This window comes from Colletes latitarsis, chromosome 10 (genome assembly GCF_051014445.1).
Source record: "Colletes latitarsis isolate SP2378_abdomen chromosome 10, iyColLati1, whole genome shotgun sequence".
NCBI lineage: Eukaryota > Metazoa > Arthropoda > Insecta > Hymenoptera > Colletidae > Colletes > Colletes latitarsis.
This window is the reverse complement of record NC_135143.1, coordinates 26111213-26255391: the sequence shown is the minus strand read 5'-3', so window position 1 is coordinate 26255391 and position 144179 is coordinate 26111213. Positions and strand designations below refer to the sequence as shown.

The window sequence follows — 144179 nt, the reverse complement described above, 5'->3', positions numbered from 1 at the left end:
TACTCGTTAGAAGTAGAAAGTTATTTTTCTTTATACAAACACTGCATACCTGTCAGGCAACCCTCTATATTTATGACTCTCATGAATCATTGCCATATAGTGTATTATTGCACACGCGATACACAAAATATCAGTGAACTTCGTTTCTCGTACTCGTTTCTCTTTTATCATTATCGTCTCGTTATTTTGTGAATTATTCCACCGTTACAAGGATTATCACTTTTAAAGTTATTCCGTGCAACGAGATAAAGCAATTTGTGCTTGAGAAATTAAATAACCGTGAAATAAGTTGTCTCGTGTTATCTGGAACAGTATTTCAAGTAATGTTCTTTTTTTAATCAATTTTTGCAGTCCCAAAGCGAAAGGATTATTTATTTTCGGTATAGCGTCGCGAGATCGACGCATTTGTTTCGCCCAAAGAGGTTCGAAAAGTCGTATAATTGGCACGATTAAATTCCACGGATATAAAAACTGGCGAACTCTGTTTCTTGCAACGAGATTTTATAAGATAAACGAAAATGATGGATTAAACGTCGTAGCAAACAAGATGGGCTCGTTTTATAACGTGGAATGCCTTACAATACTGTTACTTGTTATTTCTATTCATTATTCATTCCTCTTCTGTGTATGTGGCGGTTTCCTGCAATCTGTTCCACTTTTTTTTTTTTCATCGAATTATACATATTATAAAACAAGAGTTACATGTTTCCTTTTCATGAAACTCGTTCACAATCTTTCTCTGGGTTTCCGTACATTTTTAGAACACTGTTGAACCATGAGTAATCGTTAAGATAGTAATGTTTCCAGATATCTAGGATTTCAGTATCCATAAATGCGCTAGTTTAGGTCGTAGACAAGTCTGAGGTTCCTCGTAATTTTATTCTGTCGGTTCCATTCCTCGTGTTAGGTATTTTTGCCTCAATTAGTGTGTTCTTGCAGTTCGAAGGAGAAAGTAATAACGAGTTTTACGGAGCACGATTTATAGATCATGAATTATATAATGCATTTTAATGGATACACTTAAATCTTGCAGAAGAGATAAATTAGAAAAAAGAATTGGAAAAATACAATGTTGAAACCGTATTACGAGCGACATCGACCCAAAAGAGAGTCTCTTTGGCCTTCACACTCCGTTTGTTTTTTAAAATAATTGCAAAACTCTGGTTTATAACATCACGTTAGATAGAAATTCGCAAGGATCGTAAATTTTATTTTATTAAGACGATTTTACGGTAGAAAAGGGTGTAAGTATCGCTCACTTTCGATCTTTCGTCAGACTATCGGGTCTGAAAAATGGCGACAGATCGGTGGCCATATTTTGTCGATTAGTCAACAGGGTTGCTCGAGTCAAATAAACACAGTGACATCGACCCAAAAGAGAGTCTCTTTGGCCTCACACTCCGTTCGTTTTTTAAATTGCAAAACTCTGGTTTATAACATCGCGTTAGATAGAAATTCGCAAGGATCGTAAATTTCATTTTATTAAGACGATTTTGCGATAGAAAAGGGTGCAAGTATCGCTCACTTTCGATCTTTCGTCAGACCATGGGGTCTGAAAAATGGCGACAGATCGGTGGCCATATTTGTCGATTAGTCAATAGGGTTGCTCGAGTCGAATTAATACAGTGACATTGACCCAAAAGAGAGTCTCCTTGGCCTCACACTCCGTTCGTTTTTTAAATTGCAAAACTCTGGTTTATAACATCGCGATAGATAGAAATTCGCAAGGATCGTAAATTTTATTTTATTAAGACGATTTTACGATAGAAAAGGGTGCAAGTATCGCTCACTTTCGATCTTTCGTCAGACTATGGGGTCTGAAAAATGGCGACAGATCGGTGGCCATATTTTGTCGATTAGTCAACAGGGTTCCTCGAGTCGAATAAACACAGCGACATCGACCCAAAAGAGAGTCTCTTTGGCCTTCACACTCCGTTCGTTTTTCAAAATAATTGCAAAACTCTGGTTTATAACATCGCGTTAGATAGAAATTCGCAAGGATCGTAAATTTCATTTTATTAAGACGATTTTGCGATAGAAAAGGGTGCAAGTATCGCTCACTTTCGATCTTTCGTCAGACCATGGGGTCTGAAAAATGGCGACAGATCGGTGGCCATATTTGTCGATTAGTCAATAGGGTTGCTCGAGTCGAATTAATACAGTGACATTGACCCAAAAGAGAGTCTCTTTGGCCTCACACTCCGTTCGTTTTTTAAATTGCAAATCTCTGGTTTATAACATCGCGATAGGTAGAAATTCGCAAGGATCGTAAATTTTATTTTATTAAAACGATTTTGCGATAGAAAAGGGTGCAAGTATCGCTCAATTTCGATCTTTCGTCAGACTATGGGGTCTGAAAAATGGCGACAGATCGGTGGCCATATTTTGTCGATTAGTCAACAGGGTTGCTCGAAACGAATTAATACAGTGACATTGACCCAAAAGAGAGTCTCTTTGGCCTCACACTCCGTTCGTTTTTTAAATTGTAAAACTCTGGTTTATAACATCGCGATAGATAGAAATTCGCAAGGATCGTAAATTTTATTTTATTAAGACGATTTTGCGATAGAAAAGGGTGCAAGTATCGCTCACTTTCGATCTTTCGTCAGACTATGAGGTCTGAAAAATGGCGACAGATCGGTGGCCATATTTGTCGATTAGTCAACAGGGTTGCTCGAGTCGAATAAACACAGCGACATCTACCCAAAAGAGAGTCTCTTTGGCCTTCACACTCCGTTCGTTTTTCAAAATAATTGCAAAACTCTGGTTTATAACATCGCGTTAGATAGAAATTCGCAATATTTGTAAATTTTATTTCACCAAGACGATTTTACGATAGAAAAGGGTGCAAGTATCGCTCACTTTCGATCTTTCGTCAGACTATGGGGTCTGAAAAATGGCGACAGATCGGTGGCCATATTTTGTCGATTAGTCAACAGGGTTGCTCGAGTCGAATAAACACAGTGACATTGACCCAAAAGAGAGTCTCTTTGGCCTCACACTCCGTTCGTTTTTTAAATTGCAATACTCTGGTTTATAACATCGCGATAGATAGAAATTCGCAAGGATCGTAAATTTTATTTTATTAAGACGATTTTACGATAGAAAAGGGTGCAAGTATCGCTCACTTTCGATCTTTCGTCAGACTATTAGATTTGAAAAATGGCGACAGATCGGTGGCCATATTTTGTCGATTAGTTACAGGGTTACTCGAGATGTGTAAATACAGACTTGCAAAGCTTGTCGTTCGAAAGGTGAAATTACCAGGCGCATCGGCTCGATAACATCCTATGCAACGCGAGCCAGCCTAGACGGTAACCTAACCGATGATTTCGCGTCGGGGAAAAAGTCGACGGCGAACATAGTCGGCAATTACATCAGAATTTCCAGGTGTCCAGGGAGTCGTCCGTTTCCCTTCAGCCGCGGAACGTCGCGAAGGAGATTTACTTGGTCGTTAATCTGTCGGGAAGAGGAGCGAGACGATCAGCTGGCAATAGGTGGATTTTTCCGGACGCGACCGTTCCAGGGACGTTCACCTGCCCCTTCGGGAACTTTACATTTATTTCCTAATCAGTCGAAAGTTCGCACCTGCTTTCCATGGACACTTTCAATCCCTCTCGTTCCCTCTCCCCGGGCGCTCGTCACTCTCTCTTTCTGCGCCCGTGCCCCTCGATTAAACCGGTAAAATCGTTAAACCTCAATTAACGAGTTCGAACAGAAAAACGGTCCCGGGGCCCCTTTCACGATTAATCGATTTATCGAGCTCGCGTGATCTGCCGCGATGATACATAAAATCGATCGTGCCACGGACTTAACCGCGATCACGATGATGGCCCGGGTTTATTTATATGATAATCGGGCGGAATTTTACTCAGCCTCGACCACGAATTAAGCGTGCGTAGTGTTCGATTGACTCGTGATCGCCGGTCAGTGGGACACCTCGGGGATCGTAAACCAGAACTCGATGCGATCCTGTCAAGATTAACGGGGCGTTTAAAATTAACGAAATTGAAAACTGATCGAATTCAGTTGTCCGTAGGGACGCCAGACCGTTGCTGGGCAGAAGTTGCGTACTCGAAGATCGAAGCGGCGCGACGCGACGTAGAGCCTCGCATTAACCCGTACCTGTTACTTGGCTCCACCGTCGGTAATTAGTTCAGCTGCAGCGAGTGGAGACGCGTGCCCAGCCGCGGTGCTGCTGCTGCTGCTGCTGTTGCAGCTGCACCTGTCGCTTCCCGGCGATGCACGCCTTCATAAATACGATCCACCACGTAGCCGAGCAACGCGACCGTACCGACGACAAAGAGGCACGATAAAAGACCGCTATTAAGCTCGATTCCAAACGTCCAGACCGCTAGTAAGTATACACGACGTTGCACTTTAAATTTGATTTAGGGGACCCCATCCTCTCTACAGTCCCTCGTGCTCGGAATAGGGATCCTCGAGTCCTCGAAAGTTCGTGAAATTCAAGCTCTTTTGGAGCCATTCGCTGTTTACATTAGGAATAATAGTGAAATATAGAAAGAGATCGTTAGTACTTCTTGCGCTCGCCAGCAGAGGGCTACGTTCTCTCACAAGTGACATTGTCACTTCTCGACCGACCATTGTCTCATTTCAGAACATATTCGTGTTACTACAATACCATATATAAAGAAGGAGAATATTTTGATGCTTGAAGTGTCATGAATTTTGGAAATTTTAAATTTTCGGTTGCATGAAACTTAATTTTGTTAGAAGAAATTGTGGCAACCCTTCTCTTTTTCATTTATCCTCCGATAACACTCGCGAAAATGATCGAGGAGCGTATATGTAGGAATAGAGAGAGGTTGATCGAGCGCTTGCGAGAGAGCGGTCCCCCTGGCGGCGAGTACACTCCCTAAAATTAAAAGTTCTCCAAACATGGTCGTGTTTGGACTCGTTTTCCTCGAAAGAACCTCCCCTATCCATCGATAACACTCGCGAAGCGATCTCGAAAGGGAGATGTTATAAATGGCTTTGTAGTCGAACGAGCGGATCTCGAATAAATTCAGCAATGGAATAAAGTATATAGGAGCGATTAAGAAGGTTGGCCGATTGGTCTGAAATTAATTCGCCAGTCCGATCCGCAGGTGTTTCGCTGCTGGCGAAACGTAGTCGGTCTTCGTCTCGCCTGGCATCGCCAGGACTATTACGACGGCGCATAGTCGGTGCATAGTCGGTGCAACGCGATAAATCTCGGCCACGATAGCTATCTCAGCGACGACTATGCAAGCGAGGCAGACGGTTTCCTTGTTGGACGAGCGTCGTGCGACGCAGCCACGACCGCGCCGCGCCGAGCGTCGAAGCGCAATCGCGGATTCGAGATTCTCCAGAGCGAGGGAGCCCCTGGAATTTCGATAGCTCCAGACTTCCGCGTGCCATCGCTTCCTCCGTGGAATTTATCGAGCTCCCCTGGAGATTCGAAGATGGCGCTCCCTTCGCCAATTGTCTCTCGCCAGTCGGTAAAACGAGCAACCCCGGATTTCGTGTTTCCGTTCTTTTTCGATTCGCGAACGTCAGCATCGGGGCTGGCCTCGCGCGAAATTTATGCTGGCTATGTTTGGATTAGACCTGTTGAGTTAGAGATGGGAATCGAGTATACTGCAAGCATACCCTTTATAAATGTAGAGGTTTCCCAAGCCGCCATATTTGTTTGACGCTACCTTGAAGATCGTCGTATTCGCTTTGCAGCGACAAAAATACGTAATTTCAATTAATAAACAGTATATCGAGATGTCATGTACACTGAATTACTATTTATAAACAGGGAAATTTAAAATTTTAATCCCCTTTTCGCCCTGAGCGGGCGGAGTTTACGTGCATCTTTCGTCCAATGGCTTCATGGTTGGAAATTGTCGGAAATTCGTTTCAGTGGTCACGAAATGGCCTGGGCAACGCGATCGAAAATTAAGGCCCGGGTAAGAACGTGCCCGGCACGCGACAACAGCCGAACTGCAGGCGCGAGTGCAAGCTGCAGCCTCTCGAATGCAATCGTATGAATCACGTGGAACGCGACCAAGCTATCATTACCGAGACGGTAATCACGGTCATTTGTCCGAACTGTTCTAATTGAGAGTCGATAGCGGTCGACGGAGTTGTACTACAAAACACACCGTGCACCTTTGCTCGCCCTGCATCGGAATCTCGTTGATTAAAAATTATCAAACGTATCGCGGGCGCGATTACGTGTTTTAATCGTTTCGCGAAGTCGGGGAGACTCGCGTTTAGGGGCAACGTCGCGCGACACGAATGTCCGGCGCGGGACGATCTCGAGCGTCGACAACTTATAAATATTATTTTTAATTTAAACGCGATCGTTACCGAGCGACGTTTTAAAGTTTTCAAAGTGTTGGGAGGCACACGACGCGCTGTAATAATTTCGTCCTTGTCACGAGCGAGGATCGCGGGATACGGTCGAGCTAGAAATTTTTCGTAGGAGGAAGGTTAAAGAAGAAATATGCCAACGTAACGCGAGCGAACCGGGGTTAACGATTATTGCGCAGTAAATAACCCCGGATCCACCTGCGCTGCGCTCAGCGCTTGTAAACCCGACAGAACGTTCCATTGTTTTACATGGATGATCGTAAAGCATAACGTGGCTGCGGATCTCCTTGCCCCCTTCGAATTTCACTGCACCGTGGCTGTGCCAGGCTTTCCTGGGCGCTTCGAACGACAATAATAAGGACGATCGTGCGTCGTTCTGGGGGGAAAGGCTTCACTTTGGAATTAAGTGGACGTCAAAAGTCTCGGTTGAACCTCAACTATTTTAATAGACTGCGGATGTTTATGCACTTATGGGAAATTTTAATTCTCAAGAAGCTACTGTATGCACTTTATATGCAAGAATATAGGAAAGTCTTAAAGACAGATACGAATTATTATATTTAGAGGTTGAGACAAACCTCTATCAAGCTCTCATTTCATTAACTCTATTAATAAAAGTATGAATTTGCATAAAGATCCCCAGTCTAAATATTAATCGCCAGTTAATCAATTTACTTATGGCTACTAGACAGATTGTAAAGTTTTATGGGGTTATTAGAAACGGATTTCTGTGTGTTATTTATGCTTTGTCGAAGATGTTTATTTCCTTCGGGTACTTAAAGGTGATTTCTATTTCTTCTCGATCCGTTAGAGCTGTATCAGGTTTTATGTCGTATTTATTTCTTATTCGTTCAGTTTCACTGCACTCATATGGTAGATGAGTGTTAGGAGCTAGATACTGCATAGTTGCAATAGAATTGTTCAACTTTTTGGATTGGGTGTTCGTGTGTGACTTTGGCCCAGTCCTTAGTCTGTCCTTTAGTTCTTTTGGTTGAGTTTTATACCTTGTTCCATTGTCCTTTTACAATTTTTCCTATGTGGTTTATGAAGTCCTTCAGAGGGATTAAAATCGAAGGATTAGCGTTAGCATCAGCCCATTCATATTCTGTTATGCCTTGGTGTGAGGGGGTCCAGATGATGATCACGTCCTAGTCTTTTTGCCATGATTCAGTGTATATCTCCATTATGTTAGACATCGTGATTGTTCACGTTGTTGTTAGGGCCTTTATCAGGTTCATAGAGTCTGTGTACATAATGAACTGTTTGTATTTTTCGGTATTTGTACATTTTAGAACACCAAGTATTATGTATACAATAAATATTGGAACTAGTTTGGGGAGATTGGATGTCAACTATCATTCTCGTAATTTTCGAATGAAAATTAGGGAGGATTTTGTAAAGATTTGGGGCACTCTACTTGCGGTTGAGGTTCCTGATATTGAATGTAGCATTATCGGTAGACTGCAGATTTTTATTAATAGAATTAATGAAATGGGAGCTTCGTAGGGGGTTGTCTCAACCCCTAAGTATAATAATTCGTATCTTACTTTATTTCTTATACATATATTTGCATATTAAGTGCATTCTTTAGTTTTTTGAGAATTAAAATTTCCCATAAGTGCATAAACATCCGTAGTCTAATCATGACAGTCGAAGAATCTTAAAAAAGTGTGTTACAATGCAATCGATAATCAATTTTATCGATGAAAGTAAATATTAGTGTTCATTCAGTGTTTCAAAGAAAAGTTTTAGGTTGATCATGACTAGACTGCGGATCTTTATGCAAACTCATATTTTTATTAATAGAATTAACGAAATGGGAACTTCGTAGGGGGTTGTCTCAACCCCTAAGTATAATAATTCCTTACTTTAAGTACTTCTTATACATATATTTGCATAATAAGTGCATTCTGTAGTTTTTTGAGAATTAAAATTTCCCGTAAGTGCATAAACATCCGCAGTCTAATAATGACAGTCGAAGAATCTTAAAAAAGTGTGTTACAATGCAATCGATAATCAATTTTAACGATGAAAGTAAATATTGGTGTTCATTCAGTGTTTCAAAGAAAAGTTTTAGGTTGATCGTGACTAGCCTGCGGATATTTATGCAAACTCATATTTTTATTAATAGAATTAACGAAATGGGAACTTCGTAGAGGGTTGTCTCAACCCCTAAGTATAATAATTCCTTACTTTAAGTATTTCTTATACATATATTTGCATAATAAGTGCATTCTGTAGTTTTTTGAGAATTAAAATTTCCCATACATGCATAAACATCCGCAGTCTAATCATGACAGTCGAAGAATCTTAAAAAAGTGTGTTACAATGCAATCGATAATCAATTTTATCGATGAAAGTAAATATTGGTGTTCATTCAGTGTTTCAAAGAAAAGTTTTAGGTTGATCATGAGAGCTTCCCAGGGGGTTGTCTCAACCCCCAAGTATAATAATTCCTTACTTTAGTTTTTTAAGAATTAAAATTTCCCATAAATGTATAAAAATCAAGTCTAATTATCAACGTAACGTCGAAAGTATTTCATGGACTCGCAATGGTTTCTGACGTCACGTGAATAGTGAAGACGTTCTGAAAAATGATTCTGTTGGAGGCAAGTGGGTCCAGCGGGTTTCTCGTAGCGATGGCAGCCGCGGAGAAAGAGCTCAGAGCAATATTATTTAACCGTTAAAGTCAGTCCTCGTTAGGCTACGGCCGATAGAGGCGTGGGTCGTGTCGTCGTATATTAGTTCGGAAACGCCTCCCGCGGGATCGAGGGGGTGATGGCACACGAGATTAATAGCCGACGGGTCAAGTACGCTGGTATATAGACGCGAATTACCTTGGAAAGTTACGGGCAGCTTGGTCAGCCTGTCTGGAACCAATCGAAAATGCGAACTCGCGAACCTACCGTGGCGAGATTGGATCGATCGATCCCTGGACTGCTCGGCCAGAAGAGTTTCCAATTAATTTCCACGCGGTAAGTAAACGATTCCGAGAGCGGAGCGTAGTTTCAGGGGCTCGATTCCGTCCCTGCTAGAAAACCATCAACGAGAAATTTTTTAGAATCGAAGTTTCAAGACGTTCGTTTCGATATGTTTTTCCACGATGACGTATTTTAGAACGTGTTTTTGTTGCTAAGCCACCCACGAATCGATGTCGTCGTCGCTTAATCCCCTTTCTTTACAATATCGAGACTTGTGATCTGGATAACGGGCCGATAAACAAGATAACGAAATGAATTGTTCGGTGGTCGAATTATTATCGCTATTTAATGATAAAAATCCAATTTGGAAGCAAAACCATATACCCGATACGTTAATTGATTAACTCCATGGTTAGGTACGTCCAACGAAAGAAATTGGGGCAATATAAATTCGTAATAACGCGATTGTCCTTAAATATATGAAAATTATATAAAATGGGTCACCGTGCACGGTTGAACAATAAACAACCGCGTCGTTTGCACGTTCGTTTATGTAACTCGCGGAGCGAACAATAAGGCACGATTAAGATCGACACGTAAGGAAAGATCACTTCTGAATCATATTATCCAGCGGCGTTAACGGAACTTTTAACTCATCACGAATCATAATTAAACGCCGATCGAGATCCACGCGACGCACCGTTTTCGAATTAAGGGGGTTTATCTAGTGTGAAGCGCGTTATTTTAGGCTTTATTGAGGAATTTTTTGCGAATAAACTGTAATACTTTTTGCAGTCAAATTTGTAAGGTTTATCTATACATATTTCAGTGATATTTTAAAATTTTTTGATCAAACAAAAGTTAAAATTGGTGGCACACATAGTCGCTTTTAGAAAAGGTTGTCTCACGGTGTCTGTGATTCCAGCCACTCCATTTGTTTGAAATGAAAAGTCTGGAATATTCTGAATTAGTATAAGTTTTGCTATACAGGGTGTTCAGCCACCCCTGGGAAAATTTTTTAGAGGCCAAAATAAGACGAAAATCAAGAATACCAATTTGTTGATGAAGGCTTCGTTAAAAAGTTATTAACGTTTAATGTTCCGCCCGTACTGAATTTTTTTCTCGAAAATGCGCAGGATTTCGGGGGTATGTCTATTCACCAAAAATGATTGTAATTGACCCCCGCAACCGAAAATAATTTTTCCAAAACGATTTGGAATTCTTTTTTTCCGGCGAAAAATTTCACATATTCTCGAATTTTTTTCTAGAAAGTGGGTAGGATTTCGGGGGTATGTCTATTCACCAAAAATAATTGTAATTGACCCCCGCAACTGAAAATAATTTTTTTAGAATTAATTAAAAATTTTTTTTTTGTCGAAAAATTTAGGCACCGTTTTTTTTAGTCATTTTGTTTGACGCCCTACAGAAAAGTTGTCTAATATATTTTTGTAGGTACCCATGAGCTCTACTTCAGAAAAAAGTTTCATTGAAATATATTCACAATTGTAGGAGTTATGGCTGTTTGAAAAGTGGACCATTTTTATGGGGTTTTTCTCATTTTGCGGGGTCAAGGACCAACTTTTCGAATATTTTTGGAATTTCTACATATTCTCTAGCAAAATACGCGTAGTTTGCTTTTTTAAACATTAAAATCCGTCAATCCGTTCAAAAGTTATGGCATTTTAAAGATTTGCATGAAATTTCGGGCAAACATTTCTAGCCAGAAATTAGATTTTCGGTAAGGAATTTTTTTCTCGAAACTGAGTAGGATTTCGGGGGTATGTCTGTTGACCAAAAATGCTTGCAATTGACCCCTGCAACTAAAAATAATTTTTTTAGAACGATTTGAAATTTTTCATTTTTGCCCAAAAATTTAGGCACCTACTCCAATTTTTTTCTCGAAAGTGGATAGAATTTCGGAGGTATGTGTATTCACCAAAAATGATTGTAATTGACCCCCGCAACCGATAATAATTTTTCCAGAACGATTTGAAATTTTTTAGTTTAATTGTTAATAACTATTTAACGAAGCCTTCATCAAGAAATTGGTATTCTTAATTTTCGTCTTATTTTGGCCTCCAGAATCCCCCATTAAAATTTTTCCCAGGGGTGGCCGAACACCCTGTATAGTAGCAAAATAAAAGAAAAAAGTCGACAATTACAAAAATGGCGTATTATGAGAAGACCCCCTTAAATCTTTCGAAAATCATATTTAACGTGGATTTATCGATGGTGTCCTCCGTGCCCGGGATCGTGACATTTATTTTCCCGTCGACACGCATGATCGACCGTCACCCTTGCGATGACTTCACGCGGGCGGAAAACGACAGTCCGGAGGACGAGGGAAGACGCTCGGACGGGGCCAGCGTTGGCAGATCACCGGTACTATAATAGAAAATTATTCACGCGTTACTCAACGTCGTTCGATTAACTCCGCGCTAAGGAGATAACGCCGAGCGATTGTCTTGTAACGTCCGAGCGACGCCGCGGCGTTTTCCACCGGGCGTAAAATTTACGAGCGTCGTCGATGTACGCCTCGTTCCGCGGAAACGTAAACGCCTGGTGGAAGCTACCAAGGAAGAAGCGTCGTGGAAAAGTAACCACTCGAACGGTATCCGCGATTTACGATCGCCAGATCCACCTGGCAGAGATTGATGTCGCGTTTCGTAATTACATAATCGCGGTTGTAATTGCTGGAACAGGCCGGTCGAGTCTCTGAGTACGATGTTACTGTAGAATTATTGCCCGCGCTCGGCTTTTCCACGATCAATTAGCGGGGTACGCGTAAACGTTCCGGCGTCAGAGGATCTATGGATCCCGTTGATACGATATTCCAGTCTCCCGAAGCTAATCTCTCCCTAAGTGAGACTGTGCCTCGCTTCTTGCATCGATTCGCGTTAGGGATACTTGCGAAAATATCGCCTCTTCGACGTTTACCACTTTTCGGGCTATAGTAGGCTGTTACCTTTAAAAAATACCTTAGGAGTTCTTGATGTCAAGCTTCACGATTATGAGGCTACTCGTATTTTAACATTCACGAACGATTTTCTTCAGAAAATGAGGGCAGAGCGTGCCACAATTCGATACATCCACGGGGTTCAATGAATTGCAACTCCACATTTAAAAAACCTGCATCCCCCCTACTAGTAACTATCGAAATGGTGGATTTCAAAATAAAGTCAAGTTTAATCAAGCCCTGTCATCATGTCATATATTAAAATTAACACACTTGTACATTCACGAGATGTTCGTAAAACAAATCTATTCCTTTCATTCAAAAACAAAATTAAATAGTACACGTTCGAGAAATTATTTGAAATGAAATCGTGCATCAAGGGGTTAAATTGATACTTTGTCCACGGTAGTAATTATGGCCGTGGTTCGAAAAATTTCATTAAAGTGCATCGTGAGTGTTCGGTAGGGTAGCAGAGTGGCTGGAATCGTACGACGATTTTCTCGTTACCGTGTAATCCCACCGGAGGACACGCCAGCGAGAAGAACACAGAGGAAACAACGGAACAGACGCGGCGGACGATTAGGAAAAGATGTACGGCCGGGCAGAAAATCCTAACACGATTCCGGAGACGTATAGGGCACGTTGCAGGAGCGTCGAGCACTAAATTCTCGAGCACCGCCCCCATCCCCTGCTGGTAGTCCAGTTCCTGGACGCGTCGTCCTGGACAAATGCCCGGATACCAACGGTGGACGTAATGCGTCTTAGCGCCGCTACTCTGCGAGGCGTTACGACCATACCATGGACTTCCTGCAGACCATTTAATGCCCCTTGCACGAAGACTAAATGCAGGACCAGCTTTTGACCCCTTCCACGGAAGCTTTCTATCGCATTGGGGGCGACTTCCACCCTATCGATTCCCTTTTTTTTCTACCACCATTTTTTACCAAATTCTAAGATATTTTCCACCCCGTTCCTATATACGACGTATTAATATAAATTTAAGTCGATGTAGATGGTCTATGGGAGACGTACAGAGCTTTTGGCCACCTGATGCCTCGAGTATTTTATTTTTTATTTTATTTAGTCGATAAACGGAAAGCTCCATTTGTGTGTATTGGGAACTACAAGGTTTTGGGAGAATAATTCAACTTCACTAATTTATATTGTCTTTTATTATATGAGGAGGGTATTAGGTCGATAAAATCTTCCGTAACTTTGTCATTTTTGCGAATTTTACTTTAATATTTTGTGGGGTCATTATTAAAACCCCCTGCATTGAAAAAAGATAAAAATTTCGAGTTATAATGGTTTCCCTTCTTAATCAAATTATATAAAAATTGTAAAGAAAATTTAATGCCTCCGATGTATCGAGGGTCGATCATCTTCGAAAATCGGGGCACACGAGCGTTCAAAAAAGTGGCCCGAGTGACACGTTCGTAACGAAATAATCGAACATCTCCAAATATAGACGCGTTGCGATATCGCTTGGGGGCACGGCAGTTCGGGGGGTTTATCGTGTAACGACACAGGTGAAAACGTAATTAAGAATGTTGCTTATTAAAGCGCGTTGCGCGCCGCGGGGCGGTGGAGTAAAAGGCAAAATAACCGAGTGGGCTCCATGTGTGGCACGGTTAGCAGCCCATCCATTTTTCTGGCTGCTTGTTGTTTCGCGCCAGGGGTCCGAGAGCTCCTTCGATCCCGAACCCCGTACGCTCTCGCGTCCCGAAATCCACCGAGACTAATCCAGCCCCGAGAAATCCGGGCCATAATCTAATCGTAATCGATGATCCCTTATCGATCCTCCATCGGACTATCCTTCGTCCAGCCTTCGATAAGCTCGATCAGTCGATGGTCCAGGACATTTCGTTACGAAACACGGGGAACGGAAGCCATACAAGGGGTGGGTCTAATATATTTTCTACATTAAAATAAATTGCAACTCAACACTTAAAAAATCTGCATCCCCCCTACTAGTAACTATCGAAATGTTGGGTGGATTTCAAAATAAAGTCGTCGAACTTCAACAAGTTCTTGATGTCAAGTTTAATCAAGTCATCATGCCTTATATATTAAAATTAACACACTTGTACATTCACGAGATGTTCGTAAAACAAATCTATTATTTTTCGTGGCCATTGAAACAAAATTAAATAGTACACGTTCGAAAAGTTATAAATTATTAATTTTTCATTGAATCGATGACGAATGCCTCGAGTGCCCCATAATTTGTCGATCGCCTCTGAGACGTTAAAAAATTGATGCTTCATGGGGAGGGGGAGTATGCAGGATTCCGGAGGGCAAATAATTGTCGAAAAACGAAAGATCCGGCTGGACTATCCTTCGTTCAGCTCTCGATGAGCCTAATCTGTCGATGGTCCAGGATATTTCGTTACGAAACACGGGGAACGGAAGCCACAAAAGGGGTGGGTCGTCAAATATATTTTCTATATTAAAATAAACTTCATTAAATCGATGACGAATGCCTGGAGTGCCCCATAATTTGTCGATCGCCTCTGAGACGTTAAAAAATTGATGCTTCATGGGGAGGAGGAGTATGCAGGATTCCGGGGGACAAATAATTGTGGAAAAACGAAAGATCCGGCTGGACTATCCTTCGTTCAGCTCTCGATGAGCCTAATCTGTCGATGGTCCAGGATATTTCGTTACGAAACACGGGGAACGGAAGCCACAAAAGGGGTGGGTCGTCAAATATATTTTCTATATTAAAATAAACTTCATTAAATCGATGACGAATGCCTGGAGTGCCCCATAATTTGTCGATCGCCTCTGAGATGTTAAAAAATTGATGCTTCATGGGGAGGGGGAGTATACAGGATTCCGGAGGGCAAATAATTAAGGAAAAACGAAAGATCCGGCTGGACTATCCTTCGTTCAGCTCTCGATGAGCCTAATCTGTCGATGGTCCAGGATATTTCGTTACGAAACACGGGGAACGGAAGCCATACAAGGGGTGGGTCGTCAAATATATTTTCTATATTAAAATAAACTTTATTGAATCGATGACGAATGCCTCGAGTGCCCCATAATTTGTCGATCGCCTCCGAGATGTTAAAAAATTGATGCTTCATGGGGAGGGGGAGTATGCAGGATTCCGGAGGGCAAATAATTAAGGAAAAACGAAAGATCCGGCTAAAAAACACGTCGTGGTCGAGCTCGACGGAGACCTCGCCGGGCACAATGAAAATTCCAAGCGTAAAATGTCGATGTTCCGGATGTCAGGAGCTGCCGTCTGTATAACCCCTGGTGTCACGGGGCCCCGTGACACCGGGGATACCAGCTCCGGAGGAGTCCGTGGCTCACGGACGGTGTTCCCCGTTCGCTTCCACTCCGCTGGTCCCGAGCATTCGATACCGACGAGAGTCCACCGCGTGATTCCTCAGCCGTCTAAGCGCCAGTCATGCCGCTCTCATCAATCTTGTTCGATTATTCCGTGATGGGCGAGAAAGAGAGCCAGCGCAGCGGAGAGCGAGACGGAGACAGACGAAACAAAAGGAAGCGCTTGAGGCGGGTCGTTATAAATGGTGAGGCGATTTGATTTCTATTAGGCGTCGTATTGTTCGCTCCTCGCGGGGGACGACGATCCCACGAGCCATTAATGAATTCGTGCTCGCGGATCTGTCCTGGAAAAGCTGCCTCCATCTTCTTATCGTGCAATGTAGAAAGTTTTCGAGAAATTACAAGGTACGTTTCGTAAAATTATATTTGTCGAACGCAACGTGTTTGAGCAATCCTTTGGGGGTAAGTTATAGAGCAGTGTGTTCTACAAGCAAAAATAAGACTAAAGTGTTATATAACAAAAAATTCATAAATGCTTTGTTAAGAAGTTATGACGAAAATATGAAATATGGTGTGGTTTTATTTACTAAACAAATAAATTGATTAAAAGTTTGGTCGAGGCACGAAACAATATTTTTAACGTAGAATTATGTGGATAACTTAAACATTTCTTTATCAGAGTTTAGTTCATGTATGAATTTGTATACTTCCAATGATATTTCCTCGTAGAAACATGAAAAATGGTCCCATGTTCGAAGCACCTCCTAGTTGGATTCGGATGGATAGCTTTACTAATTAGTTTAAACATTTTGTAGAATACGTTAGGCCTTCCAAAAATGATACAGTTCTACTAAGTTCGATATATGATGCTATTCCATATTACGAGCACTATAAGCCTAATATGGAAAATGGGGACCTCAGTAAAAAAAGCAAACATTTCCTACACCGTTATTATATTTTAAATTTAACTTATACAAACTTAAATATTATGAATTTATAGGAAATTTTATCAAAGTTCTACAAGCAAGTGAAACATGCGTATAAAGAAAAAGATATTCCATATTAGTCCAACTGACTAGAAAGCTTCTTGGGATAAAGTTGTGCTATTTGTAGTCGATTTTCGTTTCTCGTCTCTGCGGGATCAAAGTTCCCCGATAAAGCAAATATTGTTTCGCCTTTACCTCGACGGAGGAACAAGACACGCACAACAGGCTCGTTTACTTCCTGCAGTAAACGGCACACCAAAGGAGGCACCGAGCCTTCTCTTCTTTCTTGCTTCCTCCGGGCTCGTCTTCCTTTTCTCACCTTCGCGCGAGGGCGTTGACGGGAGGTGGACCATCGCAAACACTCCCCTGAAGTGTCAGTCTCGCGGATAATTTACGTCGTGGCTTTATGGGAGTCTAACTAGCGGGTAGAGCGGCGGTCGGTGCCAGCGTTGATATCCCTCCGCGACGCCCACGTCCTCCTTTGAAGGATTCCTCGGTGAAGTCTTCATAAACTGTGCCCGAAGACTCGCAGAACACTTTGTTTCCCTCCTTTCCAGGGGGTTCTAATTTTTACCAATAATTTGAACCGATTGTACGACCATTTATCGATAACGATAACAAATTTGTGCGGCCAGCAGGCTCGATGCAATGGTTGTTGGAGGAAATCAGGGTCGCAGCGACCTATTCCTCCGGTGCAATTCTCTCTGGAGGAGAATCGATCGGGGAGGGGGTAACAATAGGCAGATTAGAGGCTCGAACGGACTCCTGGTAGTCTGGCATTCACGTAACAGGATGAAATCGGGGCAAACGAGCCAGGACGCGGGAGGTGAAAGCAAGAAGGACGGCCGGGAGAAGGCGAAATTATAGGTGGCGGTGATCCGAAGTGTAAACAGGAGAGGTCGGCCCTCCTGTACCGAGGCAATTCATGCAGGAAATCGGTTTGCCAGTGTCCGACCCTCTCCAGGCTCTTTCTACTTTGCTTCTTTTTCTCCTGTCGCCAGGACCGTTTTCACGGTCGCCATTGTCAATTTCCCCGACGACTGACCCGTAATAGTCCCGCGATCGGCAAATGGGATCGTGGGACACTCGGAATCTCGTTTGCAAATAAGATTTCACGGTCTCGTCCCATTCGATGATGCCCTCTGAGCTTGAACGATCGACGACCCAAAATCTTCTATTATATTCTACGTGTAAGTTCAATTTTATCATTAGGTCTCTCTAGTTTCAATTTTTATAGTAATCTATTACTTCCACTCCTCGAAGCAAGGATCACTATGCATAACAAATTAATTCAAGATGACCTTGACAGGCTTCAGAATTAATGCTCGTTGATTAGTGTCGTATTTTTAGATTTAAATGGTATTTTACTAACTACACTTGATCATGTTAGAGACCTCGGTATTACTTTCTCTTTTAATTTATCTTTCAAAGTAGTCTCAGGGACTTGCTCATAGAGTTTCCAGACTCGAAATTCTCTATTGTGCTTTGACAAGACCTATTCTAATACATGGCAGTAAAATTTGATCCCTATACTACAAAACATATTTACATATTGCATCTTTCGTACTAAAGGGGTTGTCTTCCCGGTAATAAATGAATAATAATAATTATAATAACTTACAACCGCGCGTATGCAAACGTCCATTATTCTCCAGACTCTTGCTTTTCTAAATCGCCGATTGCTCATCATCTACCTTTTACCAGCAAACGCTATGATGTCACCGCGCGACACCCACGCGTATTTTCCTCGTTACCATTACTCTCTCCTCTCTCTCGCTCCAACGAACGCCAGTTTGTCGACACACGCGTCCCTTCGGTCTCTCCCGATGACCTTCTTTTGTTCTCGCATAATCGCCGGACGTTCCTTAAAGCGAGTCAAGTCGGTCCATGCATCGCGACCAAGGCGGTTATCACATTAAGCTACGTAATGTGACATTTATTGCTATTGCGAGACAAATGTTTCGATCGACTCGCCAGGCTGGTATCGCGCGGTCGCCACGTCGATAATTAACCTCCTGAATCGCGATCCTAACCCCGTCCACAGTCGATTCTGCGAATACGTTTAAATCTATTATCTAATCATGGTTCACGATCGAACCTTTTCTATTAACGGTGCAATGTCCTTGAATTCGGGAGACAGACTAAATGTAAGTCTTAATGTTATTAATAACAACTCGTTTAAATCGAGTTTAAATCAACAAAAAGTCTGCGTATCTCTAACTATCCACGTTTAGAACCGCACGAACTTTTTGGCCAAATTACCTTTTCTCTCTAAATCTCTACGTTGATTAATTCTAAAACTACAAAGTTGAGATTACAAGCTGTAGAACGCGTCGCTGTTCATAGCGACCAACTCTTATTTCAATCTCTAATAAACGCTTGGTTAAGAACCTACGGCTATGCATACGGGAAGTGAGACTTTATACTTTGATAATTGATTTTCGTATCGAGCTTACTTCATATGAAATCCATCATTCAATTCAGAATCGTGAGGTGTCCCAGGTGCACCCGGGGCTCCGTCTGGGTTCTCTGGTCCGGGCCCAAGAGAATCGGGCGCACGAGCCAAAGCCGATGAACGACTCCGCAGCCAGGGCAGTCCGCGAATAATAAATCGCACAAATCACGGTCCGCTAGTTAAGAAAGCCTCGATCCGGGGCGCATAGGCAGAGCCTTTAATAACGGCAATTATCGGCGCCCTCCCGTTACCGAATCGTTCGATCCTGGCAGCTCGTATTCGGCGGTTCGAATAAGGTAGGCGCGTGTTAATCATCGCTGGTACAAGCGGAGAAGTGAGAGAACGAAATCGAGGGGTCCGCGGGCCAGGGGGAGGGCCAGGGAAGCGCTGGTATCCCCGAATGCCCGTGGATGACCAGTCATTGTTGCCTCATAAAGCCAGTGAATGCCCTCCCCGTGATTCCGCCTCGATGGGGCAGCCAAAAAACGATCGGGCTAATCGTTCGACGATTGTAATAGGTTTTCTTCACGGTCATTGTCCCGCCTTGGGACCTTTCGTACACACGCCGTGGACCCCGGCCAACGCGCGCGCGCTCTACGAGGGCCACTCTTCAGCATCCACTATCCTTTAAAAATTTGCTATGGGATCGGTTTCTTTTTTTGCGCGCGTGTTTACAGCCCCATCAATGGCCGCGGTTAATCTTTGTTTAGGCTTAAAATGGTAAAACGAAAAGTGATATTTGACGATCTTTTTACAGTCTGGGCGTTTGATGAAACTTTTCGCCACTTTTCATGTATATTCTTTCAAGATACAGTAACATTTCAAAATACAAATATCTTCCCCTTTAAGTCGTCCAATACACTCTACAGGCAAGTATCGAGGCACTTTTGCTTTGAAACTAATAGTTTCATTTAATAGTTCGAGAGTTACATAACAGTTTGCAGTGAAATAATTTAATAAACTTTAAAGTGGTGTAATTCTGAAACTATTAAGCGTAGGGCACGAGTGTCTTCATATTCTTTTGCAGAGGTTAGAAAGCTGGACCGGATAGCGTACTCAAAATCATAAAATTTCATTTTCTTGAAAAGTGCAATTGCATTTTTAGTTTGACCTTGATTCAATTGCTTCGTGGAATACGATGGTTCCCTACAGATAGAATGAGCTGGCCTCTGATGACCAGTGCTGACAAAAGTACAGAACTCTCGACAACTTTTGACACCATACAGCGACTGTTACTGACTGCTCCTGATTACTGCTTGCCTCTGCTGGACTCTGCTGACCATCGCATATATTTCTGACAACCTACAACGATTACTACTGACTTCTGCTAACCTCTGTTGGTCTTTGCTGATCTCTGTCAGCGTGTGCTTGTCTCTGCTGAACTTTCCTGGCCTCTGCCGAACGCTGCTGACCACTGCAGGTATTTCTGATAATGTATAACGATTAATACTTACTACTGCATGCCCCTACAAGTCTCTGCTTGCCTTTGCAGGTTTCTGCTTGCCTGTGCATGCCTTTGCTGGCCTCTGCTGAACACTGCTGACCACCCCCGATGCTTCTGACATCGTATAACAATTACTACATGCTACTGTTCGCCCCTGCTGATCTCTGCTTGCCACTGCATGCCTCTGCTCGTCTCTGCTGACCGCTGCTGACCACCTCTGATGCTTCTGACAACATATAACGCTTACTACTTGCTACTATTCGCCCCTGGTGATCTCTGCTGGCTTCTGCTGACCACCGCTTATATTTCTGGCAACCTACAACGATTACTACGACTCCTGCCTTCCTCTGTTAACCTCTGCCAGCGTCCCCCGACCTAAGCTGACCGCTGCTGACCACTGCTGACCACCGTTTATATTTCTGGCAACGTACAACGATTACTACTGGCTACTGCCACCCTCTGCTGACCTCTGCCAACATCTCCCGACGTCAGCTGACCATCGCTGACCATCGCTGACCATCGCTGACCACTGCTGACCATTGCTGACAAATTGTGACACGATGTAATATAATATAATATGTTTATATGTATTAAAGTGTTGTATAATGTAAATCTATGGCAATAAATGATATAATTTCAAAGAATTCTATGTGTTCTCATCATTTTTACCCTTCTTTTCCTATCGAAAGCATTCCCTTAGTTATAAGACACTCCGAATCTTTTAAAATTTTCTAAGTTCCCCGGAGAGATTTCAAATTTCCCGCCGCCAGGAATTTTTGCGAATTCCTGGAAATGACGTCATTACGTAATATTACGTAATATTACGTAACATTACGTAATTTTTGCCGAAAAATTCCGGCCGCGAGAAATTTTCAAGAGCTATTACGTAATGTTACGTAATATTACATAATGTTACGTAATATTACGTAATTTTTGCCGAAAAATTCCGGCCGCGAGAAATTTTCAAAAGCTATTACGTAATGTTACGTAATATTACATAATGTTACGTAACATTACGTTATTTTTGCCGAAAAATTCTGGCTGCGAGAAATTTTGAAGAGCTATTACGTAATGTTACGTAATATTACGTAATTTTTGCCGAAAAATTCCGGCCGCGAGAAATTTTGAAGAGCTATTACGTAATGTTACGTAATATTACATAATGTTACGTAATATTACGTAATTTTTGTCGAAAAATTCCGGCTGCGAGAAATTTTGAAGAGCTATTACGTAATGTTACGTAATATTACGTAATATTACGTAACGGCTTTTTAAAATTTTTGCCGAAAAATTCAGGCCGGAATTTTAGCCGCTGCCTGAAACTTCTTGGAAATTTCAGGGATTCAGAAAAGTTTCAGGGACGCCGGTAAGTTTCAGGGATCCGAGAATTTTCAGGAATTCTTAGAAATGACGTCATTTCAATTTGGAGAGGGAAAGAGGGGTAAAAACTGATAAGAATACATAGAATTCTTTGCAATTATATCATTTATTGCCATAGATTTACATTATACAAAACTTTAATACATATAAACATATTATATTATATTACATCATGTTACAAGTTGTCAGAAACGGTCAGCAGTGGTCAGCGATGGTCAGCTGACGTCGGGAGATGTTGGCAGAGGCCAGCTTAGGTCGGGAGATGCTGGTAGAGGTCAGCAGAGGCTGCCAGTAGCCAGTAGTAATCGTTGTACGTTGCCAGAAATATAAGCGGTGGTCAGTAGTGGTCAGCAGCGGTCAGCAGAGGCCAACGGAGGCCAGCAGAGGCATGCAGAGGCAAGTAGAGTCCAGCAGGGGCAAGCAGTAACAAGTAGTAATCGTTATACGTTGTCGGAAGCATCAGGGGTGGTCAGCTGTGGTCAGCAGAGGCTAGCAGAGGCTAGCAGTGGCAAGCAGAGTCCAACAGGGACAGGCAGTAGCAAGTTGTAATCGTTATACGTTGTCAGAAGTATCAGGAGTGGTCAGTAGCGGTCAGCAGAGTCCAGCGGAGGCAGGCAGAAGTCAGTAGTAATCGTTACACGTTGTCAGAAATATAAGCGGTGGTCAGCAGAGGCCAGCAGAGGCCAGCAGAGGCTGGGAGAGGCTAACAGTAGCCAGTCGTAATCGTTATACGTTGTCAGAAGTAACAGGTGTGGTCAGCAGCGGTCAGCAGAAGCCAGCAGAGGCTGGCAAATACGTTGTCAGAAATTCCAGGAGTGGTCAGCAGAGGCTGGGAGAGACTAACAGTAGCCAGTCGTAATCGTTATACGTTGTCAGAAATTCCAGGAGTGGTCAGAAGTGGTCAGCAGAGGCCAGTGGAGACCTGTTGAACGGGAGGTCGGATATTAGTTCAAGAGCGAGCCTTTCTCTCTCGACTCTCACGAGGCGGTCCGAAATTACTTTTTGGCAACTTAGGATAATCGAGAAAGAGGGCATGCGTCATTTTGCCTTTGTCGGGTTTCCGAAACTCCACGAGCTCACGTACGCGTGATCTGACATGGTGTGAGAGAGCACCTTCGGTGCCTTTCTGGCATCTCTGGCGCATTTTCCCGATGCTTGTTTCTATTCACGTTCCCCGGGGAACGATCGCCGCGGCGCCGCGCGATCGGCAGAGTTGACAGGTCGATCCTCACGTCGCCTGTACGTGGCGTCTTTTTCCAACGAGCCTCGCACTTCAAAGCGCGGCGCTGACGAAGAATGGCGCGTTCCGCGATCTCGTCCCACGAATTAACATTTTAACACCTTCGGGCCGAGCCCCCCTGCGGCGGATTTCCATTTCATCTCGACGGTGATCTCGTTCCGAAGGTTCAAAGTTCGGCCAACGATTCCACCCTCGAACCTACTATCCCTCTGGTCCTCTTTATCATAATATGATAAATACAACACACGTTCGCAAGTTAAAAAAATTGTAATAGAAAACACACACGCCGTCTCGATAAAAAAAAAAATAATCATTTCACAGTCTTCCTCTCGTCTCCTTCTTAGCGATCGATTCGAGGGTTCCTTCGACCTGTCATTCGGCTCCGAAATTTTCTTATCGACCGGTTTCTTCGCTCCCCTGTTCGATCTTATCGTACGAGGAATTGGATTAACAGGATCAGTCGTTGATGCGATTAATCCGTCGGGCGCGTATCGTTGCCGATCGAGCACCGCGCGCTTGCCCCTCGATCGCAAATAAAAAAACGGGACCCGTGCAGGGGAGACGGGTGGGGAACCTGGGGGATTCCTGAGAGCCGCGAGAGATTGAAAAAAAGTAAAAGGAGCATAGTGGCGGGAAAAGGATTCGTCTTGCGCCGTGGATGGAGGAGGTGCCAGGATGAGAGGAACCGATCGAGAGCCGCGATCTCTCGAAAATCGAGCACGAGGGCCGCTCAGCGAGGCGTCGATGCCTTTCGTTTCGCGGCGCCGTGCCTCGCGATTAACCTGCAATTAAATCGAACTGAATTTCGACGGTGCAAGCGGCCGTTTGCACGATAATTTTCGTCCCGGCGAACGTTCGCAGATAATTGAACGATAAAGTCCCCCAACTCGGTCCCGATCCGCCAAATCCTGGCGACGCCGTGTCTTTCGTTACGCAATCGTTAACATTAACGGCGATTTCGATGGCCCGAGTCGTCGCGAGATTATGGAATTTGAGTTCGCGTTCCTCGAGTGTCCCGATTGGAGACTAGACGAGGAGGAAGAGGGATGGAAGGCAGAGGAGGTGGATCAGCATCGTTATTAATGGGCACGATTACTTGGCGAAACTCGCGCCTTTGTGCGCCAGCCTCCTCCCCAACCCTTGCCCCCATCTCCTCCACCTCCGCAGGACCCATAATACCCACACGAGCATTCTTCGTTTACACCTGTACAAGCCCTTCTAAGTTATGCATGGGATCCTCCCACAGAAACAATGCACCCGCTCTTCCTTTTTCACCATCGCGTTTTGGTCTCGTTTCGTTCGATAGTTCCATCCGCCTCTTCCTCCTCTTCTTCTTCTTCTGCTAATTGAAGTCGCGAAAGCTTTACAGCGATCCATGCACTGTGGGCCAATTTACTTCGAAGATCTCGAATCAGTTGACACTGTCGAGCGTTCTTCTTATTTTATTTATTCAATAAAAGGGAAGCTAAGTTAGTATACGAAGCAGTAGAAACATTACAATTCACCAATCCGTTCAGGAGTTATGATTTTTTAAACATACGGATGAAATTTCTGGTCAGACATTATATTTTCGGTAAAGAATTTTTTTCTCGAAAGTGCGTACGATTTCAGGGGTATGTCTATTCATCAAAAATGATTGTAATTGACCCCTGCAACCGAAAATAATTTTTTCAGAATGATTTGAAATTTTTTAATTTCGTCGAAAAATTTATCCACCTACTCGAATTTTTTTCTCGAAAACGCGTAGGAATTCGGGGGTATGTCTATTCACCAAAAATGGTTGCAATTGACCTCTGCAACCAAAAATAATTTTTTCAGAATGATGTGAAATTTTTTAATTTCGTCGAAAAATTTGTCCACCTACTCGAATTTTTTTCTCGAAAACGCGTAGGAATTCGGGGGTATGTCTATTCACCAAAAATGGTTGTAATTGACCCCTGCAACCGAAAATAATTTTTTCAGAATGATGTGAAATTTTTTAATTTCGTCGAAAAATTTGTCCACCTACTCGAATTTTTTTCTCGAAAACGCGTAGGAATTCGGGGGTATGTCTATTCACCAAAAATGGTTGTAATTGACCCCTGCAACCGAAAATAATTTTTTCAGAATGATTTGAAATTTTTTAATTTCGTCGAAAAATTTGTCCACCTACTCGAATTTTTTTCTCGAAAACGCGTAGGAATTCGGGGGTATGTCTATTCACCAAAAATGGTTGCAATTGACCTCTGCAACCAAAAATAATTTTTTCAGAATGATGTGAAATTTTTTAATTTCGTCGAAAAATTTGTCCACCTACTCGAATTTTTTTCTCGAAAACGCGTAGGAATTCGGGGGTATGTCTATTCACCAAAAATGGTTGTAATTGACCCCTGCAACCAAAAATAATTTTTTTAGAATGATCTGAAATTTTTTAATTTCGTCGAAAAATTTGTCCACCTACTCGAATTTTTTTCTTGAAAACGCGTAGGATTTCGGGGGTATGTCTGTTCACCAAAAATGGTTGCAATTGACCCCTGCAACCAAAAATAATTTTTTCAGAATGATCTGAAATTTTTTAATTTCGTCGAAAAATTTGTCCACCTACTCGAATTTTTTTCTCGAAAGTGCGTAGGATTTCGAGGGTATGTCTATTCATCAAAAATGATTGTAATTAACCCCTGCAATCGAAAATAATTTTTCCAAAACGATTTGAAATTTTTTTGTCCATCGAAAAATTTCATACCTTCTCGAATTTTTTTCTAGAAACTGAATAGGATTTCGGGGGTATGTCTATTCACCAAAAATGGTTGTAATTGACCCCTGCAACCAAAAATAATTTTTTCAGAATGATTTGAAATTTTTTAATTTCGTCGAGAAATGTCTGTACCATTTTTCGAGAAGTTATGAGTTTATAACTTCTCGAGTTAAGTTTAAAATAATAATTTTTTAATATATATCAATGTAATTTGAAAGTTTATGTAATCTTCCATTAGTTCATTGTTTAAATGTTTAAAAGGAAAGTTGAAATTGAGAGCCCATTTAGGGGTTCAATTTGTTCATACAAAGAATGGTCACAAAAAAGAATAGATTTGTTTCACGAATACCTTGTGAAGTGTGTTAATTTTAATATATAATACTTGATGAAAGGGCTTGATTAAACTTAACATCAAGAACTTGTAACAAGTCAGAGTCGTTATTGTATGATAAGGGGTTAAACAGCATGCAATTACACATTAAAGTTCGATGATTTTATTATAAAGTCCTCCAACATAGTTACTAGTGGATGCAGGTTTTATAAACGTTGAGTTACAATTCATTGAACCCCCTAGATGTATCGAATTGTGTTATTACTATCGTTCGTTGCACGTTCTTCCCTCATTTTCTAAAGAAAATCGTTCGATTGTTTGGTCTCCGGATATTTCTGTTTGTTCGTCAGAATAGTCTTCGTCGAGAAACATAAACCGGTCTCGGTTTATTGTCCGAGGCATGCATTAATTCGTGGTCAGAATTTCGTTTAGGACGAGGGGAGAAGGGACGTCGGAGCAAATCAAGAGGTTCGTGGAAACGTCGAGTGGAAATCTGGCCGAGTTAACTTGTTTCCCCGCGCAGATAACGCATCGGTCTTGTCTTGGAAGTGCGTGACACATTAAATAACGTTGCGTGCGAGTGACGATAATCGAGACACCGATACGCGAGCTGCTCGGTAACGAAGGGAAGCATGTTTCACCCGACTGGAAGTATAAATCATGAACAACAACCTGTGCCCTTCGTTGCCCGTTAATTAGGATATATGAATCCTCGGGGAGTATTTGAAACGATGATAACCGAACCAGACGAAAGGATATTCAACTCTTCGTTGAACGTTAAAGTTGAGAATATAAAAATATTATAGAAACTATGAAAGGATTAAAGACAAATGGGGGGTAGGGAGTCAATGGCGGCGAAAATAACCCATTCGGCGTTTGCATTATTCGAAACGATGATAACCGAATCAGAAGAAAGGATATTCAACGCTTCGTTGAACGTTAAAGTTGAGAATATAAAAATATAGTAGAAGCTATCGAAGGGTTGAAGACGGACGGGGAGTAAATGGTGGCGAAAATGACGACGCATTTGGCGTTTGGATTATTCAAAACGACGATAACCGAACCAGAAGAAAGGATATTCAATGCTTTGTTGAACGTTAAGATTGAGAATATAAAAATATTACAGAAACTATGAAAGGGTTAAAGACAAATAGGGGGTAGGGAAGCAATGGCGGCGAAAATGACGCATTCGGTGTTTAGATTATTCGAAACGACGTTAACCGAATCAGAAGAAAGGATATCAATGCTTTGTTGAACGTTAAGATTGAGAATATAAAAATATAATAGAAGCTATCGAAGGGTTGAAGACAAACGGGGGGTAAATGGCGGCGAAAATGACGACGCATTTGGCGTTTGGATTATTCAAAACGACGATAACCGAACCAGAAGAAAGGCTACCAACGCTTCGTTGAACGTTAAGATTGAGAATATAAAAATATTACAGAAACTATGAAAGGGTTGAAGACAAAGGGGGGGGGGGGGTAAATAGCGGCGAAAATGACGACGCATTCGGCGTTTGGATTATTCAAAACGACGATAACCGAACCAGAAGAAAGGATATTCAACGCTTCGTTGAACGTTAAAGTTGAGAATATAAAAATATAGTAGAAGCTATCGAAGGGTTGAAGACGAACGGGGGGTAAATGGCGGCGAAAATGACGACGCATTTGGCGTTTGGATTATTCGAGTCGACGATAACCGAACCAGAAGAAAGGATATTCAACGCTTAGTTGAACGTTAAGATTGAGAATATAAAAATATAGTAGAAGCTATCGAAGGGTTGAAGACGGACGGGGAGTAAATGGCGGCGAAAATGACGACGCATTCGGCGACCTAAGCTGTCACGCGGATTCGTCTTTCGATACGTCAACGAAGGAACTAGTCGACCTCGTGGCAGTCGGCTGGCAAATCCTCCCGATTGATTTCTCGTTTCTCATTTGTCCGGGACAGCCTCGGAATCCCTCAGTTTCACACTCGACGTGAGACTGACCCCTCGTGCTTGACCCACGCGACGGGATACACAACAGGGATTATTGGTCGTCCGTCGAACTGGCTGTTCCGTCGCTTTTTCAAGCCTCGATTCGAACGATTTTCCTGCGTTTCGAGGATGACTTACCCAGGGATCGTAAAACGAGCCACGTGGAAACACACTGCCGGCCATTTAGTTACGCTCAAATCGTATTTTCATTTCTGGTCTCTGCGTTATTGGCTTGCAAAAATGTCTAAATTATATTCTTGTAGAATTTGTACACAGTGGTAGCAGTCTCCTCAATATCTGTCGGAGTATATAACAAGAGATGGCGTCCTAAAATTATATAAATGTAATTGGAACTTAGATCTTGTCTTCTATCATGGTTAAATAGAATTGTGCATTAATAAGATTCTTTAAAATACCTAAATTATATTCTTGTAGAATTTGTACACAGTGGTAGCAGTCTCCTCAATATCTGTCGGAGTATATAACAAGAGATGGTGTCTTAAAATTGCATAAATGTAATTGGAACTTAGGTCTTGTCATCTATCATGGTTAAATAGATTTGTGCATTAATAAGATTCTTTAAAATATCTAAATTATATTTTGGTAGAATTTGTACACAGTGCTAGTAGTCTTCTCAGTATTTATCGAAGTATATAACAAGAGATGGGTCCTAAAATTGCATAAACTAAATTGCAACTACTTCTACTAAAAATTTCGTACAAAAATATGAATTATTATAGCCATGATAGGAACCAGCGTGTGAGGCCTTCGAAAATTTCATTTTTGAAAATAATTATTTATTATAAAATGGTGGAGCTTTGAAGAAAAATCTCGAATGTGACAAAATCAATTCAAATGAATGTCTCGAAATAAAGAGCAGTTCTGCATCCACTAAATTTTCTGTAACTTTGTCATTTTTGCGAATTTCACTTTGATATTTTAGGGAGTCATTCTTAAACCCTCGAGCATTGAAAAGAGATAAAAAGTGACAGTCACAGTGGTGTCCCCCCTCAAGGATCGTCAGTTCGAGAACGATAAATTCTAATGTTAGTTCGCAAAATATTACAAAGACGCCATATTAGGATCAAGGTTTACGTTTTGCCCTCGAATTCTACCGGATTCGTTGACGTCGTCAGGTGGTCGTTTCATCCGCTTTTTCAAGAGCCCGACGGAATTAATCCTCCTCTCTGTCGGAGGGCTCGCAAGGTCCTAAGCAGCTGCGGCGAACCGCAGAAAGGTGAAATCGAAAAGCTTGTTGACTCCGAGCGACGCGGAGAGGGGCCCTGTCCCGGGATTACGCGAAATCCCGGGTCACTTTTATTAGAAACATACATCTTCCCCACGGGACACGATTATCCGCGAGGCTCTTCCTTTCGATTGCTCTGTCCTGTGCACCCTACTCGAGCCTCGCGAGGTCAAGTCCCCGATTCCCGAGGAGCCATTTCCTAGCCAGCTGCCGCGACTTAAAGTTTAACCTCGCCTCTTCTGCTCTCGAAACCTATCCGAATCTAATTCGCCGTGAAACGAGCCCCATTGCCCGACTCCCTTGCCAAATAAGACAGTTTTCCAGCATGCTTCCAGCGAAAATCCCGCGACCAAGGCTTAATAACGTTCTTATATTGTTAATAAATCTTTGGTTTTATTTGGGACGATAACCCCTTTGAGTATATTTAAAAAATACGATTTAACGAGTTGTTCGGCGGACCAAATCAGTGAAATTGTCCACGAAAGCGGTACTTTGTTCTTAGACAATTGTAAACTACCAAAAATTTGGCATTGAATTTGTTTTTACAGCCTCAAGAGTCCTCGGATTTATTCTTTTTAACATCGAATTTTGAGAATTAATAATGTATGGATGGTAGTGTGTTATTAATGCAAAATTGACTCGTTTCAAAATGGCAGTATATGGCGAAAATAAACCAAAAATGATTGCAATTGACCCTCACTACCGAAAATAATTTTTCCAAAGAGATTTGAAATTCTTTTTTTTTGTCGAAAAAATTTAGGCACCTAATTAGATTTTCGGTAAGGAATTTTTTTTCTTGAAAGTGCGTAGGATTTCGGGGTTATGTGTAATGACCAAAAATTATTGTAATCGACTCCTGCAACCGAAAATAATTTTTTTAGAACGATTTGAAAAATTTTTTTTTCGCCGAAAAATTTCAGCACCTAACCGATTTTTTTTCTCGAAAGTGGATAGGATTTCGGGGGTATGTCTATCGACCAAAAATGCTTGCAATTGACCCCTGCAACTAAAAATAATTTTTCCAAGACGATTCGAAAGTCTTTTTTTTCACCCAAAACTTTCAGCACTCACTAGAATTTTTTTCTCGAAAGAGGGTAGGATTTCGGGGGTATGTCTATTGACCAAAAATGCTTGTAATTGACCCCCGCAACCGAAAATAATTTTTCCAGAACGATTTGAAATTTTTGAATTTAATTGTTAATAACTTTTTAACGAAGTCTCCATCAACAAATTGGTATTCTTGATTTTCGACTTATTTTGGCCTCTAGAATCCCCCATTAAAATTTTTCCCAATGGTGTTGCCGAACACCCTGTATAAATGACAATCAATGTGTTGCAGATGGATCAATGCAAAATTGAGTCGTTTCAAAATGGCAGTGCATGGCGAAAATAAACCCAATTATTCGCTCTTGAGAATTATCTAAAAACACAAAGAATAATATTATTTTACTACGCGTTTTTGACAACGATACAAATTATTGATTTGTAAGAAAAAGGTTAAATTGTCAATTACTTTAGAAGTTATTGCAAATCTGTTTGAAAGAAAATTAGTAACTGAACGTTCCAAACCTGTTCGAATCTGGCAACAGTTTATTAGTATCGGGCGTACAACAGATGATAGTAATAAAAATTTCGAAAACAGTTAGTTTTCATAGCGAAATCAAGGTCACTCTTCCTCAATATCTTCGTTTATTATATCTTTCAGAAATTTTTCTATACACTGTACAATAAATAATAGTTGCATCTTTTCATTAAATAATAATGTTTTCAACAATTCGGTTTAATTTGCGTACGCGGAGGGCTGTCGGTGCCACCAACTTCCGCGATTGATCCAGTCCTCAGGCTCATCCACCTGTAACTGAAAAAAATTATTAAATTGTCTTTACCGTATAATAAATTACGAACAATATAGATCCCGATGTAGATTAATTTTATACTTAAAATCTAATTTTACTGTTCATAAACATACGTTAAGGTTACCGTAAGGAGGCCGAAAATTAGTTCGTTGACAAGGGTTTAAAGGGTTCGTCTAGCGTGAAGCGCGTTTTTCTAGGCTTCTTTTACAGTCAAATTTGCAAGGTTAATTTATACATATTTCAGTGATATTTTAAAATTTTTTCGACGAAAAGAAGTTACAATTAATCGCTTTTAAAAATGGTCGTCTCACGGTGTCCATAATTCAACGAAAAAACGGGAAAGATTCTTAATTAGTATGAGTTTTGCTATATCCGGTAGCAAAATAGAAGAGAAAAGTCGATAATATCAAGTTAGATTAACGATTTTTTAATGATTCTTTTTAACTTCTAAAAACTAAATATAAGAAATAAAAATCTTGAGTTGATTTTGGTAGGAACTATAGCCCGTAATTATTAGCATTCATGTGCAATGACACATCCATTATTTGGTAAAAGTAATGCTGTCATTTCCACTGAATTAGGAGCCAATTTAAAAAATTTTAAGCCAATTGGTCAAGTGGATTTTGCTGCATCATGGACACCGTTTCGGAAAGCATAGTTCCAAGAAAAACGCTTTCAAAGGAGCTCCACTAAAACAGCTGTATCATCGACAATTTTTAAAATATTCTCACCAAAAAATTAGCGTGTACTCCTTAAATATAAATAAAAACTATGCCACGAATTCCAGTACAACAATGTCTTACGATTCTTTAAAAAAAAAATCCCAAATGGCCTCCAGGACTAGAACGCCTCCTTAAATCAAAAAGGCGCGAAACAATTGGGCGAAATTGCTTTGGGACGCGTTTCGAAACACGCGAACACCGACGCGGTAAATTTAACGCGCCAGCAACGAAAGGGTTAACCGGTCCTAGGCAGACCTAACTCGTATCTATCGTCGAGCCTAGCCTCTGGTTACCGTCACGACTTCCCTCGTTCTCATCGTTCTACAGCCCTCGGGCCTGTTTGCACGGCGATTCCGCGTTCGGAAGCTCCTTATTTCCCGCCGTCTCCTCCGGATATCGATAGCTATCTGCCGCCGCGACGGAATTTATTTGCTTTCGCGTACGCCGCCGCGTTATCTCCCGCGTCGGCCTTTGATTTACATGTAAACACCTCGTGCCGGACGATAAGGCTTAATTAAGTCGCGCCTGTTAATTAATAAGAGACCGCGGGCTCGACGGCCGCCATCCCGATCGTCGATCATCCGATTGAAAGTTATTCTTAATTGCACCGGGCAGCCGACGAAAAAAATGGCGAGCCCCGCGATAAGAATCCACGAATTCCACTCGCTGGTCGAAAAGCTTCGCGATCCTCCCGTAATAATCGACGACCCTCGACAACGACGCGAGTATTTCTAGTTCAGAAACGAATCTAGGAGAATGCAGCAAGGCCCTTAGTATGCGTGAATTATCATTTAATTTATTTTAAGTTAAAACCTTTTTTACAATGATATCTTACAATGTCGCTTTTTACATTCGAAATAATATCGCCCACGACGTTCGATCCCTCGATATTTCGATCTCTTTCGCATCCCGGCCGCCGCCATGCCTCTTTTCCGCCCTTAAAAATCATTATACGTATGCGTCTCCGTGTAAATGTGTGTGAGTGTCCGCGTTGTGTTCGCACGCGAATGTGTTTCTCGTGTTTTTATACAGTCTACACGCTACTCCCTAGTAATACTATTATTAGAATAACCTCCCCCCCCCCCCTCAAGGTCTCTCATACGTTTCCTCTCATCGTCCCAACATTTTCCGATCGCGAAAAAGGGGGGTGGTGCATCGAGGATTTCACTCGCGGTCCGTCGTTCCCGTTCCCATTTTGCTTTTCAGTCTTTGTTTTATACGAAAATCACGATGTCACTGACCCCCTCTCATCACCCCTATCGCAGGAAACTCGCTATTGGCTAGACGATCGATCGAGGGACAATCCCCGTCCATCTTCTCCATCGAATATCTTTTTCTTCCGGTAACAGCAAGAGAAATATATTTTTGAGCTTGAAAGATTTTCAATTTTCTGTCAAATTGGTCATACATTTTTTTGCTTCCACGAACGGACATTGAACTTATACTGCATTGAAAATTGTAATTCTCGAGCACTCGACTTTGCATCTCTGTTCACTGAAATTTTCCACCCCGAGACGCCATTTTGTCGCGACGGTTCCCGAAGCAGAAGATCGAGAGAAGAATCGCGGGGGGTTGCGTCTCCCGATCGCATCGATTCGCGAGCACGGTTCTTTCGTTCGAATTCGCGCCAAAGCACGCGACGCACGCGGTTCCTTAAAACGTTCTAACGATCGACAAAAAGAAAGGATCACAATGTGGTCTCGACTCGTGGTCAACGATCGCGGCCGAGTCCTCCGCGATTAATTAATTAATTAGAACGATTAATGAATGGAAATCGGCGATCGGCCGATCGGCGACGACGATAATAGTGTGTAATAAGAATAATAACGATAATCGTCATTTACGGCTATTAACCTTTTCGCTCGCGATAAATCGTTTTAATTACCATCGCTTGACTATCTAGATGCAAATCTTACGATGCGCAATTAACCGCTAATTTATGCACAATCACTTTTTCACTCCTCTCTCTCCTAACGCCTTTGCCAGCCGCGCGTTCACGGCGTTATCATTATATTTATAATATTTATAATATTTATATATATATATATATATTTATATTCATTTGTATATATATATATATTTCGATTTGTTTATTTATATATTTATATACTATCATTACAATAACGGTACACAATCTCGAAGATACAAAATTTACAACGTGTTCTTCACTTTTTTTTATTTTCTGTTTATGGTTATTTTTTTTTTTTTTGTCACATTTCTGGCTTGTTCCTTCTCGTCATGTCCGTCCCTGTCATTTTCTTCGTTCCGCGGTGAATATAGTTTTTTTTTTTTTTGGTTTATACTCTCTATTTCGTTTTACCATCTTCGTCTTTATCCAATGATATTCCCTTTTTCTTTTTTATTCCTCGACAGGACGATCGACTCTCGATCTGGATCACCGGAAATTCCATATAATTTACAGATTTACTCTACGTGGTTTTACGATTACTTTGCAGTTACTTTTATTTTTTTTTCTTGCTTGCTTGCATTGCTATCGCTAACCGGTACGACACACGATCCCGATGGACGATTGGACGTCGACGTTCTCCCTCGATTTCGATGTTTACCATCGCGACGAGAACCTTGGCGCAAGATTCCTTCCGGTATAAAATTTAAACGCTATCGTCGTTTCGTTCGACGCGGCGCGAAACTGAAAAAAGGAAACCGATCGGCGTCCAATCGACCGCGGGCGGAATTATAAATTCTCGTTAATAAAAAGATTTTTTTAAAATTGCACGATGTCTCTCGATTCTCGTCAAATACACACTTAAACGCTACGACGTTCGCTGGCCTCCGAAGATCGATTCCGAATGGCGAGGGTTTCATACCCTTTCGTGTTCCAAGGTTCAACTTCGATTTTAAAAATCATATACAATTTACAAACCTTCCAGACTCTCGATTCCCTAGCTCGGTAAACGATCGTTTCCGAGTTCCTCCCCCCCACCCGCGCCCCCTAACCACGGAGGGCACCGTTTCCGGGTTGGTCGATTCGAAATTTCGCGAGTGTCGCCCTAAAAGAATCGTCTTCGAAGCCTCCCCCTCGATTTTGAGGGGGGAAAAAAACGAAACGAGGGTATTTCGCGACGAAAATCGGGGGTCGAGGGACGGACGCCACTCGCGCGCCCCCTCCCTCGCGTCTCGACCACGCATCCACGCACGTGGCATATAAATTCTTGCATTTTACCATTATAGTGTTTTTATGTACAGCGCGTATAATAAGACTCGATACAAGTTAGCTGACTTCGTTTGTACTTGGGGCCTGGGCTCGATGGCCCTACGATAAAACTTTACATATTTACAGCGACGCGAGACCGCAATAACCAGGAGATGAGAAGGGGGAAGAAAGTAGGTGGAGAATTAAAGACAGAACGGAGAATCGTAATTTGCTTTTTTCTTTTTTCTTTTCTTTTCTTTTTTTTTTTTTTTGTTCGACTTCCTGCCCTCGAACGTCTCTCGTTTCGCGCGGGGAGAGAAAGGGAGGAGCTTGACTTCATTACGTTAGAACGAGAGTGGTGGGCTGCGTCCTGAGCTGCTGATCACTCGCGATTCATGTGTACTCCGATCGCCAACCGGTCTGAAACCAGACAAAGAACATCCATTTGTTTTTCTCGCCGTTCGAACCTCGATACATGTTCGGGTGGTTCTTGCGAGGAAATGTTCGCGGGACACTTTCCTTCGTTCGATGGATTAAGGTTGGGGGACAATCTCGGGTCTACCGAACAGTCTCGGCGTGTCTCTGGTCTTCTTGGAACAGGAGTCTGCTCGCGGATGGATTGAACATTTCCTCGCCGGTCGATCGATTACTACGCTACTACTATACAACTGACGAAAGAATGCCAAAGATTGTGTCGATCCCTTCGTCATCCGAAATCCAACTCCGATCAGTGGCCGAAGAATCGTATTCGGAATTCACCGGATCTCCGAATCGAAACTGCTCTGATCACGACCTCGTCAAGGTCGTTCGCGGTTAGGGCGCGATTCAGCGCGTTCGTGTGAGTGTGCTTGGAATTCGCGGTGTACCGTGCACGGCTGGAAAGACGGCGAGTGGGTGGAGCGATAATCAGCCACGCCTCGATGGTCGTTTGCTATTGGACGAGACGCCAGAGGGCGCCACCAATGGGTACCGCCTCGTTGCCGCCCCCTAGTCGTTTTTCCAGCCGTGCACAGTACTCGACGGTGAAAATAACAAACTCGAGCGGGAATAAGAAGCGAAAGAACGTCGTACGACGCGATCGCCATTATTCGCAGATCCGTTGCCACGGTCGTCCGTAGTTTCGCGTCGAGCCAAACGACGGCTTATCGGTTAAAGGGGAAAGCAGGATGGAAAGCGACGTGTACTCACCATTGCATTCGTCGTGGCGGCCAGTTGGAGACCCTGAAGACTCGTCATGTGATGGGAATGGGAATGCGAATGCGAGTGCGGGTGGATGGGGGGAGGCGCCGGTGGTGCAAATCCTTGATGAAGACCTCCGGCCACGCCGACGCCCGTGTGATACATGTAATGCTGCATCGCCGGATGCATCGTGTGATGATGCTGCGACGTACCTGGAACCAACAATCACCCCTTGCCTTTAATTTCCTACGTTGGGAACAATATTACTTGATTAATTTAATTCTGGCGGGTTGGTCTGATTAAAAACTAACTGGGTTGTAAGTGTTCCCATTTCCTGAGAGAACTCTCGAGGGATTCTAACTTGGTAGAGTTATGATTAGGGGGCTAGCGACTGATTGGAAAAATTTTGCGATAAAGATGGACGACAAGGGTAAAAAGATAATAACGTAGGAGGGATATTACGCTTACCCATTGGTGATCCGAATCCAGAATGGAAGGGCTTGTTATCGAGATCGAGATGACCACTGGCCTTGATCATATCGCCCATAACACCGCCGAGGCCTAAGCAGCCTCCGGCCTTCTTCTTCTTGCTCTTCGACGAGAGCTTCCTGTTCCTCGTCTGAATGCCCTCCTTCTTCATGGTCAGCGGCCGGTTCACCTGCAAGAGTCGTAGCCAACAATTCGTTGAGTTGAACAGTACATCTAACGCGAGGCATAACGGAATGAACAACTATAGGGAAAACATGGGGCACGGAAGAACGCTTCGGTAACTTTGTTAACAAAATGCAGCGAGTAGGTCAACAAAGACGAAGGGCGATAAATCATATTTAAATAGGTTAAGATCCCATCTAATAAAGAGAGCATCCAAAGTAACAAACCGGCCGATTCTCATCGCGCGTCTAGCGTCGGTTAATTGCCACTTGAGGTGTAATTACTAGGTTTACACCACGCACCAGTTGCCAATTTGTATGTAAATGCATCTTACAGGCAAAGAACGCAGACCCCTGGTGGAATCCGAGACTTTTCCAGACGGCGAGTTTTTCTCCCACGGCCGACAAATACACGGTAACTTTCGTCTGGCTTCCAGACGGAGCGCAATTAACGAATCCCTCAGATTCCTGGTAGTCTCCGAGAGTCCGGCACAATTAACGAATCGACAATTTTCGAGCCACTGCGTCACCGTCGCAATTCCCCCCGGCCAGCAACGCTCGTTCGTTCTCGCTAAATATAAGACGAATTTATTCCAAGCATAGAACAGGAATATTTATAACAAAAATATTTTCAACGCGTCGAGTGCAAGGTCTCCGCACAATTACTCGTGATGTAAGTATAAAATAAGCTAGCTTTTATTCAAAACAATCAATGCAAACTGCTCTGTACAAAACCTAGTTTGGGGATGGATCTAGCTCAAATCTAATTCGAATCTAGCTCCATTCTATTTCGTTGTCCAAATTAACCTAGTGTTTATTCAAACACAACCCAACACGAATCAAACTAGAGCAATCAAGTTGAGGATGGATACAGTTCGAATCGAATTGTGACCTAGCTCAATTTTACATGTTTGTACAAACCTAGTTGTTATTCAAACACAACCTAACGCAAATCAAACTAAGGACCTGTGTAGTTGGAATCTAATTTAGACCCAGGTCAAGTTCAGATCTTCGAATGAAACCTAGGTTAGTTTGGACAAACAGAACCCAACATGATACAAACTGGTGCAAACTGGGGACGAATCTAGCTGAAATCTAACTCGAACCTAGCTCCATTCTATTTCGTTGTCCAAATTAACCTAGTGTTTATTCAAACACAACCCAACACGAATCAAACTAGAGCAATCAAATTGAGGATGGATTCGAATCCAATTGTGACCTAGCTCAATTTTACATCTTTGTACGAACCTAGTTGTTATTCAAACACAACCTAACGCAAATCAAACTAAGGACGTGTGTAGTTGGAATCTAATTTAGACCCAGGTCAAGTTCAGATCTTCGAATGAAACCTAGGTTAGTTTGGACAAACAGAACCCAACATGATACAAACTGGTGCAAACTGGGGACGAATCTAGCTGAAATCTAACTCGAACCTAGCTCCATTCTATTTCGTTGTCCAAATTAACCTAGTGTTTATTCAAACATAACCCAACGCGAATCAAACTAGAGCAATCAAATTGAGGATGGATTCGAATCCAATTGTGACCTAGCTCAATTTTACATCTTTGTACAAACCTAGTTGTTATTCAAACACAACCAAACGCAAATCAAACTAAGGACGTGTGTAGTTGGAATCTAATTTAGACCCAGGTCAAGTTTAGATCTTCAAATGAAACCTAGGTTAGTTTGGACAAACAGAACCCAACATGATAAAAACAAGTGCAAACTGGGTACGAATCTAGCTGAAATCTAACTCGAACCTAGGTCAATTCTATTTCGTTGTCAAAATTAACCTAGTTGTTATTCAAACACAACCCAACACGAATCGAACTAGAGCAATCAAATTGAGGATGGATTCGAATCCAATTGTGACCTAGCTCAATTTTACATCTTTGTACAAACCTAGTTGTTATTCAAACACAACCAAACACAAATCAAACTAAGGACGTGTGTAGTTGGAATCTAATTTAGACCCAGGTCAAGTTTAGATCTTCGAATGAAACCTAGGTTAGTTTGGACAAACAGAACCCAACATGATACAAACTGGTGCAAACTGGGGACGAATCTAGCTGAAATCTAACTCGAACCTAGCTCCATTCTATTTCGTTGTCCAAATTAACCTAGTGTTTATTCAAACACAACCCAACACGAATCAAACTAGAGCAATCAAATTGAGGATGGATTCGAATCCAATTGTGACCTAGCTCAATTTTACATCTTTGTACAAACCTAGTTGTTATTCAAACACAACCTAACGCAAATCAAACTAAGGACGTGTGTAGTTGAAATCTAATTTAGACCCAGGTCAAGTTTAGATCTTCGAATGAAACCTAGGTTAGTTTGGACAAACAGAACCCAACATGATAAAAACTAGTGTAAACTGGGGACGAATCTAGCTGAAATCTAACTCGAACCTAGGTCAATTTTGCATCTTGGTCGGATGGAAGGTCGACACGGGAGCAACGTAAATTCTTTTAGTCGTTGCTGGTGAAGAGTCGGAACGTAGTTTGGGGGGTCGAGTGATTCGGCAAACTCGGCCAATTGCGTAATTCCGAAAAGTGTCGTTGACCGTCTGGACGTTGGCTTTGGTGGCAGCGGGCAGAGGAAGAGGACGAGAAAGAAAGGAACAGCGCCTGGGGGGCTGGGGAGGAGGACGAGGGAGGATGATGCCTCCGCCGCCACCTCCAGCGGCTCGTTCGCGTATCCCGCAATACCAGGAACCTTTTCCTTAAGTTGGCAGTTGCGTCACGTCGCGGCAACTACAAAGCGCGCCTCCACCTCCTCCCACCTCCTTCTCGTCGCATTTCCCTTCCAACCCCCCCCCGTCCCCTCCCCCACGTTGCAGCACACCACACTTGCATACCTAGTTATTTCGTACTTAAGTATTGCACGCGGCGAACGCGCATCCGTGCACACGTATACATCAGCCGCATAATTGGTCCTGGACATCAGAGCTGGCTGAAAAAGTCTCGCTTCGCGAACGGAACCTTAAGGTTACGTTTTAAAAAGGAAAGGGAGCCCAAACCTGTTCAACTAATGGCCTGAAACCTACGCGTTCGATAGTCCCTCCAATATCCCTGCTATCCGAAACCCCATCTATCCTAAACCACCGGAGAGATTAGACCCCCACGTTACACTTCGTCGCTGTTGTTTATAGGTCGATAGTCCGTATGAATATGTAGCAGGTAGATTAGACCTGGCGTTACGTTTCGTTAAGTTTGACGATCTTAGGGCGTCAATAGCTTACGTGCATATGTAACCCGTAGGATACACCTAACGACGCCCTTTCTTATTCCTCGATGATTAGGTATCGGTGCTTTTGCCCGCAGGTTGGAGTACGGTTAATATCCTACACATGTAACGGAGATTAAATCTATCCGGCGAAGAGGCGTCGGGCTTAACGTTACAATTAGTCAACGACGTCTTCGGGAATACCTCTAACCGGGTCATCGCTGTACCAACGCGCGGTTGCAACCCAATACATCGGCCGACCGGGGTTTGAAGCATGATTTAACATTCAGGTTGGATCGCGGAGATGCAACGTGAATCACGGACAGCGCGGCGGCCCATGAATAAACAAAGGATTATTAAACGCGCGTCAACTGCGTACACGCCCGGCAGAACTTCCTCCTGCTTTCCTTTCTGCATCGACGCGGGAACGTTTGCGTCGTGGGGTCGAAGGTCGTCGAGACGGAACGCGACGCGGAGACAACGGGGTCGTCACGCGAAAACGCAGTATTTCAACGAATCGACGGATGGACCTTAATGAGTGGAGCGCATTCGCAAGAGGCACGCAACAGGCAAGAAGCGAGAAGGCCAGATACCGAAAGCTCGGAACCGATTTGAATACAATACGAACGGCTTTAATAGGAACCGAGTAGCCGGTTAAGTCCGCGCTGGTGTCCGAAACTGCGCGAGGTGCAAACAAAAGGGAGAGGATCTGGCGGAAAGGCAACGAACCAGAAGGAGAGACAGTGTCCTGGAGAGGAACAGTGGAACGAGAACCTGGCGAAACGGGGAGGAGGAGACGCAGGGGAGGGGCTGTTCGAGAGATTCGAATGCAGATTGATGTGGTCACACACGATGCAACCGCACACCGATCGCATACGAAATCGGCCCGGATCGCGGCGCGAACCCGCCTGGTGGGGTCAATGAATGAAAGATTGGAGACGAATCGCGTATCGTTCGAAATTTCCCGCCGATCCTTGAATCGCAATCGGTTTCGAGGAATCCTCGGACAACCGAAAGCGTCGATGCAAACTACGGTCTTCCAGTTGACCGTTAGAGCTACCGGTTAGGCGCTAGCCGAGACTTTGCATCGGCTTTCGGATACATTTAGATTAGGTTCGAACCAAAGATACGTACGGAGACGTTAGGTTCAACGCCATAGTTCGTTAAGTCGGTCTATCGTTAGCCTACATAGGTATGCGACGGGGAACGTCTAACATTATATTTCATCGAGTTTTGTTTCGATGTGTGTTTAATAGCTGACGTACGTGTGGTCGAAAGGTTGATTCTTTGATCCTTGAATCTCCAATCGATTCGGGGAATTCTTGCAAATGCATTTGTACTTTGGTTAAGGTTGGGTGGTTATCGTTTGCGAGTACTGTAGCTGGGCTCGTCCTTGGATAGAATCGTTGGATCGAATCTGTATTTGCCTTGGACTAGATTTAAGTTACAGTAAGGACCATAGTTGAAACAGTAATCGAAAGTTTTGTATAGCTGACAATATAGGAGGATATTAAAAAACAAACATTATAGTTATCTTTGTCACAGTTAGAGGTAACATGAGAAACTTTATCAGTAATTAATGTCTTAAGAATAAATTAACTCGGTTTTGTACCAGTTCGTAAAAACAATGTTTACATAGAATATTTTGGTAATATGTTTACATCTAGCAGTTTAAAATGATTACAATATGCTATTCTACATCTTAGCACTCAATTGCTCACAATCAGTCGAAAAATCAGTCTAAAAAAATTTCTTATGTTACTTCTAACTGTGACAAAAATAACTATAACGTTTATTTTTTAATATTTTCTTATATTCTTAGCAATAAATAATGATTTGTACAAAACTTGTGGTTATTGGTTCAGTTATGCTCCTTACTGTACGTTCGAACCAAAGGTACATAACATAAATACCTGACAGAGTAGAAGATTTAATGCCAAGTTGAGGTTAATTAAGTTAGTCTAATTATGTTTCTGCATAAAATACAATAATAACAAATTGGAAGCTGAAGCTAGTTCTCCAAACAGAAATACTGAACACATATTCCAAACAAAAGGCAGAATATTCGAGCGCGAACTCGCTATGCAAAATTGGTGCACCAAACGCTCCCAAGCCCCGCATACTAATCAATTCCAATTATCTCGAAAACAAAGCTTCGTACGAAAAAATGTTGCAGAGTGTTTTCGACTCATTTTTAGAGGAGGAATCGACATGAATCGATGAATTCATTTTAGTCACGAATCTAACTAGGTTGTAGGTCTAGGTTACGTTCGAAAAGAGATTCGAGATAGGTTGCACCGATGTTTAAGGTTGTTGCTTGCTGGGAGGTATCGTTGCCAAAATGTTCGTAGTTCTGGGAATCAGGAGATTCTAATTCAGACGATCGAGGGCCTACGGGAACCGAGACGCGGGGCTCGTTGCATCGTGGCAGCGGAATGTCTCGTACGGCGGTTCATCAGGGGCATATCAATTGGCGCGAGCGGGCCTTTACGTTTCTTCTTCGTAACGCGATTTTACAACTTCCTCGCAAGACACCCGGTGCCGCCTTCTTCGACGAACAAACGAACGAGACTCTCGCGATCCGTGACGCATCGCGAGATCGATCCGTGATTTATCTGCGAGTCTAACTGTACGGGCGTGATCCGCCTGCCGATCGAAAAGGAAATGTGAGAACCTTCGAGGTTTATTCAAATTTCATCGATCCTCCGGCTTTATTTATCCGCTAAATCCGTTGTTTACCATCCTAAAAATGTAATTGCAGCGAGCAAATCGGGGGAAAATACATCGACGTTGCTCTCTTCTACCACCTCTTGCTATCAGACTTTCTTATAAACTTTCAGAAATAAATAATTGTGCTTTTCTATTATCGTTCTAAAAAAAAGAAATTAAACGTTAACCGTAACTTCATTTATCGATTAAATTCGTTGTTTACCATCCTAAAAATGTAATTGCAGCAAGCAAATCGGGGGAAAATACATCGACGTTGCTCTCTTCTACCACCTCTTGCTATCAGACTTTCTTATAAACTTTCAGAAATAAATAATTGTGCTTTTCTATTATCGTTGTAAAAAAAAGAAATTAAACGTTAACCGTGACTTTATTTATCTATTAAATTCGTTGTTTACCATCCTAAAAATGTAATTGCAGCGATGAAATCGGAGGAAAATACATCGACGTTGCTCTCTTCTACCACCTCTTGCTATCAGACTTTCTTATAAACTTTCAGAAATAAATAATTGTACTTTTCTTTGATCGTTGTAAAAAAAAGAAATTAAACGTTAACCGTGACTTTATTTATCTATTAAATTCGTTGTTTACCATCCTAAAACTGTAATTGCAGCGAGCAAATCGGGGGAAAATACATCGACGTTGCTCTCTTCTACCACCTCTTGCTATCAGACTTTCTTATAAACTTTCAGAAATAAATAATTGTGCTTTTCTTTAATCGTTTTAAAAAAAAGAAATTAAACGTTAACCGTGACTTTATTTATCTATTAAATTCGTTGTTTACCATCCTAAAAATGTAATTGCAGCGAGCAAATCGGGGGAAAATACTTCGATGTTGCTCTCTTCTACCACCTCTTGCTATCAGACTTTCTTATAAACTTTCAGAAATAAATAATTGTGCTTTTCTTTAATCGTTGTAAAAAAAAGAAATTAAACGTTAACCGTGACTTTATTTACCTATTAAATTCGTTGTTTACCATCCTAAAAATGTAATTGCAGCGAGCAAATCGGGGGAAAATACATCGATGTTGCTCTCTTCTACCACCTCTTGCTATCAGACTTTCTTATAAACTTTCAGAAATAAATAATTGTGCTTTTCTTTAATCGTTGTAAAATAAAGAAATTAAACATTAACTGCGTTGTTTACCATCATAAAAATATAATTGCAGCGAGCAAATCGGGGGAAAATACATCGATGTTGCTCTCTTCTACCACCTCTTGCTATCAGACTTTCTTATAAACTTTCAGAAATAAATAATTGTGCTTTTCTATTATCGTTGTAAAAAAAAGAAATTAAACGTTAACTGCGTTGTTTACCACCATAAAAATGTAATTGCGAGCGAATTGGGGAGAAAAATATCTATTGCTCTTTTCTATCACCCCTGCTCGCTATCCAAATTTCAGAAATAAATAGTTACGCTTCTGTTTGACTATCGAAAAGCATTAAACGTTAACGCCCTCGTTTGGGAAGCGTAGGTTTCCGCAACGTTGAGCGTCTAAACTTGAACGCGACGACTATAAGTATCCTGTTGTTCTTGGTTTCGGGCGAGCTGACGGATCGAAGATACCAGGTCCTAAAATTATTCCGCTTATCGGTCAATCGCTGTGTCAAGCGCACGCACGCGTTTCCGAGCGCCGTGTGTAAATGCGGGCCCGCGTTGATCCATCGGGCGGGTCAGGATCGAGATCCGTATCGGAGGAGACAGGGTGCCTCTGTTTCTGGTTAGAAATTCCCCGAGTTTGTCCGCCTTCGTCCTCCTCTGCCGTTACGTTTTCATTTTAAATTTAAATCGTACCCGGGATTTTGACGAAACCCTCGCCGAATTTGGTTCTTTAACCCTTCACTACGGTCGTGCAAGTTTTTCTGCTCGAACGGGGGTCTTTAAACCGACGAAGTTTCGAAACGTTTCAAATATTTCTACGTTCACTGCCTTGAAATATGTATGATTTATATTGAGAGATTTCTTCAACATATTATACAGGGTGTTGGGCCACCCCTGGGAAAAATTTTAATGAGAGATTCTAGAGGCCAAAATAAGATGAAAATCAAGAATATTAAAGACTTCAAAATAACAAAATTATTAATAAAATTTCTCCAGCTACACGAATTTTTTTCTCGAAAATGCGTAGGAATCCGGGGGTATGTCTATTCACCAAAAATGATCATAATGGACCCCCGTAATAGAAAATAATTTTTTTAAAACAATTTGAAATTTTTTATTTTCGCCGAATAATTTAGCCACCTCTTGAATTTTTTTCTCGAAAACGCGTAGGAATTCGGGGGTATGTCTATTCACCAAAAATGATCATAATGGACCCCCGTAATAGAAAATAATTTTTTTAAAACAATTTGAAATTTTTTATTTTCGCCGAATAATTTAGCCACCCCCTGAATTTTTTTCTCGAAAATGCGTAGGAATTCGGGGGTATGTCTATTCACAAAAAATGATCATAATGGACCCCCGTAATAGAAAATAATTTTTTTAAAACAATTTGAAATTTTTTATTTTCGCCGAATAATTTAGCCACCCCCTGAATTTTTTTCTCGAAAATGCGTAGGAATTCGGGGGTATGTCTATTCACCAAAAATGATCATAATGGACCCCCGTAATAGAAAATAATTTTTTTAAAACAATTTGAAATTTTTTATTTTCGCCGAATAATTTAGCCACCCCCTGAATTTTTTTCTCGAAAACGCGTAGGAATTCGGGGGTATGTCTATTCACAAAAAATGATCATAATGGACCCCCGTAATAGAAAATAATTTTTTTAAAACAATTTGAAATTTTTTATTTTCGCCGAATAATTTAGCCACCCCCTGAATTTTTTTCTCGAAAACGCGTAGGAATTCGGGGGTATGTCTATTCACCAAAAATGATCATAATGGACCCCCGTAATAGAAAATAATTTTTTTAAAACAATTTGAAATTTTTTATTTTCGCCGAATAATTTAGCCACCCCCTGAATTTTTTTCTCGAAAACGCGTAGGAATTCGGGGGTATGTCTATTCACAAAAAATGATCATAATGGACCCCCGTAATAGAAAATAATTTTTTTAAAACAATTTGAAATTTTTTATTTTCGCCGAATAATTTAGCCACCCCCTGAATTTTTTTCTCGAAAACGCGTAGGAATTCGGGGGTATGTCTATTCACAAAAAATGATCATAATGGACCCCCGTAATAGAAAATAATTTTTTTAAAACAATTTGAAATTTTTTATTTTCGCCGAATAATTTAGCCACCCCCTGAATTTTTTTCTCGAAAATGCGTAGGAATTCGGGGGTATGTCTGTTCATAAAAAATAATTGTAATTGACCCCCGCAACTGACAATATTTTTTCCAGAATGATTTGAAATTTTTTGTTTTCGTCGATTTTTCCGGTCAATATGGAACTTTGAACAGTAATAACTTTTTAACGAAGCCTCCAGATTATGAAATAAATATTTTTCTGACCAGTATGATCGGTTCGAGAATGCTTCGATAGACAAGGGGTGAAACAGTTGACGCTGAGAGAGATCGAGTATTCCCGATTTCCCAAGGCTCGGGTCTCGAACGGTTCGTTTTTTTCATTTCAAGGGACACTCGATACACGTCACGAGACCGATTTCGTATCGAGCACCGAACAAAGTAGCAATATCCGGCCGAACAACGTATCCCCGAGGACGCCGACGGAACGTTTGCTCGTCCTTTTGTCCGGCTCTTACACCGGCTCCATTATAAAAGAGGCGACCACGAGCCGAAACGTCGACATGATCATCGTTCGGCCGACTCGAGGAGCCGTGTAATGCTAGAAGGTCGACATTTCAGGTGCCTCCAGCTGGAATCTAAGAATGTACCAAGATACACGCGAAGGGTGGAACAGAGAAGAAGAAAGTTCTTCCCCGAATCGTTCGCACGAGCAGCGTCTCCGATTACGGCTGACTTTGTCGTCGAAGACGTTCTCGCGTCTGCTTCGAGATCCTTTCATCGCGGCGATGCTGAGGACGTGTTTTGCTCCTTCGGGGCCACAGTCAACTTCCCTGTCGGAATTTAACCCGTTGCTCTTTCGATCAAGCTGCTCCAACAAACACTAGTTGCCAGAAACGACTCTGAAACTCGATAGAGAACATCCTTAACACGTTCGTTGCCATTTCAGACTAAAATCTCTTTGGTATTCATTTTTTTAACGTTGCTGAAGTCCACAAATCCTATCCAAAATTTATTTCCCTCGACGTTAGAAACATTTCTTCCTGATTCGTTCCTTGCACCAATACGTTTGGTCACCAGAAACATCAGTTACTACAATTTAAGTCACGTACTCGCCAGCAGAGGGCTACGTTCTCTCACAAGCACTCGATCGATCGAACGTTTCTTAATTTTGTCTTTAGTCTGTAAACATCCACCTTTCTTGCATTCTCTACTCTTTCACCTATCCAATCACTTTTAAAAACTTTCAAGGATCTTGAAGGACACCCTTTCGTCAACCATGCAGTGCACAACTCTCACCACCGCTATTCGTTTTCGTCACATTTTAGTTTCTCTTTCAAACTTCTGTGTTTTGAAGTAAATAAAACGAGTCTTGATGTCAAGTTTCACGATCATGAGGCTTCTCACTCGTCAAGTTTTGCATATTAAAATTAACACATTTTTACATTCACGTTTACAAAATATCCAAACGGTCGTAGCTCGCGGTACTTTCGAGCGCCGAAGGACGCCTCTTCCTCGAAGGAATTCGATCGACCCGGTCGACCCCGAGGTGCCGCAGGATTTCGGGGCGACGATTACCATATTTCGAGCACCCGGTAGCCTCGAACGTTGTGCACGAGTAATCCGTGTATTTTCGACTAGCCGGTCCCGCTCGCGAGTCGAACCACGGAACGCTATCGGTCTGCTCTATCTTAACGACGCCGGATCTGTCGTTCTGCGTCCCCCCCCGTTCCCGCCTCCGCCCCTCCTTTCTCTTTCCTCGTCCAGCATCTATCTCGAATCTCGAGACAAGCACGAAGGAGAGGTGTACCCGACGTGGTGGCAGGTACAAGAGAAACTGCCGGGTATTCTGCCCTCGAAATGATTGATCTCTGCCCCGGTCCTCGTTACATACTTGGTAGCGATCGACTTCTTTCTCCCTTCTTGCTCCTTTTACCCTCCCGGCGCGTCCAAGTCTTTTTCCTCGCCACCGACGCGGCCATCCGGGATCTTTAATTTGCCTCGTGGCGGGTCGCCGTGTTGCTCAATTACCGCGGCGCTATCGTTCGAACCTCCAAAGCGCGCGGTGTTCGACGTTCAAACACCTCTACCATGTTTCATTTTAATACTCGGTCAAAGTACGTCACCTGTATACGGGTGGCATGACTAGAAAAATTCAGTCTCAAGTCGAGACGTTGTCATTGATTAAATCTACTCCATTTTCGTACGATTTAATTTCAAATAATTTTTCAAACGTGTTTAATTTTGTTTAAGTTCGTTCGTGCAAGGAATGGCCACGAAAAAGAATATTATACACGGCTCGATGAGGAGTATTCTCACAATTGTGAAACTTGGTATCAAGTAAAAGATTTTGTTTCGTTGTTGATAAGTCTGGTCGACTCGAACCGGGACCAAAAGGGTTGCAAGTGTCGCGCGACGGGAAGCGGATAGTCCCAGCGATTCCGTGGTTCGCGGGGAACCTTGAAGAGTCCACGAACCCGAGGTTCTCGTCGACTAATCCGTAAGCGAGTCCGTATCGTCCGATTGTTCGGGCATCGACTATTCCAAGCGTCCTTTAGTGGAACCGAAGAAAAGATATTCGGACGGACACGGTACCCGAGACTGTAACGTGTCGGCTTAACGTCACCGAAGACAGTCGCCTATTCCGCAACGGCGGGCCCCACTTACCCACACGTTTCAACGTTCGTCCCTCTCGCGTCCAATGATCGTGTGAAAGTCGATTTGCTCGGGACCAGCCACCTCGAAATCAGCCAACTTCGCAATTCGGGTAAAAACACCGAATCTAGACGAAGCATGCAAAACTGTAGTTCCAAACCTCCATTTTTAGTTTTTAGTGAAATCGCCCGCGCCCCGCGACTGTTGAAAACCGATGTTCTGGAAAACGAGACACCGTAGGAGAGGATTCTATTCCGACGTTTCGATTCACTTTTACAGGAAGAATCATCCCCCGTTTGTACGATGAAACTGGTCGAGAGTTGGGGAACAAATCGTTAAATCTGTGACTTCTATTAGTCGAGGCTGACCGTGGTCGGTCGTGCGATCGGTTTTAAAAAGAGATTGTTTCCCCCGAGACGGAGGCAGAGGGAAAGAGGTGGAAGTACCGTCCCTTCTGTTCTAAAGAGAGAAAAAGTCCATCGGCGACAGTACCCGAATTTATTCCCCCTCGAGCGTGCACGGGCGTCCCGTGTCGCTAGGCATTCAACGGCGGAAGGGAGCCCTACGCTTAATTAATGATTACCAGGAAACGTGTCTGGGTCTGGCCTTTATGCCCAGCATTAACCACCATGGTGTTCTGCGAGGATCTTGCACGGTGTTCCTGGCCGCGCGCCATCCCCACAACCTCCCCCTTGGCTCCTGCCTACCTTCTGCTACAGATCGAGCCAGATAAACGTCACCCGGCGCACGAGAAAACGCGAATTAAGCCCGGCAACTTGTCGCTCGTTTAACAGATCGCGCGCACTACGGAACCTCGATAATCGTAGGAAAACGCGTGGAAACGGTGGAAATTTTCCTATCGAGAAAGGGCACAGAGTAGACCACCTAGGTTCCATTTTAAACAGAAACTAACAAATGGCTGTGTCGAGACATTTTCTGGGAATATTTTATCAGTCGCCATTTTGGAGTAATGTGAATCCTATAATGAGACCACACAGGTCCTATTTTAAGAAGAAATTGTGAAGTGCCTATGTTGTGACCTTTTCTGCGAACAATACGTGACCATCCGCTATTTTGGAATAATGTAAATACTATAATAAGGCCACCTAGGTCCCATTTTAAAAAGAAATTTAAGAAATGTCTATGTTGAGCACTTTCCAGTCTATAATATTTTACCAACCACCATTTTGGAATCATATAGATCCTATAATAAGGCCCACATAGGTCCCATTTTAAAGAGAAATTAAGAACCGACTATGTTGAGCCCTTTTCTGTGACCAATATTTTATCAGTCGCCATTTTGGAATAATATAGATCCTATAATAAGGCCCACATAGGTCCCATTTTAAAGAGAAATTAAGAACCGACTATGTTGAGCTCTTTTCTATGACCAATATTTTACCAACCACCATTTTGGAATCATATAGATCCTATAATAAGGCTACTAGGATCCATTTTAAAAAGAAATTAGGAAACATCTACGCTGAGCCCTTTCCTGTGAATAATATTTTACTAGCCACCATTTTGGAATAATGTAAATACTATAATAAGGCCACCTAGGTCCCATTTTAAAAAGAAATTTAAGAAATGTCTATGTTGAGCACTTTCCAGTCTATAATATTTTACCATCTTCCATTTTGGAATAATATAGATCCTATAATAAGGCCCACAGAGGTCCCATTTTAAAAAGAAATTAGGAAACACCTACGCTGAGCCCTTTCCTGTGAATAATATTTTACTAGCCACCATTTTGGAATAATGTAAATACTATAATAAGGCCACCTAGGTCCCATTTTAAAAAGAAATTTAAGAAATGTCTATGTTGAGCACTTTCCAGTCTATAATATTTTACCATCTTCCATTTTGGAATAATATAGATCCTATAATAAGGCCCACAGAGGTCCCATTTTAAAAAGAAATTAGGAAATACCTACGCTGAGCCCTTTCCTGTGAATAATATTTTACTAGCCACCATTTTGGAATAATGTAAATACTATAATAAGGCCACCTAGGTCCCATTTTAAAAAGAAATTTAAGAAATGTCTAGGTTGAGTCCTTTTCTGTCTATAATATTTTACCATCTTCCATTTTGGAATAATATAGATCCTATAATAAGGCTCACATAGGTCCCATTTTAAAGAGAAATTAAGAACCGACTATGTTGAGCTCTTTTCTATGACCAATATTTTACCAACCACCATTTTGGAATCATATAGATCCTATAATAAGGCTACTAGGACCCATTTTAAAAAGAAATTAAAAACTGCCTATGTTGAGCTATTTTCCGCGAACGATATTTTATCAACCGCCACTTTGGAATAATATAAATATGCTGGTGCATCTGTCGCTGGGGCAAAGATCGTGAAACCGCGAACGAAACGTATCAGTCTGCGGACAGCACGCATCGCGTTTAGATAAAGCGACCGATAAGCGCCGAGTAGGGGGGAAAAAAGCGCGTAAATTCAGACGGACGATTTGCTCGTCGGGATCGAGACTCATCGAGGGACGCGTGCATCCTGCGAGATGGTGGACCCTGACGGGGGAGGGTGGACGGTGGACAGTGGGCCTCGTTGTCCCCGCGTGACAACGAGAAAGAGGAACAGAAAGACTCCTCTGACGGGAGCGAGCGTAACGAGTGTTCAACGGAGAAATCGCGAGCCAATTAGCGCGAGCCGCAAATGAATCGTCCGCCTCTTCCCGTCCCCCCTTCCCTTTTCACTCTCCTTATCGAGATCATAAGAGAGATCACGCGCTCGAAATCAAGATAACGCAAGCCAGACGTGTACGCCACTCTGGGGAGAAAAAAAAAACAACTAGCACGCTTCGAGAAATACGAGATTTCCAAGGAGAGTCTATTCGTTCTTTGGAAAATTATTTTTAGTCACGTTCGCCGCGGGCAACTTTTTGGTCGTCGAGGGAAATTCTGCCCACGCACAGAGACGGGCAAGATTTTTATTTAACACATCCACTGCTAAATTAAAACCGTATGATACTCTGCAAGGCTAATATTTTGATTTTAGATCATTGCAAAGTGCTTAACTTGAAATTTGTTTCAATAATTATCTTCGTAGACTTGCTAAAATTTACAAATCCTATCCAAATTTATTTCCCTCGACGTCTCAATTAATTTTTCTAGTTCCATAGTGGAAAATTCTATCACCTATATAAAATTTTGATTTTAGTCCATTGTAAAGTGCTTAATTTAAAATTTGTTTCAATAATTATCTTCGTAGACTTGTTAAAATTCACAAATCCTATCCAAATTTATTTCCCTCAACGTCTCAATTAATTTTTCTAGTTCCATAGTCGAAAATTCTATCACCTATATAAAATTTTGATTTTAGTCCATTGTAAAGTGCTTAATTTAAAATTTGTTTCAATAATTATCTTCGTAGACTTGTTAAAATTTACAAATCCTATCCAAATTTATTTCCCTCAACGTCTCAATTAATTTTTCTAGTTCCATAGTGGAAAATTCTATCACCTATATAAAATTTTGATTTTAGACCATTGTAAAGTGCTTAACTTAAAATTTGTTTCAATAATTATCTTCGTAGATTTGTTAAAATTCGCAAATCCTATCCAAATTTATTTCCCTCAACGTCTCAATTAATTTTTCTAGTTCCATAGTGGAAAATTCTATCACCTATATAAAATTTTGATTTTAGACCATTGTAAAGTGCTTAACTTAAAATTTGTTTCAATAATTATCTTCGTAGACTTGCTAAAATTCGCAAATCCTATCCAAATTTATTTCCCTCAACGTCTCAATTAATTTTTCTAGTTCCATAGTGGTAAATGGCAAAGTGTTAAATACAAATTAAAGGCAAACAACCCCATTTTCAACTTTGTTATGAATATCGGCAAGCCCTGTGTACTCTATAAATCAATTAGAACCAAAGTTTGCTGTTATACGGGTACACGAGCAACAAGCGGATCCGTGTATTTAACGTGTACGCAAAGTTCTAAGAGCGCATTAATTTACGAGCTTTTAATTTATCAGTACACGTGTCTTTGTCACTACTATCGTTTTTATCCGTTTAATAAACGTTCGGTACAGGCGAGATTAAATTTACGAGTACTCTCAACTAATGCATTATGGCGCTGTAACATTACAATTCAAGTGAATTATTAATGCAGGCCCAACACGAAGTAAATACACCCAAGTATTCTGTATACGGACTTTCACGGTTAGCCTTCTGCAACTGATCACGAACAATCGTTGTTCTATGTGCGAACGTTCTATTAAAAAGATAACGCCAAAAGACCTCTATATTTCTGTTAACTTATGCCTAAGTACAAGCGTGTATCAGAAATTCAATAAAGAAAGATCGTTCTCGGGTTAAAGAGGACGCGGTACAATCGATAAGTAGAATGAGGACGTCTGACCCAATACGCTACCCAAAGATTCAATTTCAAATAAATTGCTATACTATTTGCTATGCTGGGAAAAATTTTAATGGGGGATTCTAGAGGCCAAAATAAGACGAAAATCAAGAATATCAATTTGTTGATGGAGGCTTCGTTAAAAAGTTATTAATAATTCAATTCAAAAATTGCAAATCGTTCTGGAAAAATTATTTTCAGTTGCGGGGGACAATTACAATCATTTTTGGTCAACAGACATACCCCCGAAATCCTACCCACTTTCGAGAAAAAAATTCGAGTAAGTGCTGAAAGTTTTGGGTGAAAAAAAAGACTTTCGAATCGTCTTGGAAAAATTATTTTTAGTTGCAGGGGTCAATTGCAAGCATTTTTGGTCATCAGACATACCCCCGAAATCCTACTCAGTTTCGAGAAAAAAATTCGAGAAGGTGTGAAATTTTTCGACGGGAAAAAAAATTTCAAATCGTTTTGGAAAAATTATTTTCGGTTGCAGGGGTCAATTGCAAGCATTTTTGGTCAACAGACATACCTCTGAAATCCTACTCAGTTTCGAGAAAAAAATTCGAGAAGGTGTGAAATTTTTCGACGGGAAAAAAAATTTCAAATCGTTTTGGAAAAATTATTTTCGGTTGCAGGGGTCAATTGCAAGCATTTTTGGTCAACAGACATACCCCCGAAATCCTACTCAGTTTCGAGAAAAAAATTCAGTACGGTCGGAACTTTAAACGTTAATAACTGTTTAACGAAGCCTTCATCAACAAATTGATATTCTTGATTTTCGTCTTATTTTGGCCTCTAGAATCTCCCATTAAAATTTTTCCCAGGGGTAGCCGAATATCCTGTATATTCGAGGATACGGAATTTAATTTTAGACAGATCAACGCTAGAACTACCGACAATTATAACGCACTAAAAAAATGAAAACGATAGATATTTGAAGAAATATATAATGCAATGGAAATTCAATAAAATAGAAATAAATTTGCAAAAATCCAGCGCAGTGACTTTTTTACAATGTTTGTTAAACATTACGAATGGATAATTTTGATTATTTCGACAGTCCTAGCGTTAAATTTTCTTTGTCATCAATTTCGATGAAAATCCAAAGAAATTAAGATTTGAAGAAATGTATAATGCAATGGAAATGAATCTGCAAAAATCCAGACGAGTAATTTGTTTACAATGTTTATTAGAAATTACGAACGAGTAATTTCGATTATTTCGACAGTCCTAGCGTTAGATTCTCTTCGTCATTTTCGATGAAAATCTTAGGCTTGATTCCGCGATAAAAACAAATCCGAAAATCCGGTTGAGCCGCGTCCCACGTTCGACGGCGGTGAAACTAATCACAGAACAAGCTATTCTAGCAAGAGTCTGAACTTTGCGGGTCAGAAGCAGACGCAACGCATTTCTCGCCTATTAAGGCCGCCACCCACGCGCAGTCCAGCCAAGATTTCCGCCTCGCGGAAATCCACGTCGCGATTCTCGGCTGGAGGCCGCGCCCCGCCGGTCGTTCCTAGGTGAAATAGTGTTCCTGAGAAAAACTCGACGACCCCGGGGTATTTCCTTCTTTACCCCTCCGCCCTGCGCTCTCCCCCTTGTCCCCTTTGTCTTTCACGTCGCTACTCTTCTGCAGTGCTTGCTTCCGCCGCTTCCTGTGTCACACGCCGTTGAGCACGCTCCACCCCCTCGTCACAGAGGGGAAGGGGGGACAGCCGGCGTCACTCTTCGCACGTCCGGCAAGATAGAAAGTGGCCTAATTGTTGATACAACAGAGGGTGGCGAGTCGGAGGGTTGCTTCGAGTGGCCACCCAACCGTTTTGCGAAACCAATGCGGTTTAGAATCGCTGGCACGATTTTCCATAACACTGAACCTACCACGACCGATCGAACGATCGTTTTTTAAATTTCGTTTAGAATAACATACAATGTTATTTTAGCGCCGTTTGAGGCACGTGAATCGTGACCAAGTGACCTAGTTTCTGCGTAGTATTTCCAAGAATTTACTACGCACTGTTTACTATTGATGCGAGCGCGAGGTCATTGATCTCGATGAACGTAAACAAACACTTTGGACCCTTATATCTTCGGAACTAATAAAGCTATCGACTTGTACCAACGCTCGTTTTAAAGGGCTTTTCATCCTTTATCCTATGAATGTAACAACTACTATAATTTATGATATCATTTATGTTTATTTTGATTATTTACTTTGATGCTCGATTTGAAATAAAAATTGTCATATCTCTGGAACTAATTGAGCTACTGACTTGTACGAACGCTCATTTTAAAGGGAATTTTATTCTCTATCCAATGACTATGTCAACTATTATTATGTATGCTGTCTTCTATGTTTATTTTTAAATTTACTTTGACACTGTACACCCGAAGAAGTTTCAGCAAAACCTCGCGAACTTTCTACCTAAACTGATATTCATCTTTTAAATCCCATCTAGGACGTTTTAAAGTGTGGATATCTGGCTAATACGCGAACGTTTACTTCGTGAAATCGCTCAGCAACCACGCGACAAATTCTCGAAAGGCGGAACAGTTTCGGGTCGCAGGAAACGTAGTTCCTGTATCGAAGAAGAAAGAACGCGACAGAGGAAGATGGTGGAATTAGGTTCCACGGTGGACGTCCGACAATGGATTTCGAGAGGCTGGTACAACGACAATGGCAATCCGATATTACGTTACCGACCCCGGTTTACATTCTCTCCACCCTGCGAAGCGACGATCGGTGGCTTCGACGGTGGCCAAAGAACGACCTTTTGCCTCCGGTATTTATCGGAGAGAAAGCTTTTATTATGTGGATCTCGTATCCGCCGTTTAATACCGAGCTCCCTTTGTCGGTGTCTCCCTTTTCAAAAACATTGTATCGAGTGGCACCGATCGCGGAAAAAAAAGGATCCCTCGATATACGTGTCTCTTGCATCCCTGCTTCCTCGTCCTCTCCAAATTTCACTTATTATACAGGGTGTTCGGCCACCCCTGGGAAAAATTTTAATGAGAAATTCTAGAGACCAAACTTAGACGAAAATCAAGAATACCAATTTATTGATGGAGACTTCGTTAAAGTTATTAACAATTAAATTCAAAAATTTCAAATCGTTCTGGAAAAATTATTTTTAGTCTTAGAGATCAATTACAATCATTTTTGGTCGATAGATATACACTTGAAATCCTAACCATTTTCGAGAAAAAAATTCAGGAAGGGGGACAAATTTCTCGACAAAATTAAAAAATTTCAAATTGTTCTGGAAAAATTATTTTCGGTTGCGGGGGTCAATTATAATCATTTTTGGTCGATAGACATATATTTGAAATCCTAACCATTTTCGAGAAAAAAATTCAGGAAGGTGGACAAACTTTCGGTGAAATTGAAAAATTTCAAATCGTTTTGGAAAAATTATTTTCAGTCTTAGAGGTCAATTACAATCATTTTTGGTCGATAGATATACACTTGAAATCCTAACCATTTTCGAGAAAAAAATTCAGGAAGATGGACAAATTTTTCGACAAAATTAAAAAATTTCAAATTGTTCTGGAAAAATTATTTTCGGTTGCGGGGGTCAATTATAATCATTTTTGGTCGATAGGCATATATTTGAAATCCTAACCATTTTCGAGAAAAAAATTCAGGAAGGTGGACAAACTTTCGGTGAAATTGAAAAATTTCAAATCGTTTTGGAAAAATTATTTTCAGTCTTAGAGGTAAATTACAATCATTTTCGGTCGATAGACATACACTTGAAATCCTAACCATTTTCGAGAAAAAAATTCAGGAAGGTGGACAAATTTTTCAACAAAATTAAAAAATTTCAAATCGTTCTGGAAAAATTATTTTCGGCTGCAGGGGTCAATTATAATCATTTTTGGTCGATAGACATATATTTGAAATCCTAACCATTTTCGAGAAAAAAATTCAGGAAGGTGGACAAACTTTCGGTGAAATTGAAAAATTTCAAATCGTTTTGGAAAAATTATTTTCAGTCATAGAGGTCAATTACAATCATTTTTGGTCGATAGACATACCCCCGAATTCCTAACCATTTTCGAGAAAAAAATTTCTTACCGAAAATATAATTTCTGGCCAGAAATGTCTTCCTCAAAATTTCATGCGAATCTTTAAAACGTCATAACTTCTGAACGGATTGGACGATTTTAATGTTTAAAAAAGCAAACTACGCGTATTTTAATGAAGAATGTGTAGAAATTGTAACAATATTGAAAAAGTTGTTCCTTGACTCCGAAAAGTGAGAAAAACCCCATAAAAATGGTCCAATTTTCAAACAGTCATAACTCCTACAATTGTGAATATATTTCAATGGAACTTTTTCTGCAATAGAGCTCATGGATACCTACAAAAAAGTATTAGACAACTTTTCTATACGGCGACAAACAAAATTACTGCAAACGAAAAATGAATTTTTAACAAAAATCGACAGGGGGTAGGTGCCTAAATTTTTCGACGAACAAAAAAATTTCAAATCGTCCTGAAAAAATTATATTCGATTGCCAGGGGTCATTACAATTATTTTTGGTGAATAGACACACGCCCGAAATCCTACGCACTTTCGAGAAAAAAATTCCCGATTTGACGTACTACGGGCGGAACTTTAAACATTAATAACTTTTTAACGAAACGTCAATCAAGAAATTGGTATTCCTGATTTTCGTCTTATTTTGGCCTCTAGAACCTCTCAAATTTTTCTCAAGGGTGGTCGAACACCCTGTATACGGGGAAAAGCTCTTACACTACAAACTTTAAAATAAACTCTTTAAACGCCCAAAAGTTTCGCTGCAACCACTATATAGATATTGTTAAATAAACCGAAATAATGAAGGGACTTTAAAAAAGGATTTACAGCTGAAGTTGACAGCGTTGTGGCGCTAATAAGGGAGCAACGAAAGTAACCGAAGCGTTCTGAAGATTGTTCCAACCGGATCGCTCGTTCGAACCCATTCGAACTCGGAGGAATCGATCGCGCGAACGAAATATGAATGCTGGGGCGAGTTTATGATCGATTACTTACATTGTGGAGCTTGTAGTAGAGGCCGCACGCGTTGCAGACTGGCTCCCCGGCCTGATTCCGCCGCCATAGCGTGGTGGTCGCGGTCTTGCAGTTGGCACAGCTGGTGCCCGCCCGCCTCGCCGCACTCTGCAGCGACAGTTTTGGAAAAGAAAACACACAGATATCACACCTGTAACGGCAACATCCACTCTACTGAATCGCGTCCCTCGATATTATATGAGAAACGGATACAGTAGATGTCTCCGTTGCTCGCATTAACGGGGATTCCTCGAACAGTACGAATTTGAAAAATTAGAACAAAAAATTAGACAAAGGTTTGAACGAAGAACGGAAAAGTTGAAACCAGAGTTTAATAAGGGAAAAGTAATTCTTAGAGATTTTGTCCTTCGACAGCGTTAGAAGGATCGAAGACAATCTTGCTGCAACTATGTTACAGCTTCTCGGGGAGTCCTCTTTTAGGATTTATTTTTTCCCCTCGTCGCGTCAGTGGATTTCAAGGTCGAGTAATCGATCGAGGAATTCCATTCTTACGGTCGAGCAGCTTCCAGAATCGAGAAGCCACAAACTGAGACGGGATCGCGTGAAATCGGCTGCCCTAATCCCCCTCCCGTTCCTCGGCGGCTGAATTCGGGTGGAAACGTGAGCCCGTGTTCTTACCTGTACGCACAGAACATCCCCCCACCTCTCTTCTCACCCCTCACGAATCGAAAACGGTCGCAGGTACACCTGTTTGCCGCGTTTTCGGTTAGCAAACACTTAACGAAGAAAAGGAGTCCGTCGTGCACCCCGTCGGGTCACCTCCGGCTTACTTCTCATCCCCCCCTTTTGCTTTTCAGGTCGCCATTACGGTTGGCTACATAAATTGGACGACTTTTTATAATATACTTTTTATTTTCCTTGTATCGACTTCCCCGTATCCGTGTTCTGTTCATATTTTTCTATGTAGATCAACAACCCCTGAAAAAAGAACGCCCATTTTTAGCAATAATGTTTCACAGATATGTTTTCCTTATTTCTATTCATGAACTATTTAACCCACCAGACAAAATTGATTTCTAAAGGTATTTTATATTTTCATAGACTTCTCATCCCCTCTTTTGCTTTTCAGGTCGCCATTACGGTTGGCTAAATAAATGAGACAATATTTAAAAAATATACTTTTAACTTGTCTATCCTTGTATCGACTTCTTATTTTTCTACATAGATCAACAACCCCTAAGCTATGAATCCCTATTTTAACCATAATGTTTCACAAATTTATATTGAAATGCCTTATTCCTATTCATGAACTTTTTAACCGCCCACAATTGGTATCCAAAAGTATTAAACTGAAATGTTTTCATTGAGTCCCCAATCCGATCGCATAACGCAATATAGGATCGATAACACTGTTTCACAGTTTGCAACGTGTATTATCGTTGCGTTTCTATCGATGGATCGCCTGAAACCCCGTCGAAAGTGTCACCGTGTCGCTGGAAAGGGATGAAAGTGGGGGTAGAGAAGCGTACCTGGGAGCATTGTCGGTGAAAGTACAAGGGATCGTCCTCTCAGAAGCTAATGGAAAAGCGATTGAAACCTGTTTGAGCGAAAACGAAATATCGCCGGCTCCCGAAATTGCACCCCCTTTGTGCCATCCCGCCGTGCGTCGCGTCACAATGCGCTTCGTGCGCGTGTCCACGAATATAAAGTGTCCTCGCAACTGTTTTTTTGTGTCCCTGACGCGGAGTGTCTTCCTGTTTCTCGTTCGAGAGTACTCGAGTCCCTTTGTCCCGCGGCACAATGACGATTTTCATGCAGTTACGAACTCTCGATTCGCTGCTTCCCGTTTTCGACTGGGTTTTCAAACTTCCCCGAGCACGGGAAAAACGGACCTGGACAATGGAACAAAGTCTACCGTGGAATCGTGGAATTGCCAATTACCTATCGTCTAAGTTTTAGAGACGTTCTGAGAAAACATCACCCAAATGGGGAATTGCTTGGAATTCCAAAGGAATTGCATGGAATTCCAAGGAATTGCTAGTCCACCAGTGGTTAGAATTCTCTAGCATGGATGATCCTTCCTTTGACCCTCGATCAGCGTGATATTTAATTCCTGTTTCTGGACGATTCGGGAGGAAACGACGCGGAAAGCTGCGGGAAAACGAGGCGATCAAAAGGACTGTTTACACACTGTTGGCCAAGAGAGAGACGGGTCAGAGGGCAACCTCGTGGGACAACGAACGAGAAGAACGGGACGGAGAGGAGGGCTGACACGACGCGGTGTGTAATCATGCCTTATCTGCTGGATCTTATCAACCCTTGCGCGTAGCAAAAGGGGTCTGCAGGGTGCTTCGGGCCCCGACGAAACCCCTCCGCGTGGAATCAATACGTGGAGAGCCACCTCATCAATATAGAGGCTCTTATCTGCTCTAGATCTTTGACACCCTCGCCGTCCAGCCTTTCACCTTCGCGGCCAGAACCGTAGGGGGGAGAGAGGGTGGGAGGCGCTCAAGAGGGGTGGAGTAGCCTGAAAATCGTCGGTGGCAGCAGCTTCTCGGGCTAATGGTTATTAAACGAGGGAGAAACGAATTTCTGCCGGCGGTTCCCTCGGACGATCGTTAGCAGATGGAATATAACGCGATCATGATTCAAGGATTTCAAAAATCGTTCGAGAACCACCCATGCGTTGGATTCAACGTAGCGTTTCGAAAATAACGATTCCGTAATTTTAATTAACATACGTACCGTTTCGGAATGTATAATGTATCAGCGAGAAAGGTACGCGGTTAATAAAAGTAAACGAGGATTAATCGGCGTCTAGAAATTTCAAGGTTTCGCGCGGCAAGCTCGAAAACGGCCCGAGGAAAGCGAGAAGAGAGACCACGATCGGGTTCTATCTCGTTTCGATAATCCAGTTTTCAATTTCAAGAATGACACGGCCACGCGAAAGGATAGCCGCGCATCCACCTGAACGAAAAAGGGGCGACAAGAAGACCGACAGGAAATAAAAGCACGATTCCAACGGGTGGAAGGAACCCTCCCCCGTCCCTGTACGAACGGAGCGACCGGGTTTATGCGTGGACAGAGCGGGGAGCAAAAATAAAATCCACGCGAAACAGTCGAAGCAGCAGGGCAGGAAGGGCCCAACGAAGAAAGAGAGAGAAACTGACGTGGGCCGGAGACGAGCAAAACGAGATAATAAGGAAACAAGACCAGCTCGAAAAATCGAATTGAAATAAAAGAAGGACATCGGACGATGGTGGTAGAGGGTGGCAGGGGGGGACCAAGAAGTCACGGGGGGGAGAAAGGAGGGGATAAAACGAAGGAGAAGAGAAACGTAGATCGCCGCGAACTTCAGAAATGTCATATCCGTCAGTGTCCAGGCGCATGTGCCTTCCGAAGGCAACCGGTTCGCTGCAACGTCACGGATAAAGTATTGCCACCCCCTCCACTCCCTCCCCCCGTGAACAGTAATTACGCAGGAAACGAGGACTGTGGATTTAATGTGTATCGATAAGCGTTATCTCGACGATCGCCGGACAACGGACACGTGTTAATTTGGTCCACTTGTCCGATGGCGAAGGGGAAGAATTTGTCTTTGATCGAAGAATTCTGGAATCGCGCGAGATCTTTATACAGTCGACATCGTCACAGTGATCGTTACTTGCTTTGGGGGCCCTCAAAATCTTTGAATTCTCGGGAAATTCCTAGCAACTCCTAACAATTCCAAAGTATTCTCATAATCATTGGCAGAATTGCTTTGGGGACCCTCAAGATCTTTGAATTCTCGAGAAATTCTTGGCAATTCCATTCCTAACAATTCCACATGCTCTTTCTCACCTAGTGGGAATATTAGAGCATTTTGTACGATGTACGGTCCAACGATTTGCAGCGTATTAAAGAAGAAATTATTCGCACAATCATTGGCAGAGGAAACAACGCGATTAATTGGATCGCGAGACCTATACTTTCATAAATTAGACAGTGGAAAATTGGATTTCTCCTAAAGTGCCTAACTGGCACGTGAAAGTTAATGAGGCTTCATAAGGATGAACGCCTAATCCGTCCATTAACAACCATCGAAAGAGAAATATAATACGTTTCGAAAGAAATATAATTTAAATATCGAGTTACGAAGAAAACTTAGTTTATTTGCAAGTTCCATAAGTCCGAGTGGAGCGATTCCAGGATTTTCAGACTCCCTGCGAATCCAACTACCCAGCACGCATAAACATTTCCGCTCCAGCAACGTTCTAAGCCCCGCAATTCCAGGGACTTTGGCCCCGCAGGTTGCGCGTTTAATCGCGAACCGATTTCGCTCGGCTGAGGCCGTCTATCAAGGGGGAGTGTCCTGCACAGGGACAGGACTTACTGCGAATATTTCAAGGATCTAATCGCCCAACAATGCGTGCACGGTTGTCCAGGATGAGCCAGTCAGTCGCTCTGCACGGAACGATCCATGGATCCTTGTCCAACGGCTCGACCGACTCGTTAGTAATACGGACGAGGCTTCGCAAAGGTCATCGTCTCGTAAAACGAACCTACGAACTTTTTCTAAAGATCTTTTCGATCGAAACGCCATCTCGAATGTTCTTAAACCCATTTGAAACGTGGGGTGCGCGTTATTTTGTTTTAATCCATAGCAAATTAGAATTCTTAGATCGTAAATAAGGTACGATACATAGGTTTCCAAAGGTTAGTAAAAACGAGTTTTGTGCAAGTTCATAAGCATGTGTGTCAAGAAGTTTCCAGTTGGAAAAACTATATCGGATTCATATTCTTTCACAAGATAATGACACAGAAGAACTAATAACCTTCGGTTAATGGTAATTCTAGTTCAAAGATCAATTCCTCTTTCACTCGTTATAAGTTACATCGAATCACAGTTATTCTTACATACATAATAACGCGTCTGTACGAATATTATCTATCGTTATTATTATTTCGAAGAAGAGCAAGTTACTATTGTTAATAAACCCGACTGACTAAGTGCTCCCATCCTGCACGAGAGACGTAACCATTTATAACGATAAATAAATAAATGCAACGCAAAAAATTTGATCGAACCGCGCGGGGTAAAGGGACAGTAGGGCCACCATCGATCCTTAGAAAACCGGATCGGTACGTGACTCGGGACGATTTTTCAAAGTTAATTGCTGGCGAGTTATCGATCGCTCGTGACAGACGGCGCGGGAGTAATTATTATCGTTCTTTGCTCCAGTGTCCAACCATAGTCGCGCCCTTCTTCTTCTTCCACTTCGACGGTTGTAGGCCAGCCCCCAAATAGACTCAAAAAATGCAATTCCTCGATCGAACTTTCGAAACACTACATTCTCGACTCTATTTATCATTGAGAGTTCTGTAAAGCAATAAATCCTTTGCGCAATTCCATGTAATTTCACAGACACAGGGCTGAACGTGTATTTATTTAAAATATTCTCGCCACGAAATGCATTAAATTTGCGGCCAAGTACACCCACTGATGCTTCAAAATGTCCGCTGGTAATTATTACGATTTTTAATATCTCCGGACTGGACTCGTTGGTCAGAGTTTCGACTTCTCGGAAGCGCTCGCATAATTCCCGGGTTATCGAATCGTGTCACTCGAATTGATAGCCAGTACGGGATTACTTATTCTTCGTAACTCCGCCTTAATTGCATCATCGATCTTCGAAACTGGAATCCACGGTATCACAAGTCGCTGTCCTTAATTGTTCGTCGTTGGACGAATTCTACGAATTTCCAACGGGGCGGGCATCCTCGGTTCGCGTTCCGCCGAATCGAATTTCATAAAGGATCCACTGTGCACGCACGCTCGTTCAGCCAGGAGCAATCGGGAATCCGGCCATTAATCACTGTATCGGGCTAATTAATAATGCTTAATGGCCTGACAGTCGCATCTTGCGAACCGTGTGCCCGTATCGGTATCCGTGGCCCGGTCTGAGCCACTTCCTTTCCCTCTCGTTTCCATCCTGTTATCGGGCTTATCGCGCTACACAGGTTCTACCGGTTCTAAATAGTCCGGCGTTGTTCGAAATTATTACAATAGGAACTCCAGGGTTCTGCAAATCGTTACACTCGACCTTTTCTGGACCAAAAGAGTCCCTATGTTGCGTAGAAATCTTGTGTGAAATCTAGGAATTCTGGAATTGCAACTGCAATTGCTACGATAAGAGTTGTCCTATTATACTAGGAATTCTAGAATTGCTACAGAAGGGACTTTTCTAATATTGACAATTCTTGAAATCCTGGAATTACGCCTGATTTCGAGGGTTCTGAAAATCGTTACACTCGACGTTTTCTGGTCTCTTTCGTTTCTTAATCCTTCGAGGCACAAACTTTTTGAGCAAAAGAGTCCCTATGTTGCGTAGAAATCTTGTATGAATTCTAGGAATTCTGGAATTGCGACTGCAATTGCTACGATAAGAGTTGTCCTATTATACTAGGAATTCCAGAATTGCTACAGAAGGGACTTTCCTAATATTGACAATTCTTGAAATCCTGGAATTATGCCTGATTTCGAGGATTCTGAAAATTGTTATATTCGACCTTTTCTAGACTCTCTGCTTATCCTTTCGTTCCTTAATCCTTCGAGGCACACACTTTTTGAGCAAAAGAATCCCTATGTTGCGTAGAAAGCTTGTATGAATGCTAGGAATTTTGGAATTGCTACAAAATAGCAATCCTAGCTATTCTGGAATTGCTACAAAAGGAACTTTCCTGATATTGGGAATTCTTGAAATCCTGAAATTGCTCCTGAATTCATGCGTAGCGTTCGATGAAGTTACAAGATCGAATGTCGGTGGTTCTAAAGTCGCAGCGAAACGAAAATGGCGAGCAAAGATGAACGCGGTTCTCCCTTTCTCTCCCCTCCGATTTTATTTATTCCCGTAGCGTGGGCCAGCTGCATCGGCATACGAGCAATTTGTATCTCGACGAGAACAATGTTTGTATCGAGCTTGTATCGGCGCACTCCCTCCGCTTCTAGTCACGATTTAGTCAAGGATACACGGAGATCGTTATCGGGGCTACGCTCGTAAAACGATCGTTTACTCGCTGGAGTACGATCCGGCCGGAAAAGTCTCGATCTCTGGTTGGTAATCCTTCGATTTACAACAATTCTCTTTGAAAACAATGGGAGGGGCATCGATTCGACGCGCAGTTCCCTCGCCGAGTACGGCCGGGGGCCCTGATTTTATTTTAATTGCGTTTCCTATCCTACGTGCCGTGATTGCATCGGCGCAGTGATATATGCGATAATTTATGGTTCGTGATTTCACGGAGGAAACTATGCTGGGAATGTGATACACCTTCTGGTATTGTGTCTGAAAAATGGCCGGGATTAAATATTATGTGTTCTTAATGTGTACTTATTGCGGTCGTTTGTACGATTTCAGCTCATTAATATCGATAAACTAACGACTTTGGTAATAACTATTACGGCGTAATTATTCTTAAATTCCGAAAACCTTCCTAAGTTCACGTATCTATGCTATGGAATTTCCTCTCGCAATTCCAGGAGTTTCGAACGCCTCGCATCCACTCTGTAATTCTGTTTTGGGTACAGTGAAATTAATTGTACTTGAATTAAAAGGACTTCGATTTGGTATTTCTACTATAAAATTCTAATAACATTCCCAAGTTCACATATCTATGCTATGGAACTTCCGTGGCTTTGGAGTTTTCACTCGCAATTCCAGGATTTCCGAACACCATGCGTCTAGAATTCCAGTCTAGAATTCTGTAGTTTTCCGTACAGCTATACTCGAATTAAAAAGACTTCAATTTGGAGTTTCTACTATACTTCGATGAACATAATTTTCTATTTAAACGGATAATATTTCCCCTTTATCTTAAGCAAAGTAGTTAGTAATACGCCGCGGGGCACGCGCGACATTCAACAGGAAAATAGGATTTTCATCGGTGTTAGATTCTCCGGATCGGATACTAGAAATTATCGTGTTCTAATGAATGCGAATATTGGAAGGACAAGAGCGTTAAAAAGAAGCTCAGAGTAAACCGCGAATATAATACTCAGGTTCTGCGTATATCTTTCTGTAGCTGTACTAAATTTCAAGATTCCTTTCTCTACGTATCTGTTTACTATTACAACTCTCTCCCAGTCAATATACGTTCCATAGATTCCTACATCTCCTTCAAACATGCATTGTTTCGTTCTTTCCCATAACGCTACATTTTCGTTTCCTCCCGTACTTTCATTCGTTTCATGTCGGATTATAACTCAATTCTATCGAACTGGAGGATATGATCTTACCTTTGGGTCGATTCTATTTCTTCTTTAATACAAATCATAATCAGGTTTGACACTCAATCGTCTTTGTCTTAGATTTTCTCAGAAATTGCGTTTTAGTTGATTAAAATTACTTTCGTAACCTTATTTTTATCGTCACATTCGACTGCTTCGTACAGTAATGGCACTTCCAATTTATTAAATAACTAAGAAATTAGAATCGATCAAATAGAAAAGATTGTAAACATAGGTGAACGATGGGTACGAAGTGGTGTTCGTTAGGGGAAAATCGTGAAGTAAAAGAGCGAAATATAATAATAAATAAATATTTGACGGTGTGGAACGTGGCATGAGCGTGGAATCGTGGCGACTACGTGGCCCATGCATGGATCGAGCGAAGGATTCGGCGTTCGGGGCAGGTTCGATAGCAGACTCGTACCTACACACGAGCGTCGTACGCCTACCGGGCCGCTACTCGCGCTGCACTTATATGCAACCGCAGCCGCATAATATAATGTACCGGTGGTACCGTGCAGCGTGCGCTTGTGACTGTGACAAGCAGTGGTACCACATTCCTAACACTAGCGCGCGCTCGACCCGCTCTCGGTGCACGTTCTCCTTCTCCCTTGTTTCTTCCCCCTTTGTCCCGCCGTCTTTAGCCCTGTCTCTATCCCCGGCGCGTTTTCCGCATCGTTTGCTCTTCGTCCGTGACAGAAACTAGAGAAAGATACGAACAATGGAAGGATCCGTGCAAAGAAAGTCCCTGGGGCAGCGATTTTTATCTGTCGCGTCTTCCCGGATCGACGTTCCCCGGAATTGCGAAACTTTCCGCGACCTTTCCAGCCCGGAACTGACTTACACACGGTCCCGTGAACGATGTCTGAACGATCTCGAGCATCAGAATCCGGCTAGATTCGTTCGATTAATATTTACGACGCCCCATCCGCCACGCGACAGATCCCAGTCGGGGACTTTTATCGCTGGAATCGCGGAATACGCTGATAACGCGGTGTCTTGTCGAGAATTCAAGGACGTCCACGGATTTCCAAGAACGGAGGAAAGTGAGGTCGTCGTGCTACACTTGTTCCCATCTCGCGCGCCACCACGCTCGTATTAACATCTCACTGTTCCGCGTAACCGAGCGTCGCTCGTCAAACTTTACGACTCGCTGGATCGGACCCAACTGGCCGTGCGACTAGACCTCGGAATCGTAAATAATCTCCAACACCCGCGGAACCTTCCATTATTTCTCGCGCAACATCTACTTCCATCGAAACTCTGATATTCCAAATTTCGTCGGAGTTGTGCGCCAGCAATTCCTTGAGGAATTTCAGAAAGAACCTTTGAATATTCAGTGACGTCCCACAGACTCTGGCTTGGCAATTCCGTATCGCGATAGCAACGTATACTTGCATTGAAATTCCAAATTTTGTCGAACCTTTGTGCTAGCAATTCCTTGCGGAATTCCGGAGCTTCGCGTGCACAGAAACTCCAGAAAGGACCTTTGAATATTCAGTAACGTCCCACAGACTCTAGCTTGGCAATTCCGTATCGCGATAGCAACGTATACTTGCATTGAAATTCCAAATTTCGTCGAACCTTTCTGCTGGCAATTCCTGTAGAATTCCGGAGCTTCGCGTGTCGACAATTCGAGAAAGGATGTTCGAGTATTCGGAAACGTCCCGTGGATTCTGGCTTGGCGATTCCGTATCGCGATAGACGAACAATTCCAGGCAGTCGCGAAACTAACGGGCCGAAAGAGTGGTCGCGTTCCGAGAACCAGATCGCGAGTTCTCGCATATCGACGACGCAACAGGAGGGAGTCGCGGGAGCTTAGCGTGCGCCACCGGCGCGTATAGTAGCCAATCTATATGATAAACAGCCTAGTTATGTGTACACGCGTGCAGCGAGTCGGCCCGGACGAATACTCACGCTGGTGTCACTGATGACTGCCGATGAAAAAAGAGCAAAGACGCTTTCGTTCTGGCCGAGCAAAAAATCGCGATTCTAATCGATCGGATATTAAAGACCCCGACGCTGATCCATGTTACGAACGCGGGACGTGGATTAAAATCAGCCGGGAACACGCGTCCGATAAGACGACCAGGTTGGAATTGCCTGCGATGGATTGGAAATTGACCGACGTGGCTGCGCGCGATGAAATGCTGAATAATTTACCGACGATCGAGGATGCGCTCAGACTGGTCGGGACACTCGACGCTGGTATTTACCAAGGAACATGCATTGTAAAGGACTCGCGAGTGACTAATCTAGCCTTGAACTACTGAACAAACGGAACTGCTGATCCCTCGAATCCCCTAACCTACGATCAACGTATGGTATTTTCTCTATCCTTCGACGGAGGAACGCGGGGCTACGCCTCGACCGATAGATCGTAATTAACGGATGGCGAAAATAGAGCAACAGTGGCTGAAATTACAGTCGGAAAAGGGGAAGCGAATTTTCTGGCCGGTGAGGATTCAATTAATTTCTTAATTACTTTTCCCGCCAAATAAATCAGCACGACACTCGGATTTATCGTTATTGCATAGTAGCTCACCGGCTCGTTTAATGGCACGCCGAAGATTTCTACGGCTCGTTGCTGTTTCGAAGAAGCTTAGATGAGACATTGAACAGACCTTGGTCCCGGGTAAGCAACCTTTCACTCATCTCTTCCATCCACGTAGAATAACGCGGTGCACGCGGTAAGACGTGGCGAACAATTTTCACCGTGCACACGCCGTGACGTAGCGGCCACGCCATTCCGTCGATTGACTCTCTGCCTTTCTAATAACTGCCGAGACCAGCGGACCTTAATTCGTCATTACGAGCGCGCAACAGTCGTTTCGCGTTTCCGATGACGCATGGAACCGCGGAAAAATTGGAATTGGTCGAGTTCTAGCCTCTCCGCGATTCCTAGATCGCGCAACTCCAGGAATTCTAAGACACTTGGGTGCTACGAATACTTAAAATTAAAATTCTTTAATCAGAAAGACTCGTGAAGTTGATGATCGATTGACAATTCCGTCAGCTAATTATAAAAACGCAAGCCGAGCTATTTCGTGCTTCCAACAATGCATGGAATCGCGGAAATATCGGAGTTGGCCATATTTTAGCCTCTTCGCGATTCCTAGATCGTGCAATTCTAGGAATTCTGTGACACTTGGGTGCTACGAATCTTAGAATTAGAATTCTTTAATCAGAAAGACTCGTGAAGTTGATGATCGATTGACAATTCCGTCAGCTAATTATAAAAACGCAAGCCGAGCTATTTCGTGCTTCCAACAATGCATGGAATCGCGGAAATATCGGAGTTGGCCATATTTTAGCCTCTTCGCGATTCCTAGATCGTGCAATTCTAGGAATTCTGTGACACTTGGGTGCTACGAATCTTAGAATTAGAATTCTTTAATCAGAAAGACTCGTGAAGTTGATGATCGATTGACAATTCCGTCAGCCAATTATAAAAGCGCAAACCGAGCCATTTCGTGCTTCCAACAACGCATGGAATCGCGGAAATATCAGAGTTGGCCATATTTTAGCCTCTCCGCGATTCCTAGATCATGCAATTCCAAGAATTCTGAGACAATTGGGTGCTACGAATTTTAGAATTAGAATTCTTTAATCAGAAAGACTCGTGAAGTTGACGATCGATTGACAATTCCGTCAGCCAATTATAAGAGCGCAAACCGAGCCATTTCGTGCTTCCAACAACGCATGGAATCGCGGAAATATCGGAGTTGACCATATTTTAGCCTCTCCGCGATTCCTAGATCGTGCAATTCCAGGAATTCTGAGACACTTTGGTGCTACAAATGTTGGAATTTTTTAATTAGGAAGACCCGTAAAGTCGATGATCGATTGACAATTCCATCGTGCAATAATAAAACCGCGATTTGGACTGCAACGTATCTCTCGACGTTCGCCTCGTTATTCCTAACATTTCGTTTTCGTGAGTCCAAAAATGGATCGTTATCTTGGACGACGGAACGTTAAACGTTACTTCGTTGCATAACGCAGCAAGCGTTGCTCGAGAGTCGAAACAGAAGAAGCGGAGAGGGAACAGAGAGGATTATGGAGCAAGCGAGAGAGCAGTTTGAACCATACGAGCGAAGTCACGGGGACACGGTGAATTTATTTAAATTGCGAGCAATGTTCCAGCGTGTTCAGCAGCTTCTTCTGCCCCGGTGCGATCGAAATCGAGCAAAACGAGGAGCAAGGCATAGTGGGTTGCCGGTTTATATAAGGCGGGGAGAAGTCGAACGGTGGGTCGCCCCGTGGGACAACGCCACCGAACCACCTCCGTTACGAGAGATCCTTGTTTCCCTCCTTTCTTTCTGCTACACATTTTGTTCTTCTGTTTTTCGACTCTCCGCTGTTTCGTTTTAAAGATACACCCCCGTGAGAACCATCGATGACGATGGGATCAACGCCGGGGAAAAGGTCTGCTCAACGAAGCAGACTCCGAAAATCTCCAAAACATTTGGAATTCTTCAAATAAAAATTTCGATGCTATTGGAATTGCAAAGTTAACAAGCTTCATAGTTTAACATATATGAAATTTCCATGATCGGAATTCCAAAGGGAGGGAAATTGCTATTGCAATAGGTTTTGAAAATTCGAATTCTCGAAGCTTTCTCTCGATTCCGTTCCCTGTTCGTGCGAAGAACGAAATATCGCTGCGTTCTGGCAGCCACATGTTATTAACCCATTGTCTAGCGCATGGTAGCACTTAGACGCAAGTGGAAGATACAGTAATTTAAACGTCCTTTGATCCGTGAGACTTGTTTTCAACTATCGCCCCGTAAATCATCTCGCGCTCCATAAACCTGGCCGTGGTTGCATCCTCTGTCCTCCTCGGCTCTCTGGTTTTCCTCCTCGTTCGTGCTCGGCTCTTCCTCCCCCTTCCTTCACGGCCAAATAACAGGGCACGATTTACAGTGCAATTTACGGTCCAACGTACGTGTGTATACCGCGGTCTCGCCGTGTAAATACGCCACTTTATTTCGCATGCGTTCCTAGCTCCGTCTCTCTCCTCGTTATTATCGCGCTCCCGTTTGAAAAAGTTTGCCAGAGCCACGGAAAACGACGAAAATTTGACCCTCGACGTCCACGAAAAGTAGAATCCGAGATCATTCGTGAATTCCAGAAGTATCCACCGTGGAATCGCGACCTTTCCGTCGTGGAATTCCGGAATTCCTGGAATTGCCGGGGCGAAATGGTTAGAATTTTCGAAGTTCCACGGCAGTTTGTAACGAAGCGTGCATCCCGCCTGGACAAACCGCTCGATAAGTATCGCTGAAGCTTTGTATTCTCCGAGAGGAGTTTATCCAAGCGTGGAGCAACGCGAGGTTATCGAGGTAGACGTGACGCAAAAGGAACAGAAACTCGAACGAGCTTCTGAACTGATTGCAATTAGTAGGTAGATGCTTCGGTTCTGCTATGAGAATTCCATACGACGGCAACTAATTACCGGTTGCTTTATTTCGTTGCTTCGACGCGTACCGTTATCCCTGACCGTCCGTGGCTTCTGCGCTGTAATTTTCTTCGCCATCGAGCCCCCGACGATCACCGAGCATGTATCTTCGATGCCTGGCGAGAATTCGGTGAATTCGAAACGTCAGGCTCGCCGTTTCGGATCAAACGGTCCTTTGTTCGAGGAAATAACGACGCGATGATGGACGATTCGACGGCGTTTCTGGGATCGGGAACCCGACGAAGAGTCGTAGGTGTAATTGTTAGTTCCGCGTTGTGGTCCAATTAATAATCGACCGAGAAGAAGCCGAGAGCACGAGGCGGATACATTCTGTATCGGTGTAATCAAGCGGTGCACAGCACGCGTAAGCCGGAAACCGGCTCGATGGCTTCTGGGTATCCGTTTAATGATGTTACTCTCCGCCGTGGATCCATTTACAAAAATCCTTACTACCGTTCGTTGCCTATTTTCTCGCCGTTCTCCGAACCGTCGCGTCGCAGGCTCTAGAATCGAACGACTTTGTAGCGACAATCCCGATGCTTTTCCGATTCTAACGTTTCTATTTTAATATCGTGCTCGACCATAAATCTACCAGCGTTTCTTAATAGATGACGTTTATTAACCGTAACGTGATTAGATTCTGTTTTATAGTGCAATTACAGCATTACGATAGGCCAGCTCGCGATATGTTTCAGGCCTCGGCTCGCAGCTCAGAATGTTTATTCTCTATAGTTCCTATCTTGCAAGTGCAATTCCACGTATACAGGGTGAGTCACGCAATTCGGGCCGTATCTCGATTTTAGCAAAAGACAGAAAAGAACTGGAGAGGAGAAAGTTTCGCGTGGCTCGATGGTGCACGGTTTTAAATGGAATTGCGCATTGAATCTTCGTTACATTTGCCACGAAACGTGTCCCAAAGTGTGCAATTTAGGCGACTCTCCTCGGCTTTTACGCGTCTCCGAGCGATCCCAAATCTTGACCGGAAAAATCCAGCGTTCCGAGCAATTCCAGTATGCGTGGCGAGCGGCGCAATTAAGGTCAGCTTTTTGCGCGCTCAGCGGTGTGACACGGGGATTCATCATATTATAGTTTTCCCGAGACGGAGCGCGAGTTTGACGCGAAGCTCGTTCATGCTGCCTAAACAAACATAAAGCTCCGTCCGTGCGTCTGTTCGTTAATTATTACGCCAGCAGGAAGCGGCCCGGCACAATCGAGCGGATTACTACAATGCAGTTACACCAGGATGCGTTCAAATGCATCTAGTTGCGTGTACGTTTATAGGACAGGCATTAAGGTCGTATACTAAATTCAAAATTAATTTTCACTTGGTCAGAAATCGTTCGTTCGGGCTAGTCCGGCCTTACGGACACACGCTGAATATTAACATGGCCGACGCGTAATTTACGAGACTCCGCGGCGCGGCCCGGTGCAATTAATTGCGCCAGCCGATCGAAATGATGCGGTCGATCGTTCGGGAGCGTTTGCAACGTTTCCTCGACACTTTCTCCACGGAGAGACAACGAAAAAGGAGTCACCGGGAGCTGCGTGGGCCGTGACTTACGAGCCGGGAGATCTTTCCTGGCCGCGGAGAAAGAATCGCTCGCCAAACAGCGCGGATAAAAATTGTCTCGACCGCCGAATTCGTTTCCGTGGCTCGTTTGTCGGAACAATTACGCAATAAATCAAAAAAACAAGTACTCCAGTTACGCGTACAAGACTTTCCAGCCGGAAGAATGAATTCAATTGGAGGAGGAATTGCGATTTATATTCCTTGAATTCTAATGGAATCGACCGAATGTTTAGTAAAAGATTTTCTCGACCGCCATTAGAACTCCCAAATTCGTATTCGTGACTTAATTGAAGAATTATGAAAGGAATCAAAATATGTGTCCTACAGTTACGCATATATGACTTTCCAGCGGAACGAATGAATTCAATTGGAGAAGGAATTGCGACGTATATTTCTTGAATTCTAATGGAATCGACCGAATGTTTAGTAAAAGATTTTCTCGATCGCCATTAGAACTCCCAAATTCGTATTCGTGACTTACTTATTCGAAGAATTATGTAAGAAATCGAAATATGTGTCCTCCAGTTATGCATATAGGACTTTCCAGCCGGAAGAATGAATTCAATTGGAAAAGGAATTGCTATCTACATTCCTTGAATTCTAATGGAATCATCATCGAATGTTTAGTAAAAAATTGTCTCGACCGCCATTAGTACTCCCAAACTCGTATTCGTGACTCGCTTATTCGAACAATTATGAAAGAAATCAAACTATATATCCTCCAATTACGCATATAGGACTTTCCAGCGGAGAGAATGAATTCAATTGGAGAAGGAATTGCGATCTACAATATATTCCTTGAATTCTAATGGAATCGACCGAATGTTTAGTAAAAAATTGTCTCGACCGCCATTAGAACTCCCAAATTCGTATTCGAGACTTAGTTATTCGAACAATTACGAAAGAAATCGAAATACGAGTCCTCCAGTACGCCCATAAAACTTTTCAGTGTAGAAAATGAATTCAATTGGAGAAGGAATTGCGACCCATATTCCTTGAATTCTAATCGAATTAACCGAGTGTTTTGCAGAGTTGCATGTTTTGCTTGCGAATTTATGCGTTCGTCGAAAGAAACGGTAAATAATGGTCTAAGTTTGAGGGGTAGGAGTTCTTTGGTCTACGCGGGATGTAAACGATGAGATAAAAGTTGAAGGAGAGGGGGGAGGTAGGGTAAATTATAGCGGGCCACCCCTTCTACGCGCGTACAATGCATAAAGCACGCGCGTCCCGCGTGCGTGTGCGTCTCGTGGCCGCGATTCAGCTCTCGAAACTCGATTTACGACTTTGGCTAACTGCTCGGAGGCCAGCAACAGCAGCACCCGGGGGCTGTGCCCTTGCTCGCCATCGAACAAACTCGCTTAATGCTAACGTATGCGAACCGACGCTTGTTTTCCTCTTGTTCTCGCTCGCCGTTTCGGTAATTATTGCGCTTCGCGCTGCCTCGACTTCGAATACATTGTGTCCCCGGGGTACAAATAATCGTGGAACGCCTCGCAAATTGCTCGAATCTCGGAATTCCTGCGACGCGTCTCCGGGCATTTCCTGCAATTGCCACTCGAGGAATTCAATTCCCTTGGAATTGCCACGAGAGGATTTCTGAACTCTTGGAATTCCTGTTTGCTTCGACAACTCCTACCACAGTCTAAAATACTACTAAATTCCACGAACTCCTCGGAATTGCGTAACGCTTTCGTCCTTTTCTATTCTCGAATCGAGTCAGCTCGCCTATGACACAGAAACTCGGCTCGATTTCAGTCCCCGTGGCTCGACGTTGCTCCTGGATACTTACGCGTACGCGGCTTTCCGCGAGGATAGCCATCTACAATTCAAGGCGTTACAAGTAAACGGTCCCGGCACGACATAAATCTCCAACGACTAGATCTTTCAATAGCGAACTTCGCTCGACACGGATTTCCACGTATTCCCAGTCCGCGAATGCGCGCACAATCTTCCACCTTCTTTCCACCTTGATCTTTTCCATCGAAGATCAGGTGGAGCTGGCGCAACGAAATTCCAACGAATATTCGAGCATCGTTTTTTCTTTCAGCCTCGCGAAACACAAGTTCCGTCCATCGAACGAGTTGTAAAAGACGACGAACCGAGAGTGACGATAATAACCTAGAAACTTTTACCGAAACGCGCGCAGAATTCGCCGGAACGTACCGCGAAACGAATATTCTTAACCTTTTCCAACGCCCGCTACACGCGCGTCTTTTTAAATTCATTGGCCGGTTAACTTACCGCGACCGATTTGAATAGATACCGTTTCTACGCGGCGAAATTAGAATATTGAGATCAACCGATTCGTGAAGTGACTGCACCGCGATTACAAAGTGAAATCTCACGGATCACTGTCCTCGCTTCGCCTTCTCTTTGAATTGTAAAAAAAAAGATACGAAATAGACGAGCTGGGAAGACGGGAAAAGCCTTGGAAGCAACCAGTGTCTCCCGAAACGCAAAAATTCCTCTGCTGTCAATTTCACGAATTCTACCTAATAATTCCGTGAATTCCAACAATTCCACAGCATCGATTCACGAAATACTATCGTACGGTGCACGAGCATCTTCGATACCCGTGGAATTCCGTGGAATTCCGCTCGCAATTCCAGCTCGAAGAAATCGGTGTTTCTCCCGATATCTCGTGGAATCTTGAAACAATAATTTTAAACGATTCGATCGATAGACAAACGTTCGCGAGGCAGCGTGCTAATGATCGGTAAAATCGTGGCTTATTGAAACGCATGAAATTATAGGCGCAAGGCGACGCGGGATAATTGCGATTCCGCTGGCCGTAATCTGCAGTTAGATAATATACGGTATGATGGGATGCCTGGCAGCCTGGCCACGATTACCATACAGTCGGTTCGCGTGTAGACACGTGTAGACAAGCGTGTGTGGTCCCCTGTGCGCCAGGCTTAGAGAGACCCGTCGATGCCACTTTAATGGCATCATCATCGTGCTCGTTCACGGCCTCAAACACTATGTTACGCGATTTCATTGACTTAACTGATTTCTGTAATTTTGTAATTAACGAGCCGCGTCCGGAGTGAATAAATCGCCGATCGGGCCACTGCTTCGCGTCGTCTCGCCTCGCCTCGACGCGGATCGGATATCGTTTCTTAAGCTAACGATATCGTTAATGCTGATCGAGATCGTGCTTAATATTCAGCGTTCAACGGAATCCGTAACGCGTGAATGGGAATACGAGGAAAGAAGCGTCCGACGAGTGAGAAATATTTCGCGAAACGGACCAGGTTACATCGGAATCTCTACTTCGAACATCAAGTATCCCCGATCAACTTTCCCCAAATGTTCAAAGATATTAATATCACAAGCACCCAAGTTTTCATTAGTCTCGATTATCGATGTGTTTAGTTCTTATCGTGCGTTCTAATTGCACCGTAAATACAAAAAGATATACTTTTCTCCCAGCATTTAATGAAAAAAGGACATCCAACAAGGCTACTCGAGCCTGGAGGAGGACGCACAACTTATCCCGCATCCGCGGAAGATTGCCAGTCATCGATAGCGCCTTAATGCCGTCATCATCGCTAAAGCGATCATCATCATTATCCACGACAGTGCAGAGTACAACCATCAGATTCTGCAATTTGGTCGTTTTTCGACCCGTAACCGCCAGAAACGCGAATTAATATCACGAATAATTGGGGGGAAAATTCAAATTACGAGCCAACGATCGAGGAGTGGTCACGATCTCGGCGTCGACGGAGTTTCAGCGATTTCGGATACATCGATTCCACGACGAACGAGAAGATTGAGCCGCGTAGAACGTAGCATCGACGACGTATCGGCATTCCTCTGGCCGCGTGCTCGATATGCAAATGAAGCGCGCTCAACTGGGACGCGATATTAATTTTCCTCGGGCAAAAAGCGACTCCAGGACGCTTGAAACTCGTCGATGAGGGCAATTATTGATTTAAACCGGCGATTTTCATTCTTCCATCGGCTAACGAGCAACGCAAATGACAGACACAAATGTATTTCGAATACGCTCGTCGGAATTGCTGGAATTGCCCGAGCAAAGGGTGCTCGAAACTGCAGAAATTTCTACGGAGATGTTCGTGGAGACTGGTCGAGTTAACGAGACACCAAAAACTCTACAATATTCGAGGCTGTCGCGTCGTCAGCGATCGTTAAAGATCGTTCCAATTTTGTTCCACTAGTCTTGGAAGCGCTACGGAGATAAACGAGACAGAGATTCGGATAAGAAAATATATCAACGCGACGTTACGTTCGCTGGAATTTAAGAAACCTAAACCAAACATAGTTAGAAATTCTATCAAGGTAAAGAGCGGTATGAAAGAATTCGTTAATACGATACAATCTCAGGAATTTGAGAGTCCTGGGTAAAACTTATTTAGAACGGCTATTAAAACGAGCAAGAGGGAGTTTTTGATGGAAGAATACACCAGTTTGAGAAGTGCTGTTAAAGTAAACAAAGTCCTATGTCAGAAATTTTATTTAGGCGTCTATGCGTTCCACAGACTCGTACCACGAGGCATACACGGATCTAGGCCTTCATAAATTTTAGTATCCGTAAACGTACACACGCTTTTATAGACCTAGATGTTCGCAGATCTAGGTCTCAATAGATCCAGTTGACCGTGAACCTAGCCTTTGGTGCTCATACATTTACTTTTCCACAGATATTTCTGCGTTCGTAGTTTTGGACATTTAGAAATCTCTCTTTGAACCATAAACGTAGGCTTCTCTGGAATTGGGCATCCAAGGACTTCGACTCCACGGACTTTGGCGACTAAATCACAGATTTAGGTCTCCGTAGGTCTAGCGTTCGTTGGAATAAATCGAGTTTGACGATCCACATATTCAATTTGCTGGCATGGATGGGATAATAAGGTGGATTCCAGGGCACCGATTAAAGGAGCAATCGATCCAAGGGTTAATAAGCAAAAGCTAACGGAAAAATCGATCGACGGGACGTGATTTCTGGATCGGCGTGTACCTGCATATCGGCCGGGAGCCTTCGTCTATCCTGCGGAGAAACCGCGTGTTAAGTGTGTTAAGTGTGCTCTAGTGAACTTTTAGTCACGGCCACACCCAGCCTCCGTCCGAGGCAAGGCTGGACCTCTTACACACACCCACACTCGACCGTGTACTTTCGTCCGGGGCGTATTCTATGTAACGGGTGGTCGACGCGAAAGGACGAGCACCTGGTCCAGTTTGCGGACGAATTCCGCGCGATTCCGCGACACGGAATTCCGAAACCCCGGAATCGCCGTAGAAATTCCTGGAATTCCAGCCGTGGGAATATCGCTGATACGTTCGAGATTCCGATCGTCGGATCTATTTCACCCATAAAGTCCGGCAACTTTTCAAATCAGCATTAACCGGCGTTATCAGAAAATCGCAATGTCGTTGCTCGTTATTGCAGACCATGCTCGATTAACGTGAAAGACAGGATCACCCAAAGTGTAATTGAAAATCGGTTAGCCGCTTGCGCGATGATTTCCCGTGTGGCCGTCGATCGTGACAAATTGCCCGATCCAATTAGAGCCGTTTTTTGCACAGCCGCCGCGACGTTGCGAGGAAAAATTATCTTGTCTGCGCGAAACGGGTACCGCTCGGCATAACTTTCGATCAGCCGTTAATCGTTTCGCCTCCTTACCGACCGTCATTATCGCCGTGCATTAATGCCGTCGCTGGCGAACGTTTATTTATTATGTTCGCGCGGAGAGCCAGTGCGTTATTCCACTGGAAACGAGATCTTCGTTTCGTTGCTCGCGAAAGGGAAACGCGATCGAAACCGACGGGTACATATGAGTTCGGATATTCAAACGAACGGTTGTCTATTTGTCCGCGCGCGAAACCGACGCGAGTATGCTCGCGGTGAGAGTATTCTCGCGGCCCGAAACAGATGCTGAAGCAAAAGAAACAACCGCTGGAATTCATAGAGCAACGAAAATAAGCAACATCTGGGAATTCCTTTTGCAGAACTAAGCAATTCCTTTGGAATTCCCTTTCAACCTTCCTTTCATGCCGTCGATTTTTTTCGTCACAAATCACGATAACCAGTGGCACGATGTTTTTAAAGAAACCTTGTTAATGACATATAATTCCGTCAGTCCTGACTATTTCAACTTGAAAAAAATTGCAAAATGTCGGAATTAAAAAACTCTAATCCTAAAAGGACCGACAAAATGAAACTTTAGGAGCGTTTTAATCACAGATTTTCCTTGTATTTCCAGACGATCAATACTCGATAGATTTACACACTGGAATTTAAGATGGTTGCTAGATTCTGTTGTTTTTTAAAGCAACAACTAACTCGTGGTGGGCTCGAAATTGGTCTGAAATGGCGTCCGGGCGGCCAGGTCGGTTTCCGTCGGTGCGTCGACCGATAAGCCCCGTCGACGGAATGGCATCGCAATTGTTATCAGGGTTACGTGCAATTCGTCAGTATTACGCTGGCCTCGCAGCCCGAGAAAGTCAGTCTAGCCAGTGCATTAATTACGTCACTGGACAAAACTCCACCACCGCCGACGCATAACGCGCCTCTCTGTCTCTCTTCTCGTCTCGTGGACTACACGTGCGTCCTTGTTTGTGCACGTGCGCGTTCGTGTGCGCGCGACACGTACCCGAGCAACGGACGATTGCTGCTATCCAGGTGTGTAACGCTGGTGTGGCATTTAAGTCGTTTTACAACGCTGCTCTTGCAACGACACCTATTCACCAACTGCGACTAATCTGCCCTGAGATCGTCCAAAATGATCGTGGACCCCACAACCTTCTCAAATCTTGGTCCCCCCGTGAATTTCACCGTAAATGCACGACTCGTGGACCTAGATCCTCCGACGTTGACCTAGTAAATATTACCAAAGGCCCACGATCTCTCTATTTTCCAAGCATCGAAAGACAAAAGCTGAGACTCCGTGCACCCAATTGCCCTTAATCTCTGCAAATTGGCATTCCATCGAACGAGGGCTCCGCGATACCAGCTATTCCTGGCTCACAATAATGATCCACGAGAGCAACCGACGTAACTTAACTCCAACGTCGCGGGGAAGTGGTTAAAAGGCGCGCACGTACACGTAAAGCCGTGTACAGGTAAATATATCGCAAGTTTGTCGTGCATAAGCGTGGCGCGGGTTGTGCAACCGCTCTGTACGCACGTCAGACAATATACAACACGGTACGCCGACAACGGAGCAGGATTGAATATCCTGTTCAGGCTTATTAGGGCAAGGTGGCCAGCCTTGCCACTTTGATACCGGTATCAGTGATAGCGTAACGCCCGAACGCGGGGCCATTCGGTGCCGTTACGTTTTCAGCTTCTTGCTAATGGCGATCCTCCTCGGGGGAGTTCCGTATAATTCACGGTAATGCGTGATTTATCGGCTTGGACCGTTGAACAAACGACGCCTGAGAGAAAACGCCTTCGTTTCCGAGTCCCCGGGACTCCGTGGCCATTTTATTCGACCCCCCGCGAAAACTCCTCGAACAGAACGTAAAGATGAATAAACACAATGTTTTTATTGCACCGTGAAAGGATAAAAATGGATTTAGAAAGTGGTGTAAATGGCCGGCGCGGCTGTTATAATCCATAACGGTGCACTAACCGCACGGACGAAGTGGAATAATCGAAAGGATTTTTAAATTGCAAAAAATACACAACCGTCGAACATACAGATCCGTGTAAAGATTAAAATAAGCTCCTTCAGTCGTGCTGATGCACATCCGTAAATACGAGTGTTTCGAGTTCAGGAACTCTATAAAGAACGAGCTATTAGATAAAAAGTAAACTCTCGATTCGTAATGAAATGCAATTGTCACGTGACGATCGTTTCCTTCTCTAATGATTTATAGAATCTAAATTAAATGTCTGGAATACGTTATTAGCTCTCCGTCCGCATCCACTTTACGTAATTCATCGTACCGCGTTGCTCGGTGGTCGATTTAAATTTCTAATGGACCGATAAAAAGCCGTCGTCGTATTTTCTTGCAACTTTTCCAACCGGAAAACACGACGGCCGCGATTTGCGCGTTTCCACGCGCCGGCCATTCGTCAACTCCATCATTTTTTCTCCCTTTCGGAGCGCATTAAGCACACTCAGGCCTCTGTTATTTGTTCGGTCAACGATCACGAGATTAGTCGCGGTAATTATTCAACCGCTGTCATCCGACGTGGCTCGTGACAATCAGTCTTGGCTTGTCACGTTCGGCCAGTTAATTATATTAAATTCCGTCGCGTCCGCGCTGCAGAGTCCTTTATCGACGCCGTCGATTTTCTACTTTCGACTTTCTTGCCGTCTTCGATTTTCATTTTCACGTCTTTTCCAAATTCCCCCCTTCCTGCGTTTCAATTATTCGTACGCTCGACGTTCCGCGCTTTAAATTCGCGAAACTTTAATTGCAAACCTTCCAACTCCATCTTTCCATCGGTCCCCCTATCGGTTTAGCTACCTTCTACATTTCCAATCACGAATTTTCAGCGGAATTACGGTAATAAAAATTCCGGGGATCGAAAACCCATCTTCGAACGAGATTACGAAGTCGATGAGTTGCAACGGAATTATTATTGTTACACCGTGACTCGAACCGACTAATTGCCCAATTCGTCGGTTAGGCTTACGTAAAGAATAAACGTTGTTCCATACGCTTGTAGCGTACGATCGAGCCTTGAATATTAAAACAATCGAATTCTCGCGCGCTTATGTTAAACAACCCGATCTCATTGAACCGATTGATAAGCGCGGGAATGACGGAATGTTTCTCTTCGAATCGACGTACAGAATAGCGCAAAAGTGACTTTCCGATTATTATTTATTAATATTCATACTTCGTACGAAATAGCGAACGTTGTAAAGGTGTTATTTACGAGAGGAAAACGTCCGATCCCAATCGACATAAATTTTGCTCCCCCACCGTCAATTAAAATCGTGCGCTTCGGGACCGCGGAGGATCGTAACTTTTTGTTTAAATAATGATTGCCATTTTTACAAAGATCGAGAGTCGTTGGAGCGTGGCCAGGCTTCAGTGGAATAATAAACGCGAGGCAAGTGGGTACGCTGCAACAAAGAGCCTTTCTACCGTGCTTAGACCGTGGCATTATTATTTATTTATAGCGTCATTATGTTGTCTCTATTGTTGTTGCGGCTTGAGCGTATGGTAAATGTTGACCGGGTCTCCTTTCGTCCTCGTGCCCTCCCCCCCTGCCTTCGCCCCCTCTCCCCACCTCGCGCTGGCGTTCGTTCGAGCCACGATCGGGAATACATAATTATCGAACGTTTTTGCCGGCAACGGAACTCAAGGACGATGCATGCGTATTTTTTCTTCCATGAACAATTATAATAGACGGGGCAGGAAATAATTACAAAGTCCCCAAGCGGCGTGAGAATAAATCATCGACCGACGCTTCGATGATCGAACACGGAACGTCCGGAGAATCGGTAGACGAATTTCCACGATTTTTTGACAAGTTGTTGGAACACTCTACGAAGTTATTTTCATACGTGGATGAGGTCCATGCATCGAAGAAACGTCTAAAAAAATTTTAGAACGGTTAGGCGTTCGGAAATATTAGCAATTCCAGGAAAATGGATGCGACGACCGGTAGACGAATTTCGACGATTTTTTGACAAGTTGTTGAAACATTCTACGAAGTTATTTTCATGCGTAGATAAGGACAATGTGTTCAGGAAGTGTCTAAAAAATTGTAGAACGGTTAGGCGTTCGGAAATGTTAGCAATTCCAGGAATTGCGAAACTCCGCGAGAGGAAAATCGATGCGACGACGCGTTAGTTTATTCCGACCGGAGGCGAAGTAAAAGGCACTCTTGTAACAAACAGATTGACCGTCTTAATGAGTCTGCTCTTAGATTAATATTTATCGTAAATGGCTTTTATCGGCAGTTATTTATATCGGTCGCCGCTCACGTGCTTATCGATACACGTGTTTGCCGTAGAAGCTGTTGTGTACCTACATTCTGCACGCCATTTATTTACAGCGAGAGTCCCAGAGACGTTTTAATGATGAGAATAGTAAGTGTATCTTAGCGGCGAAGACCATGACTGTCACCCGGAATAGCTGTTGCGCCTTCGTTCGCCTTTATACAGCCGCGATAAATAACGTTTGCCGCGGTTGCAGCAACTCCGAGGCCCCGAATCTGAGACGCGACTGCCGTCGTCTTCTACTCAAATCCACGGCAAATATTTCCCGGGGACTAGCAATTTCGAAAAGTTGAGCAAGATAGAGAATTCACTTTTGCAAATTTAAAAGTGAGAAGATCGTAGCACTCGTTAACCCCTCAACGACCACGCCCGAGTCTGACTGCTTTGAAAAGCGATATTTGTTTAATCTAACGTTTCAAAGGATGACAATATTTGTTTTCAATACAACAAAAATCGTATTTTCATACAGCTTAGAAACATCACCAATAAAGAAAACTGATCTTTCTTGGTTAACCCGAACAATTTGAGCGTTAAGGGGTTAAATAGACAGCGTTTCAGTCTTGTAATACGAAAGTACAGGGAAAATATGAGTCCGTCGATGGTAGAAACGCGCGCGATTCCAGCGATTCCTCGAGAGAAGGACGAGGCGACCGCGAAAGCATCGTCGGATAGCGTTTAATCGGAGTTCGGTGTCCGAGTTCAAAGCGGTCGTCACGCCGTTTATTCAGTCGCGCGACTAATCGCAGGGACAGGCGCGAGCGAGCGCGAGCACGCGCTCGCTTATCGCTGGAAATTGCTGCTGCGCCTACGTTCGCGTGTGCACCGGGACAGAGGCGATAAATAACGGCCACGGCGGCCATTACTTGTCGCTCACCCTCTGGCACGGCTGCTCCTGGGGGTGCGCGACCATCGCCACCCTCGCGTGCAATCCATTTTCCTACTTTCCAGCGGAAATATTCGGCGTATGGGATCGATCAGCAACGGGAGCACGACCGTCATCCACCTTTTCCCTGAATCCAATTTTCGCTCGAAAACTGTTGAATATTTATTTGCTAAATAAACACGACAAAGTATCGACCTAAGTATGTATTTAATTAATGTAGTTTTCTGCTAAACGAGCTTGAAACTCGGAAAAAAGAAAGGTGTCCCCCTCAGGTAGTACTGACCTTTCCAAGGGAGGGGACTGCACCAATGGTAACAAATTTTCATTAAATTATTAATTCCTTGACAAATAATAGGATTGAAACCAATTCTGTCTGAATGAAATGAGAATACGTCCATGGAACCGACGAGAGTCGAAATAGAAATTCGTTTAAGTGGAATTTCGCGACTGTGGTCAGACGCGCTGCTAAATCGCGACCAGCGTCGATCGATCGAACGATAGAACGAGATCGATATTTTACCATTTCGATTACGATACGGTCGAAGAGACAACACGGATCGAGCGCCGTTGCTTAATTGCGCCGCGGCGTATTACTTTCGTTTCTGCTTTTTGTCTTCATTAATGGCACTCCGTTTCCCATTCGGGCCATTATTAGCTACGATAGCGCGGTCGTGTTACGGTTCGCGGAAGGAGTCGCTGCACTTTTCCCCGGTGAACGTATTATTTCGTCAAGTGTACTTTCGCGAGCGCACCTGAGGGGTCCTTGAATCGCACCGGCGATAAATCGCTCGCTGCCCGGCACGAGTTGCATTGTCACGATTTCGCGAACGAAAATAGAACGCACGGTGTTCTCTTTCGTGGAATTGCGATTAATTCTTATTAAAAATGAAACGCATATCAAGGAATTCCTCAAGAAATATTCGAGGTGATTTTCGACTACTTTCGAGACAATTCCGACAATTCCAACGGAATCGAAGGAATTCCAAAGCGAAAGCTTGGGGAAAAAAATTAGGACCGAACGAGACGATTTTACCTCGGCGTCCAGACGTCCAGACGTAGCGACGACAGCGCCGTTCCAGCGCCAGCGGGGACGCCATGCGTCCCGACGGGCGTCCTGATTGGCCGACGCGAGGCGTCTGCGCGGTTTTCCGCCCGTATTGACTTTGCACCCTTTCCCTCGTTGCTCCGTTTCCTCCCTCCAACTGTGTCGCTCGAGAGCCTTGTGCGCGCTCGCGCACGCCTAAATTCTCCCCCTCTCCCCCTCTCTTTGCCCCTGTTCCATCGTCTTTTTCGTCGACGAACTCCCTTATTCCCGTTTCCACGTCCTCCTCGTATCCCCGTTGCTCCCCGTTTCTCATTCCCCTGGCGCACACTCGCGCACACGTACACCAACCTTCGCCCCCTCCCTTCGCGTTTGCCCCCCCCCCTTCTCGCTCTCAAGCTCACCACGCGTCCCCTAGGAAGACTGCGAGCGCGCAGGAACAAAGGACCAACGCGGAACGAGCGCGGAAGCACCCACGTGGAGGGGCGGGGGGAGTGGAAGCACAAAGGAAGGTGACTCGGTTCACGGGTAACGTACGAAACCCGCGACCACGAAGGGGAAGCATCGCGAGGCGAGGGGAACGGCCGCCGGGGGAAGGAGTGGGGGTCAGGCTACACGCGAGGCGAGTGTCTTACAATTGATTTTCACGCCAGTTTGATTTATTCGACCGCGCCACCGGCTGCCGCGTTTTTCGTGCCCGCGGGCCCCAGCGACGGAGGAGTCATCCGACCAGTCGGCCTACACCACCCCCTCCCACTCCAACCGTTCTTCCCCCTATCTTCCTTTCTGCCTTCGCGTCCCCCCTTCTGCTCGTCCTAGCCAAGATTTATGGACTTCCAGGACGATTCTTTCTAGATCGACGAGACCCTTTTTCTGGTGGCCCGATTCCGGAGAGTGGACCCCGAGATCGCTAACGCTTCCACAATTTTTCAACATAATCTCTATAAGCACTTCCAGCCCTGCTTGTTTTTAAACCGCTAATCAACGTGGAATTCAAACGTTTGCGACGGAACGTAGAAAAGAGTAAAAAAAAAATGTCCCTAGGTAGGCGTAGTCGCGACTAGCGAGACTGGTTGGTTCGAGGGCGCAATTGTCGGAACGAAATAGTCGCGACGACTGGATTGGCCATCGAGACGAGGACCGTAGAGATTGTCGGGGATATTGCAGCGACGTCGCGATTTTCTGGAACTATTCTCCGTCGTCCGGCACCGGCGAAAACGTTTCGCAGATATTGCGATGCTCCTCTTTCAACTCGAATTGACTTTTAAAATCTTTCCCCGGAGGATGCGACGCGATAGGATCTTCCATCCACTTCGCGACTGCTCTTCCATACACACGAAGCGATAAGGGGATCTGAAATTCAACGGTAACCCCCGTCCTCCCACTTGCAGAAACTCCCTGACAAACTTAGTAACTTTTCTCGTCTATGCTAACAATCTCCAAAGAACTAAAACGAGGTTTTGCAACAAGCAAACACAATCGTTTTTCCATTCGCGTTCAAAGAATCAAACCATATTCTGTACACTCTTTTAATATTCGAAACTCCTAATTACTTACATTCTCCATATTTTCAATTTCCTCGTAACTATTTCGACACGCTATTCTGATGAAATTTAGAAAGAATTGTAATCGTTCGATCTATCTATTTATCGGACGCTTTAGGTAAGCTTCCGTGCGCTGGACTCCCCAAATCGTTCGTTTAAGCGACGGGGGATAACAAATGTCCCTAGAATCGTTCACGGAAAAATAAACAGATACGCCAGAGCGGCGGTGGTACGTTTCTCATGGACATTTCGATATTTCTCGTCGTTCAATTTTATCCAAGCGGCAGAAGGACCGCCGAAATCGAGTCCACCCCAAGCAGGGATCTACCCTCTACATGGGAAGGACGGGATGGGATTGGTCCTTGATTGCTGGAGGGGTCGTTTCTCGGACACGGGTGGGATACATCGAGATCGCGGCCAATGATAGCGAGCGCAGCTGCCCTGGGGAATCTACGAATCCTTCTCCGGAGATCCAGAGCCCTTTCGACTAGAAGGGGGAGGGCTGGAAGCCTGAAGCCTCCCAACGACGATAGGACTCGGGATTACATCTACCAACCCCCTTTCATGCCGGCCATCAACCCTAACTGTTACCCTGGTGTCAAGAAACGGCTACATCTCGCTTAATGACACTCGAATACAGGAAATAATAACTGGGGTGGTTCCAGAGAGTAAACAAGCTTCTCTCTACTTACCCCTAAACCAGAATGATTCCTCAAACGCTTAAAGTAAAACTGTTAAATGTGATTTTCTTTCGTTTATCCGACCACGCGTTTTGCAAACTATGGGTCCGATACGAACATTTTCTTGCGCTCCACGGATTAATTATTTATTTCTCGATGGGGGAATATGGCTGTAAACTGCGCCCGACACGGAATACCGAGCCGGCGCACGCGAGAAAAATTCTTTCGTACTTTCTCGCGTGGTTATGGCCGCGCGGGTTTCACGCGCAAAATCCTGGCCCCCGTTTCCTTTGTGCTACAATGTTTCGACGTAGGAAGCTTGAAAATTTCAACCGTAAATTGCTGTAATTTTTTCGCCAGCTTTCCTCGCGATTCCGCGCCGCGACTAAGTTTCTCGATGTGAAATTGCTACTCTTTTCTTCCTTTTTTCGAACATTAAGAACGATACAAATCGCGACCTCGACAGCTCCACGCTAATTAATGCTCTTTGCCCCCCGTGTATTCGTAGTTCTCGAACAGAGAAGAAAGAATTAGGTATTAAAATGTAATAACACGTTTCATTCCCAGCAAATCCGACGCTGGTAAAAACTGATAGCAACGGATTGACTGAACGGAACCGAATTACCTCGAACGCGAGGTAAATCAATTTCAAGTCCGTCGCTTGTACGGCACGGTAGTTTATCGAGCGGTCGATTGTTTCTTTGTGTCGGTGAATGATCGATCGACTTGTCGGACAGTCGAAACTGGTCGTCCAATCGCGGCGTGCCGAATCTTAAGTAGCCAGGTCGCACGAGAAAAAAACCATGTATTGTTCGAGGTAACGGTGTCCGCCTTCGACTCTTATTATCGCGCTGATTGGGATTAAAATCCGATCTACTATTTCTCTAGAAACTTCACTTTCGCAAAGGCAGATCCGTAAAATAATAAATAATCTTCAGCCTCGGATTCAAAATTTCAGCCCACTGGCTGAAACACCTAATTTGCAAGCACATAGAAAAAAAATTATAATGTTCCAAACTGGAGAATTCAAAATGGCGGAGTGGAGAAATTTTCACGTGTGAAGGCGACTTTAGGTGATCGAAAAAGGGAGACGAGTCAATTCAACCATCGAAATTTCAGCCCACTGTCTAAAAAATTGAATTTACAGGTGTCTAAAAAAAGAATTGTAATGTTCCAAACTGGAGAATTCAAAATGGTAGAGTGGAGAAATTTTCACGTGTGAAGGCGGCTTTAGGTGATCGAAAAAGGGAGACGAGTCAATTCAACTATCGAAATTTCAGCCCACTGTCTAAAAAATTGAATTTACAGGTGTCTAAAAAAAGAATTGTAATGTTCCAAACTGGAGAATTCAAAATGGCGGAGTGGAGAAATTTTCACGCGCGAAGGCGGCTTTAGGTGATCGAAAAAGGGAGACGAGTCAATTCAACTATCGAAATTTCAGCCCACTGTCTGAAAAATTGAATTTACAGGCGTCTGGAAAAAGAATCGCGAACGTTCTAAACTCGAGAATTCAAAATGGCGGAGTAGTGAAATTTTCACGCGCGAAGGTGACTTTAACTTATCGAAAAAGGGAGACGAGTCAATTCAACTATCGAAATTTCACCCCACTGTCTAAACAATTGAATTTACAGGCGTCTAGAAAAAGAATTGCAACGTACCAAACTCGAGAATTCAAAATGGCGTGGAGAAATTTTCACGCGCGAAGGCGGCTTTAGGTGATCGAAAAAAGGAGACGAGCCAATTAGATGGGCGTGCGTCGAAATAAATAAAAGAAATAGATTCAACCTCGAAAAAGAGATGGAGGGGAAAAGGGCGAGTAACGAATCGTCCTAACCTATTAACTTGTAAATTGCTTCCGACTGTTGGTGCGGAGGGGAACGCGCAATACAGGTCGCGCATAAATTCGCGAAATAAATCGTGGCGCTTGTCGGCTGGCAAAACGAGACGCGCGACAAAATTATTGGCTGGCGTTGATCGGTGGATCTTTCGTAAAGATCCGACGGATCGCTCGTACGGCGGGGGGAAAAAATCCTCCGCGACAATACGGGATCGGCAATATGGCCGAAATTTCACCAGGGACCTCGGAGCAGTTTCATTAAAATTGCAAATCGGTGAAACGGTCGACAGTCGCGGCGGCGGTCGTCATTCTAATTCCTGATTCGACCGTTTGATAAGATTCCGGGATTCTAAGACACCGAATGGCGACGATTTTTGTGGAGACGAAACCTGTTCTTTAGTAGGCAACAAGCCTCGTTTGTTAATTGTTCGTTGCAGCGACAAACTAACATTTTATTCGCGAAGATCCCCATTATCAAAATATCGAGCAACGAACATTATTCTAGGGGATTTGTGTACGTTCTTGTAATGAAATCGTGGCGATACAGAAATCTAGGGAATTCCTGGTTTAATTTATTTATTAACTTAGACACGATCCACAATCTTACAATCCTAAGCGATTTGAAACGCTGATTATAGAATTTTCTAGTATCGAAGAGCCCCAGATCGTGGTACGGGCGTCGATTAACGGCAAAGAACGAACGCTAGGGGGAAAAAGAGGCCGCCAGAGAGCGCAAGGATCGCGAGGTGGGGGAGAAAGAGGCGCGAGACAAGAGTGGCGGCGATCTCGACGCGGACAGCGACGTATTCAAAGTGTGAACGGATGCAAATCTCGTCTCTCATGAGCGGAATTTTCAAGGAAGCTGAAAGATGGATGGAGCACGGCCGCCGGCACCGGACAATACGACGACATTTGCATCTGGTACATAATTCAGTCGCCGTTTCTGCCCCGGACCACGACTGCGTGTGCTGTTCATAAACCACCGGTGGCGATCTCACGAAATCCAGGAGGCTCGCTGACTAGGGAAATGACGATGCGCCTTCCTTTTTCCCTTGCCGTCTCTCTTCCTCTCTTTTCCTTTACGCTCGCGCGCGCGACCGTTCGAAATTTATTCCAGTGAATTTTAATGGACCACAGCCGCGCTCTCCCGGATCGTTACGCTATCCTTTTGTTCCCCGTGATTATAATTAACCAGCGCTGTACGTCGGGATTTAATTATTCCATGCGGCGACGGTACCCTCCGATTGGATAATCTAGGGATTTTTTTCCAACGTGGTCGATCGAAACCCAAGCAGAACCCGAGGGAAACCATCCAGCGTCGGATGGATCGAAGGTTAACCGCTTCCTTCGCCGAGGATCGCGAGTCGAATTTTCATAGTGACTTTTCGGGACGATCTAGAGACTTTTAGTAGATGGCCCTCGATCAAGGCCAAGCATCGATGCTAAACCCAGTGAGAATCGATCGCAATCTCGTCGAACGATCAATTTCTAGTGACTTTGCGCGGTCATCGAAGACATTCTCTAGTAACTTTCGACGCCAGGCGTTTCGCGGCAGATTCGAATCGTTGCTTCGCCGCGAATAATTTCCATAATTAATCCCGATCGCGTGGAAAGTAGCTGCGAGTCGCACGAACGGATGAGCTCGCGTTGTCGGGGGAAAACTCGATTCACTTTCGGTCCCAGTCACACCGTACGAGGGAAATTTCTTGGGTGGAGGTGGAAAATCTGCCGGCGCTTTCTCGTAACCGCTCCACCGGTCGAGAAAACGAATTCGAGGGCAACGACACACGAGTCCAACTCGTCTCGCGGATCATACGCAGGCACAATGCTCGACGAGATCCGTATCTTGGATCTCAGACACCTAGCGCGGGTATTGTGTCCCGCGAAGGTAAACGACATTTTTTTTTTTTAATGGAGCCCCTCTCTTTTGGCCTCGCGAACGGTCTCGGAACGTTTCGATATCATTTTCTGGCATTAGAGATCGATCGACGCGAGCAATGATACGTCAGAATTCGATGGGATTAAGATTAGTAGACGCAATAGGCCCTAAGGATATCTTTAGACCCCCCGTTGTCAAAACGAAAGCAACAGTGGATTTTGCAATTTCATACGGTAGAACTTGGTTTCTAACGAGGCCATTCATTTACAATTTGATAACATATCAAAGTGAAATCGTTAAAACATCAATTTTACCAATCGTAAATAAGAATATTTGAAATTGCGTTTGTCGGAGAAAGATTACGTGCAAGACGGTTTATTTATAAAAACGTTATCCTCCAAGGTTCGACCGTACCATTATTTAGCAAACAGTGAGTGAAGGATTTCTTAAAATAAACAAAATGGGCGCCTGTGTGACGATTATGCCTTACGGACAATGTAGGCCAACGCCTCTCGTTGCTTGCATTTTTCTTCGACTCTTCTTTCGCTCCAAGTTTCTCTTTTGTGCGAACTGTGAATCGTGGGAAGGGGTTCGGTTCAAGATGTCGAGGATGAACGGTTTGCCCTCTCGGAGCAACGAATGCGGAGTCGTTGGCCGATCTCTGCTCGCGGACGCCATTCGATGGCGCGTGGCTCTCGCGATGCAAAAACAATATGGAAATATTAATATCTTCACGTATAATCCTCTTCCGGAATTGAAGCCATTTTTGTACTCCGAATCACGACCAGAAAACAGTATTTATAAAAAAAGACTAGTACGATCGATTCTACTAAACTGTTATACAAGGTTCGACTATTCCTAGTTTCCCTTCGTGGAAAAGTAACACATCAATCTTACGTCAATTTCTTGAGTAACCAATTGCATGAATGATCGGGAGAAGATCTATTACATGTACGTCGCATGTGGTTTATGCATGACGGTGCACGGTTACATTTCAGCCGAGCAGGGCGGTTCTTCAACGATTTTCTAATAGATCTATAGCTCCTACGGAACTTACTGTCTTCTAAAATAGATCTCTATTTTCGCTGCCACTCGTTAACCGTTTCTTCGTCGAACCTGTCGATATCGAGATGGCAAAAAATTGGACGACTGCCTGGAATGTTTAACAGGTTGAAAAACTTTACGAAAATAATCGACTGCACGCTGTCGGAGTACAAAAATTACTATAACAGTAGAATCGAATGGAGCACACGTCTCTACGAACTCTTTTCATTGTTTTTGCGCACTGAATCGACCACCGCCACGTGTTACGGTACACTCTGTACACTTAATTATAGTCCGTGCATGAAATACATGTCTGCCATCGTTTCCTGGTTTGAATACTTATCCATTATTCTAACACACGCGTTATGGGAATATCAAGTGCCCCTGGCAAGGGAACGAATTAGGACGGTTATAAATACTTGTCGATTTTCTATCGAGAATTAATGAAATTCGAAACTTACAATCTTCCGAATTTGTCTGTCTCGTGCAATTGTTCTTAGGTGAACATACAGGGTGTGGGTCACTGAATATCGTCATTGAAATTTGTGTCATTATTCTTACGCGTAGAATGTTTCAGATAAAGTTGAATGGTTTCGGGAGGGGCACATTCTGATGATTTTATGGCATCAATTGATGCTTCTTAATATTCTTTACGAGAAAGTATTAACCTACTTATGATAAAAAATCATTAATTTAGGAGATACTTTAATTTTAATATTGTTAGAAAATCGTGACTCTTTCGTCAATATTATAAATTTAATTTACATTACACTTCCTGCATCGACAATACTTGCTTTCTTGCTTAATGCTTTGTCTACGATTTTATTCAACGACGTTATGACATGTAAACATTTGAGAATAGTTCTACTTGAAAAATAAGTACGCTGACTACCATGGTCAATACGAGAGACCGTATACACAGAGTGAGTGAATCACAAATCTATCGATTCGGAAAATGTGATGTAAATGGCCGTCACAATAAAACCTTTTCCTCACAATTTCCTAATAACATTAAAAGTAATATATCTCCTAAACTAATGATTTTTTATCATGAATATCGAGGAGCAATAAAAGGATTGCAATAAAAAATATATGATTTCATTTAGGAAATCGTTGTGACCTTCATATGTCTTCTACATATCCACTTACAAGAAAACTAATATCAAAATATGCCCCCCTCGAAACCATTCAACTTCATCTGAAATATTTTTTAACACTAGATTTACGGACTGAGCCAATTTGACTCATTTAGAATTTTCAACCCTGGGAAAAATTTTAATAGGGGATTCTAGAGGCCAAAATAAGACGAAAATCAAGAATACCAATTTGTTGATGGAGGCTTCGTTAAATAGTTATTAACAAAAATTCAAAAATTTCAAATCGTTCTGGAAAAATTATTTTCGGTTGCGAGGGTCAATTACAATCATTTTTGGTGAATAGACATACCTCCGAAATCCTATCCAATTTTGAGAAAAAAATTGGAGTAGGTGCATAAATTTTTGGGCAAAAATGAAAAATTTCAAATCGTTCTAAAAAAATTATTTTCTGTTGTGGGGATCAATTACAATAATTGTTGGTCATTAGACATATCCTCGAATTCCTACGCACTTTCGAGAAAAAAATTCCTTACCTAAAATATAATTTTTGGCCAGAAATGTTTGCCCGAAATTTCATGCAAATCTTTAAAATGCCATAAACTTCTGAACGGATTGACGGATTTTAATGTTTAAAAAAGCAAACTACGCGTATTTTGGTGGAGAATCTGTACAAATCGCAAAAATATTCGAAAAGTTGGTCCTTGATCCCGCAAAATGAGAAAAACCCCATAAAAATGGTCCAATTTTCAAACAGCCATAACTCCTACAATTGTGAATATATTTCAATGAAATTTTTTCTGAAGTAAAGCTCATAGGTACCTACAAAAAAGTATTAGAGAACTTTTTTATAGGACGTCAAACAAAATTACTAAAAATGAAAAACGAATTCTTAAGAAAAATCGACAGGGGGTAGGTGCCTAAATTTTTCGACGAAAAAAAAATTTTCCAAATCGTCCTGAAAAAATTATTTTCGGTTGCGGGGGTCAATTACGATCATTTTTGGTGAATAGACATACCCCCGGATTCCCACCCACTTTCTAGAAAAAAAATTCATAAGAGGCGAAACTTTAAACGTTAATAACTTTTTAACAAAGCCTCCATCAACAAATCGGTATTCTTGATTTTCGTCTTATTTTGGCTTCTAGAATCCCCCATTGGCCGAACACTCTGTATAATCAACATCCGTAAATCTAGTGTTAATAACAACACAAAATTAAATGGCAATATGCAATGTTCCACCCCGTATATCGAGCACGTTTATTCGAATTTATGGGACGTCCAGGTTGAAAAATTCGTTACCGACGCCGCGTTTTTCGAAATCCTCCCGACGGACGTGCGACGCATCCCCGATCCGCCATTTCCTCGACGTCGTAGCACCAGAATTCCACCGCGAGCGCGTAAAAAAGTCGAGAGGCCACGGGCCCGGGGGCCTATTCCTCGGTCTGAAAAATTCCACCAAGGGGTTAACGGGTCCCGCGAGCGTCGCTGGCGCTTCTGTGGTCGCTGGAATGTCCAGGAACGCCCGGAGGACCGTAACTCCGACGAGCACGGCATTGCACGGCGTGGCATGGCGCGCGATAAGGATCGCCAGGACGAGAAAAGAAAAGGGAGAGCGTGTAGGACAGCCGTTAACGAGCGATTCCACGCAGAAGGTTAGCCCCCGCCTCCTCGTCCCACCGACCGGCTTCCTCTTCCTCGCCCAGGATCGTCGATCTTCCCGAGCTGACGTCCTCGAGGATTCAACGACGTCTCAAAAATTTCGATCCCTCGATCTCCGGCTGGGATTTCCTCCCGTTTCTATCGCCTCGATCTCCCGTATTTCCTCCCCTCAAACGCGGAATTCATTTTTATTTTCGCCGTATCTCGTCGAGCGGTAAAAGGAACAGTCGCGAATCGAAAATTCGTTGATGCTTTGGACGCGAGCCGCCATTAGATCGTCTCGAAAGGGGGTGAGCGCCAGCAGGGGGAGGCAGAACGTGCCCCAAAGACGGAAAAGAAAAAAGTCAGCTGTTCCCTGCCTATCTTCCACCCGTTAAGGGGAGAGAGTAGAATTGTAAAACGAAAAGTGATATTTGACAATTTTTTTACAGCATAAGGGTTTGATGAAACTTTTCGCTACTTTTCATATGTATTCTTTAACATTTCACGATACAAATATTTTGTTTTCGTTACGTTTTATCGACTTTGGATGAAATAATAAATGTTTATTCCTTGTGTCGACGGCGTTAATCGCAGAGATCTAGAATACAAAATCGAACGACATTTTGTTCATAATAGTACTACGCGTTGTATGAATTAAAATACAAAAAATACAAAATTTTTAGTAAATCGGACAAAAATTGACTGATTTATTGAGCCCCACAGTTTGCGTTTAACTTATCGCTCTAGATTAAATACTCTTGGTCTACAAAGCTATCTCGATCAAAACAAGAGTGTCAAATGAGTGTTCCGAAATAAAGAGCAGCTTTACATTTACAAAATTTTACTTCAATACTTCAGGTCATTCTTAAACCCCCAAACGTTAAAAAGATTTTCTCAATTCGTCACAGTGGTTACCTCCCTTAACGCGGAATTCACTTTTATTTTCACTGTATCTCGACGAACGATAAAAGGAATCGAAAATTCGTTGTTTTCGACGCGAGCCGCCATTAGATCGTCCCGAAAGGGGGTGAGCGCCAGCAGGGGGAGGCAGAGCGTGCCCCAAAACGAAACAGAAACGAAGAAACGACCGAGAACCGACTGGAAAGGAAAAAAAGTCCCGAAAAGTTCCCAGCTGTTCCCTCCTGCCTATCTTCGCGGCGAATCAAAGATGGCGTCGGCTGGTTGTCAGCGTCGGAGGGGGTCAGAGAGGAGAGGGGGGGTTTCAACCCTTGCTATCTGGCCCATCAGGGTTCTTTCGTGCGCACGGTCGTACAGCACACGTTAATAATAACGCTCCGACTGGAATTTCCGTGGAAGAGACACGTCGACACAATGTGCGTTTTCACGTTACGTGCGCCGCGGACTTTATTATTTTGGAAATAGGCAGGGGGGAGGGAGGGGTTGCGTACCTGGCGGTGCTGACCATTGTTTTCGTAGATCGTATCGGCGATCCTCTTTCTCTCCTTACGACGCATCTGTGACCCGATTCGCTCCCATGCTCGCCCCGTAAAAACGCGACATATTGTGCGAAACACATGTGGGACCCTCCTTTTTCGGCCCCCGGGGGTTGGAGGGGGCTGTTCTCGCTGTTTCACCCCTAGCTGGGCTCGTGAAAGACACTCGGGGGTCGAGGGCCCGGTTAATCGAACGGATTTAAACGGTGGCGCTTCTCGTTTCTAATTACTAGACTGAGGATGTTTATGCATTTATGGGAAATTTTCATTCTCAAAAAATTACGGAATGCACTTGACGTTAGGTTTACAGACGCTCGTTGTGTACACAGTTACATTAAAATGGAGTTTTTTTTTAATTAGGGTACACATTCACATCCTTACGTTAATTAAATTCAACATAAATTGCTCATGCATCAAATTGACACGCTTCGTAAACCTAGTGTTAATATGCAAAAATATGAGAAATACTTCTATTTAGGTTTTGAGACAACCCTCTAGAAAGCTCCAATTTCGTTAATCCTACTAATAAAAATATCAATTTGCATGGAGATCTTCAGCCTAGTAATTACTATTCTACTTTTATAGTACAGACGTAGTAGAGCAAATATGAAAGATTCTCTAAAAGAAATCGGTGTCGTCGATGACCAACCAGAAACAGTTTGACGGCGGGAAAGAAAATAGGGTCGAATACGAATTTCCTGCCACGCCTCACTTCGATACCAATTACCGAACCTGAGCGAAGTAATCGATTGTCCGGCGCGGTCGTTTCGTGCGATCGGGGACAAACTTTCGGTCGGCCAGTCCATTATTAAAACGCGAGAGAGAAACGTAGCCCGGGGGATAAAAAGAACGCGCGGGAACACGACGAAGGAAGCCAGTTACACCGGGGACGCGAAGAAAATTACAGTACCGGACGAAATGTGACACGCGCGCGACCGATAAATCGACGCCCGGCAGTTTGAACCGATACATATTTTATTGGGCCCGTTGCGTCGATCCGATGGATCCACGGGTGTGCGTCTCCCCGGATGACTGATAGGTGGGCGGGACCGTTCAACGTCCTGTCATAATATTTGAGCTCTCCTCTCGGACGCCGAAAATCATGCAAAGTTCCCCGAGCTTTTCGGGAGGCTCCGCGACCCGCGTCGAGAAAAACAACGGTCGGGGCCTCGATCGACTGGCAAAGGATCGCAAAAACGCGGCGATTAATAAATCCGAGCGGCGCGTGTGACGGCGTAATTAGAAAAATGATGAGGCAGCGTCTAGAAAAAGCATGAAACCGTCCGGTCTCGCTCTACCAACTGCGGGAGAAAGTACCATGGAGAGCGATAGCTATTCGCGTTTGCATCCACGGAATGCAACAAATATTATTTACCACAATACCGATCTATCGCGATTCTTCGAATACCCGGGATTCTAATCGTCTGACGCAGCTTCGTTTTTTTTTTTTTTCTCTGCAACACGAAACCCATTAGCGTTCCGCAACTTTCCCTCGGAGCGACTGTTATTTTTCCATAAACGAAATTTCACTTTCCGCGGCTTGCAAACACGCTCTACATCGTGAACCAAGAATTCTCTTAATTCGATTCAAATTTCAACGGAGCTACGATGCCGTCTTCGACGATTGTTCGGTGAATATCAGAATTTCTTACGGACTGGAATTCCTACGGAAGGACGAGGGACTGGATTTTGCATCTGGGAACAAGAACGAACGGAGGCTGATATCGGATTTCCGCGGCGTTGTATCGGACGAAACTATTCCGTCTGCCGTAGGTGCCAGGCTGCTCGACGAAAATAGATCGAATTCACACGAGCTCTACGAGCCGATCGCACGAAACACCCCCGCAGCCACCCTTTGAGCTATCGATCTGCCGACGCTCGCCCGATACCCTCTAATCCTGGTTCGATGTCGAATTTCCATTTCTAACGCGTTCGAATAATTCTCGTGGCACTTGCTATACCCGTACGCTTCGCTTCCGTTCGTAGGAAGCTCCGTTATAGTTTCGATATTTTATAACAAAACAGTTCACGATCTCTAGATGAAGGGCTACGTACGATAGTTGCTCTATTTTTATTCTTTATAGCTACTGTGTTCCGCTATAACTGGGAATAGATTGTTATATTGCATGTTATAGTACTAGTTATAGCAAAGTGAAATCATATTATAATATATTATGAATGCTCTGCTTTCGTTCAAAGGAAGTTCCATTAAAATTTCGATATTTTATAGCAAAACAGTTCACGATCTCTAGATGAAGGGCTACGTACGATAGTTGCTCTATTTTTATCCTTTATAGCTACTGTGTTCCGCTATAACTGGGAATAGATTGTTATATTGCATGTTATAGTACTAGTTATAGCAAAGTGAAATCATATTATAACATATTATGAACGCTTCGCTTTCGTTTAAAAGAAGCTCCGTTATAGTTTCGATATTTTATAGCAACATGGTTCACGATCTCTAGATGAAGGGCTATGCATGATAGTTGCTCTATTTTTATCCTTTATAGCTACTGTGTTCCGCTATAACTGGGAATAGATTGTTATATAGCAAGTTATAGTACTAGTTATAGCAAAGTGAAATCATATAACATATTATGAACGCTTCATTTTCGTTCAAAGGAAGCTCCGTTATAGTTTCGATATTTTATAGCAAAATCAGTTCACGATCTCTAGATGAAGGGCTACATACGATAGTTGCTCTATTTTTATCCTTTATAGCTGCTGTGTTCCGCTATAACTTGTTATAGTACTAGGAATACCAGAATAGAGTCACGTTATAGGCCTCAATCAACAAATTAGTATCCTTGATTTTCGTCTTATTTTGGCCTCTAGAATCTCCCATTAAAATTTTTCTCAGGGGTAACCGAACACCCTGTATAGTACTTTTTATAGTAGAATAGAAGCCATATGCTACAAGACTGCACATTATAGCAATACAGTATTTTATAGTACATGTTATAGTAATATAGCAGGATACGTCAGAAAATAGTTCACAATACAACAAGTGAAAACTGATTCTGTCATTCTGCAGTCTATAAAATAGTAGTTATTGGCGTGGTTCTATACATAAACCCGAGCAGTCGAACTGCAAACCTTTCGCCAGCGAACGTGACACAGCGAATCCCTATCGTCACGACGGAACTCCCGACGAGTCTTCCTGTGCCTTTTACAAGCCATAACGGACGCGGCCAGGCGTTGTCCACCGATCAGAGGGAAGAGGGACCGTATATATTAATCGTCGTGTACAGGAAATTAACTTGGCCTTGTTTTATCATGCATTCTGATGACTGCATCTGCGTATCGTAAGAAACGTATAACGCTCTGGTGTTCCGCGCGCGCGTATTAATTATGTGCGACTCGGTATGCCGCGAAGGAAACGATCAAGGACGCGCACTTTTACGAGACGGCCAGGTGCACCGGTGCTTTTCTGCGAATCGTCCCGTCGACCCGGAAACACCAATTGGATATCGATAAAATTCTCGACTCGGGACTCGAAACTCGGCCGCACGAAACAAGTTCGATCACAAGGAACGAGTAGACTTTTGGCGCTCGAAAAAATGCAAGCTCTTATTATAATAAAATAAAATTTACCTAAAATGGAACTAGTCGGAGTCCTGTAATCTCAAAGGTAGTTAAAGTTATCACCGGTACTAGATTAGTTAAAATAAAAGTCTAGATGCGTTAGATTTATCACTCTGGAGCCTCGAAATATCGTAAATATCATTACACCTAATTATGTACTATTGAAAGATGAGATGTTGGCACACTATCAAATCCCTTCCACTGTTTAGATTCTTCAACCTTGGTTCTTGATCGACTTATCCAATAATAACCAAGTACCTGAGAAGTGGAGGGGATTAGGTGGATCCCACATAGTAGCCATCAGTTCGTCTCTGAATAGTACAGAACGAGAATTGCAGTTTGCGTCCGATCGCCTAGCAACAGGCGCCTCCGTAATAACCTGACACATCCTCTCGATGGCGCGTAAAAATTGGTCCCAAGTGCTCGAAGCCAGATACCAGTTTGCGTACCGTGGACGAGGCTCGTTCCTCTAACGACTGTCTTCGATCCTTCTCGTTGAAATAGTCGCGGTACCGACGAATATCATTCGACGGTGAAATGATTCAGCTTAGGTACTTACCAGCCGTCGTTTTGGCTTGATGAGGGGTCGATTCTGGCCGTTCATCTTGTAATAAAGCCCGCAAGCGTTGCAGAGGTAGTGTCCGGTGCCGTCCCGTCTCCAGAGCGGCGTCGACGTCGCGCCGCAATTCACGCACTCGCGACCCTCTATTGGAATTGCACCGAAGGAAACAACGATTGTAATTAGTGGATCGTAGAGCCACGAGCATGTATGGAGAAGCTACACGTTTATTGCTCGTGATAACGCCAGACTGAATTCTACGCGCGGGCGAACCGACTCGGATTCGCTTATATCGACCGATGAACATTTTCTTATCGAGAATTCGGTCTGGCTGCTGCTGTCACGGGCGTGGTCTGAAAGCACCCGCACATTGGCTCTTCGAACATTTGGAATTGGAAGCCCGAATTGGAGCTCCGAATCTTTGAATATTCTCGTTCGTAACGCGCAGAGAGTTTGGAAACGGACGTCGAATGATGAAAAGTTTCGAAGAGCCAGCGTGCTCGACACAAAAGTACAATTTACAAATTCGGTGGTGAAACTCGCATGCAGTTGCAGACATACCATATCAAGCGATTACCAGAGCAAAAGCAGAGTCTCTTTAGGACCGTGGGCGTTCGAAGGACTCGTGGATCGAACACGATCGTCCGATAGCGGCTTGTTAATAGCAAGGACAACTTTTCAGACTGAATCGGAGAAGAAGGGAAAAGAGAAGACCTGCATCGTTAGTCTACCCCCCACCAGACAGCACAAGGAGCGAGGATAGGACCCCAAACCTCCAGACTTTGATTACTTTAAACAAATCTTTTTTTTTTTAATGAATATGTAAAAACGATTCGATTTATTTTTGTTCCTTGTTCTTAACCTCGTAATCGTACCTTTGGATTTTTTATTTTACTTACTTACTTCCGGTTCTCGTAGACGAGTTAAATATCAATCGTGTCTTGATATGTAAATAATTCTTATTTTGTCGTTTGTTTAAAATCAGTCTGGAAATTTTGGAAACGGAGGGTAAAAGGAGTCGTCGAAGGATAAGAATATTTCCCGAGCCGTGAATTCCGCGTCTCTCGAATCGTCCTTCGAGCTGCATCCTCCTCGGGATTTAACCGAACGTCGGCTATTACTGGAAAAAATCTCTATGTAAAATTTCTTCCAGACATTTAGAAACGTGACCCGGAGAAACGAGATCATTTGTCGAACGCGATCGACGTGGCCAAAAATAAACTTTGATAAAGAAAAGAAACGACGCTTCTAAGTCCTAATATCCTGTAATTTTCAATATCTCTTAGTATCGTTCGAAAGACCGAATCGATAATAATTAATTGAAAGTCGGAGTTCTTAAATCACTGGTGCAAACACATCGTTGACAATTTCTTCTTAGAAAATTGATATCGAAGCACGGTTGGTAACGAATTACTCGAGCGTTATCGACATTTGATCGTACCAGTCCCATTACTAACGGCTAATGTATTCCGCATACGTTTTGCATGCGTTTCTCATAAATAAATGCATAAAATCTGCTATTACAGAAAAACACAGACTGCTTACGAGAACCGAGACGAGATTTACTAAACGTTCAGAGCCGGGTGGAATTTCGACGGAAACGCGAAAGAACGAGTCCGATGAAGCCAGTCGCGTCTCGTGCCGTTTTTGCCATAAACGGGTGAATTATGATCCGGCACAAAGAGGCCATCGTTCCGTCGCGAATTCTGCCCGCCATACGAATTCCCTCTTTCGGAATCGCATCTCGAAGTTTCAATAAAACCAGCCACTATTGACTTTCCGTCCGAAGCGTGGAAGTCATCGAATCTTTCTTGGGTTTCCGACATTTTCGGGTTTCCCGTCCAGCTCTAGCGTCCCTCTGGAAAAACCGTGCTCTAAAGAGGAAACCTCCCGTATCGCGACCATATCACGAACCGTGGTTTGCAATTACTTCGGCTAGTAATTGAATTAAAAACCGCGAAACGTCGGAAGGAAAGCTAATGCAACGACGGTGATTAATTAAGATTTCCACTTCGTTCCTTGACAGTTTAGACGTTCCATACGGAACACAATGTTCGCCGAGCTCGTCAATAGTTGATTTAATAGAATCGATATTTCATTTACTTTGATAGATTAATACGAATTACTCGAGGATTAAAGTTCTTAGGAGAGTTTTAATTTCGCGGAAAATCGTATGTTCCTTCTAACAGGCAGCCTTAAAGAGGCTGATATATCCACGGAATCGTCTGGCTTCACCGTCATCGAGGCTAGCGCACACAATGTGTATATGTGTGTGTGTGTGTGTGTGTCGTAAGTCGATTTAATTAGCGGACTTCCACGCCGCGAAGTCGGGCCATTGTTCCCGGAATTAGGATTTTTACCACGCCGTCCTTGCCGCAGACCGACTATTATTACCGCAATCAACGTATCCGGCATTTTTCAACCGTTTCATTCCCATTCTTGCCTCTCCTTTACCCTGCTTTTAGTCTTCGTTTTAATATCAATTCCACCCCCCCCTCTTCGATCGACCTACATTTTCTGTTTCACGACGTGCTTTGCACCAGTGATTCGAATTTTATCGAATCGGTGAAAAAAATCGGTTGAAAATTTCACCTATCGCCCCGACGAAACGTTTCCTCGCGCGAGAAAGTCGCGCGGAAAAATCGTCGGTCCGCAGACTCATCTCGAGAGGGAGATTCCTTTTGCTGTGACAAAACCAAAAAACGTCAGCATGTAGCCACACCACATCGAGAAAAAAAATACGTGTGTGCTCTTTCGCGGCTTGTGTGGATATGTGATTAACACCTGGTGTATTTATAAAATGTACGTATATCTATACAGACAGCAAGATATATAAATACAAGTGATACAGGATTAAGTCACCAGAAAGAGGACCCCCGAACGTCTCTGAGACTTTTCCAGCCGTGAAAGATCTTGCCAGAAGCTAAAATCGAGCAAAAATTTTTACTAAATTTTCAACTTTGTAAAAATTTCGATCCTTAAACATTCCGCAGACTCTTCATTCTTTAAGGAATTAAATAATAGTATAATAGTTGATGTATGAATAGTATTACTGGAAATGTTTTTAATAGAGGCTACAGATTTGGAAAGTCTGATGAAAATAAAATTGTTTTCATCGAAATGGCTGATGTTTCGAGTCTCTGACAAGATATTCCGGTTGCTTAAGAATGCGAGGGACATCATGGAGTTCCTATTTCAGGTGTCCCACTCTGCACATCGACGTTCCGTCGTAAAAATCAATCAGGTGTGGTGCTGTTCACGCTCGACCTCTCGCGGGTGCCACTCAAAAAACGCATGTCAGTGAGGCAAAAATACAAAAATACACGATCGGTGTGTGTCTCCCTCTCGTCGGCAACACTCAGCTCGAGTTTCGAGGAAAAAAGAAAAAAATATATATATATGTATATACGTGTGTGTTCTTCAACGTTCCGATCAACGGACTGTAAGCGAAAGACGACCGCCACCAAAAGCTCGTCAGGGATAGAAACGAAAATCTTTGGAGAAAAACGCGAGACTGGAACCTTTGATTCCTCCGAATCGTTCCCCGAGCCTATCGATATCCAACGAACGGTCAGAAAAATATATTTCGTTCGACTCGAAACAGTATTTCCTCGAGGATCGTTCCTGATAAATGTCGATCGGTTCGTGGAACGCGAATGAAACAAAACTTCAAGTACCGAAAATATATTCAAACAACAGAAGAAACAAAGAAAGCAAACCGAGGTAACTGTAACTGAAAGCAAAATGCAATGAAGCCCTGGTGCACTGTGGGTGCAATTTTTCACGGCAAAAGACACTCAAATTTCTGGGAAAATGATTTTCGTATTTTCTTTTGGAAGAAATTACGTACACCAGAACTCGTGCATACAAGCGAAATTAAAGGAAACTTAAAGCAACAAAACACGAAACTGATAACGAGTAAAAGGTAAGAAAATAATACCCGAGGGTGCAGTCGGTTCGGTGATAAACTTTATAAAAATAGTGAATGCTAAAGTTAGTTCACGTGGAAACTTGAGGGGGAATCGATTGACAGTGAACACGGGCGCGGAAGATATTGCCTGACCTGGCACGAACTATTCTACTGCGAAAATTCTGTAGAGACAAGGCTACTTGTTCTTCGATAGTTATTTAATAATATCGACTGCACCCTTCTTGACCACACCCTCCTCGAGTGCCACAAAAAATTTTATTCTGAAAAGACTCGAGTTTTATAGATTTATTTGCGATAACGTGCTTATGGGGGGTACAAAGAGCAATGGCCACTAGGAGCAGCGAACTCGGTAAAAAATTCCCCGGAATTCCCCTAGCACTCAACAGCGAGAAGAGTAAAAAGAAAATGCCCGAAATCGGGAAAGGAAAGATTCCCCAGAATTCCCGTAGCAGTTAAGAGAGAGTGAAGAGTAGAAAGAAAGATGCCCAAAACCGGTAAAGAAAAAATTCCCCAGAATTCCCGTAGCACTCGAGAGAAGGGTAGAAAGAAAGAAAATGGAGAAATGAAACCAAAGGGTAAAAACATAAAACGGGAGAGGAAATAAACCGAATAAAGGAGGTTGGTAGGCGTGCCGCTTACCGGCGGACGTCCTCGACTTGTTCCTGGGCTTTTGCTGCTGCTGCTGCTGCGCGGACGGCGAGCTCGGCGTGTTTGCGTGCGCGTGACCGACCAACAACTTCGAATCGACGTTAACGCCGGCCACGCCGGTCGCGTTTCCTGCCGCGGCACCGGCGTGATGCCCGAATATACCGGAAACCGCGGCGGTCCCGTTGTGCGGATTGTGGGACGAAGACGAAGAAGACGACGAGGAGGCGCCGTGATGATGGTGATGGTGATGGTGGTGGTTGGTACTAGGATACTGCAGGTGCTGGTACATGTTATACGCGCTGGTTGCCGGGTCGTACTGGGATCCGGAAGTGGCATGGTGGGTGTTCGAGGCAGCCGCGGCCGCGGCTGCGGCGGCGGCGGCGGCAGCGGCCGCGTAACTGTCCCTGCACGACGGTGAGCTCGCACCACCGCCACCGCCCCCGCCGCCGCCCGCCACGCTGTTCCCCTGATACGCGGCCTCTTGTTGCTGTTGTTGTTGCTGCTGCTGTTGTTGCTGTTGCGTGGTGCTCGCCTGTTGGCTGCCGGACACGCTGCCCGATTGGTTATTACCTTCGCGCTGTTTCACCTGACCGGTCCCGTTCCCTCCGTTCCCGTTCCCTCCGTTCCCCGGATTCGTCGTCCCGTTGTGCTGCTGATGGGGCGGGGACGGGGCGCCGTGATGATGACCCAGCATCACGCTGGGCTTCACGTCGCAGGAACTAGCACCGGATGCACCCAGGGCGTCCTGATGGTGCATGAAGGCCCCCATCACCGCTGCGTGGGCAACCGCCGCTTGGTACTCGCTGCTCGCACCGGCTCCTAGACCGGACAGAGGATTGCTGGTGTTGTTGTTGTTGTTGGCGCTGCTGTTGTTGTTGTTATTCGTACTGGACGTGGTGCTGGCGGTGATGCTGTCCGGTGTCGCGTCCTTCGGCGGCGTCGGCGGGAAGGAGAAGAGATGGTGGCTGGTACCGGCTCCGCCGTGGCCCGACAGGCTCCCGGTGGTCGGCGGCAACGACGAACCGAGCGGACTCTGCGGTTTGTCCTCGCTGACCGCGCCACCGGAGCCCGTCGACGTCGGGAATCCCCAGGGCGTCTTCGACGTGTCCGCCCCGCTGCCCGAGAGCCACGGGTGCAGCACCGAACTGTGAAAGTGCGGCCGACAGACCTGGCTCACAGGACCGCTCGTCACGCCGCTGCTCGACATCCTTGCTGCAAAAACGGACACAGACACCGGTTAGGCCATTTTATTTCCCTCGCGCGCTCGCAATCAGACGCGAATCGATAGTTTCTATGTTTTATAGCGAAACAGTACACTGTCTTTAAACGAAGGGCACATCTCAACTTGAGAATTCATTTTTCCACTTCCATAGTGATAAATGCTGGCATATATGGGTGACATTGCAACCTGTTAAAGGGTCTTTAATCTTTAAACTAATAATTATTTAATATATGTCAATGTAATTATTTGAAAATTTAAGAGGAGTTGATTTCCATTAACCAATTTGGTAAAAATCAACATTAGGTAAAATAATTCAATTGAGATTGAGAATCCACTTAAGGTTCAAACCAATAACACCAAGGCTACTTAGAGAGACTCTAGCACACATTACCGATTAAATACTCATTCCCACGGAAATAAATCTAATATTCAAAGTACCATCGAATCCTTTTAAACCAGTTTTTCTCCGGAAACGCTAAAGATGGAGACGCGATTCTCAACTTTTCCGTTCTAATCATACCAACGTATTCCAGACCATTCCACTTGGCCAAAAAATGTTGAATATTTTCCGTGATATCATAAACTGCATGGCGTTTCAAGTTATCGGCGATAACCATTAGAACCAGATGGGATCGTCGTACTAGAATGGGGCTAGGAATGGTCGCTCCATCGCGACGAGTATCTGCACGCTAAAAATGGAGAGCGCAAGATCTCGTAACAACGATCGTTCCGTTGAAAGGAAGAACCTGATTCGTGCGTGCACGGAATGATCGGGTTTTATGCCGATCGTAAAAGCACCTAATTGCTAGAGACATCTTAATTAAGTACGAGGCCCGCTCGCTTGACACGAGCTATTATTGGTGTTTTTCCTCATCCCCTCCCACTTTACCAGGAAATCGTTCACCTTTGAATTGCCTTGTACGCGACCAGACTCCGCCTCTGTCTGCCATATTACACGGTGTAATTACTTCTTCATTAGCGATTTTAACATCGTTCCGACCTGCCTATCTCCATTTTTTTTATCCCACGAGTTCACGGATTCATTCCTCGAACACTTTTAAACGACAGAAATTCATTCCCAATATGCATTCTCGCTTAATCGCGTTCCAATATATGGACAGCGATCGCCCATTTTCCATGTTCGTTGCACAGATTTTTTTTTTTATCATTGATTTTGTTTTACCAGACTCCCGTGCGCCGCTCTGGCTTAGATCCGCTGGATCACAAATTACTAGCCACGTATTATAAGGCAATTGCCTCCTCTTTGGTAGCGATTGCTATGCCAGTTTCTCTCGACGAGAAATAAGGGAAAAACCTGGCATTCTTGAGCGTGTGCGAACTTCAATGAGAAAACGTGTCGAGGCATGCATCGAAATGGACGCAACATACTTCGAGCACCTGCTGTGATGAAAGAAAATCTATCCTCGTTAGTTGAAAAGGCTCGAAATAGTTCCATTCCATCGGTAAAATTCTACCCCGTGTATTATTTTAATCTCTGCAATTACAAAACAGCAGTTGACAACGTAAACGACCAAAACTATTCCCCCTGTAAATGATCCAACGATCTACGCGATCGAGGGCAAAGAAAGAACAAAGCAGACGGAAGACGACAACCGGAGGAACGTTTGGAACATTCACGGCTCGTCTGGCGCGAATTTACGGTTCACAGGGTATCGGGCGTCGGGCGTTGGGCGTTGGGCGTCGGGAAGCGCGCGTAAACCTGCTTACGTCGGTGAAGTCGAACGAAGCATACGATCGATATATCGCGTGGTTCTTGCCAGCGTTACTCCAACACCACGGCATACGCTGATAACGAGAGAATATTTTGCCAAACTCCACCCTCGCCCCTTCCACCCCCGCCACTCGGTTGAATTATGGGCAATAATTCGAGCTACGAGTCGCTCCCACGTTCCGTATTCCGGAATTAACAGGTACATCTGTCGTTAACTTCGACAAAACTTTTTACAAAGTGAGTATACGATCACTCGATCCAAAGATCGCAAATATTTGTATCTACCCCGCTGGTCACTCTAAAAACCAAATGGTTGCGACTCGAAATTATCAACCCCCTAAGAAACTAACGACACGATGATAATTTCTGAAGTTTCTGTCGTTAACTTCGACAAAACTGTTTTCAAAGTGAACCTACGATCACTCGATCCAAAGATCGCAAATATTTGTATCTACCCCGCTGGTCACTCTAAAAACCAAATGGTTGCGACTCGAAATTATCAACCCTCTAAGAAGCTAACGACACGATGATAATTTTTGAAGTTTCTGTCGTTAACTTCGACAAAACTGTTTTCAAAGTGAGTATACGATCACTCGATCCAAAGATCGCAAATATTTGTGTCTACCCCACTGGTCACTCTAAAAACCAAATGGTTGCGACTCGAAATTATCAACCCTCTAAGAAGCTAACGACACGATGATAATTTCTGAAGTTTCTATCGTTAACTTCGACAAAACTGTTTTCAAAGTGAACCTACGATCGCTCGATCCAAAGATCGCAAATATTTGTGTCTACCCCGCTGGTCACTCTAAAAACCAAATGGTTGCGACTCGAAATTATCAACCCTCTAAGAAGCTAACTACACGATGATAATTTCTGAAGTTTCTGTCGTTAACTTCGACAAAACTGTTTTCAAAGTGAACCTACGATCACTCGATCCAAAGATCGCAAATATTTGTGTCTACCCCGCTGGTCACTCTAAAAACCAAATGGTTGCGACTCAAAATTATCAACCCTCTAAGAAGCTAACGACACGATGATAATTTCTGAAGTTTCTGTCGTTAACTTCGACAAAACTTTTTTCAAAGTGAACCTACGATCGCTCGATCCAAAGATCGCAAATATTTGTATCTACCCCGCTGGTCACTCTAAAAACCAAATGGTTGCGACTCAAAATTATCAACCCTCTAAGAAGCTAACGACACGATGATAATTTCTGAAGTTTCTGTCGTTAACTTCGACAAAACTGTTTTCAAAGTGAACCTACGATCACTCGATCCAAAGATCGCAAATATTTGTGTCTACCCCACTGGTCACTCTAAAAACCAAATGGTTGCGACTCGAAATTATCAACCCTCTAAGAAGCTAACGACACGATGATAATTTCTGAAGTTTCTGTCGTTAACTTCGACAAAACTGTTTTCAAAGTGAACCTACGATCACTCGATCCAAAGATCGCAAATATTTGTGTCTACCCCACTGGTCACTCTAAAAACCAAATGGTTGCGACTCGAAATTATCAACCCTCTAAGAAGCTAACGACACGATGATAATTTCTGAAGTTTCTATCGTTAACTTCGACAAAACTGTTTTCAAAGTGAACCTACGATCGCTCGATCCAAAGATCGCAAATATTTGTGTCTACCCCGCTGGTCACTCTAAAAACCAAATGGTTGCGACTCGAAATTATCAACCCTCTAAGAAGCTAACTACACGATGATAATTTCTGAAGTTTCTGTCGTTAACTTCGACAAAACTGTTTTCAAAGTGAACCTACGATCACTCGATCCAAAGATCGCAAATATTTGTATCTATCCCACTGGTCACTCTAAAAACCAAATGGTTGCGACTCGAAATTATCAACCCTCTAAGAAGCTAACGACACGATGATAATTTCTGAAGTTTCGTCGAATGATAGTCCCTCGCATTGTGTCGATCAATTTCCCTCGACAGAGGAACGAAGCCGCACAAAGAGCTCTATCGCGATCAACGATTTCGTTTAGCTCGAATCAACGAGGATCGCTGGTGCAGTCTCGGTTGACGCGATTGCGCCGGCGAACGAGAAGATGAACGGCGTTGCGGAAACTCGTCTAAATTTAGGAGCATGAAACCGTAATATGTATTACGAGCAACGAGAGGGCGGGGGGTAAAGCGTGGACGAGATGAGCAGCTGCAGCGTCATGCAATTAATCGAATGCGGCGATGCCCCGCCTGTAATTGGATCTACCGCGTTCTAGCGATTCACCGATGGAAAGTAAACAAGTCTAGCGAGATCCGTAATTCGTTCGAATTCGGGACAACAAGGGCAGAAAAATCTTTACAACGGAATAAACGTCGTCCGTTTTTTTAGCTTGATAAAAGGATCGTAGAAACCATAAATGATCGCCCGTGTCTCGCTACGGCGAAAGAAGGCTTAACGAGGAACATCGCGGACCGAAAAAATAGCCACGATGAAAAAAGAAACGAGCAGAAGAGCCGCTTCGCACTCCATACGCAGTAAAAACTTCCATACTAAGGGATATTTATCATGGTGCTGGCTCTCTCTTCCCCCATCGCGGACGGTAGTCTTTTTCGTTCAATTCCGCGCCGCTTCTCGGAACTTTTTCCCTTCTAGTTCCTTTCCGTTCTTTCTCTCCGCTAAGTAACGAGACTCTCGCGTCGTTATCTTTAAAACAATTCCGTCGACCCGGTGATTCTGTCCGTCGGCGATACGAAATACGGCTGAATTAATGGCGGCCGATCGTCGGACGATCTCGGCCGCTCCACCTCGCGAGTTTATCGCGTCGTTGCGAACGTTTCGAGCCTTTGTTCGACCCGACCGAGCGATCTGTCTATGTTTCGCGTCGGAGAGTTTTAGAAAATCGCGCGCCAAACACGCCGAACGTCGTTTCTGAAAATGGAAAACAACTTTCGATATCGTACGAACGGTCGCGTCGCACGAAAGTGATTTCGGAAGCACGAGGAGTCTCCGTGGAATAAAAAAAAAAAAAAAACGAAATGTAGATTCGTGGTAATTCGCAGCTTGTTTTTTCCCCCTTCGAACGCACGCGTCGTCGGTCGAGCAACGTTTCTATCGCAACCGTGCGCCTCGAATTTATAAAACCAGCCGCGGAACAATCACGATCCATAAATCGCGGCGCGTATGATCGCGGTCGTTGAACGTGGCACGCGTGCCCTCGTAAATTTCGTCGGGGAAGTTGGCAAACGTCGCGACGCCGACGGAAAAAGGAGAAAAAGCCGAGGAACGGGCTCTCATTAAGGCACGAGGAGCTCCTTAGGCGTCGATTCCCAAGGCGCTCGTTTCGAAACAGGTCGACTCTAATATGGCGCCGCTTTTCCACCGCTGCCTTTTTACTTTTCTCGATCGTGAACTTCCACCACGTTCCGACGGAGCCGGATTTTTTGCCTGCATCTTATTATCTATAGGGTGATTCTGTATTTTCATCATTTCAGACGACATATATTCTAAAATTGCATCGTTACGCGTTCAAAAGCGGTTAATTTAGCGGTCGATAACTACAAAATGAAAATCGTTCAATTTGAAGATGAACGGTTGATTAACGATAGCACCCAAAGATCAACGCGCGATCTAGATCGTACTCATTAATCGCTTACTCGATCGCGACGACTCCGCGCCAGACTACGCCCACGCGCGTTGAAAATATTCGATCCAATAAGTCGCACCGGTCGGAATACGACATTCCGACTATTAATATGATAATTGACCCGTCGACTGGATATATCCAGCCGGAGATCAAGATCGCGATACGAACGTGCGACAGGAAATTCATTTAGTTTCTTCGACGCGTCGGACGACATTGTAACACGATGACAGGTCCAGAGCTTTCCCACTGTCCATCTACGCGACTCGTCTCGCGTGGAAAATACGCGATACCGTCTTTTCTCTCTTTGCACGTTTTCCAGGAACTCTTCCAACACTTTCCGTACCAGAGAATCGCATCCCCCACCGGGTCACGAAGATCAGAGCCATCGAAACGACAGAATCCCGCCCACGAGAGCCGCGTTTGCGCGCAACGATTTCTCCCTCGATCGCAGCGCGACTGCATACAAATTTCAAACCGAAATTAGAATAATTAGAACGATCACTTTCGCTCCGTTCCAGCGACATTCGACTCCAAAAGTCGACGAAAGAAAGTCTTCCGCTCCCCCGTTCGCGACCTCGAGTAAAATTCAAACGATCGTCGATATTAAGGAAACTGAAGCGCTTGATTCGATTCGAACGATCAAAGCTCGGTTCAGATCGTATTTTCGCGTGCCTCTTTGACCCGTGAAAGGAAGATCGCGACAGAAATTCGCCCGTACATTTCGCATAAAGGCGCGTCCAGCAAATCCATTTGGACACCCGGACGATGAATGGGCGGGCGAAAAAAGGGAATTTCCGCGACGAGTCCTCATTCAGCGGTCGAAATTTTATCTCGAGGAGCCGCGATTTATCCTCGTGAATGGAAACCCGCCGCGACACATGTGGCGTGCATCGCGATATCTCCGGGTTTGGTCAGCATTCGACATCAAAGCGGCTACTCCAAATAATTAGTCGCCCGGAGCGTTGCTGACTCTGCTCCGCTTTTGTGCACAGGCGTCGGGAACGAGTTCAAAGGCTCGAAAGGATTCAAAGAGCCCGCTTTCAAAGGACGAACCGTTCCGCGTCGCGGACAGAGAGAAAAACGTCGCGCGGACAGCGCGGAAAAACGGAATAAAAGATGAACATTAGCCCGACGCGAGCCAATTTCTCCGAGAAATTCGACTCACCCGGTTAACTGATCCCCGGCGATCGATTCCGATCGGCCGTTTCGCGGACGCTCGCTTTTCATTCAACCGAGATCGCGCCGGATAACGCGGACCGTTTCATTCACGGCGAGCCACGGCCCCCGGAGAAAATCGCGTCGGGAAAGGAAATCGCCGTGAATTATGCGCGAGTCGTTGGTATTCGTTGCCAGTCGAACGTTTCTAACCGCGTTTCCTAGAGCCACGTCTAATTGTTCTCTCGTTACGTCGCCCCTTTCTTGAGTGAGTCGTCGAGGAATCGACGATTAAGCCATCGTACGGAAACGGTTTCGCGTACCGCGCGAACAATCGACGCTTTTCTACGTTTTCCTGCTCTTCTGGATAATTAATATTCAAGCTCTGTCAGCCATATTTGGCGAACGGCGTACTTGCGGCTGAAAATCCTCTGCTATAAAACGCGCGATACGATAAACGGTAGGTGCACCGAATATCGCGATACCAGTGTGACGCGAAATTCCCGCCAAAATGTACTCCCCGTCGTACGCTGCCAACGAAGCTCTACTTATCTTCGATCATTAAAGACGCGTAAAGATTAAGGGTAGTTATTTTCGTGAGAATACCTCGGCGTCGCACGTCGTAAATCGTCGAATTACGATGGAAAATGAAAAAAATAAGTATTCCCTCGAAGGAACCGCGCCTCGGAGCTCGTAATAAGATTCACGATGTACACGAAATTCCAGGAGAAAATAACGTCTCATTTCGTCGACCGCCACTAGCAGCTCCTCGCGTAATAACATGCAATTTTACCCCGTGTACTTCTCCGGGGCTTATCGATTCTTTTTTTTTCGTGCCCGCGGGGGCTTTTTGCTCGGCGATTATTCGCAAGAAGAAAGAAACTACCGAAAGGTGTACTTGGGAGGAAATTGAAGACCGACCTAACTAAAAATCATTCAAATTTTATATTTCGTCGAGTCCAGGCTTCGAGGCGCGCGCATCGAGGGTGCTTAATTTATTTCGTATAAATAGAACATTTTATAATAAAATAGAAACTTTGCATTCGTAATAACTCTCGATACGTGCCTCAAATGAGGGGTCAGAAATTTCTCTAAAATCCTTTACTGGTACAGTTGAATTCGATTTCAAAATCGTGGGACCAAAAAACGATTTTTCATGGTGCAAGGAGGCCTGTGCAGAAGTTGTGCCGTCGAATCGTGACACCGTGAGAGGGGGAGGGGGGGGCTACCGACTCGAAACCCGCCAAGCAGACGGTTGCGAGGGCGAGGGGGGGCGCGGAGGGCAGAGAGGAGCAACAACGAGGAGGAAGATTGATCGCGGTGAGGCTGCATCGCGAGTTGCATCTGCCGCGCGCGCGAGAGAGTCTCGAACGGGGAGCCAGAGGGGGTGGGAAGACAGACGTACCGGGAAAGAGTGAAAGAGAGAGCCCCGGGGAGAGGCTCCGCCTTCGGTTGGCGTGTGCATTTGCGCAAGATGGCGGCGGTCGCGCGTTTTGCACGACCTGTGCGCCGCGCTCGAGCGCCGGACCCTCTTCTTCGTCGCGCCGAGGTGCAAGCTGCTCGCTCGGCCCGACGGGAGAGAAAGAGACGCGGCCTGGAGGGTTGTAGGGGCAGAGACGGGGAGACAGCGTGGCGGCGACACCGGGGTGGGGGGAAAAAGGGCGCGTATAGAGCGGAAATAGAGCAGACGGGGCGAGCAATGTCGCTGGAAAAGTTCGACGCGAGAGAAATTAGAGCGGAGAGCGGATAGAGCGATTAGAGCAGTGCGTGGTCGCTGATAGAGGGAACAAAGAAAATTGTGAACGAGATAGAGCAAAGGGGCGAGCAGTACAGCGTGTAGAGTGAATAGGAAGCGGATAGAGCGGACAAACATGGAGCAGCTTGTCGCTGAAGAAGCAGACGGGGCAGAAACGAGAAAGGCAGCGAGCGGGGTACGATAAAAACTGGAGAAGAAAATAGAAAATACGTCGGACAAAGAGCAGAAAAACACGAAAACGCGGTGCAACGCGAAAGAGATAAAGCAAGCGAGATAAACACGCACGAACGGGGGCAGGGGATGCGAAGGGGGACCGGGCGGGCGGGGTGGAGAAGAAAGGAGAGGGTAACCTACAAAAGCAGCGCCTCCCGCGTGGCCTGCAATTACGTATGCACCTCTCTGAGAGCCCGTGGGCTTCGCGGTTGGCTGCGCTTCCTTCCTGTCTGCCGCAACCACTGTGTGTATTATGCATCCCGGTCCGTGGCGCGTCCGCCTATCTTGTTTATTTTTTTCTTTAGCCTCGCTAGCACCACCCTACCCGCCCCCGATCCGCATGGCACTTTCGTCGATCGATCACTCGCGGACAGAAACATCCTCTGGGAACCGTTGTCTAATGAGTCTCCAGACCGAGATGGACTTCGCCGACCTCTCCTCTCGATCCTCGAGCGTGAGGTTCGCTCGTAACCGTGGACCGAGGTAGCCTGGTCAGCTTCGTTCGAGATTTTCATTGCATCTTCGCAGAAAGATCGACGATTTCTCATCGGATCGTTCGAAGGACTCGGCTGTCAAAGCAGCAGTCTCGGTTCTGATGAAAAACACGAACAAAAAAAAAAAGAGTCTGGTCCAATTAATACCGAGTCTCGAACATCCTTCAGAGGAGTACTCGACAAACTTCCTGCGTTAAACGTTCGCGCGTGACTAGCTTCTCGTTACCGGAATTCGTCGGACTCCCTTTTAATTTAGTCGCGGGTAGCCATAAACAACTCCACATACGGGTTGAACGTATTTCTACGAAAGACGTCTACAAGTTTGCGCCATAACTGAAACCGTCCTTCGTTCGAGATTGTCCTACGCCGGGAGACAAGAACACTCGGGGCAAGATTAGCCGAGCATTGAAAAATATTCGTCGAACGGAGCACCGACGTCTGCACTAGAAACTCTCTATGTTCTCACGAGACGCGAGGAATTTTAGAGGACCGCCGGTGTCAGGGGGTCAAGCACCGAGGCAAGAAAGAAGAGAGAAGTCGTAAAGAAGTCGCAGGGATTCCGGGCAGCCGCGGCTCCAGCGACAGATAGAGATTTGATTCCGATTAGGGGCGCTGGTTTTTTGGCGCAGCACGAGTTAACAGAGGGCCGAGTATGATCCATGCACGTCGGCGAGAATCAGGGATATCGCGTTCCAGGGCCTCGAGATCCGACCGGCTGTATCGAGTTTCGTGCCTCCTCGTGCACTTTTTGGCCTCTTTTCCTGCTGAATCCGGGCCCTTCTTCCTCTCCCTCCTCCCCACGCCCCTGCGCTGCTTTTTCATGCTTGGCCAACGACGGACAACCGAGAGCTATCGGGATTACCGGTACACCTAGAGCGTACGCGCTGTCGCTTTCCCGACTGCCTCTATTCCCTCTATCCCTTTGCTCTATCTTGCTCTACCTGACCGTGAAAACGGACTCGCAGCAAGCTTTTGGCAACGAGTCCAACTTAACGGAGTCACGAGGTGTCCGGACGAAACGGATACGCTCTCCCGGTTCGTCCGGAGACCACGAAGCTGTGCCTCCGCTTTCTAAGGCTCGATCTAGAGACTTCGTATAGCGCTAGAGCTTCCAAACACACAAAATCGGCTATAATTGCGCCAGGTGTTACAAATTTCACGAAAATTATTAAGTTGCTATGGGTTTCATAGGAATTATAGCACACTGATTGAGAGCTCTATGCTCTATGCGTGCTCAACGTTTCTCGTTTCTCTTTCGCTCTGAGCCTCTCCGGTTTCAAGCTCGCCAATTACGAGTCTCATTCTTGATGCAGAAGAGGTCACTCGAAACGAAAAGTCATTTGCCAAAGGTGTCAAGAGGCCGGAAAGAGAGAGGGGCGAGGCCATTTTGGCGCACGCGCCCGCGTGCTCGAAAGTGGATAATCGAGGCTCGATTGTTCTTCAACGGGATATCTCGAGATTAAGAAGCGCCGTATTAGTTTTCAATCTCTGCTTTCGCCTCCGATTCGAGCCCGTTGTTCCGTGAACTCGCGCGAAATTGCGTCGCTCGCGATAAACCGTACGGGTTCACGGTGAAAGACGATCTTAAAGATGGACGCGTAGTACGTACACGCGCGGCAAACGTTGATTCTTCGAAATAACTAGCAGTTGTTCCTCTACGCTTCCACGAAGAGCGAAACCCGAACCGCCGCGCAAAAACGAAGAAGAGAAATCGAGGGAAGATACAGTTAGCTCGAGAGCCACGAAAATTCAACCTCCCACGCTTACCAACGGGCTAGCGATGTTTCTAGGAGGGCCAACGCCGGCTCTTCGAAATCCCTAGCAATCGTTTCCTTAACTACATCGAAAATTAAGACTGACAAAATTTCAAATTAGAAACTAAATTTCTCCTCGTTCCCAATGATAATTGTACATGTATAATTTGTTAATTCTATCGATTATGTTTCGTAAGCACTGCGGCTACGGACATAAATAAACGATATATGAAAAATACTATTGTCCCTGAATTCGCTGGTAGTGTTTTGCAAAATTTCCAGGAATATTTCAGTGCCTCGGAGGGCGGTCCGTACGACGACATAATTAAATATCCGCGCGGTAATTAACGAGGTAGACCGAGACGCCATTAGCCGATCGTTGAACCGCGCAGTCACGAGAGACACGCGAAAAAAGGAGTCGACGCGTGCAGTTGTCATGGCCGTTGTCGGGCTTTTTTACGACCAACGGGGGTGGAAGGACCTTCGGTGGTCGCGTGAGGGTGGCAGCCCCTTTTGCGAAATCATCCATAATCGCCGCAGAGATATCGTTCTTGTCGACCATAAATTCGCGGAAATCGTAACGCGAAATATTCGTTCTATAAAGTGTATCGTGCACCGTTTATTTACGTTATTTTAGAAAAAACTTGATTACTTACTGTGAGCGTAGTGTGCAGCGGCGGCGGGGTGGTGCGCGGTGGGTCCAGCGTGGGGGTAGTAGCCCCTATAGTCGGTCGGGTTGCCAACAACCCCAGCGACCCCCGCGCCCCCCGATGGCGGCTCTAACGTGGACCTAGGGGGTTCGTACCACCTAGCCGCGCTCGACTCGCTGCTCATGTCCATCTTGTCGAGACTTGTCCTCTTCTAACGACCCTTCCTCCTCCTCCTCCTCCACCTCCACCTCCTCCACCTCCTCCTCCTCCACCTCCTCCTCCACCTCCTCCTCCGCCGCCTCCGTCTGCGATCCGAAGGAGATCTTTTCGCGGGGGTTGCTCAACGGAGGTGAACCAGAGGGTAACTAGGGGAGTGGGGGGAACAAGGGGGAGTGGAAGGGGATTAGGAACGGTGCCAAAAACGCCTCTCTTCCGGAAGCGTGGTCCTCCTAAGGACGCTCGGGGAGATCATAGGTAATCCTGGCGCTTCGTTGACGATCACGAAGAAAATCTCGATCTCTGACCTCGCCTTCTGGAACAAACAGAGAAAAATGTTAGTTTGGTTCAACGGAGCGATCGATCCTAAACGACCGATGCCTCCTATCCACGCGATTCTTATCTAGATAACAGTTACGAATAACGAAGTAAAAATTACGATCCGAATTGTACGAAACGAAATTATATTTTAACGAAAACATTGTACAGTGAACTCGACCCTCTAGACGTTGACTTTTCGTTCTATTCTCTCGATTTAGAGGCCGGGAATCGTTTTTAGAGCTGGAATAGCCCTGTGCCAACATTTGTCGTCTCCGTAACACGGGCAACGCAGATTAGATAATCGAGAACTTCACCAAACTTCGAACCACACGAACGATTACATCGTGTCACGTTAATTCGTTCCCGATCGAAGGGAAAGTCACTATCGTACGACTCCAAAGCGTTTCGCGAGGAAGAAAGCTGAGCAGAGGAGCACTGGGGGAGTCCGACGCTAGTGCCTTTCCCTTCGAAGCGTCCAGAGATAAATCCTAATCTCGGAACCGTTCGCACAAGATTTCAACCGTGTTTCCACGATCTCCCCCCGAGCCGAGTGGCTAACGAACGTCTTCGCTAATTAGACTACGCTGAAAACCTGTCGCTCGCCAATTACGTAACGCCGTCTTTCCAATATCCGAGGCACTCGACGCGAGAAGTAAATTAATACCGATGGAAACGCGAGACGATCCACGGCGAACCGCGGAATCCGGTTGCAAACAGTCAGTTTATCTCGTTACACGGTCACAGCTGGTCGAAAAGGGGACTCGCTCGACGAACGGAAGAGTTAAAAATCCTCGTCGGAAGGGCGATCAAAACATGGCGACGAGTCCTCCGGATCGAATCGGGCGTCCATGATCCCACGATCGATCAAGCCAATTTCGGGCGTTCATCCTTCCGGCCTGGGCTTGATCGATTTCCCCGATCCTCGATAAAACGCGCGCGCGTACAAGAAACGGCAGAAAGGCTGGCCAGTCACTTACCCGTCACGATCACCGATGATAATCGATCAGCTCGCGAGATCTCGGTTAATTGGGTCCTGATCTGCGCTTTAGTGCGGCGACACTGATGATGCGCCGGCCACTCGACGATCAAGTGCCTCCGAATGATTTATCAATCGACCGGGCATAGCCGATGATCAAGGTCATCGATGACGCAACCGGGCCCCTCTCTCGCGATCGCCCAATCCTGATACAGACCCGATGACACGGAAAAAGGACGGAACGATCGCGCGTCTCGGGGCGAAACAGAGACCGACCGTCTTATCAGCCAACAACTCCCCGGGTCTGTTTGAACGACGCTTCGTCATTACCGCGGAGCCGATCGAGGGGAGTTCTATATCTGCCCTTCGCGTCTTTTCGAACCTTTTCGCCGAGACGAACGTTCGAACGGCCTACGACACGCTCAAGATCATTTCTCGAACGCAAACGATATCTGGAGACATTTTCTCAGTTACCGAAATCTCTGGAGACTTTCATTGATGGAATTGAAATTTGTAGAAGAGAATTCATTTAATCTGAAAATTGAGTACTCGAGTCGGGTTCTTTAACCCTTTCAGTGCTGAGTATTCATAGGTGAAGTACTCGTTCGAGAAAGAATACTCTGTTAATTGTTAACTAAGTTACAATTATTATATTACAAAACACACCTTAACATGAATAACACAATTCTTTTTTGAATACTAAAAATTGCAGTAAGCGAAAGATCGAAAGAATTGATAAACGCATACATGCATCTATGGTATTCAAAGGGTTAATTGCATGTGAAAAATGTGTGCCAGAAAACGAATGAAAATACTAGGTCCTAAATGTACGCCTACCAGAGGCGGATGTAGCACTTCCAAAATTATATGTTCAGGGTAAATAAAATACTCGAAAACAAGATCCGATAAGATATACACAAAAAGCCCGGCGATAAGATTACTACTTCGGAATTGGTTACGAATATTCGATTATTTTTCACACTGCGGATCCTAGCATTCCTCGAGCACTCTTTCCGATCACATATCACGGTAATATTACACCGTTATTGCAACCTTTTAGTCGTTTTCTGCGCCAATAAAATATTCAACGACCGTCTTGCGTACGCGTACTCCAATATTGCTTCGATTATATAATTAACGATTCTATTTACGTTTCGAGCGTAAATTATCGTATTACTCCGACGTACGAAATATTTTCCACTTTCTATTTTAAGAAAATTCCATCGAATCATCAACCTTAACGTACAATTTCTCGAGAAACGCACAAATCCCGATCGCTGATACGATGAATCGAGCGAAACAGCGTCGATCGAATCGATCAAATTTAGAATAAAGTTCAATTTCGTGACGTTCGTCGAAAGGATATTTCTCGATTTGTAAACGTCGGTTGTTTTCCATCTCGGAAAATAGCGGGAACGTGAATGACGCAGATCATGGATCGTCAAGAAGACACTCGAGATTGTTTCGTCCGATATTTTCGACCGATCACTCCTCTAAATCGTGAGGTGGGCCTGAACGAGTTGACAATCGAGATAAGCTGGCTCCGAAATTGATAAGTGAAAACTATCAGTCGATTTTGAAGGTTCACGGAGATTAGGATAACGGCTGATCGAAATCTGCGCCACGGAAGGGCTCTTTTAACCGTACAATATCCCACCTTAAAATTAGTTTCTCGCTAAATTTTCCTATCGACAATTTAAAAGAAACTTTTAACCAAATGTTTCGTCGTAAAATTAAATTTTCCTACGTAATGTCACGATAGAATACGTCATTGCTCGCGTTTCGTGTCGTTATTCTCGCTTTCCCGACGACGCGATTTTGTTTCCCTGTTTCATAACGGTACGCGTCGTTCGGGAATCGTCCTCGATGGACTTCGATCGAATTTCGAAGGCTGTCGTCGCGCAATTTTTAATCTTACGTGTCACGAATCGCCGCTGATTTTCGGCCGCACGTGCATCGCCCGCTCTCGGACGGAACGCGATTAACGAATCCCGATAAGATTAGTCTTCGCGATACGTGATCGAGCAACTCTCGCCGATGGAGGAATTTTTTTCGACCGGTTTGACGTAACGTGTCACCTGTTCGATAAATCTGTCGGACAGGCGGCGATCGACGGGGAAACGATCCGGTGAAAACGCGAAAATCAATGGAAAAATAACGGTCGAACGCACGACTCTCGATGAATTTTCGAAAGAAGTTCGCCTTATCGACAGATAAGCGACGATAAACATCGTTACGGCGTATCTAACGATTTAATAAAATATTATTGTTGTCCGAAATCGGCCGATAAGTATTTCCACGATAATTACCTCGGAGAGGAAACTTTTTATCCTTCTGAACTTCGAACTCTATATTTCGATCCGCGAAAATATTTTTAGCCTTCGAGGCTAATTTTAAAATCTCTAATTTTCAAGTTTTATTTGGCTGACTCCCAGAAAATATTGCGCGTTTCGAAGCGTTGATCATCGATAAGTAAGAATAGAATTATATTCGTTGAATCATAGTTTTAATTATAGTAATTAATTAAGATTCGTTTCAGAAATAAACGAAACAGATAAGATATGAACAATATATTCCAACACTCGTAGGAATTTCATTCGAACATCGACTATTTCACTCGTCAAAAAACATCCTCAAACGCTTGAATCGACTGTTAAACAACTAAATCTTGTTCAATATACATTATTCAGAAGAGTTCCGTCTTTAAAACGTCTGCCAACAAATGTATTCTAATCGGTGAAGCGACACACGGGCAAATGTTTTCTAAAGAGACGTCAAACCATGCTCAACCATCGCGCAAGCGAATCCTCATCGACGAAACTTTTTTTTAAAACTCACTGGATCGTCGCAGAAGTAAAAATTAAATGTAAAACGTTCTTTCAAACACAACCGTTGTAAACAAACGTCGTGGAATCAAACTCAACCGTCGAGGTAGCACATTCTTAGCAATAGACATCCTCGACTGTCAAAAATAAATAATAATTTAAAGAACAGGTTACATTTTTAGACGCCAAACGAGGAAAGACGAAACTCGACGAGGGGATTGCAATTTTATCGAGTATATTACGAAAGAAAAATTGTACGAATGAAATAAAAAGATCGATAAGCAGCTGATAACGTCGGTTGCAAGCTATTTTCTTTCGGAATGCGTTTCTTTGTTTGTCTTTCGATGGGAGAAACGAAACAAGGTCTTCGAACGATTTCACTCGTCTCGGGATCGTTTGAAACTCATCGTGAACGAAGTCAGAGCTCGTGGAGCGAAAAATCAGCCTCAGGTGGAAAATCCTCGGGGAGAAGGTCGGCCTGAGTTAGGTCTGCGTTCGTTACCTACAGGCTTTTCCAAACAATGGGCCGAGAAATTGAGAGAGTGGCACGCGCGTTCGAGGGGACTCGACATCTTCGGCGACGCGTACCATTCCTCCTCGACCCCTGGCCGTCGGATCGAGGACGATCGGGCTTCCATCGAGGAAACACGATACCTTGAGGCCTTTAGGACCAAGGACGAAGGGACGTTGCCCAAACGACGTCCCCACGAAAGCGGAAGAGCAACGATCGGAATGTTCAACTTTGTCACATTTCATTCTTCTTTCCACTTCGACCATTTTGTCGACTCCGTAGAACAGAAACTGAAGGCAATTTTTACCGCAAATGTTGCCCCAACATCGTGTCTAAAAATTTTGTTGAAATTGGTAAGGTACGAAAGAACGGAGTCGATTTGAATTCGAACGCATTTGACTACTTTTGGTGATTTCAATGCCTGCATCGAAGCAACGTCGGACCGCTTTGAGTCGATTTCGAGTTAAGACGGGGATCGTAAGTGTCTGGAGAACATTGTACAACCACAAACGCAGAAATGTCGCATTAGATTTACTTTGAGCTAGTGTTAATTCGTGCTCGAAGCTGATGGACTCTATATTTTGGCGTTGGAGCAAAGACTATGAAATTAATTCGCAGACGTCGAAACGGTTTGAAGTAGAAGTTCACTCCAAGATGAAAATTCTACTTCAAGGATGAATTCGCGAAAAATGGGAAATACCATTACGAATCGTTTTTCCAATGAAAACGCGCACAAAAGAATTCTTTACCGAGAATCTTTTATCACGATAGATCGCAATCGAGCAATGATTCGACTGATCATCATAGAAAAAAAACCCCGAGGACTCTTCGATTATTTTTTCACCAACAAAATGGAGTTCGAACAATATCCTTTTATTCGTAAGAATAAAAGTATTTTACTTTCTCATTCGATAAATAAATAAGTACACAATCTTTTCGAGAAGAGCGGTGCTGAGAAAATGAAAGAAAATCTCGATCGATCGCGTAACGAGGTTACGAAACCGCGGTTGACAGGTACGCGGGACGTCGAGCGTCGAAAGAAAAGATTCTTGAACGGAATTCGAATCGAAAATAAAAAGCCATTTCGTCGACGGGAAGAATATTTATCGCGAAGAAACAAGCGAGTTGCTTTGAATGCATCGTTGCGCTAATAAGCGGAGGCATTTCGCGGCTAATAAATGAAAACAGAAACCGCCGGCCGTTTATTATACTTGCAAATTACCAATTATAGGCCGCGCAAACTGCCACAGCCGATATTCCCTCCCTTTTCGCGACGGGAGTAACGTTCAGCTTTTCCCTTCGAACGGTTCGCTGTTCGCCAAATCTTCCAACGACTATCTACCATCGCACTACGCGAACCTTCCTGAACTCTGACCTGTTATTTCTGGACGTACAGATTACGAGAAACTATCACTGTATCGAAGAAGGAGGATTCAACGCTTTTTAAATATTAATAAGATTTTATAAGTGTTTCTTGGACATCCAGAAAAGCTCCATGGATGGAGTTTTAATCCTGACATATACTTAAACCTCTTCCAAACTGGAGACGTATATTAGAAACTATGATATGGTTGTCAGATGAACCGACTCTTAATCCTATAGATGCGATGTGGGATTGTCCATTTCCAAGACAGATTAAGTCGTCTCGATTAATGATTCTGTCTAAAATAATTACAAGAAAGCTATTCGACCATATCAAGGATATAAATAATTATTATTCATGTTTTCAATTAAAACAAATAGTCTATCCGAATGTTCAAGTTCAGTATATAGCAGGAATAAACAGTAAAACGAATCCTTTTGACAGAGTTTCATCCGAAAGACTAATATCGAGTAAATATTGACAAAAGAAATCGATGATTCAAAAATAAACTAACAAGAGACTAAAAACACAGTTGCTAGTACTGTTGGTGAACGTATAAAGTCTAACTTCATCGTGCTACGATGCTCCAAACCGAATTTCTAAAGCTCTGAAATGATTCATGTTTGTACAAATCAATTTTAGGAACACAGAAAGCTTCGAGCACTCGAAATTCAGATTTACTGTGCCAGGAAATCATCTTGTTGTCGCATTAATATTATTATAAACTCAGATTTGTATCAGTGACCAAACGTTCCGAAAAAAATTTCAGTATTTCTGTTCCATATTAAATAACAAAAAAACTTTTTAGTTTTCTAAGCGCAGCTGTTGCACCTAGACCGACGGACAACAACAATGACAAACAGCCACGAATTCAGCTTCGATATTCCAATAAAACAAAACAAACAATTCGTAATGGAAGAACGATCAGTTTTACAATAAAGAAACTTGAAATATAAATACCAACTAGAGCAATGTTTTATTTCGTCTCTAAATATACGATTTCCAGCCTAACGATAGAGTAACAGATCTGACTAAAATTCTAAAACATAAAACGCAATGTCCATTTATCATGGGTCGAGCTTGAAGCATCAATTTGTAAAATTTCATACTCGTTGGACTTACGATACCTCGAGACGCTCTAGATTCGAATTTTCGCGTCAATCAGTTTCGTTTAAAGCTACAGGACTCGTCGAAGAACAAAGGAAAATTCTAGCGAAAATTCTTCAAGGATCTACTTCAGGTGAATCGACCGATCTACCTGCGCCGTCGGAATCCGATCGACTCGGTTTCCTGGATCCTTAAAAATCGAGCTTGCGCAATCGACCGTAACGATTTATTTTTCAACGATCGGTTTCTAATTTCCTGGGTGGAAAACCTGTAACTCGATCTATCGGAAAGAAAATGGACTCCCGAGAGATTCTCCTGGGAGGTTCTAACTCTATAAATCAGGAGAAACCAGGTATTAACTGTGAACTATTAACTCCAAAATGAAAATGTTCCTTCTTCACGAGAGAATATTAAACGCGTTTCGCGGTTAGAGTATGTTTAGCGATATAAGCTGCTATAGAAATTTTTGTGACTATAAACCAGATATTAACTGTGAATTAGTCACTCCAAAATGAAAATGTTCCTTCTTTACGAGGGAATATTAAACGCGTTTCGCGGCTAGAGCATGTTTAGCGACTGCTATAGAAATTTTTGTGACTATAAACCAGATATTAACTGTGAATTAGTCACTCCAAAATGAAAATGTTCCTTCTTTACGGGGGAATATTAAACGCATTTCACGAATAGAGCGTGTTTAGGGATATAAACTGCTATAGGAATTTTTGTAACTATAAATCTATTTCGAATAGATTAATAGCGAAACATGGAGTAAGCCGAGGGCGTACGTGACTCACGAAGTATGAGAGATTAGCTAGCGACCGACGGCGCCATCTTCCTGTCCGAATTGCTCAAAACAACAACAAATTTTCACGATCTCTAAACGAACACCAAGTCGAAAATCTGTTTCAACGAAGGAAAATAAGTTTTACGCAAGCAAGCGAAAAGGGACGGATCTCCTACGTTGGGAATAGAAGTTTAAACTTTGAGTCAGATTCATAACTCTGCAAGAGATCCTCGCGCTCTAGTCATTGGATTGGATACGAAGCGTTTGCTCTAATCGAAATCAATTTTCACTCCAGAAAGTTGGGGAAACTCTTATCTATAACGGAGTCTATGATACAAACTCTACCGCCTCATTAACTCGACGAAACCTTGATTTTCGCTATACTCTCATCTTTATATAGACATTTACTCACTGTAATTTACGCTCTATCACGATATTTCCTCTCTCTCGTCTTGCACGTTCAAAACAACGACCGTAAATGTTGCTTTGGATTTGATTTTCTCAAAAACATAGGACCGAATCGCAACGTTTGCTCTAGAACCCGTTATCCGCGCTAACTAGAACTCTATCGCATAATCTGCTCTAAACGCGATCGTCTCCCGACCCAGAACCCTGACACAACGATTGCTCTAGACGATCTTAGCTATAAAATCTATCACAGGGTCGCTCTAAATCAGATTTTCCACCGTTGCACGTCTCCGACTCCAATGTTCTAGAGCAAGAATCGTGTTTGAAGTCCGGGTTCGAGTTCGGGGAGATCGCCCGAGCGGCGGGCAGCGGATCCAAACTGTCCATCCCCGCCACGCAAATCCAGCGTTCTTACCTTGTCTGTTATCAATCCCGAGCGGCGCGATAAGACGCCGTGCGTGGTCTGGCGACGGTTCGACGGGGCGTGTTTAAAATCGTTATCACTAAGTTAGCACCAAGAAGACACTGCACTGTACACACACACAGCACATCGTCGCGTTCCGAGCGTTCCCCGCGACAAGAGCCGTTCCCCTCTCTCGGACGTGGACGAGCACGGGAAACAAACAGTATGAGAAAAACCGAAGGTTCGACGTAACCACTGGCTGGCCCACCGGAAAATCGTCCCCGGGAAAACTCGATTGTTTCGGAGCGAGATCGGCTCCGACGATCCTCTTTCCCGCTTTCGTTCTTCCGCCTGCCTTTTCCTCTCGCTCGGCTGCTGCGGCGGGAGGGGAGACAGAAAGAGAGATTTTTGGTAGCACGCGCGCGCGCGCACGTAAACTCGACTCGATGCGACTGTCGTGGCACCCGGCGCGGAACTAAGGCGAACGAAAACACCGGCCTCGGCGTTCCCCTCGCGTTCATAGCCGCTCGTACCCGCTCGGTTTCACTCGGCTCCGCTCGGCCACGCCCATCGACGCGAGGACCAACCTACTCGCGGGCGTTTACTCGTTTGCCCCCACGGCACCACCGCCGAGAACGACCCAGCCGCGTTCGTGTCGCTTCTCCTGTCAACACCGACCTCTCCCTTCCTACTCCCGACGACTCCGCGCGGCTCTAGCGGCGTTCCTTTTAACGCGACACCGAACCCGGCTTGTTCCTTCGTTTCGCGGTGCTTTTCCTTTTGCATCGGGTGGTGCGTGGTGAGATTTTAAGGGTTTTTTAACGGACGCAAGACGCGCGGTACGGATGAAAGGATTACGGCAGTATATTAACCGACGGGTACTGTTTCACGGGGCTCGCGTGTCGCCTCCGCGTTACGTAAAACGCACCGAACCGAGTAATCGTCTTATCGTCCGTGGTAGAAACCGAAAATAATATTTCGCGCACGGCAAACTTTCCCAAAAATAAACGATCGCTGGCTCGATCGTAGGAAAGTTGCAGTGTCCGAAAGATTAGATCCGCGCCGCGATCTACGCGCCGGACACGCGCCGTAACCTTCCGTTTTCCGCGATCCGATCTAAATTCGGGTCGACCGATCGCGGAAGGCATCTCTTTCGTTGGTACGCGCTGACACTGGCACGCAGGCGCGCGCTTTGAATCGTTTGTAAGGGGGAACGATGAAATCGGCGCACCGATCCGACGGAGTTATTCAACACCTCCCTGACTACCGGCTCAATCTAGATAATATTCGTTCCTTCGATAAGCTCGATTTCACCACGGGACATCTTTACGGAGCTCCGAAGACCCACTGTTGCTCGTCTTCCACTTCTTCGCGACTCGGTTTTCAGTGACAAAGGAAATCAGAATTTATTTATTATACCGTCTAACTCTCGACAGGATTATCAACGATACGCATAATATTAACGAATAATACATAAAGTATGAGCAGTCTTTAACACATAATAATAATTGCACTAGAATGAAAGAAGTTGAGTCAGTGAGCCGAAGTAACGAAAATTGAAAATTAATTAGGAATATAAACAACGATGCTCGCTTAGTTTATTCTAATCTACTTAATTGGATTTTAATGGGAATTGATTTATTGGAAGCTAGGAATTAACCATTTGCAGATGGTGTTTCGATGTATCATTGACAGCTCAGAAGAATGCAAGTATACTCATAGAAGCACAGACGAATCTTAGGTGAAACTTACAAAATGAAATGAAAATGTATTTGTAACTCAGTCCTTTTGCAAACGTAAATAAATATTGGATCGAACTGAGGGTCATGGTTTGAACAAACCGTAAAAAAAATGCTTAAATCCGCCGGAAACGTCGGAGATCCGAGACCCCCAGGCGCCAGGGCGTTCGAAAATATTTACGCGGCGCAAACATTTGTAAATTTTCGCGCGTCCCGCTGTAAAACACTTCCCGCGCGACGTTAGATGCGCCTTTATCGCGGATCTACGCAAATTTGTCGTGCAAATATTCCGACGAGCCCGGTCAGAAAAGGAGGGGGGAAAGGGTTTATTAATGTATTCCAAGCAGGCCGTGGCAGAGCGTATGGGTACGTGCATGGTCTGATGGAACGATTTGGCAGCGTCGAGCCGCGGTATCTGCCAATCGGTGGTGAGAACTGCATTAAATTCGCTCGGGAACATTGAATTTTCCAACGCCTGTTCCCCGAAACACCAAAACGCGCCGCTGAACCTTGATAATTGCTCATCGCGGATATTCTTGAAAGATGAACGGAACCGCGATCGATCAGCCCGTCCATAGAAAAGAAATTTAAACGCGATTTTATATTCGATCACGCTACTCTGTTACAACGTTCCGTACCTCTCATATAAATTTTCCTTTGAGACGAATAATTATTCCGAAGCATATAGCAATCGAGTAGACAGCAACGTCAAACGAAGGAAAATGCATTTACGATATTTAAAAATGTGATTTTATTAAAATTTATACATTTAATTCTATTTTACATCCCTTATCCGCTCCCTAATTAACGTTATCGCTGAATCAAATATTCATTGCACGAAAATGAAAAGTGCCACTATTTTCATAGCGAACAAAAACACACCGACGAATGAATAACTTTGCTCTTTCGAAATGTAAAAATTCACTGCATTTTATGAAATCTCTCTTTCGGAGTAAAATTTGGATAAAAAATTATTTTGTATATATTTTATTTTTATTTAATTAACTGTTGTATTAATATAAAGAATTGTTCGAAAGAATAAAGCACCTATGCGTTGGTTTATCCCCTATCCATCGCTAGCATTAAATTTTGCCCAATTTTTACTACCAGCTTCGAAGAATCTGCTCCTACTTTTGGAGCGAACAAATGAGTAAAAAGATACGGTAGATCGTTTTACCGGGTTCCAGGGACAGGTTGAGAGTCGCGTAGCGCGCTTTTAGAGCAGCTCGAGCGTCAATAGAGGCGCGTGCACGCGTTTCCGTGAGCCGATCTTGATGGCCGCGGGCATATCTAGATGAGATACAACGATTAAGATACACACCCTCCCCCCAACGAAATCCAAAGACCGAAATCCGACAAGAGACGCGACGACACGGGTGCACCGACCGCGTTACAGGTTAACCCAGGTCGGGCCATCCGATAGCGGTCGACTTTTCCGATCTGTTCACGGCCTCTATCGCGATCGAACCGCGAGACTAGACGATAACGATTGCTGGCTGAAATTAACGAGGAACCGATCAACTATCCGAAAGGAACTAATCGCCTTCGAGCGAATATTGACTCGTCGAGTGAATAATATACTTTTCAAAGTTCGATACTCGATGACTTCTAGCTTCCCATGACTTGGGACGAAAGTTTAGAACGAGAGGCAGAGACCTTGTTTTCGTCGGCTATGTGTTTTGAACTTTGAGGGCTTAGCGATCGTTAGGTTTAGAAATGGAGGTGGAAATGCATGATGTCGCGAGCCAAGCGTCAAGATGGTGGCCCTAAGGGGGTTCTGCAGGCTTCTAATGAACGATAGTTTCTTGTTTCTTTCGAGAAGAGTATACAACGTAGTTAACTAAAACGTTTTGTATTAATTAATATGGTTACGAAGATATCACGTGAGGTTTTGTGCATAATTTAGACTAAGACCGGACGAGTTGGAAGTAAATACCAAAATGGTCGTCATGGATAGTTTACGTTTGCAAATATCAATTGTAGAGGTGGCGTTCATTATTTTACAAAGTTAATTATTTAGCATTAGGAAGTAATTACAATGCACAGCAAGCATAAAGAGGTTAATAAACATAAATTTGAATTAGCTGAAAGTGTTGCGTATTCGCATACTTATTCATACGTTATAAGAGAATTCATTAATTTTCTCGTATCGATTAAACCGGATATTTCCACAATGCAATCTCTCATGTTGCCACGTGCGAATGTGTGCGGTGTTTTAAACGACACGAGTTACCGAAATCGTATCACGCAGTAAATTTGATTCTTTCAAATACAACTTTCGACCACCCTTTTTTCCGGCCAATCGATATGGGAAAAATTCGTCTTTCAGATAGCAATGTAAGTAAAGCTAAATAGAAGACATAAAATGTTGTTATTTTTTATTTATTGTCTGGTAGGTACTAAGGGAATTCCTCCTACATATATCATATATGTACATAGAAAAGTAAGCCCAGTCCTATACCTATTAGAGTGTACGAGCTTCCGTAATTGGAGTGGGGAGAGCGGTATGTACACATATACCCGAATCTTTTCGACAATCAAGCAGTTTATTGCGCGAGAAAATTGTCCAAACTTTTATTATTGAATAAAGTAATAAGTTTGCGCAACACAGAGGATCGATTATTTACAACAGACACTCGAGTCCTAGACACCCCAAAGTTGTTCAACTTTTGACTCGCGTGTAGGATCGAAAGGATAATGATAATCAGCGGGGTAGCGTTGAAAAATCGTGGATGAATTATCGGAAGAAAATTCTTTTGTAAAGGGTGTTCGTAGGTGGAGGCAGGGATTCGATTCTGTGCTGGGAAGGACGCGCGTCCCGCGCAGCCTTCGGCTGCGTGTGTCGTCTCGGTTTCACGGCACACGAGGCCGCCTGGTGGGGGGTAAGCGTGGTGTGCGTGTGGTGGTAGTGGTGGGGATAGGGATGTGGACGGGTTGGCGGCGTTGCCGGGTCGCCGGGTGGCTGGAGTACCGACGGAGAGTACAACCGAACAATCTGTAGAAGCTTGTTCGGGACGAGAGAAGTCCGTAGATCAGCCAATCAGATAGGCATACCCCCTCTCGTCCATTGTCACAAAATGGCGGCCCTAAATCAGCCTGACTCCGCCTATCGCGTCCCCCACCCTCCGGCCGACTCTAGCGGCGCGTCATGAAAAACTCCGCCTATCGATTCATTTTTACCGCTCTTGTTTCCCCTCTCTCCGTGTTTCGCGCGTCTCTCTCGGGTCTCCCGTTCTCTCGCCACCGGGTTCCTTATGGATCGCCCTGCCGGCATACGGAGCCGCCGCGTGCATCCTGATTTCGCCGAGGCGTTCATCGTGCTCTTGGAAAATCGATGGAGAATGGTACGTTTCCCTCGCGATGCGACCTGGGGGAGGGAAACCCCCCGGTGACGGGGCTCGGATTCCTTTTTTTATCCTACGTCGGGAACAAGAAGAGCCTTTGTAGATCGACAGTCTTATGCAATAATTACCCCTCCACTGACACCCTGCGTCTTTCAACACTAGATTTACGGAACTTGTGAAATTTCAAGATACTGAAATCAAAGTCATTATAATTTACTCGTATGGAAAATGTGATGAATGCAATAAAAATACCTGCACTTTACAAATTATGTTTTGAACATTATTTTCCACCGTCGTAACTTCCTTTTCCCTCGCAATTTAGATTAAAATTTTTAAATCTCTCACTTTTCATTTCACTAATATCAATAAATCTGTTACCCGATAAAATCAAAGAATAAGCAATTCCCTTATTAAGTATACCTTGCATAGTCGTAAGGGCGAAAGTAAGAAAAAACGATACTAGCCATTTAGTTAATTAAAATATACAAGGTTCAGGAATGTATAATTTATGAGCTAAGGAGATATATAATTAACAAAATATGCGAAAAGGACGCATGTTGCCCTTCGTTGATTTAAATAATGATACTATCAATTCATCCCATAAGTAACGCGCGTAATATCTTTTTTTCGAGAAGGGTGAAGTCGAAGTAATTTATTTACACTCATTAATAATTAATATATTTTCCCTCGTTTTAAATTATTATACTATACCGTCCGTTTACTCGTTTATCGATCTATACTTTACAAAAATTCTACAATTTTTAATTCGTGTACGGCGAACTATTATGCAAACTTCCGAAGGAGCAATTATCGCGCGAAGATGTGCCCAACGAATGGGAGAAACGAATCACTTATTCCCATCTGAATTAATCAAGTTTTGCCAGCCACTAATTTGCCACGTGTATCTCAGCGTTATCTTGACAAGAAAAATACGTTTTCTTTTAATATTGTAACCGGCGAACCGTCACAGAACTCCGCCTACGAGTTTCCTTGAGAAGATGGAATTCTTCTAAACACGAATATATATATATATTAATAACAAACAAATGTAAAGCAAATATTCCAGTAATCGAGCCCCAGAGATTAATTAGAATGATGGTTTTCATCGTTGATCTTCGCTGCAATATCTAATTTCTTTGTTTACCGATCACCAGACGCAGTAAAATTAAACAAATTCATAAAAGAACCATTTTTCACCGATTAATGAGTCAAGGGAATAACTTCGCGATGCAATATTGATTTCTTGCATTAATGATCGAGTCGATGACTCGTACGCTTCTCGGTCCAGAATGAAACTTTTCCGTGTCGCCTCGTATCTTCTATTAATGGCCAATTCGCCGATAATTTTCTGTCCCTGTACGCGCGTGACCTTAGGGTTCATCGGTGTTACGTTATCACGGGATGCTTGCACTTTCACCAGAACGTATTTTAACCGGCTTCCCGGTTTATCCAGATTTTGGGTAAAAGCAGCCTTGGAATAAGCGGCGCGCGAAATAATCCTGGCTCTCGGTCGGGGTCGAAGCTCATTATCGTTAAATGTGTGTCCGAAACTCGTTTTGGCCTGTGCGCCGCGCGAATAAAGTTCGATCGAATTATTTGTCGACTGTCCGAGAGTTAGTTTGCACCGCGATTAAACCAACCAGTGCTCTAACGATTGCTCTATCGACTCTATTCCGCGCTATAAGCGCTCTAAAAATTCTATAATTTATCTCTGTTCATAAACTTGCTAGCGTACGTTTATTCCACGTGTGTATCGATCAGGTTGATTTCTATTTAGGCCGATCGTTACGTGTTCGATCAACGACTCCTGTCTATGTAACTTGTAGCTTCGAACAACAGTAAAAAAAAAGTAACCACAAACACAAAACTGTCTTTGTAATGGATGGTCCTTCGTCACGCAACAGACAATGTCAAATGTTCCCTTCAAGTAGCCCGTGACTTTGATTTTTATCTAGCGAACCAGACCCTAGCCTAAAGTCGAATACGTAGCAGATCAGGACAGATTAACAGTTCGCTGACCAACGAGGATTAATTTTGACCCGTATTCAGTCATTATCATCGGACGATTAAAATTATTAAACGTTTCTGCATATAAACATGTTTCTATCGAGAATCGATACGAATTGTCCTTGATCAATATTTGTTCTGTAAACTTTAAAAATTTCGTAAAGTTCATTCTCTGACATCTTGGAAACATGAGTCAGAAGCTACGGCCATTCGACCATCCGAAAACTGATTGTTAATAAAATCATTACGGATGCACCGTTATCGACAAACCGACGATTCTCCTGTGCAAATGCTCCGCAATAAAGGTCATAAATTTATGACGTCGACTAATAGGCGTTCAGATTGTTCGTGATTCCAGGTAAAATGATCTCGTGAAACGTTTTGCCCTCGGGTCGGTGCAATAATTTCTTTCGAAAACACAATGTCGCCTTTCAAAGTTACGCATCGAGGTTTTCTGACTGTCAAAAAATGTCTTTCGATAGTAAGCGTGTTCTTTAACTGTCATGAAATGTCATGCAACATTAGAGTAGAGGAGAAGGGCTGACATTTCTGAAATTGTTAGAATTGCTAATATGTATAATGCATACGTGGTATTCGACTATGTTTGTAATACCAAAATCTGTACCATGTTGCAAGGACAACGCAAAACGAAAGCAAACGCAAGTTGAAAAATTTTGGAGCTTAACGAGCCCCGCCTAATTGCCTCCAATGATTCACTAACGTCCACCCATTAACAGTCGTTAACAAAATCAAAAGCTATTGTAAGTAAACTGCTGTTAATATCCATTGTGGTTGCGTTTAAGCGCTCGATTATCTCTTACCCACTATTTTTGACCTCTAAGTGTTTTCCATCCCTCGATGGTCGCTGTTCCATGCAGTTTTAACGTTCAGTTCGGTTTCTAAATATTCCCGAAAAGCAAACGAGGAAATAATAGCCTCCGTAGCTTCCGACAGCGACTTTCGAGCAAGGAACAGTGCCTAGGATGACATTGGGTCGTAAAAATGGCGTCTTCGTGGGTCGAACACCGTCGACGATCGTCTAAATAATCGGTAAACAAATTTTTCGACAAGTTTCGACGTCAGATACGCGAAAACACGGATAGGGGGTGAGGAGAAGTTATTATCGGCGAAAATTCGACTTCTTGGAGGTCACCGCGCGAAGAAAAAGAAGCCTCGCAATCTGAAAGGAGGCCCTGGAGAGTCTTCCTCGTCCCTTTTTCCTTTCTCCTTCCATTTTCCGGCGTTTGATACCGCGTCGCCGGTTTTTACTATACGCTACTTACTTTCCCGACTTTTCCGAACGTCTTTTATCCAACAGGACACCCTTATCGACCAGACAGGCAAGTTTTTTCCAGGGACGCGAGCCTGAATCATTGACCAAGAGAATCTCGGTTCGAGCCAGAAATGGCCGCGTTCGAACCATCTTATAATTGACGTACACTTTATTTTTCATAGCCAAGCGTGTGTGTTATTAGTAGACTGCGGATCTTCATGCAAATTCATATTTTCATTGATAGAATTAATTAAATGGGAGCTTCGTAGAGGGTTGTCTCAACCCCTAAATATAATAATTCGTATCTTACGTTAAATGTTTCTTATATTTGTTCATACTAACCCTTTGCCCTACAATACCAAGTTTGTATACATTAAAATCAACGCAGTTTTACATTGGCGAGGTATTCGTGAAACAAATCTGTTCTTTATTTTGGTCACTCCTCTTCCGAACAAATTTAAACAAAATTAAATAGTGTGCATTTGAGAAATTATTTGGAATGAAATCGTAATTAAAATTTCCCATAAATGTATAAACATCCGCAGTCTAGCTATTAGACATCATAACTTTCATAAAGATGTATCGTCCACAGAATTTATTAATGTCTCGTCGGTCAAGCGATTAATGAGATTAGGTCTGTACTTAGAGCATCGTTTGGAATTGATTTTACCTCGATGAGAATAAGTGCACGCGACCACGAGATATCGTTCGCCAGGGCGAAGACTCGACCTGGACTCCGAATCCCGAGGCCTGGATAAACAAACAATGGTCGACTAAGTAGCGGGAGAAAGGTTCGTCCCTCGGGAGAAAGGGCCGAGAAAAAAACGAGAGAAAACTTTCCACCGGAGTCTCCTTGTTCGGCTAATTTACGACGTTTGCTTTTCGTGCACGGCCACTCGATTTCTGCATTGTACAACCTGGACTCGTAAAACATAGATACCTTTTTCGGGCCCTGACCACGAGATCCAGCCGATTCTCGTTAAAGGACATCGATATCCTGGCGACAAGTGTCACCGTTCGAGGGACACGCCAGGTCGGAAAGTAAACTGCAGCCCTTTGTTTTTTCGCCAAATTCGAAAGGAGTTTTCTTTTTAGGAATGAAAGACGCTACGTTCAGAGACAATGGAGGCATTCAACGAGGATCGCTAGGATCCTTTTGTTTCAAATTTTCGAGGTCGAGAGGGTTGAACGTGGTGAATAGAACCAGCTTCTCTTTAATTCGATCCGATTAGAATCGGAGTTCTTTGCGTGACAATTGCGAGATTGTTGTTAGGGAGAACTTGTTAAGGAATTTATATTAATTCCAGCTTCTAGTTTAAAATTTTCTAACTCCAGAGAGAATAGATCTTATTCTCCTCGGTTTTGTTTTACATAATTTCTCCGTTAACTGTACCGGAAATGCGTCTGCGAATCCAAGTGGATTTCGTTAGTGGAGGGCAGTTAATTACAGAGAACAAAATTGGCCATTTTCCCGGCATCGATTCGAACTTCCCCGAGAACTTTAGCACTTCTTCAGAACTTGCTGGCAGATTTACTATTCTCGGACGCTCCGTCCACCGTTCCAACGAGACTCCTTTTCTTTTTCTGCGAATTTGCCTCGATCGCAATAATTTCTTCGCAGGTCGGAAATGAAGGATTATTTCAACGAGGGGGGATCGCGGCTGGGAAAAAGTTACGTTCGAGAGATTACTTCGTCGCGATCGTAATTAGATTTCGAACTCTCGTTTACGTCGATCGTCACGGACGAGCCTGATTTGTCGAACTGAAAACGATAGCGGCTTCTGGGCTGACAATCGCGCCGATAATCGGAGATAAGAGGAGAACCGTGAGGCGAGAGGAGCGAAATATCATGTCGGCCGTGCTTTCAGCCCACAAAAATCCAATTCCTGCAGAGTCACAGCCTCGTCCGAGGCTGGCTCGTCGTACAGCGCGTTTCCAAAGCAGCGTGCTCCAAAAAATGATCTTCGACACACGCTTTGATAATCGAATTACGATTTTTCGTCTAAAATTACGTCGAAATCGTTGGGTTTTTATTCGTCCTCCGAACAATTGACTTTGAAAGGTAATATCGAGACCTGTGTACAATATACAATGTAAAATCACTGTGAGCCTTTGCAAAGATTTGTTTTACTGGAAAAATTCTACGATAGTAAGCCTGATTTTTCAAAATCGAATCTTTTTGTGAAAATAGTAGGTATTGTCTCGGAGAATTATTTTGAGAACGCACTGTAGATTTTCGTCAGGTCGACGCAGCAGTTCCGAAGCGAGTGGCAGGGAGGGTGGATTTATTGTAACGTATAGACGCGTGTCAGGAACGTGTTGCATCCACCGGATGGAAGGCACCCGGAAAACGAGCGGTTTCAGACGAACGCAAAAAAGAAAAATGAACGGCCCACCGAGTCTCTGTGATTACGCTAATGCACCGACCACGAGGATGACGACCACGACTCTCTGCGCTCGATACATCGACGAACGATCCTTTATGCCCAATTCCTACCTAAAGGACGCGGTTTCGATCGATACAGCACTATTTCAAATATATAACATTTTTTGATAAACAATACTGGCTTCGATGAAACGAACAATTCGGCCGTAGAATTGTTCAAACAAAGAATCAGAAATTTGTTCGTTCGAAGGATCGAGCCCCCCACACAAGCGTTCCACGAGGACGATTTCCAACAATCAATTTCGCCAAGGACAATGGAATTCCATGGATCTGTTTGCGTATGAATCGCAACTGTTCGTGCCTTGCTTTTGTGCATTGTGACGCACAGTTGATTCGATGCATCCGACAATGGAGACGGTTTCGAATCCGTTGCTGCTCCACTCGAGGACAGGAATTGAAGTTCACGGACTCTTCGAAACGCGTCCTTACCGTCTCACTGGTCTGTCACCGCGGGACGAAGGACCTTCGTGGCTTTCTTCGTTCGGATAACATCTTTTCCGTCGACCTTTTATCTCGTCCCCAAAGAACGGAACTTGCAAGAACACCGACGGTTGCTTCGGTTCGCGTTCGCAAGATGCATATAATTCGTCGTTTCCTTGGTGTTTTACGGATCGACAAACTTCATTAGGCTCGTTGCAAACTTTATTGCAATTGCTTTCAGACGTAGAGAATCGTGGATCATCTGTCAGAGTTTAAAGTAACGAAACGTGCAATATTTTTTGGGACTTTTTATCTAGTCTCCAAAGAACAGAATTTAACAGATATTTTACGGATTGACAGACTTCGTCAGGATTGATGCAAGCTTCCCCAATCTTTGAACATGGAATATTGCAATTGTTTTCGGAGGTATTCTAGTGTGAACCTTTGAAAAAATCGTGTTCTTTTTTACCCATTTTCTTAAAGAAAATAATTTGAAAAATATATCTGCAAAACCTTGGGCCTAAATTCCTAAAATTAACGAAGTTATGTTTAAAGATGTAATGGTCAATGTTATTGTTATAGGGATACAAAGCGTTTTTCTCGAAAGTATGTTTACCAGAACGGTGTCCACGATATCTCAAAATCTACTCAACATAGATTTTAGATTTTAGATGCAAATTCAGTACATGTATAATACATATAACTATAGCCCGTATTAGAATCAACCCAACATTTTTACTTTATCTTTCTTTAGGAACCCAAAGTTAAAAAAAAAACATGAAAAAATGAATAACCCAACTTCAAAGCTTTGCCATTTTCTCTTTTGTTCTGATACCAGCTATAGCTAAACTCATATTAATTAAGAATCTTTCAGGTTTTTTCATTTCAAACAAACAGAATGGCCGGAATCATGGATACCGTGAGACGACCTTTTATAAAAGCGACTGTGTTTGAGACTGTTGAGGGTGGCACCTATGTGATTAAAACATGTGCAAATAAACCTTGTTTTGACTGCAAAAGGTTATAGTTTATTCACCAAAAGTCTCCAAAAAAATTTCAAAGAATGCACTTTACACTAGAGTACCCCCTTAAAACCTTTTATCTCGTTTCCAAAGAACAGAACCTGTAAGAACACGGTTGTTCCAGTTTGCGTTAACAAGATGCATATGATTCATCGTTCCCCTGTTGTTATTTAAGCTTCGCCAATCTTTGAGCATGATTATCAGAGTTCAAAGTAACGAAACGTGCAATATTCCCTGGGAGATCCGGATAAAAGAATAACGCAAAATCGCCCTATCAGGCCTGTTGGTGGGATTTGGTATCCGTAGGACTCGTGTACCAAAGTCGGTTTGTCACCGATCAGTGACGCGGCGTACCGACAAGAAAGTGCAGAAGCAAAGAAGCAATAGAGCGCCGGAGAGTGGTAGTAAAAAAGAGTAGCAATGGAGAATGCCGTTCCCTTATCATCGTGGCATCGACAACCGTGAAAGATCTCTTTTCCAAGGTGGACGGTGTCCCCTCCCCTCCCGGTCGTCCTCTTCCTTTTTACCTTCCTCGTCCACCTTCGCCTTTCCTTCGTACTTCCCCCTCCCCCGCAGTCACTAACACAGGCGACCGGGCCTATCTCTCCTCCAAATAGGTCTTGCAGTACTTAGGGTTCATCAAGATAACTCCGGCCTGGCTTTGTGTTTCTTCCAAGAGAACGCTGTCTCGGGCTGGAGGTGGAACGCTTCGCGGAGAGGAAACGACGAGAACGGAGAACATATTGTACGCCGGTGCGCCGCGGCGCGCGTGCTTTATGTTTTGCCCTTTTCGAGATCCCGGGCCAGCCAGCTTTCAGGAGTTTCTACCCCGGTGCTCTCCTCGAGCGCGTTTCCCCGCGTCGCTCTTCCGTTTCGCGGCCGCGAGACGCTAACGAGGACGTCGCCGCCATTGCAATACGCCGTAGAAACGTCCCGCGGTCTACTATCGCGCGATCAGAACTGGATCTTATATCGGTAATCGTCGCGATGGTTCAACCCGGAAGTCGAGCACAAAAAAATTCATTGACAAATTACGAACTTATACATATGTTTTAAGCAAAACAGTCCTGATGGCCGCTAACCGAAGTTAGATCGTTTCAGTTTTCCGATTGCAGGGGCAGTTAATAGGTTTATTAGGCGTTCCAACCGAAGCACCTGGACACCAGGCTTTCGTTTCTGCCAGTCCACGAGTAATTAACGATCCGAAGGCTAAGCCGACCCACGGACAGGACAATTACGTTGCGGCGACGCTGACGGACCGACGTCGTCGAAGGGCGTGGCGGCGTTTCGTCTTCGTTTACGATTCACGTGGTTTCCCCTCTTTTCCGGAAACAGACGTGCGGGCATAAATCTCTCTCGTCGGTCTCCGCAAATTTTCGACGACGAATTTCACGTGAATCTTCGAACAATCGTCCTGTTTAGGGAAACAACCGGGGTCTCCGTTCGCGTGCTCCCACACCCCCAACTCGCCCTCTTTGGTCACACGTTTCTTGCCAAACTTAACGAATCAAACTCGATGATGCTTTTAATTGTCAAATGCGTGCAGTAGTACCGCTGTAAAAGGGTTAACGAAAAGGGTACGAAAGGGTTAACGATCGGCTCCGTAAGTTCGGAACGTCTTCGACAAAGTTTCCAGGGATCGCTATTGACCTCGTTTCCAGATTACGCGTTTTATCGAGTAACTTCGGGGCCATCGTACAATTTTTCCCCGTATCTTGTTCCACTTTTGGGGAACTTGGAGACTTCCCGAGCGGCGCGGAAACAGGGTCAAAAATAAGAGGAGCTGGCGGCAGAAGGGAAAAGGGACCGAACGAAGGGTGAGAAGTCCGAGGACGGAGACGTCACGCGTTAGTCTGGTATTTTCGAATCCCTGGAGCCTTGCAGCGGCGTTTTTACGATTTTCTTCGCGTCTGGTTTCGAATTGCCAAAACGAAGATTCCGGTCGATTCCGCGAAACGGCGAGTCTTCGATCATCTTTAAGGACTCTCGTTATCGCTCAACACCCGATACATCACCTCTAACCTCTCGGAACGCGAGCGTCAAACAAGATCAACAATTACGAGGGATTCGGAGCGGCGAAAGCGTTGTCAATCGCGGTCTGATCGAGGATCGATGGCTATCTGGGCGCAGATAACCGGTTTCCTCGTGAGAAACCGCTAGAAAATGAACACGATAAGGCTGGCAACGACGACCGATGGACGAGCTGACGTCCGTATCCGAAGGAGGATCGGCCTGGCGGCCACTTATCTGCTGCTGGTCCCGGCCAGATAACGGCCTCGTGGTTTTACACGGTGTCGGGGCGTGTCGAAGATACATCCAGCTTTCTGGCCGGCTCTCTTTCCTCGTTTGTTCGAAATTGAAGTTTATCGATGCGCCTGTTGTCCGTCGCCCTTATCTCCGAGGCGTGGCCGGGGGGCTTTTACCGCCACGTCCACGAGCCCGGAAACACGTGTAATCTCGCCAATTCGAAAGGGTTTCCCGATACCGTAGGATTTTCCAGAAGCCACGAGCTTTTTACGACCGTCCGTGCTTGTTTAGGCAAAGGGCGGCCTTTCCAAGGAAATCGTTCGACGAGGTTCCCTGATCTAACGCGAACAGTTCAGAAATCTCTACGAAAGACTCTTTCTGTTTACACTTCGAAAGGAGCAACAACTTTTCTCGGTTCCTGGATTCGCAAGCTTCCCCTAAATTCTGTATAAAATTGTACATCAGACTAATCGTGACATCTTATAGTCGTAAGTGTAAACTCGATGTAATCTGTCACGTGATCCTTAAATAGTACGGAGATTCCGATATCCAACTTTGTGCTATTCTTCGCTTTTTTAGTGAAAGATTATTTTTAGTTGCAGGGGTCAATTAGAATCATTTTTGGTGAATAGACATACCCCCGAAATCCTATCCATTTTCGAGGAAAACATTCAGTAAATGGACAAATTTTTCGTCAAAATTAAAAAATTTCAAATCGTTCTAGAAAAATTATTTTCGGTTGCGGGGGTTAATTATAATCATTTTCGGTGAATAGACATACCCCCGAAATCCTACCCACATTCTAGAAAAAAATTCGAGAAGGTGTGAAATTTTTCGTCAAAATTAAAAAATTTCAAATCGTTCTAAAAAAATTATTTTCGGTTGTGGGGGTCAATTATAATCATTTTCGGTGAATAGACATACCCCCGAAATCCTACCCACTTTCTAGAAAAAAATTCGAGAAGGTGTGAAATTTTTCGTCAAAATTAAAAAATTTCAAATCGTTCTGAAAAAATTATTTTCGGTTGCAGGGGTCAATTATAATCATTTTCGGTGAATAGACATACCCCCGAAATCCTACCCACTTTCTAGAAAAAAATTCGAGAAGGTGTGAAATTTTTCGTCAAAATTAAAAAATTTCAAATCGTTCTGAAAAAATTATTTTCGGTTGCGGGGGTTAATTATAATCATTTTCGGTGAATAGACATACTCCCGAAATTCTATCCACTTTCGAGAAAAAAATTCAGTACTGGCGGAACTTTAAACGTTAATAACTTCTTAACGAAGCCACCATCAACAAATTGGTATTCTTGATTTTCGTCTTATTTTGACCTCTAGTATTCCCCATTAAATTTTTTCCCAATGGTGGCCGAACACCCTGTATATCGAATGCTAAAGAAGAGTACGACGAAATATATGGAATAATTAATAATTTATTAAGCACAAGTTTCAAGAAGACGACGCCTCGGATTTCAATGGAAATTCCTCTGGAAGGGCCAGGAAAGTTTCGAGAATGGTTTTAGGGTGAAAGGGGAGGCCAGGGTACATTGTAAACCAGGCGCCAGGCCTTGTAACCTCTAAATACAGTCTCCCTTTCCTTTTTCACCCGCGTCCCCTTTTCTCCAGGGGTTAGTAAACCCCGATGGCTTCGTCTTACGCCGCAAGATTCCTTTTCAGCCTTCGGCCAGCGACGTTTACGATGTCTTTATCAATTCACGTTACGGGAGCCTTTATGTCGGCCACGTGACTCGACATAATTCATATTCGCAGTGAAAATACACGACGAAAATCGAAAAATTCCCAGACGAATCGTTGAACTTTCGAAAATAAAAGTCTTGAAAAATTGAGAGTCTCGAGAATCAAAGTGATATACAAATTTGAGGATCATGAAATCGAGAATTTGGATAGCTTCTTCCCAATTCTCCGACGCTTTTGCGCTATCCTTGCAATGGCTACGCGTTTACCTGCGACAACAGGTCGACCCAAGGAGGCTGAATGGAAATTCACCCAGGAACCGAAGCACCCCAGCAGATACGAGACCGGGGTGACCCAGTTTCGCATTACCGATATTTGCGATGACACCCAGGGAGTCCTCGGCAAAGTGCAAGAGCTGACCAAGCCCCGGTGGGACACTTACCTGGATCACCTGTGCTCCAGAAACACGATTAGAGAACGGCTCAGCAGTCCCCCGTGTCGTCTCAGAAAATATTTTCAACGAGGATGGATACCTAAACAGAGAGAAGTCTCCTAATAGCGTCTACAATCAAGATACTTTTAAACAATTAAAATTTTTTCTATTTTAATAAATACCTTTTACGGAAAAAGCGTTGGCTATGACATCCCGTAGATAATTGAAGAGACAACTTTCCCCAAATCAGCCACGATTCGGTTTCAGTTTTCGAACACCCGAAAGCGTTCGACCGTAGGAAAAATCGATTCGACACCGAATCATTCTGGCAGCCAGGAGCCCGTTGGATCCTCTTTTCGTCGATTAGTCGCTGGAAACGTTCCCGGAAGAGTTTCATCCAGCTTAGGTCGCAGGTACAAGGGATCCTCTCCAGCCGGTGTCGTCGTCGCTCCAAAATGTCGCAATGTCTTACGTGTCCGTGGCCCATTGTCCTTGCCTCGGGCACCCTGCCTGCGCGCCCCGCTGCTCTCCTCCCCCGCGAAACCCTCGTCGTCCCGGTCCTCGCTCACGGATACCCCTGGAAGAACCAGACGAGACGAGCTACGCTTACTTCTGTATACCTTCGACGCGAATACCACCGTTTTACGGTCGGTCGTAGCTGATTTATGGTCGCTGCGAACCCCGTAAAATGTAAAAAGCGTCTCGTGCTCGCTTCAGACCCCCGCCCACCCTCTCTGGGCCGCCATTCCACCCCTGGTCCGGCTGTCCTCGACGGAACGCACCGCGACGCGCGATTTATTCCTTCGTTATTTTCATTAACGGCATTCTCGTTGACGAAATATTTTCCCATTCTTTCTCTCCCTTCCATTAAATTGCTCGTATTTTCAAACTCACACCCGCCCGAAAGGAGGATCGACAATTAAATTTTCCAAAAC

At 43.9% G+C, this 144179-nt stretch overlaps 2 protein-coding genes across 7 annotated transcripts; both read right to left on the bottom strand.

Moving 5' to 3' along the window:
- Positions 1-30992: 30992 nt before the first annotated feature.
- LOC143346796 (uncharacterized) lies at positions 30993-117909 on the bottom strand. Of its 4 annotated transcripts, none has more exons than XM_076775274.1 (7): positions 117711-117909; positions 105115-106335; positions 100548-100690; positions 58095-58232; positions 36690-36879; positions 36231-36433; positions 30993-31168 (listed from the first exon to the last, which is right to left on the bottom strand). In XM_076775274.1, exons 1-7 carry the CDS (start codon positions 117892-117894, stop codon positions 31091-31093), a joined length of 2157 nt encoding a protein of 718 aa, XP_076631389.1. In that variant the 5' UTR covers positions 117895-117909; the 3' UTR covers positions 30993-31090. The 4 variants fall into 4 exon arrangements, with proteins under 4 accessions (XP_076631389.1, XP_076631390.1, XP_076631393.1 ...); XM_076775275.1 differs by having other exon boundaries at positions 36690-36855; XM_076775277.1 differs by lacking the exon at positions 30993-31168 and adding an exon at positions 32663-35462.
- A 100-nt stretch (positions 117910-118009) lies between these two features.
- On the bottom strand, positions 118010-143644 carry LOC143346538 (uncharacterized). 3 transcript variants are annotated; one of them, XM_076774702.1, is made up of 3 exons: positions 143427-143644; positions 143254-143344; positions 118010-118236 (listed from the first exon to the last, which is right to left on the bottom strand). In XM_076774702.1, exons 1-3 carry the CDS (start codon positions 143639-143641, stop codon positions 118108-118110), a joined length of 435 nt encoding a protein of 144 aa, XP_076630817.1. In that variant the 5' UTR covers positions 143642-143644; the 3' UTR covers positions 118010-118107. The 3 variants fall into 3 exon arrangements, 1 of the variants encoding a protein (XP_076630817.1); XR_013080432.1 differs by lacking the exons at positions 143254-143344; positions 143427-143644 and adding an exon at positions 126631-127080; XR_013080433.1 differs by lacking the exons at positions 143254-143344; positions 143427-143644 and adding an exon at positions 126631-127080 and having other exon boundaries at positions 118010-118233.
- Between the last annotated feature and the right edge of the window lie 535 nt (positions 143645-144179).

Excerpts from the sequence above, each read along its gene's own strand:
- LOC143346796 (XM_076775274.1), bottom strand. The coding sequence starts at position 117,894 with ATGGACATGAGCAGCGAGTCGAGCGCGGCTAGGTGGTACGAACCCCCT. Across the intron at positions 100,691-105,114 it reads CAAGTCGAGGACGTCCGCCG|AGGGTCGCGAGTGCGTGAAT; the intron begins GTAAGCGGCACG and ends CAATTCCAATAG. Across the intron at positions 36,434-36,689 it reads TGGATTCGGATCACCAATGG|GTACGTCGCAGCATCATCAC; the intron begins GTAAGCGTAATA and ends TGTTGGTTCCAG.
- LOC143346538 (XM_076774702.1), bottom strand. The coding sequence starts at position 143,641 with ATGAAACTCTTCCGGGAACGTTTCCAGCGACTAATCGACGAAAAGAGG. Across the intron at positions 143,345-143,426 it reads CAACGCTTTTTCCGTAAAAG|GTATCCATCCTCGTTGAAAA; the intron begins GTATTTATTAAA and ends CTCTCTGTTTAG. Across the intron at positions 118,237-143,253 it reads CTGGAGCACAGGTGATCCAG|AAGGCGAGGTCAGAGATCGA; the intron begins GTAAGTGTCCCA and ends TGTTTGTTCCAG.